This window comes from Anastrepha obliqua, chromosome 2 (assembly GCF_027943255.1).
Source record: "Anastrepha obliqua isolate idAnaObli1 chromosome 2, idAnaObli1_1.0, whole genome shotgun sequence".
NCBI classification, from domain to species: Eukaryota; Metazoa; Arthropoda; class Insecta; order Diptera; family Tephritidae; genus Anastrepha; species Anastrepha obliqua.
Window position 1 is genome coordinate 43,014,179 of NC_072893.1, and position 104,151 is coordinate 43,118,329.

Here is a 104,151-nt window from a genome sequence, read left to right on the forward strand (position 1 = left end):
TTCATAGTATGTGAATACCGTCTCCGTTTCCTCCACTCACCCACACTTAAAAGTGTGTCAATGCGCCAATTTATATCACCTTTTTTCAGAAAGTGCTTGCCATACAATATCTAAGGTTCATGCAATACTGCAACAGGTAGTTCAAGGTTCTCAGCAGTGTGTTAAGGTGCACGTACTTCATGCATACTCGTATTTACCTATACGTTCGTTCGTTGTATGCGTATGTTTGCGCAGTTCCGCTGTGTTTGGTTGAAATGTCATTAAAACTGTTACATGCTTTTAGGCGCGAATACAATTATTTTGGTATAGTTCGCCGGCATTAGTGTAGCTTGTATTTGAATTGATGTGTGCGTAATTACAGCTATGGTATATTTTAATGGCCTTAAAACTTTTTCCTAAAGCAGGTAAAATTTTAAATAAGCAAAATAGAATTTTATTTTGAAGTAAATAAATAAATTTGGTAATATGAGTCGTGCAATCTGTGAAAGACTCCTCTTAAATCTAATAATAAAAATATTAATTAAAATAATAAATAGTCTCATAAAATTTTAATTTTTTACAAATGTAAAAGATTTGTTTGAAGAATTGAATTGTGTCTAAGCTCATTTATTCCTTGTTATATAAAACAAAACATGCAGACTAGATTCAACTTAGCACTAATTCTTGTACTGTTATTTTTCTGAGGCTGTTGCTGAAGTTTCATAACAATTGTTTTTTTGTTAGGTGGATTGTTAATCCAATGCTCAACCAAGAATTTTAAGTTGTGGATTACTCTTAGTATCAGGCAAAGGGTAGGTCACATTATCCGTATGGATGACGGTAGGCTACAAAAACTTCTGCTAGACTACAATTCTTGTTGCTCAAGACCCCGTGGTATACCAAAAGATCTGAAAAAATTGGGCATCAAAAACAGGAAATCTCTTGCGCTGGATCGTGTTGAATTGAGGAAGATTGCTGGGGCAACTAAAGCCCATCCCGGAGCTGTAACACTAATAGATGATGATGACTACTTCTTACTGGTTTGGAATCTAAATAAATAATAGTCCTTAATAGTCCCATAATCCATATCTTAGGTATGTATTTAAACATTAAGGAGTGAACGGAACAATACGTCCACTAAACGACTTCAAGTTCACATGCTTATACTTATAAGATGGTAGAGGACCAGCAAAGTCAAACTGTTTGAAATTATTTTGCACTTCTTCGATGCTATAAGGTTGGGCAATAAAGTTGTATTCGATCCTCATTTTAGAGTAGACATTAGCTGCAAAATTGCGATAGTTATATTTATGCTAAAAGATTTCCTATTTCGTCATTTAACAGCAACATCAAGTCATATTCGAATGAGCTTACGCACTGTGGCGCACGTTTCAGACTTTTTTCTGCAAACGATGCCATCCAATGACTTACATCAATGTCAATTGTTATTATTTTAATGCACCCACCCTCAGAAGAGCATTTTCCAAAGACCTATAGAATACAATAGAAGTTGTTTCCACATGTAGAAGTCCACGCAAGTCGGTAAAGTCCACGCCATTCACTTGGGAGTGGCTAGGACGATTCTTCTCGGTGGTCCAAGCAGCTCATAACTTGCGGGCTTCGACCAAGTATCTGGATTGCTTCCGAACATCCGCCCGAAAGCGAGCTATTGTGAAAAGGCGAAGCGATCCAGGATATCTGGTTGTGCGCAGAGTTTAGATAAAGATTTGAGTGCATGCACCTGGAATATCCGCTGCCTTAAAGGTGAAGGTGCCTCTGCACGGCTTGTTGATGTCCTCGCAAGAACAAATGCTGACATTGCTGCCATTCAAGAGATGTGGTGAAGGCACAAAAAATAGGACCTTGCGACGACCACTAGAGCTGGCATGTAAAGGAGCGCAAATTCGGTGTGGGATTTGTTATGGCAGAGAGATTTAGTCGCCGAGTACTATCGTTTACTTCGGTGGACGATCGTGCCGCAATAATCCGCATCAAAGCGAGATTCTTCAAACTCTCGCTCATTTGCGCCCACGCCCCGACGGAAGAGAAGTACGATGTGACCAAAAATATCTTTTATGAGCGTCTAGAACTTTCCTATGAGCGCTACCCCAGGCACGAGATAAATATCGTGCTTGGCGACTTCACGCCAAGGCGGGCAAGGAGGGAATTTTTGGTCCCACAGTCGATTTGATCCTACACCGGGGCTCGAAACATGATAGTCTATAGTACTAGATTCCAGCATAAAAGGATGCACCAAGCACGGGGTTGTCTCCTGATCGAAAAACGTGAAACTAGATCGATCATGTTGTGATAGATGGAAGACACGCTTCCAGTGTTTTAGATGTACGTATGATCCGAGGACCCAACATCGACTCGGATCATTACCTTGTTGCAACCAAACTACACACACGCGGCTGTGCAGCAAAAAACGTACATCACCCCACGCAAAGAATGTTCGACATCGAAAAGCTGCAATCACAACAGACAGCCGGAAGATTCACCACTCGACTCTCACTCGTGCTCTCGGCACGAGCAATGGAGCCACAAGAAATCGAATTTATGCGAATCCGAAAAAATAGTTGATATGACGAGGAATATCACTCTGCCGCGCAAGGAAATATAGAGCCATGCTGCAAGGCCTGTAGAGTCACGCTGCGATCGGGCGCAACGCGAGCCATGTGGGATCGCTACCGAGAGTTAAAAAGGACGACGTATTATCAGAAACAAGAAAAGAGAGAGCGATGAACTTGAGGTGCTGGCTAATAGGAACAACGCCCGAAAACTCTACCAGAAAGTTTGGCAGCTTACAGAAGGTTTCACGCCCCGGTTGTTTTCCTGTAAGAGGAATTACGGTGATCTTGTAACTAACATCCAGAGTGTGCTTAAATTATGGAGGGAACACTTTTCCGATTTTAAAAAGGCTAGGGAAATTATCAGAATTGGAAAGAACCTCTCCGAGCCGTTTGATAACAAACGAGATTTCAGACAGAGTGACTCGCTGCCGTGTGCCTTATTTAACCTGATGTTGGAAAAGCTCGTGCGAGCCATAGAACTTAATCGCTCCGGCACAATTTTTTATAAAAGCGTACAACTGTTGGCGTATGCCGATGATATCGACATCAACGGCCTTAACTTCTGACTTTTCCTGGCTAAAGCAGCAAAGCGAGTGGGTCTGGTGATGAACGAGGAACAAAGGAAGTACCTCCATCAAACAAACTGTCGGCGCACTTGCGTATCGGCACTCACGTAACTGTTGACAGTTATAATTTTGAGGTGTAAGAGACTTCGTTTATTTAGGAACCAGCATTAACACCGATAACAATGTCAGCCTTGAAATCCAACGTAGAATCTCTCTTGTCAACAAGTGCTAATATTAACTAAGTAGGAATTTTAGTAGTAAAGTCCGCTCTTGAGGAGCAAAACTGACACTCTACATATAAGGCTCTCATTATGTTCGTCCTATTGTAAAGCGCTGAAGCTTGGACAATGGCAACATACGATGCGGCGTCCCTGGCAGTGTTTGAGAGAAAGATTCTGCGGAAGATTTTTGGACCTTTGCACGTTGGCAACGGCGAATATCGCAGGTGATGAAACGATGAGCTGCATGAGCTTTACGATGACATAGACATAGCGCAGCGACTACGTTGGCTGAGTCATGTCATCCGAATGGATGGAACACTCCGGTTCTGAAAGTATTCGATGCGGTACTAGTTGGTGGTCGCAGCGGAAGAAACAGGCCTTCCCTGCGGTGGAGGGCCTGTCGGAGCTTTGTTAAAGGCGGCCAAAATCGCGTAAGCGGTTATCACACGAATCAATAAAAAAAACGTATAGAAAATATATTTAAATTTTGCGCTTAAAATACAGGAAAAAGTAACAACAAATACTAGGCCACGATAATCCATCAAAGCGCTTCATTTCGTTTTCATTTGCCCAGAGCGAGGCTTCCTTCACAATTACATTTGACGCACGAAAATGTTCGATTACCGCATAAAAAATATAAAAATAAAATTTGTTAAGTTCAATGAAAAATCATAATTTCAGCATGCGTGTACACGTACATACAGATGTTGTATTTGAATGAGAAGCACAACAATAAAAATATTATTGCTGCTACTGCTGCTGTTGATAAGAGTGACTGCTGCTTCCGAGCTGGGCCATTGTTCTCGATTTGTGTGGCAACATTTGGTGCGTGCGTCGTCGTCTTACGGAGTGATCGGTAAATAATAATAAAAATATTTACGCAGATCTTCACACATTTCAACGCATGCGTGTGTGTGTGCGTATTTTTTATAGATTCATATGCAGCTTTGGCATATGCAAATGCGAGTATTAGCAAGTTAGATATTGATTGCTATTAGTGTTGTTGTTGTACTATTGAGGGCTCAACTACTGGCGCACTGCTTCTTATTTTTGCTGCTTATCACTTTGCACATTTGCCGCCACAGTTCAATGTACAGCAGCGCTGCCTCCACTTGGCTGCTAACACTCGTACTTATTTGCTTTGCTGCTTATCACTCGTGCGCTGAGCGCATCTCTAACTTTGGGCAGCCATAAGCGATCAATTGAATTACTACAGCGCATTGAATTACATTGCAAATCTCGATCTGTTGTGCCCGTCACCTCCCGCCAATTGATTTATTTAATGGATTTTTATTTCTGGAACAATGGCGTTTTAAAAATAGAGCCGATAATCAATCCAAATACAGGCAGATAATTGTATATAAAAAAATATATACATACATGGCTGTATATTTTATTATCATTCTACCATTCTTTAATAAATACAGCAGCCAGCATGTGAAGCTAAGTTTATGAAAGAAATTTGTAGAAAATGAGTTACACACTTCAAATCCGAAACCAAATGGGTGTGTGGGTGGTCAGCCTAGCACTTGGAGTTGAGTTTAGTTCGGTTGCAAATAAAAGTCACATGCTTACTATATTTTCAACAAACAAAGTACCTAATCTCACTTTTTTAGTAGGCCCATTTTGGCAATGCAAATAAAAGTAAAAGGAAGAAACATTTTCGGGCCTGTTTTAGACCTCTTTGGATACTATTTTTATTGCATACACCAAACAATAAATTATTTAGTTACTTAGTTCCTATGTTCCTAATTTTAAAATTAATATTATTTCATTTCGGGTGCTTATAACTGGTCGAACGTAAAACTTGCCATCAATTGTGCATTTGAATTTCAAAGCAAAAAAGAAAACTTTCACCTTATTTGCTGACTTTTCATGTGCCTTTGATGCGGTACCTAGAAACATGTTTTTTTACAAACTATCAGAAAAGAACTAACAAACTAGAAATTATAAAACTGTTATACGAAGGCAAATCAAATCATATTTGGCTCCATGACGAGCTTTCTTCCCCTTTTTACGAAAGTCTGCTAAGCCCAACTTTTACACTCACTTAAATGATTTAAACGGTGTCCTACCTGGTGGAGTTAAAGTAGCTAATCTTCGTGTTAAACTGTTAATGTGTGCCGACGACTTAGTGATTTTTGCCCAGTCTCCGAGGGTGTCGACGATTACGATTCAATTGAGAGACTTTTACGTTTCTGTATAAAAAAACTAATTTTTTTACAGCCAAATACTCCGAATTATATGATTCACATCGAAACAGATTTGCTTCCACAATATCTATGTACATAATATACATATATCCGAGGACATACGATGTGTGTTCAAAAAGTATCGCGAATTTTGAATTAAAAAAAAAGAAAATTAATCACCCTATTAGAAGATTTACAGTGGCGTCGTATGTCAATCATATTTCACACTTGTCAACAGCCAGTTGCAGTATACAAGCAGACATGCAATTGAGCGCGTCAACTTCAAAATAAAGATGTCTAGCACTAACTTTTTTTTTATTTAGTGGAAAAAGTTATCCAATTAGATGATTCATTTTGCGCCGCCTCGTACAAATCTTCCTTAAACAAAGAGTAATATATGAACTATTTTCATTGAAATTTGTGAATTTTTGATGGAGCTATCGTGCACACGAACGGCTAGACATACATGGTTAGATCGACTAAAATTTGCATTATTTGTGGTACTGTAGCTGTGAAGTTTATAGGCGAAGATACACTGGATATTCTCTACTACATTAATGCCAAAGTTAAAAGAAAGGCAGAGCTCTTGTATTTGTATAGCTTTGGTCAAACAAGTTCAGTGATCCATATGTAACTAAATCTCTTTTTAAAGCATTGGGAAGACCTACCACTAAAGTGTCATTCCGCGTAATAACATTTACTCAGGATATCGAGGGGCTTAGATGCCCTTATGCGAATTATTTATGAATAATAAAAACTCCATCTACGACACTTTTGATAATTCCATGCGAAGTAGTGTGTGAGCATGGTTTTGTTTGGTTCTGAAAGTCAGGCTTTTCGAAATAAGTTTCCACGACTTCGGTTGTAGATTAGGTTAGGTATATCTGGCTGATCTGAACAGGTCTCTTATAGAACACAAGGATGCATAGTGATACCCGTGTTGTTGGAGTTGTGTTAAACATAGTTCATGATATATCTCTTGGCGAGTTTTGATAATCAGTTTAAACTTTTTTTCAGTAATATGAGAGATGAGAAGTACATTCTGTCAAAAAAAATATCTGGAATTGTTCATTTAAAAAGCGCGAATTACATTAGGTCTACATTTTTTTTGCTGGAATGTTAATACAACTATCCTCTATAGTATCGCAGAGCTTGAGTGTGATATGTCAATAAGCTTGTTTTTGGCATTTAATTATATCAGTTAACCGCAAGTGTGCTGTGCGATTTTCACTATGGATAAAAATATCGAAGAAAGAATTTGTTTTAAATTTTGTGTGATTTCGTGTGCCGATTTGTTGAAAATGTTGCAGAAAGCCTAGGGCGAGTGTGCTTTATCAAAAACACGGGTTTTTGAGTGGTATAAGGCTTTTTCAGAAAGCCGAGAAGTCGTGGAAGATTTGCCCCGATCTGGTCGCCCATCAACGTTTCATCAAATAAAATCATCGACAAAGTCAAGGAAATGGTACTGGAAAACCATCATTTAAGTTTGAGGGAGGTAGCTCGTGACCTTAGTGTGTCGCACGAATCAATTCGCAACATTTTACACCATCAATTGCGCATGAGGCGCGTGGCTGCTCGGCTCGTTCTTTCAAAAATTTCATCGGAAGAAGCTGGCTGAAGACATGCTTAAGCAAGTGACTTCGGACACAAGTTTATCCAGCGCATCATAACAGGTGATGAGATGTGGGTATATGAGTTTGACATGCAAACCAGTTAACAGACGACTGAATGGCGCTATCCACATGAGCCGAAATGCAAAAAGCCACGTCAAAATCGGTCAAAAGTGAAAGTCATGCTACTCGCTTTCTTCGATTATCATGGTTTTTTGCACTCGGAATTCATTCCACATGGTGTTACGGTAAAAAAGGAATATTGTTTGGAAGTTATGCGACGTTTGAGAGAGAATATGCGTAGCAATCGGCCCAATTTGGTGAGAGAAGCCTCATGGATCCTGCACTATGTAACGCACCGTCTCACAAGGCTTATATTGTGAACACTTTTTTGACCAAAAACTCAACAAATATCATCGAACAACCACCGGATTTAGCCCCTTGTGATTTTTTTCTTTTCACAAAACTTAAATTGCCACTCCGCGGACGACGCTTCGAGTCGATAGAATCCATTAAGGATAATTCGCTGAAGGAGCGGAAGAAGATCTCTTCAAACGCGTTTAAAAGGTGCTTTGATGACTGGACTAATCGTTGGCATATGTCTATTGCTTCGAATGGAGCCTATTTTGAAGGCGAAAAAATAAATTTTGATGGTTAAACAATTATTTTGCATTTTATTGAACAATTCCCGTTACTTTTTTGACAGAATCTACACCGATCTCAGACAATTTTAAGGAGCTCTGTTCAGAACAGGACAGTGGCAAAAGAAGTATTCTAATGTACCACTTTTTTCTTCGCATAAGTTACGCGCGTCGTTCTGGACCCATCCCATTTTAGCAGCGTGATATGGAGTGAGAAAATTTCCCGTCATTACTTCAACCAATATTTTACGTTCCTTCCTTGAGAGTGATAGAGTACAGTTGGTGGTTTTCGGGTTGCAAGTTTGTAGAATTATTTTGGCAATCCTGTGGCAGGTCGAGGCTTCCTATATAGAGTGAGTTCCACGTCTAGATTCGTCTTCAAAACTGAGACAGATGGATATATGTTCGACGTACTCATCCTAGGCAAGCGTTTGCCTAACTTAGCAAGCTCGTCAACTCTCTTGTTTGCCACTATTCCCTTGTGCTCTGGTACGCAGTAAACTGTGACCTATGTATCTATTCTCGCAGAGCTCGTCCATTTTGGATCCACAGTGTTGCATGTATTCGGAGCATTCGTCATTACAGCCATTATTCCTTTAATATTAATCGATTAAGTTGCTTGTGCGAGTGTCGATGGGAGTAAATTCCAAAGCTAATTCAGCTGCTTTGGTTACAGCATAGATCTCAGCTTAAAATATGCTACAGTGATTAGGAAGTCTGAAAGATTTTTCGAGATAAAACTGCGAGCAGAAGACAGCCGCACCTACTCTTTCCGTCATTTTGGATCGATCTGTAAAGAAATTGTGTGCGTGGTAATCGGATTCTAAACCCTTCTGCCAGGCATTCTGTTCTTTTACAAAAAGTCATCAGTTTTTGGCAATCTGAGTGAGTTTCTACTGAACAGAACTGCATTCACTTAGGCAGCTAATGAGACAAATACTCCTATCACAAGTTCTATAAGAATAAGTGGCAAAACACCCGTTACATATGTTACTAAATATACTTTTTCAGTAGATACAAACGAAAGTCTAGTCCATTGACACAATTGAGTTGATTCCGATATCTTATCAAACTAATAGAGATTACAACAAAGCTATCGGAAGTGTATATGCACGTTTGTGTGTAGTCCGCTGAAAGAATATTGCATCGACGCAGACTTCGTGAATGGGAGCATATTGTTTTGATTGGGCCGTGATTATCTTTTGCCTGGTTGATAATTTTTTAACGATTTAATGGCCAGCAAATTGAAATGTTGTCGAAGTAGAAGTAATCAATAATTGTAATAAAATTAGGTAATAATATGAAGTTTGTATATATGTATATATGTATGTGTGTTTGTATGTAAGCATTAGTAAATGCACGTGGATATACGTACGTGTCAGTACGCACGTTACCACCGGCTGTTGCACTTTTCTCACTTCATTCTCATTCGCATATCAGATGTTGAATGTTTTGTTTTTAAGAATTCGAGTACAGCATAATTTTCCTATTTTTAGCAGTCACATGCTGTTCTCAGTGCTCGAATTTTATGTATGCACATTCATACTTATATTAGAAAATGCTCATTGACATGCATGCACATACAGGCGGCGTGCATTGAAATATGGTAACCTAAAAAAATCATGTTTTTGTTATGTCAGTCTAATGTTTGAAGTGACTCAATGCAAAATGGGATGCTATGTGTACTCGTTTTTCTTCTTTGTCAACCAAACTTAGACGTATTTTAGAAATCATTAAAAACCGCAGAATTTTGTAACATTATTTAATAGCATTATTCCAATTTAAGGTCCATCTAAGCGTAATTTAGTGTGAAATTTGTTTGGAAATTTTCAACTAGATGCCTTTATTTAATAAAAGGATCTGAATGAAGAGTCGCTAAATTTCTGCTGGAGAGCCAGGAATCCTCAATTTCATTTGTAAGTTATAATATTTTAGTAGTACAGGACCAAATATAAGAATAATTATAAAGGGTGGTTAAATTTCAAGGGCCGATGTTGAATGTGAACCACACGTAAACGTCAACGACACCGCTGGACTTCTTTCTTTGGAGCTATTTGAAAGAAAAGGTGTACGCCAATAAGCCAGCAAGAATTCAAGAGCTAAAGGATGAGATGATTCGGCACATTAACGGCACAGAACCTCAATTATGTCTCAGCGTCATCGAAAATTTTGACCATTGGATGGAGGTGTACCGCCGAGGCCGCGGCGGCCATTTGGCCAATATTTTGTTCTATGCGTAATTGAGCCATACCAATATTATCATAATAAAGAGAAATGATAATAATTTCCTGAACAAATTGTATTTTATTCCAAATCAATACCGGCCCTTGAAACTTAACCACCCATTATTTAAATATTAAAATTTTGTTAGAATTTATTTGTGTAATTTTTATTACCCAAAAAATGTGTAGTTTTAATTTTAAGCGCAAAGAAATTAAACAAAAATAAAAAAAGAAAATAAATTAATATAACTTAAAAAATAATCTTTAAAATTATATCCTTAGAATAAAATTCTGCTATAAAATATCCTATTTTAGATGAAACTAAATTTAAAGTTGCTAATTGAGCTTCATCTAGAGTCCAAGCATCTAAATCTTAAAGGCAAATAAATTACTTATCTTTCCATTAATCGAAATGGAACTATTCATACTGTGAACTAAATCTGTTCGCTTTTGAAAAATAGGGTGTTGACAATTCCATCTCTGTCCGAGATGTTGGAAAAACATCTTTAATTAATTTTACTAAAAATTTTGGGGATAAAAGAAATTAACTATGTAAGTTAACTAAACCTGTGAATTTATCTGCATCATCCTAAGCACTTTGCTAACATTATTTCGTATTCAATTTCTTGAAAATGGAATATTTCTTCCCTCTTTTACTCACACACTAACTCATGTGACACCCGACCTCAGCACGGTGTCAAAACGACATCCTCTTCACGCTGGTGTTAAAGTCATGAGCGTTAATAGAATTTGTATTGGATGATGTTATATTTTTCTGCTATCAGAGCATAAGTGGAACAGTGCGACAAATAAAATTGTACATACTTTACTGGGTTTCAGGTCACTCTGGAATGAAAGGTGCACTCGCTGGGGCGGGGTCGGCAGCAGATTTTCACGATCCAGAGCCTTACTTTGACATCACCTTAGCCAAAGTTAAATGCAGGTAAATAGTTGGGAGAATACTCAAAGACTTTCCCATTGGGAAGTCACACAAGAACTCCGGCCAATTAAAAGGCTTATAAGGCCATTTACCTACAATAGCGACACGCATCTCATGCAAAACTGAATCTTAAAATGACTCTTAAAATGAAAAAATGTCTGCTTGGATTCAACAGGTCAACTACTAACGTCCTCACAGGTGTTATAAAGGGTCAATGTACTATTGGTAATCTAGCCAGTGGAATCTGTGTACCTGACACTGGCTTCTGCAGGAGCTGTGGAGATGAAGAAGAAATTGAGTCGGTACAACACTTCCTCTGTACATGTCCTGCACTTCAAAGAAGCCGTGCCAAATATCTTGGCGATTATTTCTTCGAAGTCCTGGGAAACTTGCAAAATGTGTCACTGTGGGGAATAGTTACCTTCCTAAAAAGATCTAAGTGGTTCAGCAACTTAATTAGGGGAATGAAATCAAATGCAAGTATCAGAATGAGCCTTAGAGCCCTCCCGAGTGTCTTGTCTTAGACAAGCAACCTGGCCAATCTGATCTAACCCATATGTGGGATGTGTCCGAAAAACTTTACCGTATATAAATTACAGAGAAGCACAAATCGAGAACTTCCCAGGCCAATTTAGCTTTCAACTTCAAATTTAACACCGAATTTTCGATTTTTCGAATTTAATCATTTTTATTTTTTATCGACGTTTTCAACATTCAATTTTTATAAATTTTCATTTTGCATTTCTTATTCAAATTGCAAAGTTCAGCAGTTATTTAATAGTCTAATGTAAAATCAACATTTCACTAAATTGCATTTTCCCCAAATGTGAGGTCTAAAGGTAGCGTGCAACAGAACCAATTCAATTGTTTTAGAAATGCATCAACACCACCAGCAAAAGTGAGCTGCTTAACACATACACATAAACGCATTCACATCGAAACAGCTGAGTGCCTAAACAACAAACGCCGCCTACCCGCTGCCAAGCAATCGCCTGAGAGCTGGCAATGCAGTGGCTCTCTCTCTTATCGCTAATAATAGAACGGGGTAGCCAAGTGCGGTAGAAAATTTTAATAAATGGCAATAAAACTAAAGACAAACAAATAAATTCTAATATTTGCGTAATTATATATGAATATATGCACACATACAAAGATATGTGAGTAAATTATATATGTATGTATATATATACTGGGTGTTTGGCCGAGCTCCTCCACCTATTTGTGGCTTGCGTCTTGATGTTGTTCCACAAATGGAGGAATCTACAGTTTTAAACCGGCTCCGAATGGCAGATATTTTTTATGAGGAGCTTTTTCATGGCAGAAATACACTCGAAAGTTTGCCGTTGCCTGCCGAGGGACGACCGCTATTGGAAAAAACTTTATCTTCATCTGTTGTTTCACCGAGATTCGAACCTACGTTCTCTCTGAATTCTGAATGGTAGTCACGCATTAAGCCATTCGGCTACGGTGGCCGACGTAAGTAAGTTAGACTGATAGAAATATTAAGTAAATTTCCTATTTCTAATAATACTCTCACACAAAATCCAACTCTTTATTATCTAATAATATTTTAGTACATAATTTAATATGGTAAAAGGGACGAAGGAATATTGTCTCTCATACACCGATTTTTAAGTTTTTTTCTGAATTTTTTTTCGAGCAATGGTAATGTTTAACCCTTGTTAGCATAGGTTAGGTTAGGTTAGCCAGGTTGCTTGTCTTAGACAAGTGGCCCAAAGGTATATTGTGATAGCAGCATTTGAGTTGAATCTCCTAACTAAGTTGCTTAAACTTAGATCTTTTTAAGAAGGTAACACTTCCCTCCAGTGAGACATTTTGCAAATTTCCCAGGACTTCGAAGAAATATTCGTCAAGATATTTGGCACGGCTTCTTTCAAGTGCAGGACATGCACAGCGGAGGTATTGTACTGATTAAATTTCTTCTTCATCGACACAGCTCCTGCAGAAGTCATTGTAAGGTACACCCATTCTGCTTGCTAGAGTACCAATAGTACAGTGACTCTTTATAACACCTGTGAGGACATTAGTAGTTGATCTGTTGAATCCACGCAGACATTTCATCCTTTTACGATTCACTTGCTGAAGATCTAATTCAGAGCATTTCCTTACATACTCATCCGCTCTCTAATTTCCCCACACACTAGAGTGCCCGGGCTACGAACAAAATGTGGTGTTGTATTGTTGGATAAACGAGAGCGTCCTCCTGCATGCTCGACGGCAGATATTGTTAATAAAATATAGGTACCTCAAGTACAACTATCAGTTCTCAGTAGTCACTTAAAATGGGAAGACCCTGAGCGATTGTTACAAAATTCTGTATGAGCAAATTTTATTATTATTTTTATTTACTGTGCTAAAATCACATTCGCTAATATCCAAACAAGTCAAGGTAATTTATGCCAACATCTAATGATTATGTGGAGTGATTTTTCCAACTTTGTTTTTTAACATGGCACTACCGCTTTTAGTGACAACTGGTTTGTGCTCAGTATGGTTTGGCATTTTAACATGAACAGATCTACAAATTTTGTAGTTTATCGCCTGTCCTAAGACTTGGAAATAATTATTTAATATAATATGTAATTAAAAAATCTTAAATTACAATTTCTCAAACTGCTCCGGATGCTTTCCATTTCAATTCAACCGGGCTATTCGGGTCATGTTCTTCGATTTCGATGTAACTTAAATATGTTGCTCTCTGATCAAAATAATGAGACACGTATTTTTTTGTTCGCCCGAAAAAAATTTTTTCAAGAGTTATCGGCAATTTTGTTTTTCGCCTCAAATTCGATTTTTTTTAATTATATAAGAAAAAAATTTTTTTAAATGCCCATAACTTAGTCAAAAATGAACCGATTTTAATAATTCTGGGTTCAAAATGATCGTAATTACTTACACAAGCGACTTCATGTAGAAACAATTGCAAAAAGGTAGTTGAAAATTTTTTATTTAGCAAAAAAGAAAGAAAAAAAATTGAAATTTTTTCAAAATTCAATATTTCAAAAAGTGTATTTTTTTTTTTTTTTATAACTTTTTCCAAATCAAAAAAACATCTCAAACTTTAATTGAGCTGCATGCCTAGTAGCTAAAATGAGTTGTTTTTGAGTAATGAATTTTTGAGTAAACACCCTGTTTGGCACTTTTTGTTTTTTGCAAAATAAAAAATTTTCAACAACTTTTTTGCAACTATTTCTACATGAAATCGCTCATGTAAGTAATGACGATCATTTTGAACCCAAAATTATTCAAATCGGCTTATTTTTGACTAAGTTATGAGCATTTAAAAAAAAAAAATCTTATATTATTAAAAAAAATCGATTTTGAGCCGAAAAACAAAATTGCCGATAAAGCTTGAAAAAAATTTTTTTCGGGCGAACAAAAAAATACGTGTCTCATTATTTTGACCAGAGAGCAACATATTTGAGTTACATCGAAATCGAAGAACATGTCCCGAATAGCCCTTTTGAATTGAAATGGAAAGAATCTATATAAGAAAATTTTTTTTAATTGCTCATAACTTAGTCAAAAATAAGCCGATTTGAATAATTTTGGGTTCAAAATGATCGTCATTACTTACATGAGCGATTTCATGTAGAAATAGTTGCAAGAAAGTTGTTGAAAATTTTTTATTTTGCAAAAAACAAAAAGTGCCAAACAGGGTGTTTACTCAAAAATTCATTACTCAAAAACAACTCATTTTAGCTACTAGGCATGCAGCTCAATTAAAGTTTGAGATGTTTTTTTGATTTGGAAAAAGTTATAAAAAAAAAAAAAAATACACTTTTTGAAATATTGAATTTTGAAAAAATTTCAATTTTTTTTCTTTCTTTTTTGCAAAATAAAAAATTTTCAACAACTTTTTTGCAACTATTTCTACATGAAATCGCTCATGTAAGTAATGACGATCATTTTGAACCCAAAATTATTCAAATCGGCTTATTTTTGACTAAGTTATGAGCATTTAAAAAAAAAAAATCTTATATTATTAAAAAAAATCGATTTTGAGCCGAAAAACAAAATTGCCGATAAAGCTTGAAAAAAATTTTTTTCGGGCGAACAAAAAAATACGTGTCTCATTATTTTGACCAGAGAGCAACATATTTGAGTTACATCGAAATCGAAGAACATGTCCCGAATAGCCCTTTTGAATTGAAATGGAAAGAATCTATATAAGAAAATTTTTTTTAATTGCTCATAACTTAGTCAAAAATAAGCCGATTTGAATAATTTTGGGTTCAAAATGATCGTCATTACTTACATGAGCGATTTCATGTAGAAATAGTTGCAAGAAAGTTGTTGAAAATTTTTTATTTTGCAAAAAACAAAAAGTGCCAAACAGGGTGTTTACTCAAAAATTCATTACTCAAAAACAACTCATTTTAGCTACTAGGCATGCAGCTCAATTAAAGTTTGAGATGTTTTTTTGATTTGGAAAAAGTTATAAAAAAAAAAAAAAATACACTTTTTGAAATATTGAATTTTGAAAAAATTTCAATTTTTTTTCTTTCTTTTTTGCTAAATAAAAAATTTTCAACTACCTTTTTGCAATTGTTTCTACATGAAGTCGCTTGTGTAAGTAATTACGATCATTTTGAACCCAGAATTATTAAAATCGGTTCATTTTTGACTAAGTTATGGGCATTTAAAAAAATTTTTTTCTTATATAATTAAAAAAAATCGAATTTGAGGCGAAAAACAAAATTGCCGATAACTCTTGAAAAAATTTTTTTCGGGCGAACAAAAAAATACGTGTCTCATTATTTTGATCAGAGAGCAACATATTTAAGTTACATCGAAATCGAAGAACATGACCCGAATAGCCCGGTTGAATTGAAATGGAAAGCATCTCCGAAATATCAACACAATTAATATAACTTCGAACTTGTTAGTGCACGCTAGCATTGCATCCAGCCTTTCTTCATCTTCTATTTAAAAGTTTCATTATTTTTCATTCAAAATAGGTATTAACTGTGATTTTTAGGCAATGTTGTCATCGAAAATTCCCCTAATCTATTTAAATTATGAAAATTCTAGTCTTCTATCAGCATTAGTTGCATGTAATTCCTGAGATAATTCCTAATTAAGTTGTTGTGTTTGTAGCAGCATAAACATTCCCCATACTCAGAGTGACAGTCCTTGGCCGGATATAAATCCGGGTCGTTTCGGTAACGTAGAACCGACTGTCGTGGAAACGCTTAATTCTTATTCCTAATTAAGTCTTTAATCCCGCTTAACGCCACCGAGTGTCTAGGTTATTACATACTTTACGATGAGGCTGCAATTGCTATAGGACATTATTGATACTCTGTTCCCTGCACAAAAACTAGTTGGTTCCATTTGAATTGTAGCAGGTCGGTCAACACACCCATTTTCCATATAAGTCTGATTTTTAAAAATGTAAGAAATTCTATTTTAAGTCTTTGTTGATGGTGCCTTTGAATTTCATTAATTATCAAATATGCTTCACCCACTACGACAGCCGTCACCAATGGTGCTATCAGGTTAGCTACGAATTTTAGTATGCTTTATAGAAATTTAGTTTAGCTCAGCATTTCGGTCTAAGTAAAAAATTATTTTGTTTTTTAATATTTCGATCGAGGAGTCCCTTAAACTATTACCAGTTTTTGTTTTTTTTAAAACCTTTCCATAGTTGGCAACTCTATCACACCAACTCAGTCAAACTTTCACTGCAACAGTATTTGCTGTTATCAGCGCTAAAGAGGATCTCGCTCACAAACAATTTTCAATCGTCGCACAATGTTTTGTGCGCCCGCTGTTAAGCACTTCAACGTCGAAATCAGTTTATGCATGAATTTTAAGCGCGCACGTGGTGGCATTGCGAGTCAGTTGAGCACTTCGTTTTCTTTCTGCGAGATCGTTGAAAGGAATCAAAAAAATAAAACAAAATTGTTTAGCATCAAAATATTTGAAATAAAAACTTAAGCAGAGGATTGAAATGTAATATCGATTCGAATTATATTAGAATGTTGCCAAAGTGGTAAAATTATGAAAAAAAATGTGTTAAAAAAACTGAAGCTATTTTGAAAACAATGAATTGAAAAAATATATGCAAAAAAGCAAATTCACGTGTTTATGTAGGAAAATTGCATTCATTGCTGGTGCTATTTTTAACGAAAACTCACAACTCACGAAAATCTTTTAGTGGCAAATCGCGTAAAATTTTTTTATTGTTTTTTTTTTTAATTTTGTTTTTATTTATTTGTTTTATCAAGTTAATTTGTATTTATGACATTAAATTTTTTTCTTCTTTCATTTGGCCATGTTAGTTTTTGTTTTTTGCTAATCTAATTATTTTTTATTAAAATGATACACTTTTAATATTAATATTTTTTTACTTAAGTATTGTAGTTTATTTAATTTTTAAGTGTAAATTAAACTGTTTTTAATTTTTTTATTTTTTGTAGTTATTATTGATTTTTAGTCTATTTTTGATTGTAATTTAATTTTATTTATTAAATTTTAAGAGTATTATTAAATATTTTTTGTCTATGTTCGTTTCAAATTTCAAATTTTGTTTCTTAATTTAATGTTTTAATATTTTTAATTTAGTTTTATTTTTAATTTAACCTTTTGTTAGTTTTTAGAATTTCTTTATGTTTGGAATTTAATTCGTCTCTAGGTTTTTTCTTAGTACTTTTCTTTTAATTTTATTTTATTTTCACCTTTCTAATATTTTTCTAAACTAAAATATTTATAAACTTTAATTACATGGATATTTCTTTTATTTGTGTTTTTCCTTTTTTTTTTGTTAATAGTACTTTTATTTAACATTTGGGTTTAAGTTCTATATATTTTTGTCAATTTCAGTTTTTTCACCTTTTTGTTACATTTTAAATAATATACATTTTTGTTTAACATGTAATTTTTTACTTTTGCATTTTTTAAGTTTTTTCAATTTTCATTTATCTTTTTATTTTTTATTATTAATTACTTATTAATTTTTTTTGTAAATTTTTAACTGCTTTTAAATTTTGTTTATTTGCACAATTTTAGCAGAATTGTTATTGTTTTTAATTCTATTTTTTATTTCATTTTAGTTTTCGTTAGTTTTTAAAATTTATTTTTGTTTGATTCGCTTCTAGGTTTTTTTAGTTTGTTTCGTTAGCTTTTCCTGATTAAGGGGGAACTCCACTGTGAACGCGTGAAAATTAATTCTTTTTATGAGTAGGGATGATTATTTGAGGATTGGACAAATTATAATTTATTTAACATATATTCAACTATACCGACACACATTTTTATTAAAACATATTAAAAATTACAATTGTTATTAATATTAATGCAATGACGTCATAAAAAACTAATGCATGCTGGCGGCCACGATACAGCGGTGAAAAATCATCTGAAAGCAAAAAACCAAAAAAATTCTTAATCTATACATCAATGGCTATCGTTGTTGTTGTTATTGTTGTACCAGCATAAACAATCCCCATACATATACTGGGAATGCTGTTGAAGTGACAGTCGTTGACCGGATATAAATCCGGGTCATTCCGGTTACGTAGAACCGACTGCCGTGGGAATGAAATGGCTATCGTCATACGTGCCGGTTTTTTTGTTATTTTTTTTTTGAGAAAATGGTGCAGGTTTGAAAAATGAGTTTGTGTTTTTACCATTTTTTGTTTTCGAAAAGCTTGAAAACATATTAATATTTGGAATTTTTAAAAACGGCTATGTACGACTGTAGCCAATACATGTACAAATATCAAAAACAAAAAAAAAATTTAAAACGGTTCATAAGTCTTCGAGAAATCGAGGCCACGGTGTTCAGAAAAGTCGTTTTGTGAAAAATGCGTTTACAATTTTCATTGGCCGTTGTAACTCACTACCTGCACTGATTGTATTGGGTATAACTTCGTTAATTTTGAAAATTTTAAGTAAAATTTTTTTTATTGTACATATTTTTGAATATATCTACTTTAAGAAAATGCAAAAAAAAAAGATTTTTTTTAAATCACAGTGAAACACCACCCTTGTTTTTGTTGAAGTAGTTCAATATTTCCACTGAAATACTCCTAATTAGTAACCAGGACCGTTTTACTACCACTGTCTCATGTGATGATGCCTTTTTGTTTTGTTTTTTGTTGGTTTTTGCTTCCAAGTCAGTTCCATTTAGTGAGGTCCAAGTATAGCTGCAAATTTTTTATCTCGATGTCTGAGATCTCCTTAATTTGCTGTAGGAAAGGCTTACCTAAGGAGCCGAGTCGTGCCCTGGCTAGCCCCGGACATTCACATAAATAGTGGAAAAGACTTTCCTTCACCCCTCCCGCTTGACAGCTTCTGCAGATGGGATTGAAGAGGAGATTGAGTCTGGCTTCAGGCTCCCCTACTTTCCAACGACCTGTAAGGGTTGCAGTGATGCGTGAGATGTTTGGCCGAGAACATCCTAACAGGTGATTCGTCCCCCCTTCGTCCCATCTTCTTTCGGCTAAAGCAAGATAGTGTGAAGCAATGGATGCTTTTAGTGTGTTGAGTGGAGGGCCAAAAATTCAATAAAAAAATAATAGCCTATGAGCACATAGGCCATTGTTATACTAAGGGGACGATATATTTTCGTCGATTTAAATTTTTTAGCTTTTGGTGGATTTTGATTAAATTTGTCTTTAAAATTTAATTTTTTATTTTTTTTATTTTCGCTTTCTTTTAGTTTTATTTTTTGTTGTTGTTACATTTTATATTTTAATATTAAATTTAATGGTTTTTTTTATTTTTTTTTTTATTTTATGTAAGTCTCTAATTATTTATTTGTAAAATTATTATTAATTAGAATTAATTTTCTTAGTTTATTTTTTTCTTATTTAATTTTATTTTATATCTATTATTTATTATTTTTATTAGTTTTTGAAATTTCTGTTTATTTTTAACTTAATTCTCTTTTAAGTTTATTTCTTGAAATTTAATTTTCTTTTTTAATTAAGTTTCAGTTAAATGCTTTTTAATTTATTTATGTTTACTATTTTTTTTTTAATTTACAAACTTTTTAAATAGGGTTTTGTGTTTATTTTTTTTTAACTCAAATCAAACACAAGGTAGCTTAGGGTGGTTGTCATAAAGACACACTTAGACCTTTCGCAGGTCCCAAACAAACACTAAGTTTTATTTTTTTTGTAATAAATTACCTTTTAGTTTCTAATTCTTTATTAGCAAAAAGCTCGTTTTGAAATTTGTTCTTTTTAAAGTGTATTTTTGATATATTTTTTATTGTTTTTTCTATTTCGTTTAATTTTCTAATTTTATGTTTTATTGTTTTCGAATTGATTTTTAAATCACATTTTTTATTGATATTCGTTTTCTTAATTTGATTTTTTTATATTTATAGTTAAATTTTTTTTATTTGTTCAAATGGATTTATTTTTAATTTTTTTCTTTTTTTTTGCTAATTTTTATTTTCTGCTTACTCTCTATTTCGTATACATATATGTAATATTTAATTATGTACTGAATTTTATTTCTTTTTATTTAATTTTTTTTTCATAAAATTTTTTTAACAGTCTTTTTGATATAACGGTTTTTTATTTCAATTAATCTTCTAATTATATTTGTTGTTAACTTTTTTAATTGTTTTTTTTTTTTTCAAATCAAGTTATTTGTTGACATTAATTTTAATTTAATATTTTTATGGTTTTTTAATAATTTTTTATATTTATAGTTTACTTTTTTGGTAGTTGTTCAAATGGATTAAATTTTTGATTTTATTTAATTTAATTTTGTACTTAATTTTTTTTTTTTTTTATTTGATGTTTTTTTATTAGCCTTTGAAGTTTTTAAAACTAATTTAATTTACAATATTTTTCTGAGTTTACATTTTTCGGCTTGTTTAACTTAATTTTTTTTAATTAAGGTTTTTGTAATTATTGTTTTTTATATTTTTTTAATTCCCGTATTTAATTTTTTTATTTTCGACTTGATGTTATTTTTTCTTTACTTGTTAAAATAACTGTTGTTTTTGTTTTTTTTTTATTTTTTAATTTTTTAGCTTTCTTTTACTTTCTTACTTAATGCTGCCGTGATTTCCCTGTGGAGATTTTTTAGTAAAAGTTTCCAGTATTTTTTCCCCCCAATTTAATTATCTGTGAAGGTTTTTCATAATTTTTTTTTTCTTATTTAATTTCGATTTATTTTTTGTCAATTTTTAGTATATATCTTTGTTTTGCTTTTTCCATTTTCTTTTCGTTATTTGTCTTTTTTTTCATTAAACTATCTGTACAGTTTGTTTTTTATATTTTTTTGTTTTATTTAGATCTTTTTTTCAATTTACTTATGTTTTGCTTTTTTTAATTTTCCCTTTTAAATAAATTTTTCGTTAATTTTTTTTTTTTATTTCATTTTATTTAAAGTTTATTTTTATATTTTTATGTTATTTATTTAATTTGCTTCCATTTAATTTTTGTTGTTAATTTTTAAAACTTATTTTTGGTTTTTTTCCTTTTCTATGTTTCTTAAGTTGTTTCTTTAATTCATTTTTATTATTTAATTTGTTTACATTTAATTTTTTTAATTATTAATTTAAATTTTTAAATTAATGTTTGTTTTTTTATATTTTTGTGTTTAATATTTAATTTTTCCCCATTTAATTTTTTTTCTGAATTTTTGAGCCTATTTTTTGTTTTTTTTTTTAATTTTTTAGTTTTCTTTTTATTACTTTCTTACTTACTATATGTTTTCAGTATTTTTTTCGGAATATAATTATCCGTAAAGTTTTTTCATATTTTTTTTCTTATTTAATTTATCTTTGTTTTACTTAATTTTTCTAGTTTTTATCGCTATTTGGTTTTGTTTATTTAACTGTTTACTGTTTTTTTTTTAGAATATTGTTTTCAATTTACTTTTGCTTTGCTTTTTTAATCTTATTTTTAAATAAAATTTTCGTTAATTGTTTTTTTTTTGTTTTTAATTTAATTATCTTTTAAGTTTTCTTTTGCTTATTTGCTTATTTAATTTGTTTCCATTTAATTTTTTTTGTAAATGTTTTAAATTTATTTTTTGTATTTTCCTGTTAATTTTTGTATTTTTCTTTTCTTCATGATTGAAGTTTTCATTATTTTTTAATATAATTTAATTATCTTTAATTTGTTGTTATTATTTTTTATTCATATTTATAATTTAATTTTTTGTTCGCTTTTAAAATTTAGCTTTGTTTTGATTTTAATTTTTTTATTATATTTTCAAGTTGTCTTTATGTGTTTTTGTTTTTAATTTAACTATATTTATAGTTTGTTTTATTCATATTTTATATTTCTTTTATTTTTCTTATTAATTTTTATTTTATTTTTCAAATTCATTTTATTTTTTGTTAATTTTTAAAATTTATTTTTGTTTTGATTTTATCATTTGCGTTTTAATGAAAGCTTCCATTTTTTTTTTAATTTAGTTGTCTCTCAAGTTTTTTTTATTTGTCCTTTAACTTCTTTTTATTATTTTTTAAAATTCTTATTATATTTCAATTTATACTGTCGCTTCAAATCGCGTTGATTATTTCCTATTTTGAAAAATTCCTCGTTTTCGTGGCTTTTTTCTCAATGCAGAAGTGAACTACTTTCGGCCGCCAACGCTTGCGGGCGTCAACGCGATCGCTATAAATAAATACAAATATTTAAAATGTGTAGTGTTTGCGCGCCTCTTAGTTGTAGTGAAGCGATGCAACAACAGTTGGTAATAAATTAGTACGCGTGGTTGATTTGTTTTTCACGTAGCTTTCATATATCTATTGCCACATAAATACTTATATATAATTTTTACGATACTCTGCCACTGCAGCTATGGCCTCAAAGTAGCGTGATTTTCCTAAAATAAAAACAATTGAACGAGCATAAATAAGGAATTAGGAATAACTAGTGAACAAAAGAAAATAAACACAAAAAATGCCATAAAAAATATTAACAATAACCACCAACATTGTTAAATAAATTGAATTTTGATTACAAAGAAATAAATTTTTAGATTTAAAGACACATAGAAAAGTGAGGTAAAGTGCCAACACGAGAGCCAAAGGCACATAAAATACGCACACACATACACAAAATAACAAATACAGTATAAACGTTAATCAGAAGGCAAACATTTAATTCTACACAAATAAGGAGAGCGTCAAAGCAACAAAAAACAACAACCAATTAACGGACACCAGCAACAAAGTCTGTGATTTTTTATATAATTTTTATTTTTGTTTGGATCGCAAATTTAATTGTTTGTTTCATTATTTTGCTGTGGCGCCGAAATCTCTACATTGTTGTCTTGCCCTTACGTCGGCTGTCATGTGAAAAATTCAAGTTACCCATTGCCCCACAAACGGACTCACCACAAATGTAAGTAGAACGAAAAGTTGCTGTTGACTATAAATAACACAACAGACATATGCAGGCATACACACACACATGCATAGATAGATAGTAAAATTACTTTAGTAACTGTCGATAGTCACCCAAAGGCACGCACACGCCCACCAACACCAGCAGGGTCATATTGTATTACACGCCCCTAGGGGTTTCTTTGCGCTCGGGCACTTTAATGTGGCGCTTCGGCATAATTTCTTATTCGAATATTTTTTATTTACGCACTTTTTGTTCCCCCTTTTTAAATCATAACCACTGTACGCCGTGTTAGATTCATGTTTTTCGCGCGTTCAAATCAGCTGTTGGCTAATTGTTTTTTATCGCTTGTTTATTTGTGTTTATCAACAATGCAATTTCACGCTTTTTTATCGCTAGCCCTCTGAATGCCATTCACAACTTTTTCTTTAATTTTATTACAACTATGACGCCAAATGTTCATAGTCATTAGAAATTTAATTCAAGGAACGTGCCTAGGTGTAGATGTTATGATTTTGTTTTAGTACAGTGCACGGTACTTGGAAAGGGGTTTCCAATAGGTACTTAAAAATTATATTTTTAAATTCAACTAAAAATTATTTACAAATCGGACTGAAATTTATTCAAACTCAATATTATTCGTAAGACAATTAAGCTTCGATGATCCGAATAGAGTACTTCTCTCGTATTATCTAATTTATGTTGAAGTTCCCAGATCTAATTACCGAAATTTCGTTCCTCTGGTTCCATGTGTTTAAGTCCAAACCTGATTGCCATTCACTTGGTAGTGGCCAGGACGATTCTTCTACCTACGGTCCACATACCTCACAACTTCCGTTTTCGCCCAAATATCCAAATATAGCTCCCGAACATCCGTTTGAGAGCGAGCTAATGTAAAAAGGCTGATTAACCCAGGAAGTCTGGTTGTGCGCTGAAATCCATATCCTTATTAAAAAGACGGTCGCCATAACCGAATGGGTTGGTGCGTGTTTACCATTTGGAATTCAGAGAGGACGTAGGATTGAATTTCGGTTAAAGATCAAAATGAAGAAAAAGTTGTTTCTAATACCGGTCGCCCCTCGGCAGACAATGGCAAACCTCCGAGTGTATTTCTGCCATGAAAAAGCTCCTCATAAAAACATCTGCCGTTCGGAGCCAGCTCGAAACTGTAGGTCCCTTCATTTGTGAAACAATATGAAGACGCGCGCCAAAAATTGGTGGAGGAGCTCGACCGCACACCCAAAAAGGGTCTACGTTCCAATTATACAGAATTCGGCACTTGAAGTGTAACCAACTTCAGATTGCTCGCGCAGCTAATGCACGGGCATCAGCTATCTGTTAGTTGGCTACAGAGTATTGTTTACAAGCGCACGGAAGCATTTTGCCGAGACTAAACGCAAAAAAAGAAGAAAAGCATTGTATTTGTCTGGAAAATCACAACCAGCGATTGTTCGTGAGCTCGAACACCTTAAAGTAAACAAAGTTCTCGTTTATCGCACCATTACTCGGTACAATGATACTCGTACCACCGCGAAACGTCATGGAGGTGGTGATCAAAACATTGCAACGTCACGTTAAATGGTTCAAAAAGTGAATAAGCGACTTAAGCGAAATCCCCGACGAAGTGCAAAGCAAATGGCGAAGGAACTGAAAATATCTGACCGCCGCATACTGAAAAATTATCTCAAAGTCAAGCCTTAGAAGTTCCAAAAGGCGCATGATCTCACACCAAAGCAGTAAAAGTCAGACTTGAGAGAGCGAAGGAGTTGCTTCGCTTGGCCGAAAGCGGTCAATTTCCGAACATCGTGTCTTCCGACGAGAAAAATTTTCAAACTGAGTAATTCGTAAACTCTCAAAACGATAGGGTTTACTTGACCGACCGTTCATACGAGAATCTGAGTCATCGATTGAAAATAAACGTTGTTGAAAAACGTTGTCCAGATCAATACCATCCAATTCAGGCCATAAAAAATCGTTAATCATCTCTCGATAGCGCAATCCATTCACCATAACTGTTGCTCCAACTTCATTTTCGAAAAAGTAAGGTCCAATGACTCCGACGGACCATAAACCGCACCAAACAGTCACATGTTGTTGAGCCCCAGATCCGACAATTCTGCTTGTTGACGAAGCCACCGAGGTGGAAATAGGCCTCATCACTCAAGATGATTTTTCAATGGAATTCCGGATCATTTTCATGCATTTCAACGACCCAATCAGCAAAGACAGAACGTTGTTGATGATCAGCCGGCTTGAGTTCTTGTTTTAACTGCACTGCCTTAAGACCCTAATTTTTATCCAAAATACGTTGTAATGACGTTTGTGGAATGCCTAATTTAAAAGAACGACGAGGAATCGACAAACCTGGGGTTTCTTCAACACTTTCTGCTACAACAACAATATTTTCGGCTGTTTTTGAGCGACGTGCGCGGGTTTTCTTCTTCACATCACTAACTTGTCCCAACATCTCCAATTTTTTCACCAATTTCTGTATTGTGGTCCGACAAGGTGCTTCACGATGACCCAAAAATGTTCGAGTTTTACGAACCGTCTCTGCCAAATTTTCACCATTTTTATAGTCAATTTTAGTAATTTCAATGCGTTGTTTAAGCGTGTATCGTTTCATTTTTATTAATATTAGAAAAAGAAAATAGTCTTTAGGGACATACAAAAAATCTTTTTCTTCTTATAGATCTCTCGATTGTTCCAAATTGGTATCATTTGGTAGATAAGAGTGCCCAGAATATAAAAACGTATGTTCGATAATTTTTACGTCATTCTTGGGGGACTGAATAACTTTAAGGCACATTAGGCCAATTTCATATTTTTATTTTTTCCAGCAACACATATCTTTGTAGGCTATTGCATGGTTACATTTTCGAATTGCTTCAAGCAACAAGAAGCATTTTCTTGGGCACCTCTGGATGACCTTATTTTCTATAATAAATGGGGAAAACCGAATTTCTGAGAAATTAAAAAAATGGTTATGCCATTTAAAAATGCACTACAGAAATTATGTAGCACAATTTTAAACGAAATAGTAGTATTTCCTTGAGGAAAATGTTAAAATTAAAAGTTAACTATGAAAATGTGTAATGAAAAATGAAAATTTTAACAGATTTTGTTTTGGAAAAGTTTATAAATAAAAAGTGCCTAGTAAATTGTATTCATTTTTATCATTGGACTTACACCACTTTCGAAAAACGAACGGCTTATATGCATATTTCAGGGATTAGGGGTAGTCAGAGGACCGAAAAAATGATGATTTTCAATCTTTTTTTTTTTTTTGCTAGTCAATTGCTTTATTTTACAAAAATAAAAACATAGCATTAATACATCATATTTTGACTTGACTTTAGAAAAATTAAAAAAAAATTAATAATTGTAAAAGTTATCGCTGTATGTGTGGAGCCCGTTTCTCCTGAAGTCCCTTGCGGTGACCATCACAAGTTCCTGGGGATTCATCTAAAATCAATCGGACAAGATAAATTCGTTTTATTAATAGATAATCTTGTGTCTGAACGAAGCTCTTTTCCGATTAGACACGAGTTTTTTTATGTTTTTCAAAAGCAGTATAAATTTTATGGAAATCTACCAACCAGTTTTTAAGTTACAGTGGTCAGCAGTTTAAAAAACAAGCATTTAAAGTTTTGCTATCGATTGCGGAGCGCCCTTTGTTAATTGTATCGGATTCACTTCAAATTTTCACACAATATTTTTAAGATAGGAAATTATTAAAGTTTGTTATAAATAATGATTAATTTTAATTATCTCAATTAATTTGTTTATCTCATTTTTTTTAATGCGTTTCCTTTTTTGCTCAAATCCGCGTTATGACATTGGAAACGTAACGTAATTTATTTTATTTTTTCTGTAACGAACTGTGCAAAATGCACCAAATGCTGTACACAAATATATGCGCACATATACATGTATGTAGTTTATGTAAGTATGTATTTTGTTATATTGCTAAATGAAAATATAAATATTTACTTGCATTTGAATGCGAATTTTGCGCTTAGAAAACAGAGCAAAGCAAGTAAACAGCAAATAAAAGCGTAAGCAGGGGAACCAAATGCAATAACAACACTAAACAAAAAACACAAAAATAAAAAACAACAAAAAAAAAAAAAATAAAAAACAAAATTAAAAATAAAAATAAAAATAAAACAAAAAACACACACACACGCGCTTGCAGCTCATCAAATGCGATATAAAAAGCGATCAGTTTAAATTTATTAGAAAAATAAAATAAAAATCATTGAAGGTTGCCAAAAATGCGCTATCAACATTTGCACAGTGGCTGTAGGTATAGTTTTTTTCTTTGTAATTACTGTATGTCATTTATTGTCAAAATAAATATTATTTATTCGAGTATCAGTAGCAAAGAATCTCATAAAAAAAATCGATGAAAGTTTCCTCGATCAAACACGTTGCACTGTTAATTGATTTTGGGGTCACTGAAATCGAATCCGAAGCCAATTTGGTCAATACACGTCCGGCAAAAAACCTGGCGCATTTAAAATGGAAGTAAATTATTTTTGATATGGACGGATTTGCTAGACGGTTGGGGTCACTAATTACAAATCTGAAGTTATTTAGAAGTTTTTAAAATTTTAAAGTCAAACAAACTTGCGGATTTTTACGATGTTTACTAGTACTTGAACTTTATAAAATAATTTATGTTAATTTTTCTTTACAAAAATTAATATAAAGGGTGGTTAAGTTTCAAAGGCTGGTGTTGATTTTGAATAAAATACAATTTTTTTAAGAAATTATTGTCATTTCTCTTTATTATGGTAATATTGGTATGGCTCAATTACGTATGGAACAAAATATCGGCCAAATGGTCGTCGCGGCCTCGGCGGCACACCTCCATCCGATAGTCCAAATTTTCGATGACGCTGAGGCATAATTGAGGTTCTATGCCGTTAATGTGCCGAATTATCTCATCCTTTAGCTCTTGAATTATTGCTGACTTATCGACGTACGCCTGTTCTTTCAAATAACCCCAAAGAAAGAAGTCCAACGGTGTCGTTGACGTTTAGGAGAGGTTTACATTCAACATCGGCCCTTGAAATTTAACCACCCTTTACATTGTTTATTAGTACTTGAACTTTATAAAATAATTTATGTTAATTTTTTTTTACAAAAATTAGTATATAAAAAATCACGTAACCCAAAGTACTATGAAAAAGAGTTGCTCCACGTTTTGCATCAATTCCGCTTGAAATGTTGATGGATCTGTAAAAAGTAAAAAAAAAAAATCTTGTAAAATAGAATTGTAGTCGTCAAGTAGTCTGTTGAGGTGGATTTTTGAATTTCGAAAAAATTTGCTATTTACGGTATGAGTCAGCACTGTCACACTTTAATTATGTTTATAAAATTTTGTAATAAAAATCTCAAAAATCCGGCTCGACAGACTAAAGAGAAAACACTTCCGAATATGAAAAAAAAAATCTTTTAAAAACTGTATGAGTTATCATGCAGACCGTGCCGGAAAAAGTATTTTCTAGAAAAACGAGTTTAAACTTTCAAGTGCAAACGAAGGACAGCGCATCCAACTGTCATCGTGCAGTTATACTTTCTACCATAACTTTGTATTTATGGGAAATTTTTACAATCGTATTCCACAGAAATACGCCTAAAACAAAAACTATAAACAATAATAGTCTGTAAAAAAACTCGATTTTTTTTTTAATTCTGGACGTATGTAACCCTTTAAATACATATTTTTACAGAACCGTCTAGTACGAATATAAACTATTGACATTGAAACTAACAATATCGAATATCGAATTTTCAGAAGACAGTTAGATTTTTATGAACCAAAAGTCAGTTTCATTCCTTTACGTCAGGTTTTTATTAATTATATTAAGATTAAGAGTAAAGTGCTGCCTCTATAGCTCATTGTCTTATTGTTTGCTTATGATGGTGAAACGGAACGCCAATCTAAGCATTGGAAGATGCCAACCTCATCAAGAGCCAAAAATGCTAAGTAAGCAAGTCAAGATCAATAGCTCGGTCCGTGACTACACATCGGGAGAGCGAATCTCCGTGCATGAAACCGCAAAATTATAGAAACAGGCAATGACAAACCCCCGAGTGTATTTCTGCCATGAAAAAGCTCCTCATAAAAAAATAATATCTGCCGTTCGGAGTTGGTTTTAAGCTATAGGTCCCTCCATTTGAGGAAAAACATTCAGACGCACTCCACAAATAGGAGGAGGAGCTCGGCCAAGAAAGCGTGTAAGCGCCAATAATTATTATGATTATAAAAAAGGCTTACAGATACAGCCTCATTTCATAGTAAATAAATAAATTAAAATTTAATTTTAAAAATATCAAACCTAAGTGCCCTGAAATCGGGCTGAAAATATAAAAGTTAACGAAAACAAAAGGAATGAGTATTTAACTCATTTCCAGCAGGGTATGCGCTACATTTTTCTTTGCATTCGGTTTTTTTTTTTGTATCAAAACCGTCTAATTTTTGCAACTAATGTCAATGACATTTTAGTCTAAACACAAAACAGAAACTAAAAAAAAAGATTTTATTTACAATTTGATTCTTTGTAGTCACTACGAGTATTTGCAGGCACAAAAATAAACAGAAAAAAATAGGAAATATAAGTGGAAACTCTTCATATTTCTTTTAATGAGCAGATAAAAACAAAACGGCGAAATATTGGATGTACTTATATAATTTTTATTATCTGTTTGCAAAGGCAAACCAAGAAAAAATATAAAACAACAGAACAACTGCATCGATATAATTGTTCTCTATAGCGTCACGAAAACAAAAAATAAAATTTAAACGTAAAATAATAAAGGGATATAAAAACTAAATGGGATCGTCTAAGGAATCTCATAAAAATAATACTGACACAGTGTAAGCTGGATTTTCGTAGCACAGATACTCAAAAGCACACGAGTCGCGGTAATACAACCCGATTTTCTACCCAGGTTTCTACTACTTTCACATCTAAGCATGCACACAACAACTCTTATTTTTATGATACAAAAGCTTTGCATGAAATATATTCAGCATATCGAACCAGTAAACTCAGAATTTGAAGAGAGCGAGATGGGAACGTACGGCAGAAGTTTGATTAGAAACTCCAGAAATATAAGAAAGATATTTTTGATGTTCTGTTCTTTTTTATTTAACGATTTTAATATAAATGTATTGTTTTATTCATGTCTTATATATCAACTTGGCTTAACTACTTTTATAAAACCGATTATAGGTATGAAAGATTTTCCTGCAATTTGTGGTGTGACGTCATTCACAGCTGGTGGTTGGCAAATATTCACTACAGTGTTCATTAGCAAAAGTGGGGATCCTTGTCAAAATATGTTGGCCTTTTTCCTATTCGTTACTTTAAACTGAAGGATATTTTCAGATTTTCCAAAGAATCTGGATCATTTTCACTGACTAACTATATCTGCCTCTATCTCTATTCTATCCCATATATCATATTTCCTCCTCTTTGACTACCTACCCTTTTACTTTTCAGAGCTTTAAATATTAGGTTGGGGAATAAGTCCGTAGCCTTTGGTCCCACCTCTCGACCAATTTGTTGATGCCGTTCCGCCAAATATCGTTTCGTCGAAAAAGTTGTTGAGTCAGTTTTTAAAGCCCTCTTTGTTATCGAAAGCAACGCCCTTCATATGGTTTGACAGGGAGCGGAAAAGATGGTAATCGTTCGGTGCAAGGTCCGGAGAATACGGAGAATACTGAAGAACCTCCCATTCCAGCTCTTTGCGTTGCGGCTTTAACGACTTGTGCAACATGGGGCCTGACGTTGTTGTGAAGGAGTATGGTTTTTCGATGAAGAACGTCTCAAATCTCTTTTGAAGGATTGAAACAGTCGTCAAACCACTCGTGTATTGGGAGAAAAAATGATTTGCGATAATAAAACGATTCTCTTCATTGAATGAGATTTACCGAAAAATTGGAAGCCTGGGAGTTTCACAAGCTCAATGAAAAAAAAAAAAACAAAGAAAGTCGCTTTCAAATTATTTCTCAGTATCTCGCCCGTCTTCGAGCAACACGCGGTCATAAACAGCCTTTTTATCGAATCGTCACGTGAGTTGAGAAATGGTGCCTATACATCAATATGAAGCAAATAAAGGAGAGGCTGGCCTCAGGAGAAACGCTAAAGCCGAGATTCACGCCGGATCATCACCCAAAGAAGATCGTAATAGGTATTTAGTGGGGCATGATGCACTAGGAGAAGCTCGAAAAGAAAACCACGATCAACATGGTCTGCCCACATACCCCACGTAAATGAGGCTATTCGACTGAAAAGGTCTGATCGATATGGTCTTCAGAAGGCCTTCCACTGCGAGATCTGTCATCGACGTCAAAGTCACCAATTTTGAACTTTGCAAACCATTTCTGTGCTGTAGACTTGTCTATGACATCTTCTCCATATACGTCGCAAATGTTCTGAGCTACTTTGGCAGTTTTTGACTTTTATGAAAAGCAAAGAAGAGCAGCCGCCGAAAATGTTGATTTTTCCACCCGGGTATTCTGTTTCTAAGCCTCAGAACTAATAAAAAATTAAATAAGTCAAAAAATACAATTAACCTAGTTTTGTAGAGCGGAATGAATACATACCCTTTGCCAAACAGCCAAACAGCAAATAAAACGTTGTAATTTAATTGTAAAATAAAAAAAAATATAAAATATGACTTTATTCCCCAACCCAATACAATAGGATTTTTAGCTTGAGTATTTTTAGCTAGGAGTTACCAAATCTCTCGGTGCTCCTTGACTCGATTTTCTCAAATGTAAATTTTTAATTCAAAGGTCCTTGTAAATAAATTTGTCCATTTTATTGTTTATGAGGTGAATCCTGGTCCTACTCCATACCAAGAGAAATATCCCCAAATGATTATGTTGCCGCCATGAACTTTTTTTGTGAAGCGCGTCCTTTAGAACGTCTGACATCTCGTCTAGCAACATTTCCAAATACATTTATTTTTATTTCATCGCTTCAAAGTATATTGAACAATTTTTTCACATCCTCTGTTCCACACCATTGCTTGTGCTCTTGAGCAAAACTTTTCCTCTACCTTAAATTACCTTGTTTCAACAGAGGAAAGCTATTCTGCTTGATAGGTTCTTGTTGTGCAATAGACACCATATAGTTCTCGCTGTTACTACGTTGCTGATTTCAACTGCAATGGCCGTTAACGACTTAAAAGGATCCCTCTTGGGAAAAGTCGCAATTAAATTATCGGTACTGCAAGTCAATTTATTTTAGCCACTACGTCCTTCTGTAGATTTTTTTGGCTTAAAGGCATTTAATATACATCAAAATTTTTGTGAAAATAACCGAATCTGTGCAACCAATAACGCAACTTAATATAACGGGTCTTTTAAATTCACAAAGAAATAGTGACTCCACTTGTAGATAAAAGCGAAATTTCAACAATGGCTTTATATTTTCCGAGCGGCACAAGGAAATCGATGGATAAAGGCAGCGTACCTATTTTAATGGCCATATCTGTATAAGTACTTATAAACATAATTAATATACAAATGCTTTGAAAATACTCAAGAGCTTAAGTTCATTACTTTCAAAAGCACAAGCATATTGCCGTTCACATAGATATCCTTTCCTTATCATTTCCAGATGCGTTGTTGCAACAACTTGTTGCTCTTGCTTGGTACTTTAAGCAACTAATGTTAGTACGAGTAATTACATATTTTTACTATGTCTTCATCAGCTGCTCGGCGACTGGCAATATTTCTTTCTTACCCCATACATATATACAACTCATACATGCACACCAATAGATAGCACAGAGTCATGTGTCCGCGTATGTGTTTGGATGCGTGCGTGAGAGATTGCTTCAGCGGAAGTTCAAATATTACTGCCTTAATCACAGTAATCATCAAGTACTTGCATGTACGGGCTGCTCTGCGGCATCACTTTGTTATATTAAAATGAAATTAAAATTCAAAATTTTAAATAAATCCAAATCTCAATGAGTTCAAATTAAATTGGCATGAGAAATATTTAATTAAAAGCAAGATGATGTGTGCAGAGATGCAGTAAAAAGTTTGCACCCATGTACACTAGTACCTAATACACAAATTTAGGTATAAATTCGTGGGTATTTATGCTTCTGTCGCGCTTCATCTAATTTAAGTGCAGAGACAATCCTCTATTTCGCTGTACGCATTTGAATATGGGATACTGAGTATTGTCTCCGCTTTCAATACAAAAAGAGGAAAAATCTGATTAATGTTCTAAAAGTAAGAAAACTTTCGTTTACTTCAAATAATATCAAATCAAATAAAAATTTTTTGCAAACAAACATTTTTTTTAAACTATAATTTATACTGAAAAATTAAAAAAAAAAATATATAAAAATGTAAAAAAACCAAAGATCTTTTACTTCAAATGATCCTTTACACTATAACTGAAGTTTTCAGAAAATATAGGTGCTCAACTGTTTCTTCCTCTTCCGCTTCCTCATCTCTACAGCTGCTACAATATTCTTTCCACAACTTCTAATTGCAAGGAATGCCTAGCATGTTTTCGTGTTTGCTCCGACATAAACTGTATTCTGCGCTTAACATAGGATTTATACCGGATATCTTCATGGACAACTCGACGGATAAAACCCTCAGAAGCATTAAGCTTGCTCTTATTGAATAAATCCTGCAGATCGGACAACGTCGGAACGTTCCTTGTGTTTTTTGCAGTTTGCAACAGATACTTCCAATTCACGGAGCACCTTATGAACGAATGAATGGAGGCACTTCAGGAAATTAAAGATTTCTAAATTGGTGTGATTTGCACTTATAGCGACGATCACTACATAGATTTCTGTTACCGCTACTTCTAATCCATGCTGCACTTTTACTGAAAAAAAGGTAAAAACCAAACCACTTATTTCAGCTACCACCAAAAGATTAGTGGTACTGCAAAATGCCCAACCCTATTCGAAAGACGTGCCGAGATGTGGTTTTAAAACAATGTCGATGCTTTAAGGTTTCTCTATTTATGTTCAAAATACGTCCCTTAACACTTATATGTAAAAAAATGGCGTAATTTAAATGTCCGAAAGCCATCAAGCATCGATTTATGAATATCTACTTGTTGAGAGCGTCGATATATCGAGATATTCAGCAACACTTTGCACCACAGTAGCAATATTCTTAACAGAACGTCCAGTTGTTGATCTACCAGTCCTCGAAAGAACCAGTTCTTAAAATTTGTCGACCAGTCTTTGAGTTGTCGACTCATTCGGAGAATAATGCGATAATTTTAATGCGATACTCGATCGTGTAAAATTATGCATCTGTCTACTTGGCAAATGTCAAAGATGACATAAAAAAGGTACCGTCTAAAAATTATTCTCTACTGATATATAAGCGTCGCTTTTGAAAGACCCTTTGTATTGAAAAATAGGAAAAGTATATATAGTAAAAAAAATATAATAAAAAAATTCATAAATCAAATTTAGAAAATAATTGTCTTATGATCTGTCCTCAAAATTTGGATTTTAAAAATAAATGTATTTATGTAAATCGTTTGAAAATACAAAGTAATTTTATGCCTGAATAAATTTATTTCGGACCAGTGTGCAAATACAAAACAAAAAACAAAAAAACATATGCCATTGGCGGATTAAAACTAAGATTGAACCAATTAATTTAGTTCGTAAGTGAATTTGTTTTTTTTTAATTCCATATTTTTTGGGCTTTTAATACATTGCGCGTGCTAAACGCCAACACAAATTTGATTTTATGAGATTATATGTACATTTATGTCTGTAGATACATACACACAGATGTCCAAGTTAGCGTCTTTACACTTTTGTTGTTCAAAATTTATTAGCGCTGCCTTAAAGTTCCGCAGCCAAAGCCGCCGGAGACGCGCGTAAGTTATTGACTTTGACAGTTTAATTGATTTAAAGTCGAGCGATGTGTTTTATAACACGTAAATTCCTACATTCAAGTTTTGTGAATAACAATTGGAAAGTTGTATTATTTAAATTACATTTTTTATATAAAATAAGGGTAAAAAGTTCTAAGCCTCTTCCAGTAGATGCCCTTAGTTAGTCATATTTCACGCTGTGTACATTTTATCTAAAGGCGTAGGGCCAGAACAAAATTATTGAATTAATTTCGATTGTGAGCAGGCTGTTTTAAGGAATTCCAAGTAGAGTTTGAGTTTAATAGATCCGTATCCACCATGCAAGATGTCTTTGCAAACTTCGCCTGCACCAAATCGTCTGATGAGCTCGATTGGGTAGGAGTACGTTGGTGGAAATAAGCATTTCCTGGTTTGAAATAACACGACGCCACCAGATTTTCAAAATTTTGCATAAGTACGCGTTGACGGCCAGGATTCGTAGACATAAGCAACACCAATTTTACGTTGGAATTGAAGATTCGTAGCTTAGTTTTGACTGATATGGAAAGTTTTTCAATAGTTTTAGGTTTGGTGAAGCCAATTGTGTATTACAGCTTTTCAAATTGGAGGCAAAAAATACACAATTCGATGCATTCTTCCATATGATTAGGACTTAGATGAAAAGTCGAAACAGGCGACCAAAATTGGTAGTTCCAATGATATCCTTCCGGTAATATGAAAGTTAAAGTCGAGGCTTATTCTGGTAAACCTATTGTCGTAAATGTTGATAAAATCATGAAAATTAGAGAGTCGGACCGGGCCAGGAATTGAAAACTAGGAAAAGTATAATATTACTTACTGATGTATATAAAATATAATGAAATGAAAAATCTTCAGAAAAAAAAGAAAATCCAATTCCAAATTGTTTTAATTTCATCAATAAAGGGGACTAAGGATAAAAATTAAGTTCAAATAAAAATTAAAACGAATTACAAAGAATAATAAGAATAATAAAAATAATAAAAATAATAAAAATAATAAAAATAAATAAAAATAATAAAATACAATAAAAATAATAAAAATATATAAAACCAAAATTAATACTATTTCAAAAATTACGTTTAAAAACGTTGAAACGTGAATTTTGTACTTGTGACTTTCTCTGCAAATGTCCGGATTTGGCAGCTAAACGATTACTGGGTGATACTTTCTTTGACAGCTTGGGACAGTGTTCTAACCTAAATCTCATCATCCTTCTCTGGTGCATTCTGGCATCCGGTAGTTCTGGTTGCCTGCAGGTCTCATAATATTATTAAAATGACGCTTTAGTGATACTTTAGGAGTACTTCAACTATTTTATTTATCTATTTTTGCGTTCCCGTATAGTATTAAGTTAGAGATCATAAACCCCCCATAACTAGATTTAAGAAATTATTTGTTGCTCTTCTAGAAGGAAAGATAAATTGTTTTGCCGGCTTCCGTCCTGGACGTTCCATCCAGTACCGTGTGAATCTCGTGTCGTCCCAGTCGTTCATATATTATTTTATTTGGGTAGCACCTAAGCAGTCCAGCACCATTTCACTAAGCAGTCTGCATGTTTATAACCGTCATGACCTGACAATACGGTGTTTCTTGCGCGCAGATTAAAGAGAACAGTGAAGCATTCCCCAAATAGTTTAGATGTTATTGCGTGGGATTGCAGTGCACAAACGGCTGCTTGGCTGTTTGATAAAATACAGATACGCTTCGAAGTAGTATCTCTGCATGGGCATTCCCTGTCGGAAATTTCTATGTCATGGACCTCCGCTTGAAATACCATGGGGTAACCACCCACTGGTAACAATTTTTTAAAGCTCAACCCAAAAACATCCGGAACAGTTCTATCATCTGCAAGTTTCGACCTATCTGTGTACTGGATTCCACAGTCAGGTTGAATTTATGGATTATCTGTCTCACAGAGCGCCCGTTCTAAATTAGATAACAGTTATTTATTTCTCGATATTTCCCCCTCAACCCTTGGTTGGTTGAAAGAATTAATTTGATTCAATTTTAAAAAGAATAGTGAAGAATAAATTCACCCTATATTCAATATTCGGGTGTAACACATTTGCGTTCTAAGAGTAAGTACTCTCTTGCTCTCTCTCTGCTTTAAGTTGAGGTATAAATTTAGTTGGTAGTTGTCATATAGTCTAATGTTGTTGTAAGTACACCTAACCTAATAATAAATTTATGTCATAGTATGAAGGCGTCTTTCAAGTAATCTAGTCGCCAATCGAAAGATAATTAAGATTACAAAAAGTTAGCAACAAATATTACTTGCACCTTCGCAGGTGTATACACTATGTACTAAAATTATAAGTACACTGTTAGATGGTACCATTGCAGCCATGTTTTTGATATCCAAAAAAATTATCAAAGGTTAAAGGAAAAGCAATTCTGCAGGAACCAGCTTTTTGAAGTTATCCAGAAACTGGCCGACTGACGTCTGAAGACCAACCGAAATTTTAAAATTTAAGCAAAAATCTTTCTAAAATCGAAGATGAACTAACAATTTGCTTTGGTTATTGTGATACTATTCACTATGGGCGAAGTTTTTCATAAGACGAAACCTAATTTATTTAGAAAGACAAATTGCAAGAGCTTTCAGCGCTCATAAAGTATTGGCTCCATGTTTTCTTCTATTCCCCACACAATGACTTCTGCGCTAAAATTTCTCAGAAATTTCAAGGTAACTATTGAGACCACGCGCTTTTTGAAGCCCACACAATGATTTAGAGAGGACCAAGTAGAGGAAGGACAGGATAGTTCCGATGGTATCACAAGGAGCCCCTAACTGGCCTGGGTGCGTCGAAGGACAGTCACTTCGCCTAACTTAACCTAATCTAGATCACGCGCTCTGAAAAGCAGCTATTAAATATATTTAACCTGACTCGTAAATCTGGTAGAACTGCCTAGTAAAATTGGGCGTTTTCTCAAAATTCCAAAGACCAGAATAGTTTTTTGAATTTACTAAAGTCCATAAAGGAATTTATCAAAGTCCGCGAAGACAGGGAATTCAGGCAATATTGGATAGAGAGTTCAGGACAGAGGCAGGCTAAATAGTTTATCTTTCTCAATAGAAGAGCATCAAATGAGCTCGTAAAGCTGTACAGAGAGAGCTTACGAAATCTTATTGAATACCACATGGGACATTGTAGTCTTCGTTACCACATCAGAAAACTAAAATTCGTAGAAACCAGAATTTGACATTTTTACGAACTGGATAATGGAACTCCAGACCACGTTCTCTGCGAATGTGCAGATCTCCCAAGACGAAGGCTCGTACACTTAGCTGGCGTGACTCTAAATCGATTAGCATAAGGCACAGAAAACCTGAAATTCATCAGAAGCCGCCAATTGCTTGCTAGTGGAGAAGCACAATAGACCACATCAGAGGTCGCAGCGCAATTTAGCACAATAATAATAATCTCCTTTGCATTTGCAAATAATCATGTTGAAGATAAAAGTGAAGTAACTAACCAAATTTGCTCCCAAAAACTAAACTTATCACCACTTTACCATCAGTGGCACGTAATGTAAATAATTAAAATAAATGTTTGAGAAACCCCTTTTCGGTTAAACAACTTCGACGTCCAATCGCTCGATTATCGTTACTTAACTTTTATGACTTTAAATTTTTTATGACCATTCGATTGTTTCAAGAGGCATTTTCTATTTTCTATTGATCGATGGCGTGCGGATACGAGCCATTTACCAGCTGAGGCCAATCTAGTTTAGGCTGAGTGGTCGTAGGTTTCGCAAGAGTTACGCTTAGTATTAAGGGCAATCGGCAGATAAAAATATAATAGAAACTTCAAACTTAAAATTAAGTCAAAAGTAAGTGATTGAAATATGTGATTTTAATAATGTCAATTAAGTAAATATAAATCTATATAACTATTTACATACATGTTTGAATATGTATTAAAACTTACGTGTATCGAGATTAATGTAGGCCATAAATGTTTGATAAGCCGCTGAAGTGGCGTTTGAGTGAAATCAAAGATTAAACAATTTTCCACGTGTTCGAGGTGGCTGCCAGAAATAAAATTCGGCTAAATACGCATCGGTTAAAAAAAATTAAATTTATTAACAATCGAAAGTGTTAATGGGAAGATTCTAAGTTGTTTGAGAAATTTTGTGATATATAATAGGACTATGAATAAGTTCGTGCGGTTTTTTTTCGAAATTTGAAACTTTATTGACGTAAAATGGTTACAAATTTAATATTCAAAGTATTGTCCATCGCTTACTACTACTTTTTCCCATCTTTCTGGCAATTCACGGATTCCCTTTGTGAAAAATTCGGTCGGTTTTGCCGCAATCCACGAATCGATCCATTTTTTGACTTCATCGTAATTACGGAAGTGCTGGTCAGCCAGGCCATGTTGCATCGATCGGAAGAGATAGTAATCGGATGGCGCAAGGTCTGGACTATACGGCGGGTGGGGTAGGACATCCCATTTGAGCGTTTCTAAGTATGTTTTGACCACTTGTGCAACATGTGGCCGAGCATTGTCATGTTGCAAAATAACTTTGTCGTGTCTATCGGCGTATTGCGGCCGTTTTTCTCGCAGTGCTCGGCTCAAACGCATCAATTGTCGTCGGTAGACATCCCCCGTAATCGTTTCATTCGGTTTCAGTAGCTCATAATACACAACACCCAGCTGGTCCCACCAGATACACAGCATAACCTTCAGGCCATGAATATTCTGCGCCGACGTCGATGTTGAAGCATGGCCAGGGTATCCATACGTTGCCCGACGTTTTGGATTGTCGTAATGGACCCACTTTTCATCGCCAGTCACAATTCGATGCAAAAAACCCTTTCTTTTGTGCCGTTGAAGCAGTTGTTCGCATGCCATAAAACGGCGTTCAACGTCTCTTGGCTTCAATTCATACGGCACCCAATGGCCTACCTTTCGGATCCTTCCCATGGCTTTTAAACGTTTGGAAATGGTTGATTGATCAACTCCCAAAGTTTTTGCAACCTCTTCTTGCGTTTGAGCCGGATCTTGATCGAGCAATTCCTCCAATTCGGTATCCATGAACTTTGGCGGCGCACCCTCGCGTTCTTCGTCTTCCAAGCCAAAATCACCACTTTTAAAGCGTGCAAACCACTTCTGGCACGTTCGCTCAGCTAGAGCATGGTCACCATAAACTTCCACCAAGATACGATGACTTTCGGCTGCTTTTTTCTTCATATTAAAATAATGAAGAAGAATTCCCCGCAAAAACACATTATTTGGCACGAAATTCGACATTTTCAAGTGTGGTAAAAATATTGTTGTTTACGCTTCAAATAAAAAACTTATACTGACGTTTGTGCCTTACGACAGTAGCTCTCCAATGAATGTTTGGAAATGTGGATCGATGGAATAATAATCAAGTTACGCCATCTGTTGTGAAACCGCACGAACTTATTCATAGTCCTATTAAATAAATAAAGGAAATAAATAATTGGCGCGTACACCCTTTTTGGGTGTTTGGCCGAGCTATTCCTTTTATTTGGGGCGTGCGTCTTGATGTTGTTCTACCAATAGAAGGACCTGTAGTTTTAAGCCGACTCAGAACATCAAATATTTTTAATTGTTTCATGACTTTTTCTTGCAGTATAATGGATATATACAAGGCGAAGTCCAAAATAAACAAGACTGAGCTAAAATTGAAACGACAAAAGTTTTGCTTTGATAACTTCGAGTTAATTTATTCAAAATAGTCCCCTCTGGCTTCAATACACTGTTTTGGGCGATCTAAAAGCTTTTCGAAAGAGACTTTCAGGTCATTGACCGGAATGTCCCTCAGGATGTCGGTACAAGTCTTTTGGATAGCCTCTATGGACGCAAAACGTTTTACTTTTATCTTTTATGGCCAAATGCAATTTTGCGAATAGATAGAAGCCACAGGCAGCCATATTAGACGAATACGGTGAGTGAGTGATGGTTAAAATGGATTTCTAATCAAAAAATCAGTGACAAGAGAGGATCGATGAGATGGTGCATTATCATGCAGTAAGCGCCAGCTTCCTCCGTCGCGGTATTCAGAGCGATTTTGACGAATGCGATGCAACAAACGCTTCAAAACGCCAAGTTAGGAAATTGGCCCGCTGGCATGAACTCCTTGTGAACAATTCCCTTGGAATCCTAAAAACTAATTTGCATCGACTTAATTTTTGACTTCTCCAAACCGGATTTTTTGAATGTTAGCTTGTCTGGGGCCTTCCATTCGGCGCTTTGACGCTTGGTCTCAGGTTCATGTTGCAAACTCCACGTTACAATGTTGTAAAGGATGTTCTCGTCTTTTCTCGCCTCTGAGGTCTTTCGAGTGTTGAATTCTGTGCAATTTTTGCTCCTCAGTTAACTTGTGCGGAATGAAACGTGCACAGTCTTTTCGTAAGCCTAAATGATCAGTTAAAATGCGATAAATCGATATTTTGGATATTCAACTCGGATTCCATGAATTTCAACGATGATTTCGGTTCATTTTTGATAAATTTACAAACAATTTCGATGGAGTTTTCGGTGATTATTGATATTGCTTAATGTTGATTGTCATTTATGTCCACTCAATCATCTGTGAAACGTGTAAACCACTCACGAACTCTGACACGTGATAGACAATCATCGCCATAAACTTTTTTCATCAAATCAAATGTTTCGGTAAACGTTTTACCGATTTTAAACCAAAATTTGATATTCACTCTTTGTTTGAAACTCATTTTTGTACCGATGAGGCAAACATACTGACACGCAATAAATTCGTTTCCACCGAACCGAATGTCACCAAGCTTTCATTGGAAGTCAACTAAGGATGTAACTTCCAACGCACTAACTCATTAAAAAGATGGCGCCATCGGAAACATTTTTATGACGCCAATCTTGTTTTTTTTTGGACTTCACTTTGTACACATATTGTATACTCTTTTGGGTTTTTTTTGTACATCTGAAACTAAAGTAAGTGATCTAATAGTAAAAGTTCCAAGTCATTCCAAAGGAATGAAAATGAAATCGTAAATGTAAGCTTTTCCATTATTTAGAAGGCAAGTTAGGGTCCACCTTAAGTCGAAGAATTATAGCATAATTTATTTATTGTTCAGGAAAAAGGAAAAAACGCGAGGTTGTTCTAACAAAATACTTATTTTCTTTGTAATTATTTTGTTAACCTTGTTTTGCTAGCGAAAGTGATGCATGTGGTGGGTGTTGAACAAAAAAAAAGTTCTGGTTATAACTAGTTCCATATTTTGCCCTTATGATTGGTCATTTACAAGTTTCAAAAATACTTCCCATATATATAGGGTGATCAATCATGAGGTGCTTTTTTCAATAGTTAAAAAAAAACAAAAATGTAAATTATGTTCAAAACCTTTATTTATCATTTGAAAGGACATTCTTTGACATTTACTTTTTGAATATGACTTCATTCAAATGTTGGCCGCAACTACACTTAAGGTGGTCCATCCTGAAGGTCCAAATTTTAATCACTCGTTCGAGCATTTCGTGAATAACACGCATAATGTTGGCTTCCAGAGCTTCAATCGTAGCTGGTTTATCAGCATAGACCTTGGACTTCACGAATCCCCAAAGAAAAAAGTCCAAAGGTGTGATATCACAAGATCTTGGTGGCCAACTCACAGGTCCTAAACGTGAAATCAGCTGCTCTCCGAAATGACTTCTCAATAAAGTCATTGTTTCACGAGCTGTATGGCAACAGAACGCTGATTTTCATAATACAGTTGAACAATTTGTAGACGTTGTTGCGGTGTAAGTCTTTCCATGATGAAATGCCAAACGCTGTTCAACAAATCCACGATGACAGTTTGCCACAACTCGCGCGCGATCTGTAAAAAAACGCAAATGAAAAAAACTCCTCTTAATTGATCACCCTATACAAATGTACGTGGAGTTCTGCTTCTCGAGAAACTAATCTAATCTCATGAATCAGTACAGCACAGCCCTTATCATAAATATAAACCCAATGTGAGTTTATGCTGCAGCCGCGATAGTAGCAAAGAAAATAGGAAATGGGTAGTCCGTACGTGTTTATGTTGGAACACAGTTGTAAACAATGGCAATGATAATGGTTGTACAGATTAAGCTAAGGTCTGTATGCACTGCGACCAGATTGATTGTGCGCTCCCCATTGCCTTTTTGTAAGACCCTTTTTATATAGGGTTAGAGGAGATTTTGCTCGTTTGGTATTAAAGTTCCATTTCAGTGCCATTCCAGTATTCCCTGCTTTTTATTTGCATCTATTTTTTGGTTTGCTGTTTTAGGTTGTTTTTGTTAAAGCCGAAAAATGGGGTTGGTCCAATAAATGGCACTCTCGCCCCTTTTTTGGCATATAAGTCTGCCGTCTTCGTGTCCCTCTGATCCTGGTACCCAAATCAGGGAAACTTGGTTAGGAGTCATCAGTTTGTTGTTGCATTGTTACAATCTATTGGGACTTTTGAATCAAACGTAAAGCTATTTAAGGCTTTGAGTACTGATTGACTCTCCGAAAGTATTTTAATTTTTACTCTTTAAATTCTACTCTAAAAGAGGGTTCAGATACTGTTCCACTATTTCCATTATGGCGAAAAGCTTTGCGTGGAAAATTGTGGTGTCTGTACTCAGTGTTAAAGAATTGTGAGCTCTAGTCTCCATTGTTCTCCACAGCCATGTTCATCGAGTACTCCACTGTTCCTTAGACTGGAAGATAACTTTGTAACTCTTAGTAAGCTTGCACGGGTATCAACTGTTACTTGGCTAAATGACAGTCCAGAGAATCGTTTACAAGCGCGCGGAAGTATTTTGCCGAGAGTAAACGTGAAAAAAGAAAATCAGTAATGGATTTCAAACGCAACTGACTGTGACCGCATTATATTTGGCTGGAAAATCACAACCAGCGATTGTTCGTGAGCTCGAACACCTTAAAGTAAACAAAGTTTTTATTTGTCGCACCATTACTCGTTACAATGATACTGGTGGCATCGCGAAACGTTATGGAGGTGGTCATCAAAAGACTGCAACGACATGATCTCACACAAAAGCAGCAACAAGTCAGAATTGAGAGAGCGAAGGAGTTGCTTGGCCGAAAGCGGTCAATTTTCGAAGATTTGGTTTTCTGACGAGAAAATTTTTCAAATTGAGCAATTCGTAAACTCCCAAAACGATAGGATTTATTTCACCGACCGCTCATACGAGAATTTGAGTCATCGATTGGCCACGAGGAGGCAGCACACGCCACAGGTAATGGTTTGAGCCGCTGAAACCGCAGATGGGCGCTCTCCAATCGTTTTCATTGAGCCTGGCGTCAACGTAAATGCGAAATATTATCGGCAAAGTATTCTGGAGGTTGCTTTGAAGTCGTGGGCAGACACACATTTCGGTGGCAGATCATGGACGTCTCAACAGGACTCGGCATCGTCTCACAAAGCTCGAGTGAATCAAGAATGGCTAAAAAACAACGTTCCAAACTTCATAGCGTCCGCACAATGGCTCTCGAATTCACCAGACGCGAATCCGATGGATTATTTGCTTTGGACTATTTTGGAGATCAAGGTCCGAACTAAAAGCTTCACTAGTCTCGAGGCGCTGAAAAAAGTCATTGTTCGCGAGTGGGCCAAAATATAGGGGTTTTCAGTAAGAGCGCTTCAACTTTTGAACTTTTTTGAATAAAACACAAAAGGTTTGACCTTTTTAACTAATTTTTTTTTTATTATCGAGTTTGAACATTTAAGTATGAAATTCGATTTCTTTTACATGACCACCGCGTGCACGTTTTACGAAGTCCAATCGTTGAACCCAATTTTCGACCACTCTTTTGCATAAATCGGCCGAAATTCCAGCAATTTCGCGTTCAATATTGGCCTGAGCTCACAAATCGTCGCCGGCTTGTTACTGTAGACCAATGACTTCACATAACCCCAAAACGGGACGGCTTGTTAAATGGACCGTAAAATGGCCGTAATGCTCTTAAAGTAGCAGCAACAGGACGATTATTTTCATAAAAAATTTGCACGATTTGCAATCGTTGCTCAAGTGTGTAGCGTTCCATGGTGAAATGTATACTAATGAAGTTTACAAAGGACAAGCGAAAAATAAAAAATATTGCGTCGTTCGCCCTCCCTATCGGAAAAAAGTTGAAGCGCACCTATTGAACAACCCTATACCTGCAAGTCACATTCGGGCAGTTTGCGATTCGTTTCTGGACCGTCTCGAGGCCATAGTCAAGGCAAAAGGTGGCCATATCGAGCAAAAGTTAATTGATTCTTAGTTTTGTATTATTTTTAAACATTTTTTACTTTGAATTGATTAAAAATAATTTTCGAAACTAAATTTATGGGCTTTTTAATTGGTTACACTTCGAGTACCGGACCCTGTAGAAAAGAATTAATCGTTAAAAAATATTTGTTTTTGTTTTGCAAGTTTAAGTTTGACTTAAACTCCATTCTTCTTCCATTTTTGGATAATTTATGTAAAAAAAAGATATCAAGAGAGATCGCATCTTTGAAAAATTTGTGGCTCGAAAATTGGTTTAAAGCTGTGCTCTCTTTTTTTAAAACTTTATGTATTTAGAATCCAAATCTGTGAACGATGACGAAAAAAATTGTCCCGCCCTAATGGATACGTGCATGTATTATATTTATATTTAAATTCACCGATAAGCAGATGAAAATAATTTTGCAGCGAGACTTGGAAATTTACACATATAATTAATTCTGAAATCTCATTATCAGAGTAAAAATTATTTTTTATAAGTTTGTGTTAATATTTCAGTTCAATAAGTACATCGGTATGAAATATCGCTAGTATTATAATATTGTTTGTAAATTTGAGTTTTGTCCGCTCAGAGAGGATTGTGCCATTTAAAAATTATTCAACGTTTGGTTTTAAGGCTGGAATTTTTGATTGTATTTATGCTGCTCCTAAAGCACTCGTACTATAGACAAAGCCCTTCAAAACTTTAGAATTCTAGCTGCAAGAGTGGCGTTTGTCCATTAGGCTGGTATTGGGTACCAATGCTTGCAGCTGGTATTCTTGGTAGTCTTCAATCAATGGTGGACAAACCTTTCCCTCTAAGCTGGAAACCGCTTTGGTCGTGCGGCCAACGATAGTATAAAGTCGTTGGTTAAATACACCGTGTCGAGGTGTTGCAAACTGACAGTGCATATTACACTTTCTAATACAAGTAATAAATTGAAGTAGTCGCACGAAAATTGTCAATATGTTTGTTTGATTTGCAAAAGCTCTTCGCAGCTCCCAGCATGCCAGTGCGGATTTCTAAGTGGCGAATGAAAAGACAATTAAGTAGTAACGATTGGTTTGCTCTTTTAATATTTTTTTTTTATCGTAGTACGTCTTAAATACATTTTAAGTCGACGAAGTAATGAAAATGATATTTTATTCAAGAAACTCTAGTGGTTTTGCTGGTTGATGTTCTCAGACGTTCCATAGAGAGATAAACCCAATTTCCAATATGCAGAAGGCTTAGTGATTTCCCTGTCACACTCCATTCGAACGGACTCTATTCTGGTAGATCACTCCATCATCGGAAGAATTTTTTTCTCGAACGCATAGGTATACCTTTAGAATGAAGCCTTTCGTCAAGTATAAAATGCTACTACACTAGCAGTAACTACAAATGTTTATGGGCGGTACTAGCCCTTTCTAGCTGTGATGAAGTGATGAAATATTGTGTATATTATACGGCGGCCGCCATAGCCGAATAGATTGCTGCATGACTGCCATTCGGAATTTAGAGCGAAGGTAGGTTCGAATCTCGGTGAAAGCACCAAAATTAAGAAAAACATTTTTCTAATAGCGGTCGCCCCTCGGCAGGCAAGGGCAAACCTCCGATTGTATTTCTGCCATGAAAAAGCTCCTCATAAAAATATCTTGCTTGGAGTCGGCTTGAAGCTATAGGTCCCTCCATTTGTGGAACAACATCAAAACGCGCGCCATAAATAGGAGGAGGAGCTCGGCCAAACGTCCAAAAAGGTGTGCGCGACAATTATATATACATACAATAAACACATACATATTTACATATTTATTTTATTAAATTGTATCAGTGGGAAGTGTCAAATATATACTTTTTTTTCAAATACACCAAAGGTCCAGTTTGCTGATGATATCAAAATCATGTAACCTATGAACAGAGGGATAGACTTGGGGTTTTCGGGGAGGTAATTAAAATAGAAAAACCAAGGTAGCCTTATCACTATTATGTTTTTGTTTTGACTGGACAGAACTGATTACAATTACAATTTCTACAAAAAATATCTTTAGACAAAGACAACATTAGCTCTGCCATGCTATAAGGGCTACTGAGCTATTCCATGTCAAGTGATCGAAGTATTTTGTAGATTTTCAACAGATATTCTGCAATTTGTTTGTGGGACAAGAAGTAAACTGAGGAAAATTTAATTATTCAAATTTATTAATATTAATATAGAAAATTATGATAAAAATGCAATGGAAATATAAGTACAGTGGCGATCCAAATAATAGCAACGCTGCATATTGCAAAATTTGAATTATTTATTTGCTTATATATTTTCATACATTTTTTTTTTACTCTTTTATAAAAAATATAGTTCATATTCCAACCAAAGCCATTTAACTCAAGCCTTATCACTTTGTTAAAATTAAGAAAAAATTCAACAAATGTTCATGAAAATTTCAAAACTTGCACTAAACACTTTTTACAGATTAGACTAAATTTTAAATCATTCTTTCAGAATTTTCAGGAAAAATTTTGAGCTATTCAGTTTTAACTGGCCATGTTTTAAGTGACCCAAAATTCGCGTTGATTTTTGGTAATTTTTTCTCCATGCTCGAAATTTTTTTTATGTGGAATGAAATGGACAACACGAAATTGCCACAAATCTATGGTGGTAGTTAGCCACTTTAAATTGGCACAATATGATAACTGAGCCAAATGTAAAACTGCATAACCATAATTTTTTGGTAAAAATTCAAATTACAATAAATTTTAAATAAAACTTAACCAAAATTTTTATGAATTTTTTTTTCAATTATTTTTTATTATTGTACAAAGTTTGGAACTTTGTGTTACATGTTTGGTAAGAGTTTTAGGAAAAATTGAAATTTTTTGAAAATTTTTCTAATATTTTTTGGTAAGAGCTTTAGGAAAAATTGAAATTTTTTGAAAATTTTTCTAATATTTTTTAATTTTTTTTCATATTTGTACAACGTTTGAAACTTTGGATTTTATTTTTAGTTAGAATTAAAAAATAAATAAAATTTGTATCATTTGAATGTAAGTGCATTTGAATGTAAGTGCATTTGTTAAGTTAAAATGTTTGGAAAACTTGAAATTTTTATAAACATTTTTTTTTTTTAATTTTTTGTTTTTCATTTTCTACAAAGTTTGAAAGTTTGTGTAATGTGTTGGGTTGGTATTTTTGGAAAATCTGAAATTTTTATGAAAATTAAAAAAAAAATTTATATTGTAAAATGCTTGAAAAAACAAAAATTTTAAATTTTCATAAAAATTTTAAGTTTTTTCATAAAAAAATAATTTTTTTAAAAAATTCCAATTAAACACAAAGTTTCAAACCTTTTACAAAATAAAAAAGAAAATGTAATTTTCGTAAAAATTTCAATTTTTTCCAAAAATACCAAGTAAACATATAACACAAACTTTCAAACTTTGTAGAAAAGTAAAAACAAAAAAATAAAAAGAATTTCATACAAATTCATGTTTTATCTAAAATTCTAACCAAAAGTGTCAAATCTTGTACGAAATTTAAAAAAATATATTAAAATTAGTTGGAATAAAAATCTTTAAATTTATTTTTAATTTTGTACAAGTTTTAAGCCTCGTGTTAAATGTTTGCTTGGAATTTTTAAGTTTTGTAAAACGCTCGAAACTTAAAAAAAAATTTAAGTTTTTATGCAATTAGTTTAAAGCTTTTTTAGATTTGTATATTATTTATATATGCTAAATTAAAATGTTTCAAAAATTTAAATTTTTATAAATTTTAATTTTATTTTTAAAATTAATTAAAAAAATTAATTTAAAAAATTTTTCTTTTACAATAATTTTGTACAAAGTCTGAAAATTTGAGTCATATTTTTAGTTAGAATTTTTGGAAAAAATTTAAAATTTGATTGAAATATTTACATTGTTTAAAAGTTCTTACAGGGTTTGACCCTTTGTGTTGTATGAATTATAATATGATTTAAAACAGATAAAAAAGAATAAAATGTCCAAAACACTCAATATATAGAGCTGCTCTTATTTTGACCACTACTGTAGCTATTGATACTTAAAGTGAAGTAGAATTTCCAAAAATTACCTAAAAATTTTTCTTCCAAAAGTTCATAAAACATCCCTTTTTGCCATTTGTAAGTGGTTTAAAGAAATGAGAAGAAATTTGCACCAGAAGTAATTTTCAGTTCAGAAGAACTAACGCTAGTAGAAATGCAAGTAATAAATTTGGAATATCAGATCAGTTTGCTACTAAAGCAATAACCAACAAAAAGCCAAAATTGTATACCAGATTACACCTGCAATCTCTTTATCTTTCGAAATAAAAAAAGAGTTTCAAGCAACATTTTTACTGACTCAACGCAAATAAACTTGGTCATAAAATCTAGTCGAGGGCCAACAAATTATTTTCAAAAATTTCTTGCTCATATTCGATTTGATCAGCAATAAAGTGAAACAGAACAAGTAGCTTTATAAGTAGCCATTTACTGGTTTAGGGCTGCCAACAAATGTTAAGATACTCGTAGATGATTAAACTTTATCTTGCTAGAAAACTTTGTCAGACGAAGTCTTCTGGTTATTTAGTTGAAAAGACATAAATTGTTAATTCGGTGCTGAGATTAGTGCACCCTTCGATATCTAACAGATCGCTCCCGATATCTCTCTCTCACGCATAAATTTGTTACGAGGATGACCAGAAGTTTAGTCATATTTGTGTAAATTTTCGGTAATTTTCGGCTATATCCAGTATGTGCTATTAAGGAACCTTATTAGGTTGTTGATATCTAAGACAGACAGTCGTTCGAGTCTCTCAAAAAGCGGTTTGCCCAGGGTTAACATTCTGTCCTTCCATAGGGCAGGGCATTCACATGGAAGGGCCATGGAAGAGTGTTTCCTTTTTGTCCAGTTGTTTTCAACTGTGACAGCATGTATTGTAAGAGATGCCTATGTTGGCTCCTTGTTCTCCGACAGGCCAACTGGCTTTTGGCTTTTTTGACTGCCGTTAGTCTCTAGGCGTCCAGTCGTTTCATGTTTATCAATGTTGACAATTGCTCGGGGTTGTAGGTGGGTCATAACGTTCTGCTGATTTTGCATTTCGTCTGGTCTCTCCATTTACAATCCGCGATTCAAAGGTATTGTAGGGAAATTGTATTCTTTACTGCACCTAATGGTGTGAATACCGATTTTGCAAGATCGCTATTCGCGGTAAATCCACTCTTGCCAGTTCATCTGCTTTTTCGTTACCTTCAATGCTCCAATGTCCCGGCACCCAGATTAAGGTAACTTTCTGGTTTTCACTCAAGATGGTAAGGCTATTCCTACTTTGTTCCACCAGTTCCACCAGGTTTTTGTAGCTGAATCCAGTGCCTGGATTGCAGCTTAGCTATCCGAAAGAATATCGATATTGTCCTTAAAGGAAAAATATGAGATTAGTAACTTACAAGATTCCCCAATTGCTAGTACTGAAAGGCACTGCAGGCATTAGGAGACGTGCAGATGCTTCAATTTGAAGTCTGCTCCAACACCACAATTCACTTCAGAGTCATCTTCCTTACTCCATTCCTCCTAAGATGGAATGAGAGTGGCAAAGTTTTTATTGAATGTTACCGTCGGAATGATATAATCAGTCCTCTCCAAGATATACTGAGTTTGTCGCAATAATATCCATATGTCTTTTCCTTCCAGCTCGTAAATCGTAGTTCCGTAAATCTTCCACAGAATTTTTCTCTCAAACACTCCTCGCATCGTTTCATGTTTTCCTCGGCCCTACTGCACCCTTCAATTGAGCGGACATTACGAGAGCGTAATAATGGTGGTTTTACTTCATTTTCTTTCAAAATTTTACTAGTTCCCTACACTTTTACGGAGATCAGCAACACGGTGAAGGTAGTAAAGTTACCTAATAGTTTCACCTACAGGCTCAGTTTCAGTAGCGGTTTTCCCACTTATTGTGTGAAATTTTAAAAAAGTTTATTGCTCTGCTCTTACCCGGCGATCACTAGTCGTTGGTACATATTTTATTTATTTATTTTTTGGCAGCTTCGATCTGCTTATTTGAGAGCCCTACCTTTATAAGGTATACATAAACAAGTTTTTAGGGTTTATTTTTTGGACATATTTGGATTATGCATTGGAAAATACACACTCTATTATTGGCTAAAGTTATTAAATGTTTCAATCGTTTTATTATGCCAATCAATCAATATGTCATAGGTGCAACAAATCGCCAAGTGTTATTGCCGACAACCAAGAAAGTGGGTGTAGAATATTTATGGAATTTATTATTTTGTTTTTAATCTCAAACCACTTAAAACGGGAAATGATGTTGCACTTGATTAGCCAAAATTTGCGGCATAAGCAGATTAAGCACTCAACTTGAAAGTTGCGCGGAGAAGGCAAATTTTATAAGAAAAGGTTAAAAAGTGAAAGTGAAAGTAGAAGTGATATTTTGTGTACTGATGGTGTGTTTCTTTTTATTTAACTTTCATATACAGTATCTGTTTAAGTTATTGTGAATGATAAAAATATGTTATTTACAAAATTTAACTTTGGCGAGAAACCCGAAAGTACTGGGTGCACTAATAAATGTGAATCTCATTTGTGACCTGTGAGACTAAACACATTTTTTTTTAATGTGGGTATATATAAGTATATTGTAGGATGAGGACAGGTCGTTTTCATCCCTAATGGAATATGTAGGTCGTCTTCATCCCTAAGGTTGGAAGAGATGACTACGCCAGCCTAAAGAGCTTCAGACACATCAGAATGACTTTTTTCATGCTGAAAAGTGTCTCGAATGACTAGTGGAATTGCGCATGCGGATTAAGCTGAAGGCTCACCCTCTGTATCCACTTCAGCATGCCTATCAAAGTGGAAAATCCTGCGAATCGGCACTGCAAAACCATGTTGCTAGGGTAGAGCTAGCCGTTGACTGGAGGGACTACGCTATGAGCATCTTTTTGGACATAGAGGGGGCATTTGATAATGCCACTCTTGATAGTTTGTGCAGCAGAGGAAAATTTGCTGGTGTAATTCGGAGTTAATAGAGGCTGCCCCCAAGGCGGTGTGTTGTCTCCATTGCTCTGGCCCATGTGGATCAATCCTCTGCTCACCACCTTAAACGCTGTGGGAGTCTACGCACAAGCATATGCGGACGGCGTTGCTTGTTTGGTAAAAGGCTCTTCGATTACGAACATCTGTAGGAAAGTGCGCAAATCTCGGGATATGATTGACACTTGGTGCTGTGTGCATGACCTATCGGCAAACCCTACGAAGACTGGTATTGTCCTCTATCCCAGAAGGAGCAAGCTTGATGGACTCGTTCTGCCTAAGCTAAAAGGTGTCACAATCCAGCTATCCAAAGAAATCAAATAACTTGGAATAATTCTCGATAATAAACACCTTTGAGAAGTCATACGTTGAAAGAAAGACAGCCAAAGCACTGAAAGCCTTCTGGCACTGCAAGGGTGTTTTTGGGAAAACGTGTGGTCTTTCTCCTAGCAAGAGCCTATGGATCTACATGGCTATGATAAGACCAATTATCACCTATGTATGTGTCAGTGGTCTGGATGAGTAGACTCTCCCTCGTGGGGGTCCGGAGGACTACAATGCTGTTGCGCCGGAACTTTTCCGAGTACTTCAGGTCCGGCATTAGATGCTGTGGTTAGTCTACCACCACTTCATGTTTTCATCCAAGGAGAGGCCTTTAAGGCCAGCACGATTCCGGCTCTGGTGTTTACGTGGAATCAGGAGAGACAAAATAACACTTCGCTCTTGAAAGGTGGTGTATTGCTGTTCTTAGAGGTGTATGCTGTTCAAGAAGCGCTGAACTTTGTTGTGGAAAACAGATGGACAGGCAGATCTATATGTGTCTGCAGCGACAGCCAAGCTGCGCTCATGTCCTTAGACAGCCCCCCAACCACTTCAAGGATAGTGGAGTCCTGCAAATCCAGGTTAAATTATGTCGGCAGACATACTATTGAGATACTAACCTGGGTTCCGGGCCACGTGGGTATCGCGGGTAACGAGATCTCTGACTCTTTAACTAGAATGGGGTCTGAGGCCAACTTTCTTGGCCGTTCTGCCACTCCCGAAATTTTATACAGTTCAATAAATATAATAATAGTTTTACTACATTCTCGTCCATTTTCGTGCCATTTGGTCGCACAGTTTCTAGCAGCTGCAATCACACTCTTTCGAAACACAAAACAAAAATCAAAAATACACGCACAAAAATACAATTCAATCAGCGCAAGTTCAATGAAATAATTATTTACTCGATGCTCCAGAATGATCGGTTCGCCCAGTTCGTCAAGGGCGCAGTGACATCTCATTACAAAGCCGTGGCTGTGTGGCTGTTGTGTGTTAATCATCATAAGGAATATGTGAAGATGTGTTGATTTCTCGTTGTTGTTTTCTTAATTCATATTTCAATTGAAGACTTCTTTCTTTATACTTCAACGTCAACAATAGCAGTAAATAATAGCAGTGTGACTTCATAAGATTAACTGACATACATACATGTGGCAAGTACTTGCGTACGAATAAAAATAGTTTTGTGGGCTTTCGATTGCGTTGGATTGGCAATTGAAATGCAGTTGAACTTTCGCTTTTGAATACTAATAATAAAACTCCGCTGAATGGTTATTGCGAAGAAGCGTGAGAATTGAAAAGGAAGCGCTCGCTCAAAAGGTCAATTGCACTGTGAGAATCAGGAATTAGTAAAATCCACGTTTTTAAATGGATGGACAAAACTGTGTGAATAGTTTTCAAATATTTGGATCACAAAAAGTTGAAGTTACTAAAATACCACATATATGTATTATAAAGGGTGATTTTTAAGCTATTATCTTTTTAAAGAGTTGGTTTAAACAGCTGACGCACGTTTCGTGTTTTGTTTCACTGTCAAACATCTTCAGTTTGGTCTATAATTTAACCATGAATCGTTTTACAAACGAAACAACGCATGCCAATCATTGAATTTTATTATAAAAATGCGTGTTCTGTTAAGAAAGTTTAGGTTCCACTTTTTTATCGAAAAATTGTGTTCAGCGACGAAGCTCATTTTTGGATCAATGGGTACGTAAATAAGGAGAATTGTCGATTTTGGAGTGAAGATCAGCCAGAAGAATTGCAAGAGCTACCAATGAATCCAGAAAAGGTCACAGTTTGGTGCGGTTTATGGGCTGGAGGTATCATTGGACCGTACTTCTTCAAAGATGCTGCGAATCGTAACGTAACTGTGAATGATGAGCGCTACCGTGAAATGATGTCCAACTTTTTTTTGCCCAAAATGCAAGAGCTTGACTTGCATGTCATGTGGTTTCAGCAAGACGGTGCCACATGCCACGCAGCACGCGTAACAATGGGCTTGTTGAGAGGCGAGTTCGGTGAACATTTTATTTCACGTTCGGGACCTGTCAATTGGCCACCCAGATCGTGCGATATAACGCCTTCAGATTATTTTTTGTGGGGCTATTTTAAAGCTCATATCTATTCAGACAAGCCCGCTTCAATTAACGCATTGGAAGACAACATCAAAGCATTTATATGTGAGATACCGGCCGAAACATTAGAAAGAGTAAGCCAAAATTTGACTAAGCGGATGGACCATTTGAACCGCAGTCGCGGTCACATTTGCATGAAATAATCTTCAAACATTAAATTATATGGACTGTACTATCGATTTACATAAAAATTGCATGGATTTTTCTGAATTTTACGTGTGTTTTTTTGAAAAACTTTGCTATAGCTCTTAAAAAATCAGCCGTTACGATGGGGCAAAATTAATCATGCACTTTGTATTTGGATTACTTTTGCACTAAATAAAAAAATCATTTTAAGTGATGGAAATATTTATTTTGACCTTTTTTGGTCAGTCTAAGTTACAGAAACGAAAAACCGAGGCACAGCTGATTCCTAAAAAATAAAAAATTAACAAGTGGCGCGTACACTTTTGTTTGGCCAAGCTCCGCCTCCTATTTGAGGAGAACGTCCTGATGTTCTTCCTCACAGAGATCTGCAGGTGTAAGCTGACTCTTAAGGGAGATATGTTTTAAGAGGACTTTTTTTTATGGCAAAAATACACCAAGGTTTGCCATTGCCTGCCGAGTGGCGACCGCTCTTAAAAAAATCTGTTTCTAACATTTTGTTATTTCATGCTTGGAGATCCAAACCTAGGTAATCCGAATGGTAGTCACGCACCACCTCATTCGGTTACGAGGGGTGATTCTTGAAATTCTCCAGAATGTAAGTGTGCCAGATTTGTGTGGATCTCACGAGAAGCTCTTTGCTTGCGATCGGCAGTGATCCTCTTCTAATGACGCCTTAGAATGAGAGGACAAAGAGATGACAATATTTTAACCATAGATTGCTCCCGAGTGAACAAGGAAAAATAGTTCATATATTAAATTATTATAATATAATATTAATTAATAATTTTAATAGGTTTATTCCATGTAGAGGAAAATATATAATAAGTTGAATTTCAACTCATATAAAAAATTCTTTCTCATATAGCTAAACTTTTATTGAAAATCTGATTTTTATTTACTTTGTATTTATTTTTCTTTTAGTAAATATCTCTTTTTTTGAATTTGTATTAATAATAAATTTCAATGTTAACTGTACGCGCTACCCTGAAATAATTTTCGTAACCGCTTTCTACCAGATTAAATGCCTAGCAATTCAAAATTCACGTATAAAATTATTTACTGTACATTCGCACATACAAATGAATGCTGCCCACTTTTGCTTGGCTATCAAACATTTTTCGTACGTTAGGTATCAGACGATTGGAATATGGCTTAAAATCTAAAATAGTAATTCAAAACTCAGCTCTCAAAACGAGAGTCACTTTGCGTAATCGAAATCAGCGACTTCTGATGACCCAAGCAGCCAAAACAATAGAAAAATATAGAGAGGAAGTTGATAAGGCAAAGTAAGTAATCTGTCACACATCTACATAGGCATTTCTGATGAGGTGTTAAAACAAATCCGCAAACAGCAATAAAAAAGCCATTTACTAATGGCAGTGTTTGAGCTTTTGCTCAAGAACAGCGATCAATTTTTAATATTAATTAGAAATATATTAAAGTTTTTTATTTTTATTTTTTTACTGAACAAAAGTGATTATTTTTCGAATTAAACTTTTTTTCTATTTTCATGAGAAAGTAAATAGTTTCGAGCTAAAACAACAGTCTAATTCAATAAAAACAAAAAAAAAGACTTTCAATTTGATACATAAAAATTCACAGCACGATATTCTTTATTCAAATGGGCCAGATTTGAAAGATTTCGAGGAGGAATAGAACTAAAAAAAATATTGCTGAGTAATAAATATACAATAAATTAGAAAAATATATATAAAAGAAATTTAAAATAACCATTTTTCTTGAGGAAACAATTTAAAAAGCAAAATAAATAAGTAACCTTTAAAGTTAAAAAAAATGTAAAAATGAATTTAAAAAAAAAACTAAAAATGAAACAAAGAAAATAATCTTTGTGGAGAAAATGAGTAACGATTTTAAATAATATGGGTTTTCTTGAAAAAATATATAGTGGTCTCTCTCTTGAGCGGACACGCAGGTTAGTTCAACCCGAATGGCATTAAGCCACGCCAAGACCTTTTGGTTCCTAGCGATACCAGATGGAGACTGACCTTTATTAAGATTTCAAGTAGACATTGCGAGGGACGTCAACGCTGTTAGCAAACCTAAGCAGCGCAGGAGGATCTATTTTGGAGATATCCTCCAGATCCTGAGCTGCGGGACTCTTAGGAAAGCTCACGAGAATCGTTGATGGAGAACTGACAGTTGCAAGTTGACAATCAAGTGTTTCCAGAAAAGCCTGATAGTTTGGTAGTATTAAAGTATTAAATTTCTTCACAGACAGAGGAGAAGTAATCTTTGAATCCTGATAGGACTCATTATGCAATATCATTTTTTATTCACAATTCCGTTTCTTCCACTTCCATTCCAAGCACTATGATTTCTTATCTCTTCTTGAACCATGCGGCTTTTAAAATCTGGTCCTAATATGTTTTTAAAACGGACACCTTATCTAAGATCGGCTGTGTTTCAGAGGACAGCAAACGGTTTGCAAAATTATGGTTTTTTTAGTTTTTATAGTTTCTAAACTTAATCCCAACGACATATCGAAATTGCATATATGTGTACATTGAATATCTTAAAAAAACCATTAACTACTTACGTAATTTGTAATGAAAAAAATTTCTACGGTTCTTAGGTTTTTTGGCTTTATTTGCAAACGATATCTGAATTTCAGGAATTTTTTCGCGTTACTTCACTCTTTCAACTGGGCTAGGTTTTGAATATGTAAGAAAATTTAAAAAAAACCAAAAAAATACACCTTACAATTCATCCAGCAAACAAAATCTTATAACACAAAGTTTCAAACTTAGTATAAAAAATATAAAAATTCGACACATTTTCATCAAAATTTTTGAAATATTCAGAATTTTTCTTAGTACTTAAAAAATACTGGATTCAACTAAATTCTTAGTACCTCAAAAGTTCTGGATTCAACTAAATTTTTAGTGCAAAAAATTCTTAGTACATAAAAATTCTTAAAGAAAATTTTGAAATTTGCACTTTTTTGTGTTTAGTTGTATCCAAAAAATACAGGGTTCAACGAAATTCTTATTACGAAAAATTCTTAGCCCTTCAGAAATTCTGAATTCGACTAAATTCGTAGTAAAAAAAATTCTTAGTACTTCAAAAATTCTGGGTTCAACGAAATTCTTAGTACAAAAAATTCTTAGAACTTCAAAAATTCTGGATTCAAGGATATTCTTAGTACAAAAAATTCTTAGTACTTCAAAAATTCTGGGTTCAACTAAATTCTTAGTATTTCAAAAATTCTCCTCTCAACTAAATTCTTAGAACAAAAAATTCTTAGTACTTCGAAAATTCTGGATTCAGCTAAATTCTTAGTACAAAAAAATCTTAGTTATTAAAAAATTCTGGATTCAACTAAATTCTTAGTACAAAATATTCTTAGTACATAAAAAATTCTGAAATTTTTGAAATTTTCACTTTTTTGTGCTTAGTTTTATACAAAAATTCTGGGTCAACTAAATTTTTAGTACAAAAAAGTGCAATTTAAAAAAATTCTGAAAATTTTAAAATCTTCACTTCTTTGGTCTAAGAGTTTAGTTGTACCCACAAAATTCTGTTTTCAACTAAATTTTTAGTACAAAAAAGTGCAAGTTTCAATCGAAATTCGCGTAGGCTTTCGAAAATTTTTTTCGCTGAGGCGTTTTCTTCCAAACAAAACAAACCAATCGTGAAATCGTTCCTCTTTTCCGTAACCTAGTCGCATACGTGGTAAGTCATCTGAAGTATTACCACTTTGACAGCTTGTGGTATCTCCCTATAATTAAAAAATAAAAAAAATGCACGCATCCGTTATATGGAGAAAATAGGCAACGCGTTCAGGGAAAAAAATCATTAAAAATCAACAAGAATTTTTAGCCACCTTAAACTTTCACTTCATGAGGCTAAAAGTTAATGGGTGATAAAGCTACGTACACAAATTTTTTTAAGAAATTCTGATTAAAAATGTTGATGTAAATTTGGTCGAATTTTTATAAATCTTATACACACTTGAATTGAAACGAACTTTGTTTTTGTTTCGTGGAATGAACTATATTTTTGTTGTACTAAATATTTACGGACACGAGGTTTCTCCATATATACCTATATCACACCTACCTGTGTTATCAGAGCTATTTGATAAGTTGTTGATTAACCGACCCAACAAAGTAATAGCACGAAGAAAATAATTCCAGCACATCAGTTTGGTTCTTGAAGTAAATATTCTACAATACCAGACACATAGGATCCCGTAAGAAATAGAAAAAGCAACCGAAAACAAAAAAGTTTATTCTGGCGTATTCCTCGATGTGGCAAAGGCATTCGATAAAGTTTGCCACGCAGGTTTGCTTGTTAAGCTGAAATTAATACTTCCCAAAGAAATCTTGGAGTCGTACTTATCAGATCGCTACTTTCAAATCAAACAAGATGATGTTTATTGAAGTCTTCGACAAATAGAGGTAGAAGTGCCGCAAGGTCGCTCTCTTGGTCCCCTACTGTACCTTATCTTCACACTTGACCGACCGTCTGATCTTAATAACGTCACAGCAACGTTTGTAGAACTGCACTGATTGCCATTGGGGGAACTGAAAGCGAATCGACAGCCACATTACAAACCGGGTCTCCCAAACAAAATCTGTGCACATGTGTTTTTTCACAAACACTAAAATAGAATACATACTCATACACATAGATGATGATTAGAACTATATTATATTTTTATAAAAAAAAAAAATAATTTTAATTAAAAATTAAATAAGCAACTAATCAAAACTTGGCAATAGGCGGTGCCTTTACAATAACTTCGGGGCGGTGCATTAGTAAATGTATGAAACTTGAACTTTTGGTGCGCCTCTTGAGGTTGTTCCACAGGCAATGGCAAACCTCCGATTATATTTTTGCTATGGAAAAGCCCCTCAACAATCGTTTAATCTCCCCAAAGTAAGAAATAGTAAAACATATAATTTGTTGTTTATTATTAAATTCGTGCGAACCCTCTTACCAACAGAAGCTGCTAGTTTACTTTTAAATTAAAAAGTGTTTCTTTATGCATGAAAATGAATGGAAATTTTTATTCACAAGAAAATACGTTCAAGAATGTATATGTAAATATATATACCTATTCTGCGCCAACACAATCTTCACATGTTGCACATCACGTGCTTAGGTCAGTTATTTCTTGATTTTATTTTTTCACCTCCCTGATAAGCAGCGTCCAATCTCATATGTTTTTCTTTAAACTAATTACCCCTTACTTGCGTGCAGGTTTGCTTGCCAATACAAGGTTTCATGTGGGACTATAATTTTTTTGCATTGGTCGCTGTTGATCATTTATTTATGATTTATACACAAATAACTATAAAACTATATAAATAGCGCTGAATTAGGTGATAATAATATTTACAGTTAAGGCTTCCTGCTTGTAGTTTTTTCGATTTAAAAAGCTGAGCTCTTGAAAATTATTTTGTCTTTGATAATTTAAATGTCACTTCAACTCGAATTAATCTTTGACCGCAGAATGGAAAATTCTTGGGGGCTCGAGTTTGCAAAATACATAAGAATTTCATCATCCACTGATTTTTTTTAGCTATTTTTAATGAGTGGTGTTTTTTATTGGGAGTTGATAAGAAGGAGGTTTCCTTATTTTTGATCTCCACTAAGTTAAGTAACTTTGGTAGTGGCTTTGCATGGCTGAGAACGGTCTTAATCTTTTATGGCATTTATAATAAGAATATCACTTATATTGATTACGGTATTGGTAGTACCTGTAAGAATACATCATCTTCTTCTTCTTGTACGTTAATCTCTTAAGCGATTTTGGCCGAGCAGACATTTTCTCTTAAACACTCCAAGGGAGTCTAATCGGATTTTGTCATCGTCCACGCTTCTGCGCTATACGTTAGGACGGGCATGATGAGAGTCTTGTAGAGTGCTAGTTTTGTTCGTCGAGTAAGGACTTTACTGCTCAATTGCCTACTTAGTCTAAACTAGAACTTGTTGGGAAGGAGAGATTCTACGTTGGATTTCAAGGCTGACATTGTTATCGGTGTTAGTGCTGGTTCTTAGATAAACGAACTCTCTTACAACCTCGAAATCATAACTGCCAACAATGACTTGGGTGGCGATACGCCGAATACATGCACTCCATAAAGAGGGAATAAGGAAAAAGGTTAAATTAAACATTCTCAAAGTCAGCAATGGCCAAATGGTCCTTAAATATATGTCCTAGTAAATCTGACCACGTTTCGTTGCGGCTCAAACAATTTTGAAACAAAGTATTTCCCTTCCTGTAGTTTACATAAAGTAGAGCAAAATTAATCCCCCTATCAAAAGATTTATAAGGGTTGGGTACGTAATGCTGTATGATACAATATTCTGTTTACAAAATGCGGTATACGAAATTCTGTATTTCAAAGTTCTGTAAAAAATATTCTGTATTGCCGAAATGCTGTATTGATGAAATTCTGTATTGTCGAAATTTTGTATTGACAAAATTCTGTATTGAGGAACTGCTGTAAGTAAATGATAAGAAATTCAACAAATTTTATAAAAAAAGTGCGCACTTTTTTCTTCAGTTTCGATAGAATCCACCGTATTTTTGCGTAGAACTCCTTTTTTCGTTGACTTTGACACAAAATTTTTTCAAAACACAATTTTGTTAATACAGAATTTCGTCAGTTCAGAATTTCGTCAATACACAATTTTGTCAATACAGAATTTTTTTAAGACAGTACAGAATTTTGTTTTCACAGAATTTTGTTTTTACAGAATTTTGTAAATACAGAATTCTGTAAATACAGAATTTTGTCACTGCAGAATTTTGTTACGTTAATTTACAGTGTTTCGTACGAAAAGAATTTGGATATACAGCATTTTGTAGGGATCCCGATTTATAATTTTTGCAAATTGTATTAAAAAATTATGCAAAAACAAAATAGGACGATTAATTTTGTGCCGGTTTTTTTTTTATAATTGGCTTGAAGATAAATTTATACTGTGAGTTTGAGCTCAGTCGGCAGGGTAAGGGTTGTTGGTCTAGAATTTTCAAAAAATAGATTTTTTTTTGATATTTCGAAAGTATAGGACTTTAAGAATATATTGTCAAATTTAGAAGGGTATTCCCAGTATTTTCGATTCTATAGCCACTTCAGCAGGTAGAGTCAGATTTGTCACGCGGTCACCTACAAAACATTAAACTCAATTATCTTAAAACAACATCAGTGGCTATCGCTCACAGCAGAAATATATTAATACAATATTTGAATTATTTCGTATTTTTGATTAAAAAACTAAAAAAAACGATTTTTAGAGTGTCAAATTCAAGACCCCGCAATTTTGTCAAATTGTTTTTTTTTTATTCCAGTATGGGACATAGCTAGCAGTCACTTTTTTTCTTGTTCACTCCCCTCGGGAGCATAAGACCTCAACAAGACTGTTCTATCGTACACGGTTCTGTGCTATTGTTTCTGCACCGGCCCATGAGAGGTCGACATCTGCTAGTTCGCGCAGCATCGACCTTCTCCAAATGTTTTTTGGTCGACTTCAACCTCTGCTCCCTTACGGGTCCCAGTCCATTGCCATTCTCGTGATGCTATCTGGTGGTTTTCTCAATGTGTGACCTATCCATTGCCACTTTCTGCATTTGATTTGCCTAAGGATGGATCAGTCATACTAATTAATAATTGTTTTGGTTTTTTTATAATATTTCACATAAATAGAAGAGTCAAAATGGACAACACCGTTCAGGGCCACTTTTAAAATTATTAAAATTAAATTGTTTTTATTATTGTATGTAAAAGAAGTTAAAGAAAAATCCTAAAAAATTCAAACATAATTTTCATTTTTTTTATTGTATTAAAAATTCCGGAAAATACCCTAAATTTTCGAGCTCTAGACCACTAGGACGGCTTAACTTCTCTGTTTATCGGCTACAGAAATTCTGTGAGAAGCGCCTTGTTTTCAGAGTACGCAAGATCAGCTGAGCTGCGACCGTCAGTAGAAAATACTTTCTCTATCATTTGATGTTTCATGCCTATTGTGGGTTTTGAATCCGTGGCAACCAAATAATCATAGGTATCTAAGACATTTAGAGGCGACATGCCCAAGTTCTGATATAAGGAACTTTCTCATTAACTAGTCTTACTTTCCACAATTTCTAATTAGTAAATGCTCGTCTTTCATACTTGTAATAATACATTACCCACTATAACTACTCAACTTTCCTCCATTTGGGGGGCTGAGATTGAGACATCATGATCACAGGTTCTCTGTATATTTAGAAAGCAATCAGGCTTGAATAGTTGCTGAATATTATTATCACCATGCAGCACTATAATTTCGATTTTCATCCCTTGCTGAATGTGCTCGTAGTTTTCTCGCACCGTATTGGTATCTCCTTCTCATTTCAGCGGCATCACAACGATATCGGAGAGGCCCAGTTAGTAGACATAGTTGTTACTCTCTCCATAAGGGCGGGCGAAGAAGGCGAACAAAAAGAATGGCGGAAAAGAATTCAGCAGAAATCCTCTGAGTGGGTTTCGACATGCTATTCTTCTCACCCTCGTTGCACTTTTAATAACCGAATTTTCGAAATTTGATATTAGACAGAGGACGAGGATGCGAGGTGCCAGGCAGTAAGAGGTCTAACTAAGGCTATTTACAAAGTCTGTAATTATCCCTCCAGCACTTTTATGTTGGGCAAAATGATGCAGAACTTGATTATCCACTGAATGTCGCCGGCGGTGGACGGCAGGTTGCAGGCCCCAGCAGTCGAAATGCTACTGCAAAACCATCGAAGTAGTCAGGCTCAAGAAGTATTGCGGACGAATCAGATTCGGACCTAGAAAGCGTAAGCAGCATGACGGCCATAAATACAGCCGTGGAGGAGAAGTTGTTGACTTCTACAAATGCTTATCTTCCAGGCACGACGAATCTAGCAGCATTTTAATAATAACAGTAATAAAAAAGTGATGTATTTCAAAATCGTGAAAAAAATTAATATGGATATTTTATTGATAAACTATCAATTGTTTTCACTTCTTTTTGAGTTTTTTATAAGCACAAGTTTTTTCAGTGAAAACACAACATACATACATACATAGTTTCATGCTATACGCCCAATTGTTTTTCCACAAATGAAGGGGTTTACAGTTTTATGCCGACTCCGAACAACAGGCGGAGGAGCTTTTCGTAGCAGAAATACTGTTGGCGGCTTACCACTGCCTGCTGAAGGGCGACCATGTGTAGAAAAAACTTAATTTTATATTATTTTGTCATCACATTTGGAAAGTACAATTTGGAAAGTACAGATTACGATTAAGAACTTTAGGCTGTTAAGAATTTGTTTCACATTGTTTTAGGGATTTTAACCCTAAAGAATATGGTAACTCAGAAATTGGCACTGCTCCCATTTTAAATCATATTACTCCACGCCTTCTATCGTTACTCGTACTCGTATTTACAGTGGAAGGAATTTGATATCCTTTAAGCTCAGACACCCAATCGTAAGGTGTCAATTTCAATTTCACACTTTCACACTTCTTCCCTTTCACTCTTCCACTTTCATTTGAAGCGTAAACTCAATTTTCTGCGTGCTACGGGAATATACAAATACATCCATACACAAATATATAAACATACAAACATACAATTCTACATTCCTACAACTCTAACTAAATATACTTCGCTGTTTTTTTCGTTACAGCAAAACAAGAGCAAATAAACAAATAAAACGCACAGGAATCAACTGTATGAAATACTAAATGAAAAGGAGTGAAACGTAGCGGATCACTTAGAAGGAAAGTAAAAGCATAAACAACTCCAAGAACAGCCACAACCACAGCCAGCGCCAACTAGAATTGTTTCTCGCATAAAAAGCTAAACCAAGTACCAAGAAAGACAGAAAGCGAGAAGGGCGGAAAGACAGATATATACAAGCAATGATAACTTGGCTAAAAGTCATTTCAAGCAGAAAGCAGTGATTGCATTTTGAGTGGGTTGTTCGGAATTGAACAATTCCAAATTGCAGTGGTGTCAATTGAGTACAAATTGCATGCCAACAGCACGCAAAATAAATTAATGTGGCTCGTTTGTTGATTTAACGGTGCAATTTGCTGTGGAGTTCTGCGACTGGACGCTGAGCATGCAAATGAAAATATATGTATGTGCATATCTAATAGACTGATCTACGTTTAAGACGTTCAATTGGCTCGTTTGCTCAACTGAAATTTTTTACGCTCAACTTCGAAGCTTTTCTAAACATTCCTCATATTGTTTACTGTTTTAAGTAATTTGTACTAAACACATACACACACTTAAAAATGGTACATGCACCAGCGCGCAAAAATAAAAGCGCAAATGGCAATTGTGATTTAGTAGAGGATGTCCTGACGCCAGTGCCTCCAGATGGCGGTTGGGGATGGATGGTCGTCTTTGGCTCCTTTATGATACATCTTATTAGTAAGTACCACGAAAATTTATTAAAATAATATATTATAAATATGTAAATATATATGTATTATGTACATTGCATGATATTACAAAATGCGTTATACCAAAAACGCTACCGTGGCGTATGAGTAACTTCATGGGGGAATCCTAGTTGCGGCCTTCTAGGAAAATCGATATATTTTATTTATTTCCTTATCAATTCTCTATGGTGTGAATGGGGAAATATTCTTATCGTACTCCGGACAATTTCCAATAGGTTCTACTTTAACTATGCCTTCATTAGGCCCAGCATTCAAAATGCCCAGCAAATAGACTCGCTTTTTTCTCGCTGGTTTCAGCCCACTTTCTCTCATAAATGTTAACAGGAGCGTTGTGTGAACGGGTCTATTGAAAAATTTAGAAAATAATACCCTGTGCTATGAGCCCAGAGAGAAAACGATTTAATGCATTTGTTAATTTCTTAAGTTCAATTTTGTTTTATTCTCTGGAGATCAGGTTAGCTGCCAGCGTTTCCGTTTGCTACTAAGTTTCTGATAAAGGGTGAATACTTTTTCTCCTTAGGTGTCTTGTTGTTGTTGTTGTTGTTGTTGTTGTTGTTGTTAACAGCATAGGTAGCCCTGTCAGTGTAGGCATATCATCGTTCGTCTTCGTCTAGCTCATCTAGGGGTAGGCCCAGGAAACATGCTGTTTCGACAGGTTGGGTCCAGAGGGAGAGGGGGGTTAGATGAGTCGGTTTAAGGGGGCATGTGAATAGGTGGTTAGTGTCGTGCGGGGTACCTTCACATGCCGGACATGTGTTTGGTATGTCGGGGTCGATTCTGGATATGTAGGAGTTTAACCTGCTACAGTATCCAGAACGTAATTGTGCCAGTGTTACACGGGTCTCACGGGGAAGCTGGAGCTCTTCGTCTGCGATAGGTGGTGGTTGGACTCCGATTACGGCATTCACAGGACGGGAGTTCAAGAAGGTGGTAACGGTCTCCCGGTGAATGTCGTTTATTGCCTGTCTAAATACTGTCCGGTCCAGTAGGTTACGGTCAGTTTTGTCCTGGATTTCGTCAGCGTAGTCTAGGAGGTGTCTCCTGACGTCCCTAGGAGGCGGCTCGGACTCAAGTAGGTGTCTGCAGGGATGAGACCTGCGGTAACATCCAAGCAGGAACTGCTTACTCAGCAATTTGCTGTGCTCCACAACTGGGAGCATTTGTGCCTCGTTATGAAGCTGTTGGATGGGTGACATCAGGATGCACCCGCTCGCTGTCCGAATGGCAGTGTTTTGACAAGTCTGTAGCTTTGTCCACTGCGAATCACTAGTTCCAGGCGACCAGACAGGCGCAGCATAGTTAAGAACCGGCCGGCCAATTGCCTTAAATGTCGAAAGCAACAGTTCTTTGTCTTTGCCCCAAGTGCTGCCGGCCAGCGATTTGAGGACCTTTTTGCGATTTTGGACTTTAGTGGCAATTGCGGTTGTATGCGCAGAGAAGGAAAGCAAGCTGTCAAAGATTACTCCCCAAATTTTGGGGTTATTTACCGTCGGAATTGGTGTATCATCGACTTTTACCTTACGGGACAGCTTGAGCTCCTTTGTCCAGGTGGTAAAGAGGGGCACTGTGGACTTGGTGGGGGAAAGTTGGAGATTCCTCGCAGTGAAAAAGCGAGAAAGATCGGTGAGGTAATTGTTCACTTTGGAACACAGGCCACCGATGTCATTGCCCGACACCATTATCGTGCAGTCGTCAGCGTATGAGATCAGGGAAACTTCCGCTGGTGGTTGGGGGAGCTTCGAGATGTAGAAATTGAACAGGAAGGGAGAAAGGACACCACCCTGCGGTACGCCTTGCTTAATCTTTCTCTGCTTTGAAGTTTGATTTCGAAATATCACTGACGAATGCCGACCGCTCAGATAGTTCGCGGACCACCTCTTCAGCCCTGGCGGGAGTATCGACTGATAAATGTCATCTAGTAGCGTGGAATGGCTGACTGTATCGAAAGCCTTTTTCAAGTCCAGCGCTACTAGGACAGTCCTCTCGCAGGGGCGGTTTTGGTTAAGCCCGCGATTTATCTGGGCGTTTATGGCGGTGAGTGCAGTGGTGGTGCTATGCACTCGACGGAAACCGTGCTGATGTGGGGCTGGGTGAGGAGTGGGAGTAGGAGGGCTTCAAGTGTCTTCACTACTGGGGAAAGGAGAGTTATCGGCCGATAAGACTCCTCTTGGTTGGCGGGTTTCCCAGGTTTCAGGGATGATGAGAGTGGCCAGGGACAGATTGAAAACCCTTGTGAGGAATCCTACTCCTAGGGGTCCCAGATGCTTCAGCATCAGCGCGTTTAAGCCGTCAGGGCCAATGGGTTTCGATGATTTCGACTTGTTGATGGCCCCCTGAATCTCATCACCGGAGAAAGTAAGTGGCGCACTGTCGTTCGTCAGTTTGTGCAGCCTTCTGGTGGCACGACGTTTGGTTCTGTCGCCCGGAGGATGCAATATGAAAAGCCGGCTAAAATAGCTCGCGCATCTCTTCGGGTCCGACGAAGTGCAACCGTTGAAGGTGATAGCCACCTTGTCGTTGTGCTTCGTCGGGTTTGACAGGGACCTAACGGTGGACCAGAGCTTACTCACCCCAGAGGTGAGGTTGCAGTGCTCAACGCATTTAGTCCGCTTATGCTGATTTACCAGTTGCCATGCTCTTTTTTGTTGCCTTTGTAACAATTTTTCCATGGCGTCTTTCAAGTCCAAAGTGAATACGATGGGCAAGTTAAAAATCGAAATTCTTGCTTGAGAAAAAAATGCTAAGCAAAAACTTTAAATTTCAAGAATTCTCAACTCCCTTAGGAGATATTGCTTACTAGATAACTTCTAAGGAATTGAGAAATCGCCAAAGAGCAGAATTAAAACTTAAACAGATAGTTTTCCTCCTGTAAATTTTATTTACAACTAATTTTTCATAAATAAATTATAATAATTAATGAAATTCCCGGAGAAATTGTGAGAATTAAATTTTTTAAAGTTTGCAAACAAAAATTAGTTTTTAGGAAAAGAAATCACTATGCAAGTTGCTTTAAATATTTTACTAGCATCAGTGCCTTGTGTCAATTTGACACTATACTCAAAAGCAAAAAAAAACATATGCTTTCATTGCTTCCTTTTGTATAAAAAATTTGAAGCAATTCGCATTTAGTAGAGGTGGTGGCGCTAGACCAACAACAAAGTTTTGTGCGTAGAAATGTTACGACAAAAGGAAGGGGACAAGAAAAAGAAAAGGACGAACTGTATTGCACAGCCGATATGAAGATTGGCCTGGAAGCATACAACGATAATGCGAATGGAAAGGCTTTCGTCCTTTCAAAGACGAAAAAAAAGAAAAAAAAGCAAATTAGCTGGTCTACCCATACCAACGTTAATAGATTCACTTTGATTTGAAGCACAATCAATTTTGTTTTTAATTTTTTTTCACTTTTTTTATTTTTCAACATATTCTGATTTTTTTTTTTTCTATAAATATATCGACCTGTAACTTATTTTCCCGTTCTTTATTGCTTAAATTTATTTTTTTTGATGCTGAGTCAAATTAACTTACCGGGGATTAATTTTCCTTATTTTTTACTTTTTTAACACTGACGGATGCGTGTTATGATATAGTAGAAGAAAAAAAGAATACTAAGAAAAAGAGGCTTTAAGCATATTTAAATTGATTGCTTAGTTGTTTTCTTTCCATTCCGTCGTGAAGTGCGTTTAAAATCCAGCCGGGAACTTGAAATTGAAATTAGTCAGTGGAAGTTTTAGTTATAGATTTTCATACTTAGTTTAGCTCCGAGTGCATGTTCTTCTACACCTCATACCTTCTGCTTGACCTTCTAAAGCAGAATTCCCCTTCGGCTGGGAGTAAATTAAAGTGACTACTTTATTTAGATTTATTTATTAATTTTTCCACGTGGATGCTGTAAACGATTACAGAGACTCATTCAGCAGAAAAGGCAGTAATATTTGATTTATATTTTTAATAGATTTAGTACAATGTAAATTCTTCGCTGGCATTTTGCCTTCGTTGAGCAAATAACCTGGTAATCGGCTTGTAATCGCATTACAGTATTCACATCATTTATTTACTTGCGCTACTTAGTCGCATTTATGTTCTTCATTTGCTTTCATGTTATTTTTCAGTCGCACGGCCGATTGCAGTTTGCAATTAAGTGTGTCAATGAGAAATGGAAAATATCTATACAAACGTTATTGTTTTTTGTTTTTTTTTTTTTGCCTTCCTTTAAAAAATAAGTTACTTATTTAGCTAGTTGGCTTTATCGCTGCATCAAGCGTTGCTTCGCTTTTCCTAAAGCCTACTTAAATGACATCACTGCACACGAATGGCTGTGAATATAAAGTAAATTCGAAATATTCTCATGAAGTCAGATTGCAGACTTTTCACATAAATTCTCTACAATGCACTTTTTTAATTTAAAAAACTGCTGAAAATTTTAAGGTGGTTTCTTTATAAAATCTGAAAAAAACTCATAAAAATATGTTTTTTATTAGTTTGTTGATGTATGTATTATTGAAGGTGGTATGGATTTGCATGCTTTACAGACTCTATTTGAACATTGCATTTCAGCGTTTGCTGATGTTAGAAAGGCTAAGACGCCAAATTTCACGAAAAACACGTCTTTCAAGTAAGACAAATGTATTTTTCTTTTAACCAAATCATGTCAATGAGGTTGTTAATCGTAAATTTGTTATCAAATTGCAGCAAATCATAGAATTACCACTAGCACTCCAATTACTTCAATCTGTATTTCTTCAAGTAAACAAAAAACTTGATATAGTTTGATATGAAACGATGAATGTTGTATACTTAAGTAAAGTACATTGTCCCAGATATTCATATTTATTGTCATGTTTTTATCAAAAGCTAAAAGAAGTTGGCTTAGAAACAAAGCGCCTATCTTTTCGTAGTAATCTCTTCCTTGTATTCAATTTTATATTTATAATTGAGCTGACAAATACTTGTTCTTGTTTTATGATTACCAGTTAGAAGCCAATACGATAATAGGCATATGCACATACATACATACATATATTTCTTGGACAAGTAAATAAGTGATAAGTCGCGTGCAAGATATGAGCCACGCGATAGCAAACCAGTAAATTTTGCCTCATAGGTCTAAAGAATCATACCCGGATACAAATTGCGGGTTTGACTTTAACGCTTTTTAAAGCAAAAACAATGTAGAAATAATGGCGGTTTTAGTCAATTTATCCTAAGAATTAAGTAATAGGGAAAATCAATGGAATATTGCAATAAGATTTTGTGCAATCAATTCGATCCGCTGTTCAATAATCTTGTGTTCATACAAAATAGATAGGGCACAAGAATATTTGAGGTTCTTAGTTCTCTCATAGATTTTCAGAGGCGTTTGGCTTAGCCGGAGGCTGCATAGATTTGTCTATGGCGTCTTTAGAACTACGGAAAGTCTCTAAAAAACTCTATATGTCTTTTTGTACTTTCTATACTAGTAACTGATCATTTAAAAACTCAATTAAACCAAAAAAGCGTCAGTCAGTAAATCTATATATCTATACTTGCATTCGTACTCATACAATTTCTTCTCATATAAACGGTTTTCCACTAACAATTTAAATATATAAAAGACTATCGAGAGATGACTAACGATTTTTCATGGCCGAAATTAGATGGTATTGATCTGGACAACGAAACCATTGATCTTCTACGGAAAAAGTTTCCGGACCATGTTATCTCTCAACGAGGTGATCACAATTGGCCACCGAGATCTTATCATTTAATACCTTGTGACTTTTTTCTTTGGGGCCACGTGAAAGAGAAGGTCTACGCCAACAGACCAGGGTCGATTCAAGACCTCAAAGATGGAATTCGAGAGACTATCGACGACATAGGGACGTTCTTGACGTGAATCGTGTTCAAGGTTTGTACGACCACGTTTATATAAGTATTCAGCAACCCATCTTTCTACTAGACTAATTGATGGCGAAAAGTCCTTATACTCTTTCAACATTCATAAATTTACTTTGCTTTTACACTTTCCAAGGATAAAAAATCAATCACTGCACGATACTTGATTTTTTTTATTGTAGAAAGTACTGTTGCACGTCGAAATTTAATGGCTTGTAATGAAAGAATGAATTAACAAATTGAAATGAAGCTTCACATACGTTCTTATGAAGAGTGTACCTACTATATAGGAAGCGAAGGGAGCTGCTTTGAAGACCAAAAAATTAATTTTAATCGACAATAAATATTTTATTTTTTATTGACCACAACTCCCGATACTTTTTTGATAGAATGTAATGCAGAGAAGCATTTTCCTTCCAGTACAGTTTATACTAACACATCTATTACTAGTAGATTATATATAAAAACAATCGCTAATTGCAGCGTGGTGAGACTCAGAGATATGGGAAGGTGGACAACAAGATAATACGGTCGCTGGGAGATCCTCCTACAGGAACCCTCACTGCTCAAAAACAAATCAGATTACACAGTCCCCGACCTCAACTTCAAGAAAGACTTTACGGTACGTTTTCCACAGAGAGCCGAATGAGGCAAAGGGAAATTTATTGGAAGATACGATATTGATATCTACACTGACAGTTCTAAGACGGTTCTAAATATCTCAGTCTCTTCGACTTCCTGACTATTAGCGATCAGAGAAGCATGCAAATCACTAAAACACTACAAAGAAATTAGTGCAAGAGTAGCAATCTTTTCAGACAGTCAAACAGCTTTTAAGGCCTTAGATTCCAATTCCATTCCATTCAAACTAGTTTTACAGTGTAGAATGAAACCAGAATTGCTTAGTCATTGGTTTGAAATTACTCTGATATGGGTTCCCGGTCATAGGAACATACAGGGTAATAAGATAGCAAATGGGCCAGCAAGAAAAGGTTCGACACTAGATATAGCAGAGGCGGTGGCAGTCGCTACCTCACTCAACACAATAAAAGCCTCCATTGCTTCACACTATCTTGCTTTAGCCGAAAGAAGATGGAAGCAAATAACTACATGTATTACAACAAAAAACACATGGCCGTCATACAAAATTCAAAGGACGAATGATCTGTTAAGATGCTTTCGGCCAAACATCTCACGCATCACTGCAGCCCTTACAGGCCATTGGAAAGTAGGGGAGCCTGCAGCCAGACTCAATCTACCCTTCAATCCTATCTGCAGAAGCTGTCAAGCGGAAGGGGTGAAGGAAAGTCTTTTCCCCTATTTATGTGAATGTCCAGTGCTACCTAGGGGACGACTTCGCTCTTTCGGTAAGCCCTTCTTACAGCAAATTAAGGAGATCTCAGACATCGAGATAAAGAATTTGCTGCTATACTCGAATCTCACAAAATGGATCTGACTTAAAAAGAAAACAGAAAACACAAGACATCATCACAACTGTGGCAGTAAAACAGTGCTTGTCGCTAATTAGGATTATTTCAGTGGAAATACTCAACCACTAAAACAACTACAGTTTCTCACGGTCAATAATGCGACCTTGCCATGAAAAAGCATGAAGACGCAAACCACAAATTGGAGGAGTAGCTCGGCCAAGCATCGAACTACATATAAACACTTGCACTCACATAATTAAATCATTTCGTCCTTTTTACAATATTCGCAACATTTTTCATCAAAAATTTTTTTCGTAAATTTTTTATAAAAATATAATTTACTCTATAATAAAAACTTTATAAATCAAAGTTACAAAATTTGTGCGAATATAACAAAAAATTTAACAAAGTTCCAAATATTAATAGCAAAATCTTGAACTTTTTAATTAGAATTAAAGAAAAACGCATGAGTATGCAGTTTTAAAGCAAATTAAATTCTATTACAATGAAGTAAAAATTTGGAGTCGATAAAAATTCCGTTGATTTTTAAGATTTTTTTTTTTGTTTCTTTCTTTTCTTCCTTATAAAGCATGAAAATATCGCGCTTATTGTAGAAAAAATGGAATGACTGAATTATGTGCGCGCAAGTGGATAAGTTTAATAAAAATTTCCATTTATTAGCATTTCCTACACAATGATATTTATTCATAGACTGGGCACTTGTTTTGAAGAGCACTGTTATATTTTTTTTATTTTTTATTTTTTTATTTATTTTTTTTTTTTCTTTTTTGTTTGGTTGTGCGGTTCGTTTGTTATATATTCACTTATACGAAATAAAGGAGTGACACTATCTTTCTAATAGTCGATATTTTAATTGAATTTGTTGTTTTTAGTTCAAAAAGTGAAATCGGTTTCCGAGAGCAAAGTAAAATCTATTAAACTGCCAAGAACTGGTTGGGGTGCTTCAAAACTTTTTCAATTGTTTTCACTTTTGCTACCAAGTGCTGAGTAAAGAATAAAAAATATAAATATAGTTTAAAAACACGCTATCAGAATTGTTGATATTTTTTACATAGATTAAAGGTGACTGATTAACATAAATAACTTGTTGTTCGCAGTTTTTAATTTTGTTTGTGTTTCACATAGAATACCATTTTAAAATATAATAGATTTGGCTATGGAGGCCTTACATAATATAATAATAGTAACCAAAAGCAAATGAAGGGGGTAGTAGGTACTCATCTACTTGTCGTGCGATTATCGATTGAAAAGTGAATAGCTGAGTTAAGTTTTATAAAAAACAAAATATAACAACGTAATACGATAAAACATTTTTGACCCTGCTTGAATTAGGGGCTCCCATAGATTAAATTCAAATTAGTATAATATTAAGTTTTATCGAATCTTAGTCACCAAGCGTTTTTTTGGTGGCTGAGCAACTGTTTGAAACAATCGAAAAAATTTCGATATTTTGAACTTCGAAGCCGATTTGTAGAAAATTTTAATATACTTACAAGGTGAAGTCCAAAATAAACAAGACTGAACTGAAATAGAAACGACAGGAGCTTTATTCTGATAACTTCGAGTTAATTTATTCAAAATAGTCCCCTCTGGCCTCGATACACTGTTTTGCGCGATCTAAAAGCTTTTCAAAAGAGTATTTCAAGTCATTGACCGGAATGTCCTTCGAGATGTCGGTACAAGCCTTTTGGATGACCTCAACGGACGTCAATCGTTTTCCTTTTATCTTTCGTGGTCAAATGCAATTTTCCGAATAGGTAGAAGTCCTAGGGAGCTATACTCGTATCAGGCGAATAAGGTGAGTGATTGATGGTTAAAATGCGATTTCTAGTCCAAAAGTCAGTCACAAGAGTGGATCGATGGGATGATGCATTATCATGCAATAAGCGCCAGCTTCTGAATTCGACTAATGCGATGCAACAAACGCTTCAAAACGCCAAGATAGAAATTTGGCCCATTGGCATGAACTCCTTGTGTACAATTCCCTTGGAATCGTAAAAACAAATGAGCATCGACTTGATTTTTGACTTCTCATCACGCGATTTTTTGGGTGGAGCCTTCCATTCGGCACTTTAACGCTTGGTTTCAGTTTGATGTTGGAAACCCCACATTTCATCACCAGTTACAATGTTGTATTTTTGGTCCTCAGTTAACTTGTGCGGAATGAGATGTGCACAGACCTTTCGTAAGCCCAAATGATCAATTAAAATACGATAAATTGATATTTTGAAGATATTCAACTCCAATTCCATTAATTTCAACTATGATTTGAAATCAGGCAACCATCGTTTTATTGTTGTCTTTAATGGGGCGGAGTCCCCATAACACTCCTCTTCGATTTTTATCTATTCTAAAAGGTGGATCAAAGAACCTGTATCAAATTGTGTATGAAAAACGAAATTAAGTGCGCGGATGCCTTCCGAATGTTGACTGTGTCATACGGCGAAACTACTTTAGACCAAAGCAACGTTTATTGGTGGTACAAAATGTTCTCAGAAGGCCGAGAAGATATGATCGTCGAAAAGCGTGCCGGCGTGCCGAACGCCCGAGCACTTTAACAACAGACGAAAAAATTGATGAAGTGAAGAAAATGGTATTGGCCAATCGTCGAATCACCGCTAGAGAAGTTGCTGAGGACCTAGACATATCGATTGGCTCGTGCCACTCATGATTTGGGAATGAGATGGGTCGACGCAAAATTCGTACCAAAACTGCTCAATTTCGACCAAAAGCAGCATCGCATGAACATTCCTAATGAGTTGTTGGACTCCGTCCGCGACGACCCAAATTTGCTCCAGAAGGTCAAAACTGGTGACGAATCGTGGGTTTATGGTTATGGCGGGGAAACCAAAGCTCAATCATCTGAATGGAAGCTGCCGCACGAACCAAGATCGAAAAAAGCGCGCCAAGTTCGGTCGAACGTAAAAGTTTTGCTTACCGTTTTCTTCGATTGCAGGGGCGTTGTGCTTCGTGAGTTCTTGCCACAGGATAAAACGGTCAATAAGGAATATTACCTGCAAGTTATGCGCAATTTGCGCGAAGCAATCCGCAATACGCCAGAAACGTCCGGATTTGTGGAAGTACAAAAATTGGCTCTCGCATCACGATAACGCCCCTGCTCACACATCGTTGTTTGTGCGCGACTTTTTGACCAAAAACAACACGCTAATGATGCCACAGCCTCCGTATTCCCCTGATCTGGCCTCTTGCAATTTTTTCTTGTTCCCGAAACTGAAGAGGCCCATGAAAGGACGAGACAACGCTACGATTGACTAGATAAAGACGGCATCGAATGAGGAGCTCAACAAGATAAAAAATATGGTTTTTTGAAGTTCTTCGAAGATTGGAAAAAACCTTGGCACAAGTGCATAATAGATATTAATGAATAAATAAATAATTTCTGAAAAAACACAAAATTCCCGATACTTTTGAACACACCTCGTATGTAATTGAAATTGATGCATTTTTCACTAGTAGTTCCTTTTTCACATGTATAGGTGTAACACCCTGTACTTATATATATGTATTTATTAATTTTTATAAATTCATTATCTTAAAATAAGCGGAAGAAGTCTTTTGTTTACTTTCTACCCAAAACAAAAAAAAGACAAAGAATTTAATCAAATTATTTTTTCCTTCTCATTTTTCTCACCTACAGCCGATGGCATGACATACTCGTTTGGCCTCTTCTACAATGAGTTTCTCGACTACTTTAACGAGGGCAAAGGTTACACGGCCTGGATAGTGTCCATTATGGTGGGCGTTACTTATGCTTCAGGTGAGTGTTAATGAGCATTCATATACAGTAAAACCTATCTTGGGCGGATATTCACAGTCAGTCAGCTTTTGTCCCTACAAGAAAGGTGTCCACTTAAAAGAGAGTGACTTATTCAAATAAATAAGATTTGATACAGAAAAAAATGTACGCTCAAGAGCGGTATCCGGTTAAAAGAGATGCCCGTTAGAAGAGGTTGCACTGTAAATCTACTTCAGCCTCAAAAAAAAGTGTAAATCATTGTACAAAAAGTTATTTTCACTCAAGGCGACTCTATTAAAGGTAAAGCAGTAAACCAGTCAGTTCGTTTTTTTTTTTCTTTCACCTTGTCTCGTGACTTTTGTCGTGACCTTCTAATGTACAAAGCAATGTTGTTGATCTTGTGTCACCACCTTTAATAGATTCGCCTTGGTTTCAGTGATTTTGAAATTTCATATTTTCCTCAAATTGGTGGCAGCCTTGTCACATTGTTAAAAGTTAAAATTAAATTATAATATTTCGAAATTTAAAAAGCTAAAGGTTGATAAATTTAGAATTATCGGATTTTAAATTGCAATAAAACAACGAAAATTCAATTTGATAGGGCAATCATTATTATTTTTGTGCAGAACCATTCATGGCATTTACGTTTTAAAGATAATCGCTTTAAAGGGCTAGCCGCAACTGTGCCGTAATTCGTTCAGCCGTAAACAACAATTTTGAATGACTCGCTGGATCGCTTCGGTCGGTATCTCGTGAATAACTTTACTAATGTTGGCTTCCAATGCCTCAGTCGATGCTGGTTTATCCACAAAGCGTTTAGACTTTACCAACATATACGGAGATCACGGGCTCCAATTTCCGGCGTCAAAATTACATTTATCATGGCGTGATAGCATTCGCAGTTCACTGTTACATCGGCGCCAGCCTCGTCTTTGAAGAAATATGGCCGATGATCCCTTCAGCCCGTAGGCCGCACCAAACGGTTGTTTTCGATGGATGTAATGGATGTTCTTGAATGGCTTCGGAATGCTCTTCAGTCCAAATATGGCAATTTTGCTTAATGACATTGACATTAAGTCAAAAATGGACCTCATCGCTGTCCACCATAAGTTGGCCTGAGCACGCGATGCACACTTTTCACAGAGCGTCGATTTTCGTGACACAGTTGTACGATTTGTAAACTTTTCTGAGGCGTAAGTCTTTCCATCATGAAATGTCAATGAATACCGAAAACAATTGCATATTTAGTTTGACAGTATTCACGCGTGATCTGTCCCTATTGGAAAAAGTACCTCCATTCTGATCTCCCTTTATATACCGGTTACTTTGCATTAATATCTTTTGAATTTTGCGCAAACAAAATTTTCTTTTGAGTATTTAATAAAATTGTGTTTAAGTTGAGTTGAAGACAGTTGAAAAAACCAATTCATTGCAATTTTCACTCTGGTAGCTATATTTCGATAAAGAAGACGTCATAGTACCAGCAAAGATGAAATGGCTAACATGGCTGCTAGTGTCTTTAAGAGGAATTACCCCAAAAACAAGTTTTAAGTGGCTCAAAATTTCACTGAGAGGTATTGTGCATTTTCTCGCAATTTTTGTTGTTTTTTTTTTGTTTTTTGTACATGGAAGAAAATGGGCAACACAGCAAAGAAAAAACATTGACAAAAATCCACGCAAATTTCGATTTACTTGAAACTTGAACTTTGTTGGACTAAAAATTAAAACTGTATACCCAACGTTCTTTAAATTCTGATTAAGAAGTTTGAAACGTTGATGAGCAGTTGCCGAATTTTTATACTGACACTATTGCAGTGAAACGTTTTTCCTTTCCATCGCACATATTTATGATACTTATTTATTTTCAACTTTAATAGTCAACTTTCTCTTCCATTGCAGGCCCCATCTCCTCATCCTTCGTCAACCGCTACGGCTGCCGCGCAGTTACCATAGCGGGTGCCATTATTTCCGCAATCTGCATCGTTTCTAGCATATTCGCCCAGAATGTACTGACACTTATATTCACCATTGGCATCGGCACCGGCTTCGGTCTGGGTCTCATCTATCTACCAGCCATCGTGAGTGTGACGACATGGTTCGAGGCGAAACGTTCGCTTGCCACGGGCATTGCAGTGTGTGGTTCCGGTTTCGGTACATTCGTATTTGCACCACTCACCGAACATCTGATCGGCTCGTTTGGTTGGCGTGGCGCGATGCTCATCATTGGCGGCATAGTATTGAATTGCATCATTTTCGGCGCACTTTTCCGCCCATTGGAACCGCCACAGCCGCCTAAGGGGAAGAAAGCCGATATTATTGATAATAATACAACGATTGGAGAGTTGAAGCCACTCAAATCGAATGCAGATGGTGGAGATCAATACTTGCAGTTGCCAGAACGCGCAGATGGGCCACTATGTCGGTCAAACAGCGTGGGACATGGCTTCAATAGTAACAATGTAAGTGGGGAAGAGATTCGAGCAGTGGGTAGCATTTAAATGAGTATAATGAATATTTCAACTGTTTAGTATTGGGGTGTTAAATTTGTCTGTTTTTTTATTAGAATTTTTAACATTCATGCATTCTAATTGGATCTTATTCTATTTCCGTTATTTTTGCCGCTGCGGTCCTATCAAAATGCAGTTGCGACAACAGCTGCGTCCCTCATTGGCGCATTGCCGGATGCTCTCACTCGACTTGACAATGCTGTTAGCGCAAGTAAAATGTAGTTCGTTCCCAACACCGTCAGATGATTCCCATATAAATCAAACCGATCTTACAATCCTGTTATATGCAAATGTATGTGTCCAAGCACGCTAGCATTTTACAAACATACATACATACACACTTTTCTCAATGCACGTTATCCAAGCACGCTGTGACATACAAACCTCTCCCACAAGCCAAGCTTGCACCCTTCGCAGGGTCTGGTATGCAAATGTTGTTTTAACCAAATGCTAACACCTACTCCTCTTACCCAAGTGATTGTTGTTCTCTTTCTTTCCTTTTTGACGTTGTGATCCCTTAACATAAAATTGTGCTTGTTATTGTAACTTAAACGTACATCTTTTTTTTTGTATAGAATAACCAGGCTGTGAACAATAGCGCTAATGGTAAACCCCCAGTGCCGACCATCGGGCAGAGCACCAGCAGCACGGATATGGTGCGTCACCGTAGTCAGCCGCATTTGGAGCAATTGACGCCGCCACATGAGAACTGGGGTAGTGGCACCATGTATCGGCCGGACATTCTATACCAGGTAAGTGCAGCAAAAGCATCCAGCAGCAAAAGTTTTTCACCAACTTAACTTAACTTAACTTTTTCACATACTTTTTTAGGGTTCTCTGCTCAACATACCAGAGTACACGGCATCACGCAATGACCTCTCCGGCAGTGGTATGATTAAGCGTTACGGCTCGGTGCGACCCAGTGCACGTGCCAGTCAAAGTCAGGTAAATAGAAGCAACTTTTTACATCCTTTTCATTTTATATTAGGGTACATTCAGTTTAATTTTTTATGTTGGACCTTACATAGAGCTCGTCATCATCATTTATGTTAAGCCACAGTAGCAACTACAATTGTAGGCGATCAGAAAATTTTCGCACAATACCGTTTTTTTTTTCGTCATTTATCTACAATCTATAATAAATACTTCCACGACGTATATACTCAGACGCAGCTCATAAGAAAGAACGAAGGGACTTAGGGTTTTTAAATTTTAGTAAAGCAATTTTGATTTATACCAAGACTAATGGGACGTAAAAAATTTTAATTTTTAGAGGATTAATTTCAAGTGGATATATAAATATTTTATTTTTTATTTATTTATGTACTGAATTTTGATTGTTGCTCACGGAATATAAAGTCTACCAGTACTATTTCTTTCACTTAGTTTAAGACAAAATTTGGGAACGAATTTCTGATTATTCCTGTTAATTCTGAAATTGTTCATACTATTTTTACAAGCAAATGAGCACTACTCTAAGCAAATACAAAGCTGACTTTTTTGATATATTTCACATTCGTTATTTATTCTTCAATATTTAGTGATTCCACTTTGGCAAAATACACTTTAGGTCAACGTTTTTCACATTTCTCAGAACAGTTGGTAAACCCCATGTTGATGTTGTCGTTGTAGCAGTTTACTAAACTCTGTCAGTGCGATGTAGTCACCAGTCATCTTAACTCATATAACGGTAGATCCATATTTTTCATATTCAATTTCTTCAGTAGAGTTTTAATTTTTCGTGAGATTTTCGCATATTTTGTTTTTTTCCTTTTTTTATGACTAAAATAATATTTCTTATTGATATTCTCAATGTGGAGACTTTTTCGTAAACTTATAAATTTTATAGACTTATCTTTTTTTATCTAGTATAATATTTTTTATTAATATTTTCAATGCGGAGACTTTTTCTTAAACTCTCCACTTTTGGAGACTTTTTGTTTTTATGTATGCATAAGTCATAGATATTTTATTTAATCTCACTCATATCTCAGATACGAAGTTCACATCATTTTTGGTTCTTCCATTGAAAACTTTTAAACTAAACGACTAAACTTTTAGATTAGGAACATGAAAGAAATATAAAAATTGAAATGTAGAAGCATTGCCATGTGTACATTGTGCGAATGTTCCTATATCACTTTTCTGATAGTCTTCATTAAATATTATATGATAATATCGCACATTTGTACTTTTACACTTCTAGAATATTTGGAGATTTCACCTTTTAGAAAATTACTTTTAGATGATCTCTCGAATAATCTTGAGCATTGGCTCTTTTTTAAATTAAAAAATCGCTTTTGGAGACTTTCTCAGTGACTTGGCACAAGTTTCACAAAATTTAAATTTAAATTGTATTGATCAATACCATTAAATTCTTTGTTATCTTATAGTTTGTCTTTGAAGTAATAATATGTCTGATAAGTCATTTAGTAATTAGTACAATTCTAGTCCCTCTCGAACTAGTACGGCTTCTTCCACTAAATCCCAATACATACATTCTGGTAGTACTCAGCCAGTTTGGCTTTATGCTGCAAAAAAATTGTGATTTCTTAAATGTGTACTAAACTGCACCGAGAACAAAGAGTCAGAACTATTTTTGCAAGGTAATTTCGAAAAATAATTTTAGCTTTGGCCTTGACTTCGTAGGTGACCCCTTTTTCTTTATATCTTCAACATTTACATGGCCTTGGCTTCGTAGGTGACCCCTTTTTCCTTATATCTTTAACATTTACAGTCGGATCTAAAAGCGTAATATGTCGAGGTTTGTGCCTTGTGAAGAAATTTTCTTTATTTTAAAGTTCATTGGCCTCAGGCTCCTTATTTTAGTGCTTACCCACCAGATCTCAGTTCCTACCACTCTTATGTGCCACTATAGTACCAGTTAATTAAATCTCACGAAAAGTCATTCAACTTTCGCTAAAGAAGTTTTTCAAATATTCCTGCATAAGTATACAAAACAAATTTTTTTTCGAATGCAGTGGTCGGCCTATTGGATTTTTCATCATATCTTCATACTTACTGCGATCTCTTCTCAGCTTCTAAAACATGAATTTATAAAAATAAAAGTTAAATGATGGGAAGTTAATTTTTAATAGAAATTTTGAGATTTTAGTAACTGTCACTAGGGTGGTACACTGGAATGGCGTACTTGAGACTAATAAGCATAGAAACAAAATATTGTCTCCTCGTGGCAAAAACATCGATATATTGTATTATTCGCTAAGATCCTACTATATGTAATACCGAAGATATGACGAAAAATGCTAAAAGGCGAGCCCTACTTTGATTTTCGAAATTGTCTCGCAAAACTATTTCAGACTCAGGAGTCTACTGCGAACTTTTTTCCCCTTTTAAGCTGGTCCATTCTTCTTTCAAGATTTACCAATTGCATCTTACGTTTCAAGAGATAGAAAAGCAAGTTAAAACCCGGAAATTGTATATGTATTTAGTAGTTCTTAAAGAGGTAACAAATTTCAAAAGTCTTTCAAGGTAAAACAAATCTTAAAAAGTATGTTGAGAAAAGTTTAGGTTACTTAACTAAATAAGAATAACCAGTCAATTGGCTCCTGCTCCTTCGATATAGTTCACCAAAAATCCATAGAACCAACGCAGTATGAAATAAGCGATAATCGCACGGAAAATGTTATAGACCCAACGCTTGCTAAAATTTAAAAAATAGATGTAAAAGAAATGCATACGAGTGTATGTAGATACATGGTGGCACAAACTTAATCACCCAATCGGAAGATCTGATAATTTCTACAAACAGTTAAGCACTGGAGTGCGTAAAGTTCTAAATACAAATTATCAACACTCAAAATCATTTACTTTTTAGTAAAAAACGTTTTAAAAAAAATTGGTTGATTAATTTTGCGCCACCTTGTTTGTATCGAAATACAAATTGAGGTTTAATAGGGCCACCTACATTGTCAACCGCTTCTGTGCGATTGGAATTGTCTTCGGATCTTCTTTTAGCAAATATTCACGAATAGAAAAAATCATTGTAGTGCAAATATTAATCAGTCCCTCATCGGATCTGGCACTGCAGATATCTGTCATTATGTCGAAATCGGTGCTGTAAAGAATTTGTGTTTGTAAAAAATACATTTGTCAAAAATCATTTTTTTTCTTAAGATTTCCCAATATCATAATTCTTACCCTTTTGCAGCCTTCGCATATTCTTCCAAATTCGTCATGCCGGGACTGTCGTAAGTATTGAAGAGAAAGGGCTGCATAACCTCCAATGAGATGTAGGCTTTACGTACAATACCCATAAGAATGGGTTTACGGCCAAAGAGCCTCATTAGACCATCCGCTAATATCGCAGGCAGTATCTGTTTGGTAAATACCTGCAGGAAATACATAAAAAGCAACATTTAAGCGCATCTTCAAAGTCATTCTACACATACATACCAATGTACATTACATTAGAGACTTACCACAAATTTGTATACAAAACGACTGTCTGTGTAATGGCAGCTGGGCAGTAAAAAGTTCTTTTCAAAAGCCGCCTTATACCATAGACCATTTTCCATGACCTGGCACATTTGGTAGAAAGTATGAAATGAATGTTGTGATGAAGAGGACATATAGACAGGTGCTTCTTCAATAGTTCTGAAAGAAATAGGGTTTTGAGAATGCTTCCTCTTTTAAGTTACAGTCGTGGTATGATGTGATGTTTTACTTATTCTTATTATATTCACTGCCAGCGGAGTAGGCGTAGTACATCATTGCTTTAATGGCAGCATCTTGTGGTGTGATGTCGAAACGTAATTTTTTAGACATGAAAACTGTTTTAAGAATGCCAGCGCCAACAAGCACAAAAAGGCCCATAGCACCCATCATGGTGGGCGGATAGCCAGGTATGGGATCGGAGAGGGCATGAAGAACTGCAAAAATTGGAAAATTTACGGCATTAATGCATACCAATTCCAGTATTTTTTAACATAGTTTGATAGGTCATATAAATTTGCACTTCATAAAAACTCTGCGCTGCAGCTCAAATACGTCACTAATTTCATTAACTTGAGCATTCTGATAAGTCCAGGATATGCGTTACTTAGGTAAGTAGGTAGGTGAAATGGTAGCACTAAAGCGCTGTTTTGATACCATTATGAGACCTCCAACAGACAGATATATACAGCCAACCAGAGCTGTTGTTGGAGTGGAGAAGATTGATGGCATTTAGGTTAGCGCACTGCTCCAAGCTGTCGAAGAAAGGAACACCCAGTGACCTTAATTGCCTAGCTGCCAAGCCCGGACATTTGCAGAGAAAATGCTCTACAGTCGCCTTCTCTGAAAGGTCCCCAGAGCTTCTACAATGGGGATTAGACGGTAAACCCAGCTTTTCTGCGTGTGTGCCGATTGTCTAATGACTGGTTAATATAACTACGAATTTGGAAATTAAATGGCGATGAGTCCCCAAGACTTTCTGAGTCCTTCGTATATTGTACTGGGGCCAAAGGGTTATCGAAATAGCACACGAAGACATGGATATCCATCCCACTTTCCAAAGAAATAAGTTTTGCAACTCCCCTTAACAACTGTCAAGGGGATGCCGATGACCGGGTGGAACTTGGGTGGGATGCATTACTTATAGGAGTGAAAGAAGTTTTGTAAACAATGTACGTACTAAAAGGCGCTGGGATCGAGACATGACAACAAATGACAACTTCAAAAAAAATTCCATTCGGCGGCATCTATTGGAGCTCTAAACCAGAAGTATTTCTTCCACAAGTTCAGTGAATTTATTTCGGAGTCTAAAGTACAAAAAAAGTGAGAAATCGCATAAGAAAAAGATGCACCTTTGCAACATTTTGGGAAAATTCCAACATAACCATTAACATAATCATTAAAAATATACAAAGCCAATTTGAAACTGTGTGGTCTAAATTTGCATCTTGCCCGGGCAATTGTAGGTATGTTGAACTTGACCTCCTAATTTATACGCGTACAGGAATATGGTAGAAAAACTGAAAAATGGAGTGTTTAAATGAACTTCAATAAACCACAATCCACCCAATTGGACTTGCCAACTCAGATGAGCAATGCCGGAGGCTTAAAAGTAAGAAACCTGATGATTTTGTTCCATAAATTTGAACGGGTGGCCAACAAATGTCAACTGTCTCCCAGTATACTCGTATTTATGTATTTCCTGTAAATACTGTTGCATTCTAATTAACAGAAAAATATTCTTTGATAGTTGTTACTAGGTGACCAGGACTCAAATGTATTTCGGAATTTTTAACATTTCAATAAAAACATAAAATAAAATAAAAAAAAAATATTTCAAATAGCCAATTAAAATGTTTTTCTTTGAGTGTCATTGCAACAAATACAAAATATGCAAATTAGTATTTGCTTTTATTGGATTTTTTCATCAACTCTGTATTCATTTCAGTTCAATGCCTCATTACTCATGCCCCCACAAGGGGTACTCTTTCCAATTTTGTTACTTTGGCGGTTTGTTAGTTGGCTGTTCGGTAAATATATTTTGCTGTGAACGACCTTTTGGACTTAATTTTGTTACTTTAGTAATGCTCTTTAGCACCGGCTGATTTATATCGATTTCAATACATACAAGAACAATTTAAAACTAAAATCTAAACAATGCCAAAATATAACGAGAAAGCAAAAATTATTAATCAACTAATAAAAAGCGCTGTGGGGTAAGTTACTTAGCTAGAAGTTAAATAATCGCTATTAATTGTAAAACAATTCACCTCGAAATGCATATTTTCTACTCTATCCCACATAATTTTGACTAAAAAAGTTACTTACTTATTTTTGCCCCTCACTTTTTGATATTCTAAACTTAAACTGTGCGCCTTACCATCAAATCGTGAAGCAGCTGAATGTTATTTTGCCAACTGCCGCTCAAATTGCCACAGCCGCGCTTCCTTACTTGGCGCTTAGGCGCTTTTTTGGATTAAAAAAAAAAAGTACACGCGAAACTGCCAAGTAACAAAGCAATAAGCTCAGTTTCAAGATCCCTAAAGTGATTACTCGATATCTGTTAAGTTAGATTATATTCGATTTTTGAGGGATTGGGCAAGTCTAAGCACTCAGTCACGCGGATAGATTACAGTGGAAAGAATAGAGAGACAGGATAGATTCAAATGAATGATAAGAAGGAAAAATTGGTTTGAAGCCACTCTTCCGCAAATCTTTTGACATTATCTTAGGCATTGATGAATCTTAAGAGATCCGAAAAAGGAAGAGTGTGAACTTTTTGCATACTCCGTACATCGCAACCCAACAGCATAAGTCTGAGTCTAGAAAACACCAGACAGCTAAAGAGAAAATGCTCTGCAGTGTCCTCATTCACACAACAGCATAAGCATATTAGCTCGCCAATGATTCCCATGGTAGCCATATGTTGACCACAAGCATTGTACCCTGTCATTACGCCCACTAATACTCTCAGATCCTTCCTACTAAGATTTAAGAGAAAGGTCGATAATTGCGCTTGGCTACTCTGCAGGATCCCGGAACGGATAGTATGCTTGCAGAGCCTTCATTAGCCAGTTTAGTAAATAAGACAAACTTTATTGTGTTTCGCAACACTGTTCAGTTTTATCTTATATTCACCGACTAATTTCGAACAGCAGCGTGGGTTAGTAGAGGTTTTTAGTGCAACTCGACTGTCACTACATCAAGTAGTGTACTTGCAACTAATAAAAAAAAAATAAAAATTATTGGCGCGTACACTTCTGTTAGGTGTTTGGCCGAGCTCCTCCTCCTATTTGTGGTGTGCGTCTTGATGTTGTTCCACAAATGGAGGGACCTACAGTTTCAAGCCGACTCCGAACGGCATATATTGTTTTGAGGAGCTTTTTCATGGCAGAAATACACTCAGAGGTTTGTCGGCCTGTGTAAATAAAGATAGTGGAAAAAACTTATAGACAAAAATGTTCACAAAAGAATGCTCTATAAAAAAGCTCTGATGTATATTTTCCATAAAATCAATAAAAAAAAAGTTATTACGCTTTAAAACAATTCATCCCTTAATTTTTCGCGTAATTTCGTTTATAACTTTTTTATTAATTATTTTACAATAAAAAGTTTTGTATGAAAGTTGTAGATAATATTATTATCTACAAAAAAGTATTAAACAAAATTTTCGTAACTTTCGAAATTCACGAGATAATCGCAAAAACCAGTTGCAACCTTATTTCCAAGATGGCGGCCGCGGGACACAACCCCCGATCCCGAAAACTCAAATTTAAGTTCACAGTGATGGGTTTTACATAATAAAACCATAAACTCGGATACTCCTAAAATTACTTAGTTGGCTATTTTTTTGTCTCTTTTGACTGGACTATAAGTACTCGATACTTATTTCCCGAAGCACGATGCTTTTTACTCGATGTATTTTTGGAATTTGATGCTAGAAATCGACACAACTCTGCAATCTTTGCTATATACCAACGCTACAACTATCGTTCATCATAAGCAGGCCACAGAAATTTGGTTTTCTTTTCTTGTAACTTTTATTGGTAATTGATTTTGAAAAGCTAAAATGTTCCAATACCTCAAATATTCTCCGTTTAGAAAGCCTTCAAAAAGGTTTGCTTCAATAAACAAGCAACGCGCAAAATATAATATACAATAAATGTGTGAAATATACTGCCTCTTCTTTGAAACCAACTGTCAGGCAAATATTTAGAAAAATTGCAGTGTTGCGCATTATTTAGTGAATATGATTTTTTTTTATGTTACACTAACAATAAGAATAGTAATTTTTGTACATTTGTTTTGTGTTTAGTGATAAAAATTAGAAAACAGTTCTGATTTTTATATTTTATATTTTTTACTCGTTACTCGAATATACGCGACGCTTTTTACCGAAATTTTTTCAGTACTCGATACTTTGTTCCGATACCAGAAACAAGTAAAAGCAGCGATACTTAGGTGGTACCGAATGAACACTGCACATACATACATATATGCAAGGTGGCGCAAAATGAATCATCCAATAACTTTTAAAGTAACTTTGAATAAAGTAAATAATAAATAATAATAAATTTGTAAAAACAAAATTTTGTTGTCTAGTTCACAAATGCCAAATATGTATGAGGTACGACGCCATTAGCAAAAATTATAAATCTTTCGATAGGGTGTTTAATTTTTCGCCGCCTTGTATGTGTCTGTAGCTATGAATTTATGTTTTTATGCATGCATATATATATGTCTCCAAGGGTTTTTATAATTTCTTAGTATGATAATTTCTTACCTATGGATGGTCGATATATACCAACCGGTATTCGATTCCGAAAGTCATTGACCACACTCTCAGCAAGGTTCTTTGTAAATGTGTACGTGTTCGGAAAGCCAATGATTAATCTAAAATATAATTAGAAGACAGTTGAGATATTTTGGCATAAATATGTATGTACTTTAGGCATAAATATGTATGTACCATTTAAGTAAGAAAATACTTTTTTGCTACCATTTTTACCAAAAAGGATTTAATTTGTTTCACTTTATTCAGCTTCTTAAATACAACCTTTTGCAAAGGAGTGTGAAAAATCGAAGGTCACTAGTGAGCAAACTTTTAATAATTGAATTATGCTCAACATGTTTTGAATGTCGGAAAAAATCGAAATTCGGCTTTCGAAAAAAAATTAATTACAAATTTCCAAACCGTTTGTGACACCTTTTTTATCAACATATTTAAAAAACAATTATAAATTTTTAATATTATTTGAAAATTAAAAAAAAAAATTAAAAAAAAAATTATAAATTATTTACTTTTCCTAAAAGAAGGTTGAATATTATATTAAATTATTTTTATTTTAGTTTTTTGTTTTAATTGAAAAAATTTTAAAACTTTTTTTAAAAGCAAATGTCCTGTCATATTGAAATGTATAAATTTTGTTGTCAATTATATACTTTTGGTTGTTGTGCTGTCATAGTAATGTGCAGACGCTATGCCTAGGAAACGCCGTCATAACTAAACGTTTTAGATCTGAAACTTCGTATACAACATAATGATTTTGAGCTGTCATTGTGTGTTTTCTCTTTATTTCCTTTTTTTTGTTGTAAGAAGCATTAATTTTATTATTTGGAAGCAACAAATTATAGATATTGGTTTTGAAATGAACTTTGCTTTGCCTAAAATATTTTCTTTTTGGAATTCTACCGAAAAACGTTAAAATGATTAATTTTGTAATTTTCAAGATCAGAAGTTCTCGAAACTGAAATAAATTTTGTTTAAAAAAAGGCTGAAATCTTTATAATTTTCCCAAAAAAATGTAAAAAACGACTCCTTTGATTCCTTTAATTTTTTCATTTTCTTTTTTATCACTCCAATCATCCCAATTGTTCATTAAAAAGAGAAACATAAAATATAGCCTTGACCCTCTTTACTTTCATGACTTACTTTCTTGTCAAAACATCCAACGTATCTCGTTTGCCATCATCCTTCAACATTTCCAAGCACATTCTCCAATCTAGCGGTGATTCATAAACCTGAAAAGTTTGTTGGGATTACCTTTAATTTTATAAGAGCCATTAAAATTCCATCTACCTTCGGCTCCACCCGCTTCAAATATGGGTTGCTATAGAAAGTTGATACATGCAAGAAAATCTTAAGATTTTTCAGTTTCTCAGCGAATATCAATGCCTCATAGGTGGCGCCGACATTTAGCTTCAAAGCCACACGCAGCGGTTCGTCAAAACGCACAGTTGCGGCACAATGAAAAACTATCGAAACATTCGCCATAAGAGCAATGTGCTCTGGCGAAATACCTAAATTGGGTAATACTGCATCGCCTGGAATGGGTACCAGTCGTTCAAACATGTGGGGCTTTGAGGCGCGCAACACTTTGAACAACTGGTGATAGAGTGCATTTATTTAGTATATATATTTTTTACTTTTATTTTATTTTTGATATATTTCAAACCTTTGCTTGTTTTAATTTCTCCAAACGTTGTTCAACACTGGCATTTTTCTTTGTGCGCAGCAACACATAGACTTTACGCACATCACACGAGCGTAAGAGCTTCTCAATTAGTGCCTTGCCGACAGCGCCTTTTTGGCGAATAAAAAAAAATTTATAACAATTTTTGAGTTATTCCTTCAGGAGCTCAGTGCATTAATCCACCGCACATTTCTCATTTCTACTCACCCGAGCCGCCCGTAATGAAGACCTCAGTATCCGCATAGAATTCGGGAATCATTTTGTAAGCCCTTCTTATGTTCCTCAGAATAACTCAAAATCCTTTAAACGCTCACTTTTTATTTCTTTTTTTTTATTTTTTATCTGGGTTGTAAAATATCTCAGCGCCCGTGTCCTTCACTATTTTGACTGCTCACTACCGTGCACATTGCCGTCTATGCCGCTACTATGTGATAAATTTCGGGTAATGTAATTGCCAAACTGCCATTCTTCTTTGTTCATTGAATGTTTCCAGAGATTTGCATTTTGTTTTTAAATTAACTCTTAATGCCAAATTGAGGCACCACACTTTTGTTCGTAGTGCCTTAAAATCGTATTTGGATATTTTTGGAAGGTACTAAAGTTCACATTCCTGTATATTACACGAATGTTTGTATGTATTCATGTATAAATTACATATTCCAGTCTGCTTCATTTGATTAGTTAAGGTAAATTCAAGCGAGTGAGAGTTCCCAATACTCTGCATATATTAATAAAATAATTTAATTAAGTTCTATTCGGCTGGTATTAGAAATGTTTCAGTAAGACTGTTTTGCTTGCATTTATTTATTTATGTGTTTATATCGAAATACGGTGGGTTTATAACTTCCGGAAAATTGATGCAAGTAGGACACTGTCTGGCCAAAAAGAAAACATTTCATTTTTCAAGAAAGTTTTCTTCTATCCCGATTTACGTCATCCAGTGCTTCTCAGATTTGTATAGGCCCATACACTAAGTAGATTTCTTGTTGGCTTCAAACAGGCATTTGGTTCATTGATAACCTCTTCACTTCACCCAAAGTCCGCGAATGTTAATCTAGTAGATTTTAACTCTACATAAATTTTAATATAATAAAATCTACAACAAGATTATTGCATTTACACATTTCTGGAAATATTTTGGTCTATAAAAAGAGATAGAGTTCTAGTATTGTGCAAGTATGCGAATTTCAAATGGGATTAAAAACTACGTGTCCTAAATGTATCTAAAATTGGAGAGTTTGATAATAAATAATAATATGTGAATCAATTGCAGAGTACATGTATTTTAAAGCTATTTTAATCTAAATTAGAAAACAAGGTCTCTAATAAAGTATCCAAAAGTGGAGAGTTTCATTATAAAACCTCTAGTTGCGCTATAAAAAGGTTGTATGAAGCATGGTTTATATAAAAGCCCACACAATTATATACATATATCCATATAATCATAAATATTTTATAATAAAAATGCTTCGATGGCATTGTAATAGGATTAAAAAGCTATATCTCCAAAAATCCAAAAGTGGAAAGCTCCTGACTTGTTCTTTTTTAAGTTATTTCAAATTAGATTAGAAAACTAGGTCTCCAATGAAGTCTCCAAAAGTGGAGAGGTTCATTATAAAGCTTCTACACATTTCGTGGTGTAAAAAAAGTATATGGAGCAACGTTTTTTAAAAGCGCACACAATTATAATACCATATATAATAAAAAAGTGCTCTAAATGGCAATGTAATGGGATTAAAAAACCAGGTATCTATAAAGTATCCAAAAGTGGAGAATTCTATAATAACAAAATATACGAATAGATCGCATATTACTCGACCCTTTCAAAGTTATTTCAATTGACATTAGAGAACTAAGTCTCAAATAAAGTCTCCAAAACTGTAGAATTTCATAATAAAACCTCTAAGCATATTGCGCTGTAAAAAAATTATATGAAGCATGGTTTATTTAAGAGCCCACATAATTATATATATTTATATAATCATATATATTTTATAATAAAAAATGCTTAAATGGCAATGTAATGGGATTAAAAACTAGGTATCCAAAAAGTATCCAAAAGTGGACTTGTTTTTTTTAAGTTACTTCATATGAGATTAGAAAACCAGGTCTCCAATAAAGTCTCCAAAAGTGGAGAGTTTCATTATAAATCATCTACACATTTTGTGCTGTAAAAAAGTATATGGAGCAAGGTTTTTTAAAAGCCCAGATAATTATAATATAAAATATAATAAAAAAGTTTTCTAAATGGCAATGTAATGGGATTAAAAAACCAGGTATCTATAAAGTATACAAAAGTGGAGAATTCTGTAATAAATAAAATATGCGAATAGACCGCACAATACTTGTTCTTTTTACATTTATATCAAATGAGATTAGAAAACTTAGTCTCCAATAAAGTCTCCAAAATTTTAGAGTTTGATAATAAAACCTCTAAGCATATTGCGCTGTAAAAAAATTATATGAAAAACAATTTCTTTAAAAGCCCACTCATTATTATATAAAATATAAAAAAAATTGCTCTAAATTGCATGTATTTTTCCACCTTATAAAATATGGGTTATTAGTTAGTTTATTCTGCAAATAGTTTAGACGGCAAGGCGGCCGAATGGGTTGGTGCGGTACTACCCTTCTGGAATGCCCAGTTTTTTCTCATAGCAGTCGCCCCTCAGCAGGCATTGGCAAACCTCTGAGCATATTTTTGCCATCCAAAAGTTCCTCATAAAAAACCATTCGCCATCCGGAGTCGCCTTAAAACTGTAAGCATCCCCATTACTCAGTTCAAAACCCATATAATACATATTTGAAATAAAAACTGTGTCAATGCATTCATTCGTTCATACGAAAAAAAAAATTCTATTGAAAAAAGAAATATGATAAGTAAATATTATATTATAATCATAAAAATTGATTTACCATGATGTCTCAAAAAGTGGAAATTTTAATAATACTGTAAAGTCATAAAACATTTTGACTTTCAAAAACTCTAACGCAAAAACCGTATAATTCGTACTCCAAATAAAGATTTTAGCCTTATTAACATTCATAAAAAAACAGCCCCGAAAGGTATAATTTTTTGAAAAAAATAAGCAACTAATGCTCTCTTTCACTTTTTAGCACACACAATTTTTACTTGTCAGACAAATTTACTCTTACTCACGAATTTCACTCTTCTAGGAAGTAATAAGATGTTGTGGCTGTGTGACCTGCTCCAAGGAGACCCACGACACCTTTGTCGAAATGATGAACTTCTCGCTGCTAAAAGATGTGGTCTTCATTGTGTTTGCGCTCTCGAACTTCTTCACCAGCATCGGTTTCAACGTGCCATACATTTACATAGTCTCACAAGCTGAAACACTAAATCTCGGCAGTAAGGAGTCCAGCTACCTGATTGCCATTATAGGTGTGGCCAATACAATTGGCAGAATAGTGCTGGGCTACGTGTCCGACAAACCATGGGTAAATCGATTGTGGGTGTACAATGTCTGTTTGACTCTGTGCGGCATTGGTTAGTATAAATCGTCAAATACATAGCTGCTTAAAAACAAAAATTACTGTTTAACTTTTCTTTTTTTCAATTTAGCTACCGCCATGGCGCCGTTCTGTACAACTTTCTACACGCTCGGCGCTTATTGCGCAGCCTTCGGATTCACCATCGGCGCCTATGTCGGCTTGACTTCAGTGATACTGGTCGACCTGCTTGGCTTAGAGAAATTAACAAATGCTTTTGGTCTTTTGCTACTCTTCCAAGGCATCGCTTCATTTATTGGACCTCCAATTGGCGGTAAGCAATTTATTTTATTAAAAAAAATAAAAATTACTTCATTAAAAGTCATTTTCTTCATCTCTTTGCATCGTAGGCTGGCTGTATGATGTCACCAATTCGTATGGTCCCGCTTTCTTCATGGCTGGCATCACGATCGCTATCAGCGGTATTATACTTTTCGTCATTCCACCCATTCAACGGCATCTCGACGCCAAGGCCAAACAGCAACAACAAGCGAACGCGCAGGCGCTATCGCTAAGTTAGTATGGCCTTGCGCTTTTAGCAGAAAGTGTTAGTGGTGGTGAATCGAGTAGCGAGTCGCCATTGTGCGCTACGTCGCCCAACATGACTTTGATACAATTTTGTATTGAGCGCTTTTATTTTCAAACTATTTTTTGTTTGCTTATAATTTTGTATGTTCTTCGTAAACAATTTCTTAGACTTTTGTATCATTTAGAATATACGCACGTATGTATGTATACCATTTAAGTAGTTGTGTATGAGAAAGAAGTGACCTTTGCGGCGCATCACAAAAATAGGGAAACACTTTTGCCTTTATGAATACATACTCGTATGTAAACCTATACACATACATACGTATGCAGATATGTATATGGCTGTAATATTTATGTAGCTAAATACATATTTAAACAAAAAACTTCAAATTTACTCTAGTTGCTAGCGTAGGAAATGAGAGCGAACAGAATTTAGTTATATTTATATGAATGTTATAGTTGCTATTGAGTATGAAAAATGCGAAAATGACATGTGAATCTAACAAAGAAGAATTTAATAAGTACTAAATTACTGTTAGGCTAAAATCCAAAAACAAAATATTCTATTAAAAACTCAAAATTTGTTCAACACTTCAAGTCTTGCCTACGCATTAAGTACTTCAATAATCAATCGCTCAGGTCTGCCATAGCGCACATATCGTATCGTATGCTCAAACTGTATGCACGACAACTGATAACGGTATTCACGATAGTCTGTAAAGTAAGAATTGCTAATGAACGGAAAAGTGGTAAATAATTCATGGTGTGAAAAAATGGTATGAAAATTTTAAGGCCAATTATTCAACTGGCACAAACAGAGTTTATCTCGCACTGAAAACTTAGCATTAGGGGGGCCTCTTATCAGTGGCTTCAAAAAAAGGTATTTTTTTTCATTTTTTTTTTCGAGGCGAAAAAAGTGACACACAGAAATAATCTTTTGCATTTATTTCAAAGAATGATTGAAGAGTAATAAACAATTTTTAACATAAATAAAAAAACAAAATGGTGGACATATGAGGGATCTCGCACAGCTTCTCGTTGCGCGCTAGTAAAACGGCGTGTAAGATTGCTGCCGTAGTTTTCACTTGAAACACAAAAGAAAAATATAGTCTTATTCAGAGGCTTTCCCGCATATATTAGACTACCCTTGTATAAAAATATGAAAAAACAACACACAATTAATTATTGAAAAAAAGTGCTTTTTTCGCTATTTTTTTCAAAAAAGGTGTTAAATAGCATTAAAAAATGCATTTTTTTTTATCTTGTTAGTTAATTAGTTGCGCATTTTAATAATCTTTATATAGATTATCGGTTTGAAATGATAACTTTAGTCTTTTTTTTTTAATCCTACACGCCAATTTCCAAAAACATGGTTTTTAGAAAACGTGTTTCAAAGTTTTCAGAAGGTAGACAGATACTCATACGCGGGACGGTACAGAGGCCTGTAACTCCGACATCACTTTGAATTCCGCTATAGAATTTTGACGGCATATTCACCTATAATGTATCTATCGATTGCAGTAAAAAAAATCGATTTTTTGAAGCCGACTGATAAGAGGCTCCCCTTAAATGAAATTTTCCTATGCTAGTTTATGTGTGGTCCAATTTTAAACAGAGTTTAAGCCTGCAAAATTGCGCATTCAAAGTAAGTTTAACTAGAAAGCATATTTGAAAAACTGCTCCTAGATAAAAGTGCTCTGAATTTGATTTTATTGGAAATTAAACCTAATTTTAGTGCTCAAGCTTAGTTGTAGTAAATTTTTAATCCAACTGCAAAGTTGGGCGTCTAAATTCAATTTACTTGGATAATAGTGTTATAAAGGGTGATCAATTTAGAGGTATCGGACTTTAAATTGAAATGGAACAAAGCAAATTCAAATGGATGGGGCAATCTTTATTATTTTTGTGTAGAACCATTCGTAGTCCAGGAGCTAGAGGTCATTTTGGCCTCATCATTTCATGCTGACTGATTTTAATACTGAAGGCAGACGCCATCCAATGTATGACGAAACCATTCGTCAGCTGGTCCAGTAGCGGTGGGTACGTGCGTGGGATGCTGCGAAACGTGTCGAAAGAAATGTTTAACAATTCATTTAATACCGGCTGAAAATTTTTATTGTGTATTGTTAACATTTAGTAGAATAAAAAAAACATAGTCAGCTGCGCCGTAGAGGGGGAAAAATACGTCAGCTGAACGCATTCTTGCTTCGGCTGACGGTCTTCCCACCGCTATAAACGCGGTTATATTTTCATGTGTCCAAAATTATGTAAAAAAATTTCAAGCGGCACAAAGTAGTTTTACTTTAAAATTTTTTTTACAAGTTCACCTGTTTAGCTGGCGTGTTCTCCTCCCTCTACCGCGTAGGTGACTTTTTGTTTTTATTCTACTAATTTTCAACTACATGAAACAAAATTCAGCCGGTATAAAATGAGTTGGTAGAAATTTTTTTTTGACACGTTTCGTACCGCCCCCAAAATCACACCCACCGCGGATACGCCAGCTAAAGTTCACTTTCGTTATTCATGAAAGCTAAGTCACAAGTATAGTCAAGAATTTAACGGTATAAAAACGCAGTCCAAAAGCGACGCCTGGCTCCCGGACTATCGTGACATTTATTTTTTAAAGATAACCTCTTTTAAACATTGGCCGCAACTGCGCCATAATTCGGTCATCCGTAAACAACCAATCTTGATTGAATCGCTGGAGCGCTTTGGTCGGTATCGCGTGAATAACTTTACTAATGTTGGCTTCCAGTCAAAGCGGGTTTGTCACAATCGAAGCTGGTTTATCCACAGAGCATTTAGACTTTACATACCCCCGCAAATAATAGTCCAAAGGGGTGATATCATACAATCTTGGTGGCCAAGACGAGCGATACATTTTTCACCGAAACGATGCCGCAGTAAATCTATTGCTTCACGGGCTGTATGGCAAGTAGCGCCGGCGCCATCTTGTGGGAAGACCCAAATGTTATGCAGATCATGGACTTCAATTTCCGTTCATTCGGCATCAAAAAGTCGTATAACATGGCGCGATAGCGTTCACCATTCACTGTTACATAGACCTCAGCCTCGGCTTTGAAGAAATATGGGTCCATGATTCTTCCAGCCCATAGGCCGCACCAAACAGTTGTTTTCAATAGCTGTTTCTGAATGGCTTCGTGTTGCTCTTCGGCCCAAATAAGGCAATTTCGCTTATGAGTCTCATCGCCATAAGTTAACTTGAGCGCGCGAGGAACACTTTTCACAGAGCGTCGCGTCGATTTTCGTAATCCACTTTTACGATTTGTAAACGTTACGCCTCTTTGCATGATGAAATGTCAATGAATACTGAAAAAAATTATGTATTTAGTTTGACAGTAGTTACGCGTAATGGATAAGGTACCTCCAACCGGATCACTCTTTACTTGCACCGGGTAAACTGGCTGTTAAAGTTATTCCCAAATACTTCTCTAAGCCCTTCAAACTTTACAGAATTTCACGAACATCTTGAGCATAAAAATAATCTAGCATACATATCTATATCTTCTATATAGTCACTTAAATATAAATATAATTATAAAACTAAAGTAAAAAATATAAATAACTAGTTTTTAGCGAATTTTGTGACAATTTCTCTTTAAAAATTATGATGAGTCTTTTATTTAAGCAAATTTTTGTATATACATATGCATATTAGGCTGGATCGATTCCCTTACAATAGTTAGCAACACCAAACACTGTTTGAAATTTAATATATATGAAAAATATCTCGACAAAAAACAAAACAAATTTTTTCTGATCACCCTAAAAACCACCCGAATGAATTTTTTGTTATCTCTCCCGGACATTTCTATGGTAAAGGGATCTACGATTGCACCATTAGCTTCGAAGATGTTATTCATATTTCATTTAACACCTAGGTAAACTTATTTAACCAGAGGAGGAAATAAAACTAAATAAAATTGAACAAATATTAGTTTGGAGAAAAAGAAAAAAAGAAAGAAAAGTAAAGAAAGAGAATTAGTTTTACGTAAATTTTTTCCTAAATGGCTTAAAACTGTTTTTTGGCCGATTTTTAGCTGCTGGGCAATACTACGACTACTAACATGCCAGTCAGCTTTGATTATTTCTGTGACTTTATCGGCATTTCGATATTATCGACATTTTCTTCAACATCAAAATGCCTGAACGGAATGGACAAAACCAAAATTGCACACAATTAGCTCACAGCTGTTACAATATCGGCACCATAAACACCATTCACAATTTTCTGCCCGGCTTGCATTTTTGCCTTTATCAAAGAAAAACTGTAAAATGTATCGAAGTTTCTCTTTGTTGACTTCCATTTCTAGACCCTGTAACTAACAACTGAAAGGAACAAACAAGAAACAACAAGCCTAAACTTTAAATTGTTTGATCGAAGGATTTTTCTTTTGCACCAAACTAATATTTACTTTTAAATTTATTGAGAAAGTCGGGCTCAGAGAATTACTTTGAATCCATGAAGCGAGCACAATAGATTTTTCAGTTCGTAATTCCCCCACACGAATAATAATACTAATAATAAAATTCAAACCGCCGTAGCCGAATGGGTAGGTGCGAATCTCCAAACCAACAAACACCAAAATGAAGAAAAAGTTGTTTCTAATAGCAGTCGCCCCTCGGCAGACAATAGCAAAACTCCCAGGGTATTTCTGCCTTGAAAAAGCTCATCATAAAAAACAATTCGCCGTTCGGAGTCGGCTTACAGCTGTAGGTCTCTGAATTTGTGAAACAACATCAAAATGCACGCCACAAATCGGAGGTGGAGCTCGGCCAAACACCCAAAAAAGGTGAAAGCGCCAATTATAAAGGGTTTTTCAATAAGGGCGGGTAGATGTTGAAATGGAATAAAATGGCGTTTGCTGTGTGGCACGTAGCGCCGTCCTGCTGGAACCACATGTCGTCTAGGTCCATATGGTTCAATATGGGCTTAAGAAATTGGAAGGGCCACCACGTCTACCGAAAAATGGGGGCAATGCGCGCAACGTTTGCGTTAATGAACACTCATTTTGATAATAAAGTTTTATCAATTGAACGGACTGTTCAATCGTATAACTTTCCATGATGATTTGGCATAAACAACTGAATAATAAACAAAAGATTTGACAGATGTCACCGAAACAAAATGGCTGCCATAGGGCGCCAAAATCGACCCGCGCCAATTGAAAACCCCTTTAAATATTCACTCGTTGAGCCTTATATTCAGAGTTTTAAAGCCCTAAGTATTTTTTCAAAATTTTACATCGAGGGAACAGTTAAGAAGTCATTAAAATTCGTGTACAAAAATTGCTCAATTAAGTTTGTAAATAAACAAATTATAATTTCATTTATAAGTTTAACGCTTTGAAAGCCAACGGGCTTTTTTGGTAAAATCTCCAAAAAAAAAATTAATTTAGATTTTATTTAATAGGATTTTTAAGAATATAAATATTTTTATTTATTTCGATGCATTTTCGCGCAAAATAAAGAGATAAAAGTAGTCATATACATAGTGTCAGTCACCGATGACTGACGAAGCTGAACTAATGAAATATAATGTAATAAAAAAAACATAAATGCTAATAATAATAAAAGTATGATAAATTATAAATAATATACAATAATAAAATATAAATATTGGGTTGGCAACTAAGTAATTGCTGATTTCACTCATATATGGCTTCAGTTGAATTTTTAGCTTTGCAGACGTAGTACAAATGTAAAACACATTTTGTTTTTTGATAGTTGGCAACCCAGCTGTCAATCAGCAAAAAAAGTTGTTTGATCGGTTGCGTAGTTTTCGTTTTGCGTTCGTTGAAAAGTGGCAAATCAAAAGGAACATTTTCGTCATATTTTGCTTTTTTTATTTCCGCAAAGAGAAACCCGCATCGCAAGCTCATAAAAAGTTATGTGCCGCTTATGGTGACGAAGCCTTAAAAGAATGGCAGTGTCAAAATTAGTTTGCCAAATTTCCTTCTGGTGAATTTTCACTCTAATATGAAAATCGCTCTGGTCGTCCAGTTAAAGTTGATGACGCCCTAATCAAAGCAATAATCGATTCGGATCGTCACAGTACAACACGTGAGATTGCAGAGAAGCTTGCATTGAAAATCACTTAAAATAACTTGGCTATGTTCTAAAACTCCATACATGGGTTCCTCACGAACTGAAAGAAACGCATTTAACGCAACGCATTAACAGCTGCGTTTCCTAAAGAAACGTAATGAAATGGAGCAGGCCAGGTGAACCAACTCAAACAACACCAAAAGCTGATATTCATCAAAAGAAGGTTTTGTTATCAGTTTGGTGGGATTACAAAGGCTTGTCTACTTTGAACTCTTACCACCCAACCGAACAATCAATTCTGATGTCTACATTGAGCAACTAACGAAATTAAACAATGCAGTTGAAGAAAAGCGGCCCGAATTAATAAATCGAACAAGTATTATATTCCATCATGACAATGCAAGGCCACACACATCTTTGGCCACTCGGCAAAAATTATTGGAGCTCGGTTGGGATGTTTTGTCAAACCTACCATATAGGTCTAAATTTGCACCATCCGAATGCTTTTTGTTTCGATCTTAACAAAACTCCTTGAATGGTAAAAATGTCAATAATGATGATGACGTCAAATCGTACCTGATTCAGTTTTTTGCTAATAAAAACCAGAAGTTTTATGAACGTAGGATTATGTTGCTGTCTGCAAGATGGCAAAAGGTTAAAGTTATTATTAAAGTTATTTAGTTTCATGAAAAAATTGTTTTTGATTTTCTGAAAAAAATCCACAATGACTTAGTTGCCAACCCAATAAATAAATAATAATAAATATAAAAAATATTAGAAAATATAAATAAATAACTAATAGAAAATATGAATGGTATAATACTAAAATATTCATTTCGCCGTTCTTAGGGTGGTTCAAAAAAATATGTTCTTCTATTTCGAAATACACAATACAATCTAACACTAAAACTTTCAAGCCGTCCTTTTTTCGACCCGTCCTACTGCGCATTGTGCAAAGATTCTTTTCCTACAGGAATAAATAATTCTTAATTTCCGCTTTTGTTTACGTGTAAATTTTATATAAACGGTGGTTAAGTTTCAAAGGCCGGTGTTGATTTTAAATAAAATACATTTTTTTTAGGAAATTATTGTCTTTTCTCCTTATTATGACAATACTGGTATGGCGCAATTACGTATGGAATAAAATATCGGCCAAATGGCGGTCGCGGCCTCGGCGGCACACCTCCATCCGATGGTCCAAATTTTCGATGACGCTGATGCATAATTGAGGTCCTATGCCGTTAATGTGCCGAACTATCTCCTCCTTTAGCTCTTGAAGCGTCTTTTCTTTCAAATAATCTCAAAGAAAGAAGTCCAACGGTGTCAAATCACATGATCTTGGCGGCCAATTGACATCGCAGCGACGTGAGATTATTCGGCCATCAAATTCTTCGCGCAAAAGAGCTATTGTTTCGTTAGCTGTGTGACAAGTGGCACTGTCCTGTTGAAACCACATATCGTCCACATCCATATCTTCCAATTTGGGCCATAAAAAGTTCGTTATCATCGCACGATAGCGAACACTATTCACAGTAACTGTGAGGCCTGACCGGCCTCATTTTGACAAAAATACAGGCCAATGATGCCGCCGGCCCATAAACTGCACCAAACAGTTACTCTTTGTGGGTGCATTGGTTTTTCGGCAATCACTCTTGGATTATCATTCGCCCAAATGCGGCAATTCTGCTTATTGACGAATCCACTGAGTTGAAAATGTGCCTCATCACTGAAGATGATTTTCTTCGAACTCCCGTTTTCATAATAAGCCTGAATAAGTTTAATGCGTTGTTTGATTGTGTACCTTTACATGGTTCAATTGAATTAGTCTGAAATTGAAAAATGTCAAATTAAATGCATAAAAAGCTTGACGTTTAACTGTGGTTCAGATTCAACATCGACCCTTGAAATTTAACCACCCTTTACTTATATAATTTTTTTTCCTTGTTCGCTCCACTCGGGAGCATAGGGCCTCGACAAGACTCAGTTTTGCGTTGGTTTCGTTAATCTATTTTGCTTTCTGGCAGGGTAGGTGATTAGCCTGCCGCTAATATGCGTATATATAATAACTTAAGAATAATAATTATAATATTAGGAATAATATGACTCAGAAGATTACACGTAAATCAAGCCACACATTCATATTCTATATAATTTACGTAATTAACCAAATATACTCAACAGTAGTTAAAATACATTTACATAAATAAAAAAAATTAAATAAATGCAATTTTATTCAAAGAAATAATTTACATTTAATTTTATTATAAAATCATTGCTGTATGGAAGAGTTGGGCAAGTGGGCGCATAAAATCAATTTTTTGCAAATTTACTAAAGAGCCGGCTGCGGACGACCCATATTCAGCCGGTGTATGCGAATTATTGAAAAATTTTTCCACTGACATTTTCCAACCATTTCATTCACCACTTCGGTGTTCATAAATTTAATTTTTCTACATTGATTGACAGCATCAACCATGAAATTGTGTGCACTTAAATATATGTACATACGAAAGCCGAAATACAAACCCAAATCACCAATTCGGTTTCAGGAAGAAACACAGTACCATCAAACAAGACCATAGACTCATAAACAGCGTACACAAGGCATTTGAGCATAAAAAATATTGCACAGCGATTTTCTCGATATATCTGAAGTCTTTGTACGCGTTTAGCGAATTAAAGTAGAAGACACTCTACCAATAAACAATTACATATTTATTAAGTCTTACCTCGAAAATCGAAGGCGAAGAACAGTCTGAGCTCAGCTGGTGTGCCCCAAGACAGTATTATGAACCCCATCCTATACTTGATGTACACATGCGATCTGGCAGCTTCTGTAGAAACAATAGTCGGAACGTTCGCGAGTGACACTGGCCCCCAGTGAACGGAATGACTTGAAGTCACCTACGCCGTCCGGGTCTGATTTTTCGAAAGTGTCATATTCAGCGGCATTTTTATAATAACAAATATTGTGTTTAAATATAAACAATTTTTTTTGTATGCTTAATAGATGTAGTAATAAACACGAAAAGTTGAAATTTCTTCTTTTTTTTACTTTTGAATGGCAAAATAATCCTGAACATAAGTGAAATTTTCGTGATCTAGACCACCGGGTCCCCTTAAGGGGGTGGTAGGGTTTAGCGCTAAAAAAAAACACTTTTTTTTTTAATTTTTTACAGAAATATGACTTAAGATACTTTAATAAAATCAGTTGCATGTTATTGTACATCTTTTCAATAAGTTTAAAAAAAAAAAACTAATAATAAAATATTGACAAATAAGCCCATGACAGAGTTTTTTTGGAGATATGTTTTTCGAGAGGTGCTCTGCGGTGCCAATCGCCATTCGTCGTAGAATCATCTGAAACTAAAAAAGTCGAATTTTTCAGTTAAAGTATGACGTAATGCTCCCCCCCACATTAATAAATTTTTTTTTTTTATTTTTGTATTATAGTTTTGGTGGCAAAAAAACGTAAAACGAGCATTTTTGGCGAAAAATTTCGCCTTATTTGTAAGTGAAAAACAACCTTAAAAAAAAAAAATAAAAAAAAAACAGTGTGGGGGGAGGTATTTTTGATTTAGAAAACGTGTGCCAAATTTGAAAAGAATCGGTTGAATAGTTTCGGAGTTGTGATTGGCACCGACTTTTAAGAAGTCGTTTCGGGAAAAACGCGTTTGAAAAAATGACTGAAAAATTATCTATGCTCCGCATTCGAGGTAGAGTGCCTACAAAGGCTATAACTTTGGGAGTTCTGCTCCGATCCACTTAAAATTTTGACACAACATTCTTGAAATGATTTACTATAAGATGAGTGAAGAAAAAAAATTTCGATTTTGTGACCCTACCCCCCCCTTAAGTAAGAACTTTGCTTTTTAACCTCTCCCGCCTGAAAGTATGCTAAATAATTTGATTGCGTAGTAAGACGGTCAAAAGACAAACGTGACAGCTTTTCACCACATGTCGCTCAAACTGTTGTGTAATTGCATTGCT

The 104,151-nt window shown here is 35.1% G+C and overlaps 2 protein-coding genes across 5 annotated transcripts; one reads left to right on the forward strand and one right to left on the reverse strand.

The window, feature by feature from the left end:
- The first annotated feature begins 16,779 nt into the window (after nt 1–16,779).
- LOC129238524 (riboflavin transporter RibJ) lies at nt 16,780–94,877 on the forward strand. 4 transcript variants are annotated; one of them, XM_054873573.1, is made up of 11 exons: nt 16,780–16,923; nt 22,927–23,291; nt 64,748–65,502; nt 76,518–76,637; nt 78,516–79,075; nt 79,260–79,415; nt 79,699–79,875; nt 79,955–80,068; nt 93,229–93,559; nt 93,635–93,835; nt 93,912–94,877. In XM_054873573.1, exons 3-11 carry the CDS (start codon nt 65,364–65,366, stop codon nt 94,079–94,081), a joined length of 1,968 nt encoding a protein of 655 aa, XP_054729548.1. In that variant the 5' UTR covers nt 16,780–16,923; nt 22,927–23,291; nt 64,748–65,363; the 3' UTR covers nt 94,082–94,877. The 4 variants fall into 4 exon arrangements, with proteins under 4 accessions (XP_054729548.1, XP_054729551.1, XP_054729549.1 ...); XM_054873576.1 differs by lacking the exon at nt 79,260–79,415; XM_054873574.1 differs by lacking the exon at nt 16,780–16,923 and having other exon boundaries at nt 22,713–23,291.
- LOC129238525 (fatty acyl-CoA reductase 1) lies at nt 82,682–90,331 on the reverse strand. Its single transcript, XM_054873577.1, has 10 exons — nt 90,259–90,331; nt 90,034–90,161; nt 89,658–89,963; nt 89,511–89,599; nt 88,362–88,471; nt 83,811–84,015; nt 83,566–83,740; nt 83,285–83,475; nt 83,052–83,201; nt 82,682–82,787 (listed from the first exon to the last, which is right to left on the reverse strand). The coding sequence occupies exons 1-10, from the start codon at nt 90,308–90,310 to the stop codon at nt 82,682–82,684; spliced, it is 1,512 nt and encodes a 503-aa protein (XP_054729552.1). The 5' UTR covers nt 90,311–90,331.
- Nucleotides 94,878–104,151: the final 9,274 nt, after the last annotated feature.

Coding starts and splice junctions, on each gene's coding strand:
- LOC129238524 (XM_054873573.1), top strand. CDS start 65,364: ATGGTACATGCACCAGCGCGCAAAAATAAAAGCGCAAATGGCAATTGT. Junction 76,638..78,515: donor GGGCGTTACTTATGCTTCAG/GTGAGTGTTAAT, acceptor CTTCCATTGCAG/GCCCCATCTCCTCATCCTTC. Junction 93,560..93,634: donor TTTGACTCTGTGCGGCATTG/GTTAGTATAAAT, acceptor TTTTCAATTTAG/CTACCGCCATGGCGCCGTTC.
- LOC129238525 (XM_054873577.1), bottom strand. CDS start 90,310: ATGATTCCCGAATTCTATGCGGATACTGAGGTCTTCATTACGGGCGGC. Junction 83,476..83,565: donor GTTTTGTATACAAATTTGTG/GTAAGTCTCTAA, acceptor TATTTCCTGCAG/GTATTTACCAAACAGATACT. Junction 82,788..83,051: donor GCACAGAAGCGGTTGACAAT/GTAGGTGGCCCT, acceptor TTTAAATTTTAG/CAAGCGTTGGGTCTATAACA.